The 144179-nt window shown below is 39.8% G+C and overlaps 3 protein-coding genes across 14 annotated transcripts; all 3 read left to right on the top strand.

Annotated features, from left to right (window-relative positions):
* The first annotated feature begins 25025 nt into the window (after window positions 1–25025).
* Window positions 25026–38615, top strand: PABPC1 (poly(A) binding protein cytoplasmic 1). Of its 4 annotated transcripts, none has more exons than XM_070940412.1 (15): window positions 25026–25743; window positions 30055–30248; window positions 30346–30461; window positions 30954–31093; window positions 32824–32918; window positions 33151–33288; window positions 33375–33470; window positions 34092–34364; window positions 34650–34740; window positions 35165–35275; window positions 35650–35804; window positions 36331–36415; window positions 37113–37243; window positions 37345–37438; window positions 38183–38615. In XM_070940412.1, exons 1-14 carry the CDS (start codon window positions 25551–25553, stop codon window positions 37435–37437), a joined length of 1911 nt encoding a protein of 636 aa, XP_070796513.1. In that variant the 5' UTR covers window positions 25026–25550; the 3' UTR covers window position 37438; window positions 38183–38615. The 4 variants fall into 4 exon arrangements, with proteins under 4 accessions (XP_070796513.1, XP_070796514.1, XP_070796516.1 ...); XM_070940413.1 differs by having other exon boundaries at window positions 35168–35275; XM_070940415.1 differs by having other exon boundaries at window positions 30954–31084.
* A 10156-nt stretch (window positions 38616–48771) lies between these two features.
* On the top strand, window positions 48772–77409 carry SNX31 (sorting nexin 31). The gene is made up of 14 exons (XM_070942080.1): window positions 48772–48860; window positions 50518–50592; window positions 52386–52500; window positions 53194–53258; window positions 57921–58031; window positions 59810–59900; window positions 62068–62155; window positions 63620–63689; window positions 64103–64195; window positions 68510–68713; window positions 70826–70924; window positions 72543–72620; window positions 75180–75236; window positions 76314–77409. The coding sequence occupies exons 1-14, from the start codon at window positions 48795–48797 to the stop codon at window positions 76410–76412; spliced, it is 1311 nt and encodes a 436-aa protein (XP_070798181.1). The 5' UTR covers window positions 48772–48794; the 3' UTR covers window positions 76413–77409.
* An 8236-nt stretch (window positions 77410–85645) lies between these two features.
* ANKRD46 (ankyrin repeat domain 46) lies at window positions 85646–104576 on the top strand. 9 transcript variants are annotated; one of them, XM_070940421.1, is made up of 7 exons: window positions 85726–85771; window positions 87826–87920; window positions 89410–89480; window positions 92118–92458; window positions 95800–95958; window positions 96099–96197; window positions 102695–104576. In XM_070940421.1, exons 4-7 carry the CDS (start codon window positions 92148–92150, stop codon window positions 102909–102911), a joined length of 786 nt encoding a protein of 261 aa, XP_070796522.1. In that variant the 5' UTR covers window positions 85726–85771; window positions 87826–87920; window positions 89410–89480; window positions 92118–92147; the 3' UTR covers window positions 102912–104576. The 9 variants fall into 9 exon arrangements, with proteins under 9 accessions (XP_070796527.1, XP_070796518.1, XP_070796521.1 ...); XM_070940426.1 differs by lacking the exon at window positions 87826–87920 and having other exon boundaries at window positions 85646–85771; XM_070940417.1 differs by lacking the exon at window positions 87826–87920 and having other exon boundaries at window positions 85679–85868.
* The last annotated feature ends 39603 nt before the right edge of the window (window positions 104577–144179 follow it).

A 144179-nucleotide genomic window follows, 5' to 3' on the forward strand; every position in this document is an offset into this window, starting at 1 on the left:
CCCCCTTTGGGCCAGTAAAAGTGCGAGAATTCATTCTGCCAGCAGTTTCTTTTTCACTGGTGGACCAAATACTCTGGAGAAGAATCTGCCTTCACCCAATGTCAGCCATCCCAGGTGAACCAGCCAGGAAACACAACTAGATGAGCAAATTCTACTTTGCTGTAAAGTCACATTAACAGAATCTGATATGCCTGAAGGTACAGATCTCCTACCATCACTTTTAACAGCCTCATCAACTAGGGCATGTCCTAAGTTTCTTTTTGTCTTTTTTTGCATAATTCTATTAATTTTTAAATTCATTAAATTTTAAAATAGAAAGATAAAAACTAATAAAAAGATATTAAGAAAAAGAAAAGAATCATGCAAAGTGGATATACCATGTTTCCTGAAAATAAGACCGGGTCTTATTTTCTTTTGGGCTCCAAAATAAGCACTAGGGCTTATTTTCAGGGGAAGTTTTATTTTTTCCCCGTGGTAGGAAAGGAGGCCGCACAGCCATACAGTGACTAAGTCGATCAGAAAGGTCAGCGGTTCGAATCCCTTGTCTCCTGCATGAGCAGGGGGGTTGGACTAGATGATCTCCAAGGTCCCTTCCAACTCTGTTACTGTTACAGCATGCCAGTGCTGCCACCGTGAGGTAGGAGGTTGAGCTGCCCCATGCACCTCAGACCAGCTTACCTCAGGGCCCCCATTGCCAGGCCACCCATGCCCTGACACCCGCCTCGCCTCATGGCAGTGGCTCCAGCAACCCCCGTCCAGCAGGACCTCATGTAGCTACCGGCACACTTCTACTTGCTTACACAGCCACAGTGGAGCAGAAAGCCAAGCGATGTACTGCTGCCATGGCCACTTGGCAAGGCAGGGGAGGTGAAGTTGCCCCACACGCCCCACACTGAATTACCTCAGGGCACCTGCAACCAGGCCATCCATGCCCTAGCTCCTGCCTCTCCTCGCGGTCACAGCACAAACACATCACTCGGCCTCATGCTCCGTTTTGGCCACACGAGCAAGCAGAAGAAGTAGGCCTGCAGCCATGCTAGGTCCTGCTGGACAGGATTGCTTGAACCACCATAGCAAGGCGAGGCAGGTGTCAGGACATAGGTAGCCTGGCTGCGGGGGCCCTGAGGTAAGCTGGTGCAGGGCATATGAGGCAGATCCACCCTTCCCGCCTTGACTCACAGCCGTGGCACCAGAAGCAAGCAGATGGAATGGGCGGGCAGCTGTACAGGTACTTAAGTAGGGCTTATTTTGGAGGTAGGGCTTATATTAGACGCACGAGCAAAAACAGTCTTATTTTTGGGATTTTGCTCTACAGCTACAACAAAACATTCATTTTTTAATAATCTATTAATATTACTAGCCAGCTGTTAAGCCACTGGGGGCTCCTTCCTCTCTTGTCCAATTGCTTCCTAGGTAGCATCTCTTTCCCTCATCCCCCAAGGCTATACACACATTCCATTACACAAAACTACTCTGCAAGTAAATAAAAATCCTTTTCTTGGGAGTATGAACTCTTCAGAGAAAATGTAACCAAATGAGACATCTTTGTCTTTGGGACCTGATACTCATTATATTAATTGTCAAAGTATTGAACAGCTTGTTGACCCTGTATTGCAACAAGCCTTGTATCCGCTTTATTTACTAAGGCAGATGGAAGAGAAACCACACAAGCTTATAGTCGTGCATATTTGTTTTCAAAGAAACTATAACAATTCCAGAATTTCCAGCCAGTTCAGTCAAATGCAATCTTGGCTAGTACTCCTGAGCCTAGTAATACTCATATATCCAGAGGGGAGGGCAGTGATTGGGAACATCCCTTTGCTAAGCAGGTAGAAATGCTTCGGGCAATATCTTTTGATGAAAAATACTTGAGACATGCAACAGACTCCATGCCTACCACAGGCTTAAGTGGATCTATGTGGGGAGAGGTTGTACATTGTGGGAACACTGAGGGGTCAATTGCCCTCATGTGGGTTAGATGTAGCTGCAAATTTTGCCTTGCACAGGGTTAATCTATCCAAATTTCACCACTATCCCATCCCCCATTTTGCCAACCTAATTTTTCAAGAAAAAGAGCAGCTGAAAAAGGAAAGCTGAAAAAGAAAAGAATTATACCACCTCCTCAAGTGAAAACATTTCATAAATACTGATAATAAATACTGATTGCTGAAGTCATGACTATTGCTGCCTGCCCAAAATAGTCAGGGAAAGATTAGGTATCTTATGAAGTCTTCTATACTGTTGGTGTAAGGAGTACTTTCTAAGAGACTGGGGCAGGCACGTCATCTTCCTAAATCAGCAACATTTGGTTCAGTTAATGTGGTTGGATGCTGATAGTAATGATATTTATGATAGGGTTAGTGACTGACTGAGATAAGTGTGTGGTGAGAATGGTGTCAGAGCCAAGTGGAATATTGTGACTCCAGAGGAGTGGGCAATTCAGTGGCGCAGTGGCCTACTGGTGAAGACGCTAGCCTCCCTCTCAGAAGATTGAATGTTCAATCACAGGTATCAGCAGATTTTCTCTCTCAGGGCCCAAAGTGAAAATATTTGCTGCGAACTCTATGTGGGTGTCAGGAAAGGCATCCAACTAGTAAATACTCAGCTCCATTCTGAGTATAAAAAAGAGGAGTTGGCCATCAGCTGCTTCTTAGTTGTTTTGTTCCCAAATTGCCAGAATTTTGCATATGCTGGCTGGAGTTTATGGGAGATATCCCTCAAAAGTTCTGGAGAGGCTGAACAGAGTATCCCCTGCCCCTTAGAGAAAGCCAAGTTGAAATATTTCTCTTGGTATGAAGATGGGTGATGATTTGGGGTTCAGTCACTTTCTCTCAAACCTCACCTGCAACACCAGTGTCTTTGTCTTTGGGTTCTTTGGCAAAAACTCAAGTGCAAACTCTGCTTTTGGGGTTTTGATTGTCAATATTTCATTTCTTTATGAATATGAGGCAAGGAATCAGATTATAATCTTCAAAGATGAAGAAAAATAGTTATCTGGGAACTCTGCTCTAGTGTCTTCCTAGTATAAATCCCATTCAACAATTAACATATAGAGCAGGGCAGGGGTGAAATGCTCCTGGTTCGGACTGGATCGCCCGATCCGGTAGCGATGGACGCGGGTGGTTTGGAGAACCAGTAGCAAAAATCCCTGCTCCCCCCCCCACATACCCAGCTGAGCCGCGCGATCATCTGAGGCTTTTTTTCTTTTAAATGCCTCTGACGATCCAAGCTCTGACGATCCCAGCTAAGTTGCCTGATCGGCAATCAGGCAACTCAGCTGGGATTGTCAGAGCCATTTAAAAGAAAATAAGTTTTTTTTCTTTTAAATGCCTCTGACATCCAAGCTCTGACGATCCCAGCTGAGTTGCCTGATCGGCAGAGGGTTAAAAACCCTCTGCCAATCAGGCAACTCAGCTGGGATTGTCAGAGCCTTTTGAAAGCATTTTTTTACAACCTCTTCGCCGAAGAGGTTGTAGAAAAAATGGTTTTAAAAGTTTTTTTAAAAATTGGTCACGCCCACCCAGTCACATTACCACCACTACCAAGCCACGCCCACAGAACCGGTAGTAAAAAATTTTAGATTTCACCACTGGAGCAGGGTTGTCAAACTCGCAACATCACGTGATGTATTGCGACTTTTTCCCCCTTCGCTAAACCGGGCACGGGCATGGCCAACGCATGACGCATCCAGCCTTCAGGCCGCAAGTTTGACACCCCTGGTACAGTGTTTTTCAACCTCAGCAACTTTAAGATAGGCAGACTTCAATTCCCAGAATTCCCCAGCTGGAGTGTAGATAACAATACAAGCAGCTTTAGCTCAAGATTTACATAATAAATTTTTGGCAGTCAATCAAAAAAAATTAGCTCCCAGTAAATAGCTTGGTGTCTGTCTATGAAGGCTTTTCTAAAAATGTAGCTGAAAAGCTCTGGACCTTTTAACAAGAGCACCCACTTGAGAGGAAGCTGTGTCATCTACCAAGCTTGGAAAAAAGTGCCAAATTCTTAACACTTCTTAATGATTAGCAGGGGGCTTCAATTCCCAGTTGAAAACAATCCAAGAGATCTCCTTATCTCTGGAGCGGTATGAATGCAAAATAGGAGACCTCTTGCATTTATACAGATCTGCTTAATGGACAAGGTATTATTTGGTGAATAATTCATTTCTGGCTCATCCCCCTCTGGGTCTGACTACAGGAGGATAGTCTCAGAATTCAAAGAATGACATTTTATTTTGCAGCATTTCTTCTTTGTATTCGCCAGCTTTAATTAGAGCAGCGCCCTCTTGCGACAGAGAAATCAAAATGCAATGTCAACAGCGTGGCTGAATTGAGGGAGGGGCTTTGTTTCTAATATTGCCATATTTTCCCATTAGAAATATTGCATGAAATATTGCAGCTAGGGAGGACAAGGAGAATGCAAACTGGAGTATAATCATTTGAGAAAGGCAGAATTTAGTGTATCTCAGATCTTTCGGCTGTGAAATATTCCTGGTTGCAATGCAAGCCCTGACCGCATCTCCATCTCCTGCAGAAAAAACCTGCTGTGAGTTCATGCTATCACCATGATCAGGTGCTGCCCACCAGTGGTGGGTTGCCCCCGGTTCTGTCCGGTTCTATAGAACTGGTAGTAAAAGTGGCAGGAGGCTCTGCCCACCTGCCCGGACATCATAATTGACGAGCTGCACATGCACAGAACTGCGCGTGAGTGAAGCAAGTTTGGGAGACCTTGCTACCATCTTATGGTCATCCGTATGTATGCTGCCTATGTCTACTATTGTATTTCTATTCTGGGCCAGGAGCAGAGGTGGGATTCACATAATTTACCTACCAGTTCGCCAAGTACCAAAAATGTGAGCGTGCTTTGCACCTGGCCATCCACGTATGTGCTTTGCTCATGCGTGTGCCTTCCACGCATGCGCCCGGCCTCAAAAACATGCCTAAATAAGACAGCATAGAGCCGGGGTGGGTGGGCGGGAAATCACCCACCTGCGATTTCAGCTACCGGTTTGCCCGAACCGGTCTGAACCAGCTGAATACCACCTCTGGCCAGGAGACCTTCTTAGAAAATTTAAGTGGAGGGATGGTTACTACCTAGTCCTCGTTTGAATGTTTGCTCTGAGACTGCGGAAATCCAAATGACCATCAGATAGAAGGGCTTTCAATGACTTTTCATTCCCATTTGTTCATTAATTAGATTTATATTTTTCATTCAAGAGAACAGAGCATATTCCAGAGTGTTCCTCTCTCCTCTTCTCCCCCACTCCCCCGTAACAGCCCTATTGGGCTAAAAGATTATGATTGCAATGGTGGTCTGAATTTTTGTAGGTCAGATAGAAAAGGATCAAACTGTGGTCAAAGAGTTTTGAGGAAGTAAGGGAGAATATGTTTTTAAAAAGTGGAAGTAACAATATTGTGTCCTGTTAAGCAGTGTTTCATGATTTGCCATGCCGGTTACAGCAGCCATATTGTGAATAGATTGCTGGCTGTTTTGGGATACAACGACTGGTGGTTGCCCCCAGTTTGCACTGGTTCTATAGAACCGATAGTAAAACCAGTGGTGGGTTGCCCCCAGTTCACACCAATTCTATAGAACCGGTAGTAAAACCGGTGGGAAGCTCCGCCCACCGACCCTGATGTCATCAAAATGCTTCTGCGCATGCACGGCCCCGCTGCGAACCGGTAGTAAAGGTAAGTAGAACCCACCCCTGAGTAAAACCCACGGGAGGCTCCACCCACTGACCCCGACGTTATCAAAATGCTTCTGTGCTTGTGCAGAAGAGCGCACGTGTGCGGCCCCGTTGCGAACCGGTAGTAAAGGTAAGTAGAACCTACCCCTGGATACAACCTTGTAATGGTAAATGCATCCACTGCCTCAAAGATTGCTTATCTGTACTTTGGAGTCTCCAGCGTTGAATTCACAGATCAACTTGTTCTTGTCCATAATGAGCATATTATTAGCTATCACTAAACAATGTATGAACGTTTTAAAAATTGCAGTCCTACCTCCAGGCTAACAGCCTAATAAGCATAATGCTACAAAAGTCTAGAAGGGGAGAAAAAGCAAAGTCAACCCTGTATTGTTTCGTTGTTTCTGGCAGAATCAATGAAAGTTAACTTTTCCTCTCCACGTGGTGTAGTATCTCTTGGAGCAGAGGACTGCAAAGCCGGGTGTCAAATATCCATTTTACTGTTCAGGCAGATAAACAGATTAGAGGCTGTTAATATTTCGAAGGTCAGTCCCAGCCGTTTGAAATTAACTTGAAAATAAAATGGCAGCCACCAATTTAGGCATGTGGTAGTAATGCCATTTAATCTGCTATCGCAGATAACATAATGGGCACATTCTGAACCAACGGCCCTTTTCTTCAAAGGCAGCCCTACTTAGTCTACATCAGAATAGATCAATCTATTTGGAATTAATTGCTAAACAGAAAGTTCTGATGGCTTTTTTTTTGTTTTGTTTTGTTTAAAAGTCAAGGGGGAATTGGATCTAAGAGGGGGGAAAACCACCTCAGAAATCTAAATCCGAAATGGTAAAGAAATCAAGATATCCTCAGGACTCAAGTTGATTAGATCATACAACATGGTAAGTTTTCTACCAAATAAACCTCATAGGCAGGCAGGCAGGCAATTTCTATGATTTCTTCATTTCTATTTCTATTCTTCCATTTGGAATGGCACCACATTGTTTAATACAACTTGGAAAGGATGTACTACAAGTTATAGAGCTCATAATTTTAATAATTCTAGATATTCAGTATCATGACACAATAACTCTGTAGCGTGCAATTTTGGTCACCACGATGTAAAAAAGATGTGGAGACTCTAGAAAGAGTCCAGAGAAGAGCAACAAAGATGATTGGAGGCTAAAACATATGAAGAACAGTTGCAGGAACTGGGTATGTCTAGTTTAATGAAGGGTTGCCACAAAGAAGAGGGAGTCAAATTATTCTCCAAAGCACCTGAGGGTAGGACAACAAGCAATGGGTGGAAACTAATCAAGGAGAGAAGCAACTTAGAACTAAGGAGAAATTTCCTGACAGTTAGAACAATTAACCAGTGGAACAACTTGCCTCCAGAAGTTGTAAATGCTCCAACACTGGAAGTTTTAAAGAAGATATTAGATAACCATTAGTCTGAAATGATTTAGGGTATCCTGCCTAAGCAGGGGGCTGGACTAGAAGACCTTCAAGGTCCCTTCCAACTCAGTTATTCTATTCCATTCCATTCCACTCCATTCTATTCTGTGGTGGGTTGCTACCAGTTCACCCCGGATCGGGCAAACCAGTAGTGGTGGTGGCAGGAGGCTCTGCCCACCCGCCCAGACGTCTCTGCTCATGTGCAGAAGCTTCTGCACATGCGCAGAAGCATCACACACACACAAGCACCCGCACGCCCGCAAGCAAACCAGTAGTGACCGAAATTACCCACTACTGGTTCTATTCTATTCTATTCTATGATTATAGCAAACATCCAGATACTTTTGTCTCCTACCAAAAAAGGACATGTCCTTGTGAACACATTGTCCAGCCTTGTATTTGTCTCTGTTGGTCCATCCAGCTCAGCATAGTCATCTTTTCCTAATCAGATGTTACTGAATCTCATTTTCTCTTTCTCAGTTTTGAAATTATTAAACTGAACCTGAGCCTGAGGACTCCTGCATGCAAAGTCTATATTAAAAAGCATGAAAAGCAAAATATATTTGGTAATTAAAATTAGGGATTTTGCAATGATCAGTAAAGTCTTATAGTAAATGAAAAATAATTTAAACTCTCTGCCGGGTATCTCATTCCATTTTTGGGGTTTCACCAGGTATTTTCTTCTCCTGGTTAAGTATGGGTTTCACACAACACCTGCCCAGCCCACCAATTGCCTGAAGGATGGGACATTTTTCATGTGATGGAACTGAAAAGTAGAAAATGAAGAAGAATGCGTCTGTTCTTATTCCTTCCAGCCAATGGCTGGTGCAAGTGCATGTGTTTATTCCAACATCTGCATTTTGTTGCAGAGACCTGCCCTTCATGTAGACATCATCCCATTGCATGTATCCCTCTGCTCCAGTGTTCACCAAGTCCTCTGCAGCAAATCTGGAATGCGTAGGGAGAAGATAGGATGTAAAACTGACGATTGGCTGAGACTCGGGATGTTTCTATGGATGCAAATGCCGTTTGTAAAATAAAATAAAATCTTGCAATATGACATAGAAACAAGCCTGTGAGAGTGCCTGAATATTTTAGCATACATTGTGACTTTCTCCCCCCTTTCCCACCATCCATTTTACTACGATGACTGCAGTTAGGGTGGTAATACTTTGCAGGAACACCAAGGAAAGGATCTGTTAAATTAATCTATCAGTTAATCTATCAACTGGTTCCAAAGTGGTTCCAAAGAGAAGAGAATTCATTGCACCAATCCCAAAGGTGCTTTTTCAAGAGGCAACTGGACTTTCTGGATAATCATGACCTGGATGACTGAGAATCTCCATAGACATTAATTGCACCAAGTTAATCTAATTCCTCGGCTGCAAAATCGAGCCAAATCCTCCATTTGTCCTCCAAGAAAAAGCCTGGTATTACAAAACTTACAAAACTTGGAACCCTGGAAGCATGCCTTCTATGTCAGAACACCTGGCCTCTGGAATGATATCCCACCCCCCCACAAGACTCAGATGGCCTCACTCTTCAGTTGTTTAGAAGAACTATGAAGACCTGGTCCTTCATCCAGGCCTGCTGTGGTGTATGAATGAGAGCCCTCGTTCCATCATGTTTGCCATCTTTTATCTTTATCCTTTATTGATTCTATTGTTACTTCTTGGATTGTTGTGAGCCGTCCAGAGTTGTTGAAAGTTGGGTAGCATACAAGTTCAATAAATATTGTTACTGTTGTTGTGCTTCTGTTCTGGAATTGCGTTGCTTCACCTGATTAAGCCATAGCAGCTGGACTCACAAATAGCTAAGCCAAAACCATCTATGTTACATTTTGGTTTAGTACAACTGGGGAATTCTGGGAGCTGAAGTCCACACATCTTAAAGTTGCCAGGTTTGAGAAGTACTGATTAATGTAATGGAGAATATCATCCAAATTCTCAGTTAGTCTAACGGTAACCCAAAGATGCTTTTTTCAAGAGGCAACTGGACTTTCTGCTTTGTCTTTGAAGACATTTCGCTTCTCATCCAGCTCTGAAGAAGTCTTCAAAGAAAAAGCAGAAAATCAAGTTGCCTCTTGAAAAAAGCACCTTTGGGACAACTATGACCTGAATGACCGAGAATATCCACAGACATTAGTCTAACCTTCCCCCTCGCACTGAGTTGTTGGATGCTTGTGCAATGCATATGCACGGATTTAGCAGGTTTTGGTGGGTTTTGCTTAAATCTTGGCAAAAAGAGGTTGGATTAACCACTGCCCCACCACAGTCCCTGCAGGTAGTCTTTGAGTTATGACTGGTTGCTTAGCAACCATTTGAAGTAACAAAGAATTAAGTACTCCCAAAGGTTGTTATGCCCCAAGTTATGATGGCTGTCGTCCCCCTCCCCCCCCCCGCTGTCATATGACCGTAGTTCAGGCAACCCAGCAACTGGCTGACATTTAAGACTGGCTGCAGCACCTGGAGTCACGTAAGCGCAATATATGATGTTTTTGCTCAAACCTAGCATTGACTTCCGCTTTTCAGTGAAAATGCCTCCTAGCGAACAATGGCTTTGCTTAAGGACTGCAGTAATTGCTTAATGATGTTTGCAAAAAAGAAAAAAAGATTGTAAAATCAGGTCTGTCACATGGGTGACTCACTTTACAACCATAATGACTTCCAACTGTAATGGACAGATTACAGATTGCTCTTTTCTTAACATATAGAATAAAGTGTTTGCATTCATGCAATCAACACCAAAGCTAAGCTGGTTCCTTTTTTTCCCCCTGGTCAGGAACTGCCATTTCCCCCAAACCCCCAAAGCTTTAACCTTAAACTGTGTACTGTTGACCTCTCCCCATTCCTAAGAGGTCTGTAAGGGGCGTGCACCAGAGTGCCTACCGTCCCTGTCCTAATATTCCTTTTTACTCGTACTCTTTTCATGTATTCAAATTATGTTTATACTTTTACCTGTTATCTTACAGTATATATTGTTGACAAATAAAATAAATAAATAAATAAATAAATAAATAAATAAATAAATAAATAAATAAATAAATAAATCTAAATTTCTGCTTCATTGATTGCAGTATTGTATATGTTTCATTCTGGTCTGGCAGGTGTTCATGAGACTATTTCTTCTTTCTGCTTTTATACTGTGTTATAAAGCAATTGGGCTGTATACAGTAACTTCTATTCAGGAAGTGAAGTAGAAAAAATTCATTGTTGCAAAAACATTTCCTTATAACCTCAATTAGCTGAGCAATCAGAAAAAAACACATCCCAGCATGAGAAATTGTGATGACCTATGGACAGAGAAAAAAAAGTGTATGGGGTGGGGAGAGACCTTGGCCTATAGAATCCCTTTTAAACTGGAACTGGCACTGCTTTAAAGATCACCTCGGAACAGCATGTCCAAACTGACTGAGCCAGAGAGTGTTACCAAAGCACCCTGTATCAGTTAAAAGAAACGGACACTCCCTTGTGAAAGCTTCAGGCTCCTCTTTTATCTTACTGACACACAACCGGGGCTTACACAATAAGGATGTGTAAGGATGTGGCGCAACCTAACAGAGGACTTGAAAATGGGCGGGAAAATGGTAGGAGAAATTTTGCTTCTGGGACACTCAGCATTCTCTTGTTTTACAACTGGCGCGAAACAGCAGACTTCACGGATGAAATGGGTGGTTTAATTAGGGGATTTGCTGGTTTTCGCTCAACGTCTCGCCTGGTGAGAAGTTCTGTAGACCTGAAAAACCTGTGGGTTCTTTATTTTGCTTGACCCTGACCAGAGGTATGATCTAATTATGGATCCAGTGCTCTCTAAATGGATTGGATCAACTCTCATAATCCTTACTTATTTATGCAATATATCTGCTGTCTTAATATTCAGAGACTCCAACATGCTTGCTATCTTGCTCACATAATAACAAATTCTACATAAGACTAAATCTTCACTGAAGAGGATACTGACTTGGGTCTGAAAAATACTGATAGAAGAGTTTGAAGGAAAGGACTTTCCAGACTGCATCTTAGCTGCTGTGAGTCACCAGATCATCTTTAATGGGGTGGGTTTTAACAGGATAATTAAACACAAATTAAGAAAAGCGACAGTGATATCTTTTCTGGAAGGTATATTCTATGTGCCTAATTTTCAACCAGCTTTTTACCACAACGCTCCCACCACAATGAGGAAGATCTTCTGACCTTTGAAAAGAAGCCCTTGAGGATGGCAATTGTATGTGGAGGGGGGGAGTATTGATAGCTATGATCTTTCTCTGTCAGCAGCTCTCAGATTCCAAGCTATCAGCTCAAGGTGCTGAGGTTGAAAGAAATGTACCCATCTTTTAATCACTATTGAGCAATGGAGACAGGACAATTAGCCTTTTGCTTTCTGATACTTAGTAAATTATCTTTTAGTGCTTAAGGAGGCAGAGCCCTTCCTTAAAAGATGCAGTATTTGTCAAACTTGTCAACTTTAAGATGTGTGGACTTCAGCATGTTGTCTGGGAAGTTCTGGATGTTGAAGCCCACTCATCTTAAGGTTGCCAGATTTTACAAACATTGCCGTAGAAGATCTTGGTTGCATGATATTATCGCCAAACATTCTTAAAAGAAGCAGTTTAGGACTTTTAAAGGCAATAGTTACATTTATAAATATAAAAAATAAGCAAGGTCTCAGAAAGCATTCCTAGAGATTCAAATATTTATCCATTGGTTAATCAATGCAATTATTTCATGATGAATTACTCTGTGATAGAAAATTTAAGTGACCAGCCTATTGGAAATTTCAAATGACAAATCTGTCATTTCAAGATTGAGGTGATTGTTCAGTGAACAATTTTTGGTATTTAATTCCTCTGCTGGAAGGACGGTGCTGATATGAATGAGACAAATCAATTGTGGTCACAATGAATTTAATTACAGTTTTATTAATTGTATACTGTACAGTGGGGGGGGATTGTTCAGCAGTTAGGAAGCTGAGCTTGTCAGTTGGAAAGCTGGCAGCCTAGGTTTGAGACCAGAGTGCTGCACAATGGGGCAAGCTCCCATTCCTACCTCAGCACCTAGCAGTTTGAAAATGTGAGTAGATAATTAGGTACCACTTTGTTGGAAAGGTAACAGTGTTCCATGTTTTGCTGCACGTTCTGCGCTGTGGCGCGATGTCATGCTGGCCACACGACTGTGGAAACATCGTCGGACAACACTGGCTCCCTCGACTAAGAATGGAGATGAACACCTCTGCCTAGACACGAACCCGACTGGATAGGAGAAACTTTTGTTCTTATCTTATACTGTACAGTGGTATCATTCCTATAGTATAAATTCCAGATTGCTGTTGGTAAGATAAATTGCTTCTAACACAAGACATATAGAAGGAGAGAGCAAAATCTAAATCCCATTTAAATATTTTCCATGTAAAATAAAAAATATGAGATAACTATCCAGAGCAACCTCAGTCACCATGTTGCTTTGATGAACAGCACAAAATGTTCAAATAATTTATTTTCTTTTGCCACATCTTGATCTGTTTAAGAGAGGAAGTTTAAGAGAGAAGCTAACAAAACGATTAGACTTTTGAAGATGACAGAAAGTGGTTATGGTAGCCCACCATACTTGGACTTCTTTCAAAACCATTGTGAATGGTGATAATGAGAAGTCTGCAGGATATAACATTTAAAATTAGATCCACTGCTGAGCACACTGAATAGGTTGGGGAAAAGACATAATCTGTAGAATCTTCAAAGATATATAAAAGGGACATCCATTTGCTTTGTTAGGTTTTAGACTAAAAACTACTTGCCTGGAAAATTAAATTAAATCATAACTGTCTTGCATTCAACTAAAAGTTAGGAAAGGAATCTAGAGGGCTTCTGATTGAAGAAGACTATCATAGTTTTAAGAATACTCAGTTATATGGCAATAATAACACTCACTTATTTGATTGGCTTATGATTACTGAAAAAGAAATAGAAACTATGTGAAACCACTACAAGCAGCAATAGTAAATATGTACGTGGGATTTATTCTATAATGAAATTGCTTTTGTAGTTGCTTTTTACAACATAAACTTTTAGATAATGAGACCCAATGTTCTTTTTCTTCATAAAGATTTACAAAATGCAGTGTATTTTAATTAGACCATGGAAGTAATTATTTGCAGGAAGTGAAGATCAAATCTCCATAGGAGAGTTATTCATTTATAACTTTTGTTTTAAGACTGACTAAAATCAACAATCAGCAAGATGAGCTAAAGGTTATAGTAGCCAAAGGACAGTCATCTTTAATTAGATCTGTAACCCATAAAGAGCCTTGGTGGCGCAGCAGACTAAAAGTACTGTTAAGTAGCACCAGCTGCCTGCAATTACTACAAGTTCGAATCTCACCAGGCTCAAGGTTGATTCAGCCTTCCATCCTTTCGAGGTAGGTAAAATGAGGACCCGGATTATGGGGGCAATAATCTGACTTTGTATAAAAAAGAACACCGCTTGGGGGGACCGAAAGCCCTACTAAGCAGGTATATACAAAAGTATGAAGGCTATTGCTTAACGCATTGTAAGCCGCCCTGAGTCTCTGGAGAAGGGCGGCATATAAATCGAACCAATAAATAAATAAATAAAAAAGGCAGCACTTTGTCGTACTGCAATCACAAGCATAGGAACAGGTAGAAATTGTCACACGTACTGGATGCTTTCAACTAGTGAAATAGACAGAAACCCAAGAAAAAAAAATGTTAGCTATAGTTACTCACCTAAATTAAGTGATCTAATTTTTACACATGCTGGAAATTGGAATTTACAAATAGGTCACACTTAAATGTACAGCTTTATATGTGCTGGAATTATTTTGTAGGCAAATTGAACCATTTCTGTATCCAATCTGAAATCATGCTCATGATGCTTGAACTCTGTTTTCAGATTTGAATTCTCCACAATTATATTCCAGTTTCCATTACAAAGGTTTAGGGTTCAGCCAATCTATCCAATGGAGAGCAGAGAAGCAGGTCCAACACAGGGGTGGGTTCTATTTACCTTTACTACCGGTTCGCAACGGGGCTGTGTACGCATGCGCAGAAGCTTCCTGATGATGTTGGGGTCGGTGGGCAGAGCCTCCCTCCGGTTTTACTACCGGTTCTATAGGACTGGTCCGAACCCAGGGCAACCCACCACTGGTCCAACAGCAGGAAATTAAGGTGAGTGCAAGGAACAGGAGAGACCAGACAGGCTGGTGCTCTCCAATTAAGGTAGACTAAAATCCACTAATGTTCACCAGAGATGGTGCATATCTTAGGTCCTTGATGATGAAATGTATATGGCAAGGATTGCTGAAATTAATGGTAGCCTCCTCCCAATCCACATTTTGGACAGATCGGCTTGTTTAAGTCACCTGCTGCCCCTTTCTGCCTCTGCAGAATTCCTTACAGAATCGTATAACAGGCAGGCATTCTATACAGTAGCATTAAATCACCCTTCCATACGATGGCACTCCACAGATGGGGTATGATACAATCTCCATCATCTCCAAATAGTAGGACCATTGTTGGCCAGAGAATGGCAGGAATTGTATTGCTGTGGGGAAAATCAAACAGTTCCTCTGTTGTAGATGTAGGATTTTTGAGACAACTCCTAAAGGGAACAGGAAAGGCTCAGATGGCTTATTCATCAAATGTGGTTTTTAATTCTGTTCTTCATAAATCTGAAATATGATGTGTTGTGTTCTATATTGTCAGCAGCTCCAAAAGTCAGCCACAGTATACTTGTTAGACATATTTCACATTTCTGCTATTTATTCTAATTACTGAATGACCCCTACACAATGCCATCCTATGACTGGAAACAGTTCTCTAAAACCTCAGATTAAACTACCAGCAAATAGCAATAGCCCTTAGACTTATATACCTCTTCAGAGGGCTTTACAGCCCTCTCTAAGCAGTTTACAGAGTCAGCATATTGCCCCCAACAAACTGGGTCTTCCTCATCCTCATTAAAATCCTACAAGATATTCAGGGCTAATATAAGCATGAAGTTCATTCTATCACCACAGTGGGTTTTTTTTCTTTCATAGAGTGACTTTGATATTGCTTTGCATTGCTCTTTCCATCTAGAGACTTCACATCTGCATTGGTTCCTCTGTTTGAGAACTCAAGATTTCTATCAAAAATTCAACCCTGCTTGATGACACTTCTCCAACTAATCTCCCACTTTACTTTTTTCTTCAGCCACTTGGGTCATGCCTTGACCTAAATACAGGAACTTGCTGTTTTAGAGCTCTAGAAATAATAGGCTTATGTTCAAATATTCCACAAGCAGAAGGCCATTTTCTGTGAACTGCAGACCAGGTGCTTGTCCAAAGTCTCTCCTACGAGTTCTTTGTAAGCAGGATAGGACCAATTAGCTGATCTTTAAAAAGGGATTTTTAAAAAGAGTTAAAGCACCTTTTAGAAACAGGAATTGTATTTGCATTTGAGTTCATCGTGATTTATTGCACAGACATTTATGACGCATATATATGATACATATGCACATACATAAATTTGAATAGGCATTTATGATGCGAAGGAGAAGATTCTAGCTCCCACCACCACCACCAAACCTGTGCAAATGGGTTAATTATATTGATAATGTGTCCTAGTGGAGCCTTTATAAAGATATCAGGTTTCCAATCACTTCCATCAGAAAATTGGGAGAAAATGGAACAGGGTTTTGTCGCTGCAAATTGCCTCTATATTGCTACCTCATTTCCAAGTCAAATGTGCACTTTCTTTCTAAGAAATTTTACTAATCAGAGTTACGGGAGATTTGTTCTTTGCATTGCTTCCTGTCCAGATCACTAATACTAAATAGTTCCCTTCTACTAGTAAAGAGAGAAAAACATTAATGGCCTCTGTTGGAAAATGAAAAAAAGGAAGAAAGTGATAGTGGGGAGTCTCCTTAAAAATGTAGAAGACTTTCCTAACAAGAAAGCTGCTTATCGAAATGTCTCCAACTGCAGATTTCAAAATATAGCTGGGGAATTTTTGCCAAGCACACCACACCTCTCTCCCCCCCCCCATTGGGTTTGCACAACAGAAGGAACTGAGCTGGCAAGAACATTTGAAGAAGATGCTTCCCCCCCCCCCATCTTCTCACCTTTGAACGCCACTTGAAATATTTGAATTATGACCCACTTCCAAGAATTGTTTTGACAGACGGTTTGAATGATCTCAGGAATTTGCTTATGTACTTGTTCTCCAAAGCAAATTCCAATGTTAGGTTGGCTCCCATTTGTTCTGTCTCACTGGCCTAGAATTCCCATTTTTGACCTTATTTGCAGCCAAGGAGTACACTTTCATTTTGAAGTCGCAATTGCTCCCTTAGAAATCAGAGTTTTTTAGAACTTCTCCACAGGGCTAGCATCCAACATATTCATTTCTAGTTTCCAAATCTAGCTAAAAACAGCAACAAGCTTATTATTTTATTTTAGTTAATTTTACAGAGCATGAATTGCTGGTTGCCATGGAAAAGACTTATCATTAGCAGAGTCTGTAGGGAATCTGAGGTTTGCTAAGATGTTAAAAGTTTGAGAATTCTATGTTTAATAGAACACAATGTCGATGAAGAAAAAGCACGCACTACATTGGTGATGTTGTTCAACACATCTAAAAGAAAGAGAAACTTATTTGAACATGTTCTCATGACAGAAGTTCTAATTTGTGTGTTAATATTCATTTAGGGTCCAATTATAGCTACTTCTATTGGCCCTAGACCGATTCTAGATGTAGCCAAAGAATGATTGAAAAAGGGGGAACAAGGGGGAACACAAGCTGAATAAGAGGTCAATCAATCACATATTTATTACGGTCATAGACCAGCATAACAAAATCAGATACAAAGGATAATTTTTTAAAAGCTAAAAAATATAAAAACAAAAGTTTTATATTTAGCTGGCAGAAGATATATCTTGACCATCCTTCCACGGTCAGTAAAATAAGGACCCAGATTGTTGGGGGCAATAAGCTGACTCTGTAAATTACTTAGTGAGGACTGTAAAGCAGGGGTGAAATGCTCCCGGATCGGACCGGATCGCCCAGTCCGGTAGCGATCCTGGCCGTTGGTTCAGCGATCCGGTAGCGATGGTGGAGCAAAGCTCCGCCCACCCGCCCGGGTGTCATTACTTCCTGGTTTTAACCAGGAAGTAATGTGTTTTTTACCTTCTATGCATGCACATGATGTGCGCGGCGCGTGCACTTCTGAACCGGTAAGGAAGGTAAGTAGATTTCACCCCTGCTGTAAAGCACTATGAAGCAGTATATAAGTCTCTAAATGCTATTGCTAGTGCTATCATGAATAAGAAGCGAGAATATGTTGTATAGCTGGACACATTAACCATTTTTCTTTAACCAGATTACCAGCTATTATTTCTACATCTTTCATGTTTTCCTGATCTATGAGAAATTCATGAACAATTTCTCCAGTTGGATTTCTTTTAGCAGGAAAGAGCTCTAGAGGCTGATAGTATTTTTTTAAAAAAACCTATTTACTATTTAGAAATAAGTGCATTGGGAATGAATTAAAACAAACACTTCCAACAGGTAAAAATCTGATTCTCCAATTGAAGTATATTCTGTACTATCATCTTCTTTCCAAAAAGACAACCTACAGATCTATAAAGAAGCAAAGAAAGGATCCTTCTCCCTCCCCCTCGTGCTGTGTTCTATTAGGAAAAGGTGATCAGTTTGATATGGTGGTGGAAGGGCTGGACTGGAAACTGTGAAACACTACATTGTAGTCCTCCTTAGGCAGAGAAGCTGGCTGAATGACTTTGGGCCAGTCATCCCAATCTCAGTCCAACCCATTTCACAGATTAGTTGTAGAGAAAATAGGAAGAGGTGCACAATGAGTACCATTTTGAGTGGTATCAAATAAAGAGGGGATACAAATCTAACAAGTAATAAGTGGCCTCTAAAAGACAGGGACAAAACCAGAACCCCATAAACAATTTAGCAGAACTGGTTATGTTCCCCAGTTAAAAATCATAATTAGCAGTTAAACCAGACTGAAAGGGTTATAGAACAGAAACGACGTTATCATGATGTGCCCTCGTGTATCAGTTGGAGAGTATTTGCTGTAGCAGCCTGAATTTCCTGGTAGAGTCCCTAGAGCTTCCACCGCTAGCAGGTTCACTGTCTCCATGTACACAGGCGATTGATGTTTGCTGAACGCTGCAGGGAAAGCTGACAAAGCTGGACTTAGTCACTTGCTGAGTCTAAGGAAGCTTCCTTAAATATTCCACAAGGATATTTACACATTTTTGCATGCCGAAACACCCAAATTCAGTCCCTGGAAGAAATGATAAGTTACTGTAAATAAAGGCCACTCAACAAAATGCTGGTGAATTACTGCTATGTAAACAAGCTGAATTAGACAGTTTATTTATTTATTTATAAAGTTTATTGGGCGCCCATCTTACTATTGGGTAGCTCTAGGCGGCTTACGGTTACATCTTAGTTAAAACAAAAAATGTTAAAATCAAATCTTAAAACCAAACTCAGTGATTCTGACCTAATAATCTTTGATTCTAAATGTTGCTGGTCTAATCTCTCATCTGGATCTTTCTAAACTCTTTCTAATGCTTCTGTATTGTTTCACTATAATATCTTTAACAGCATCCAATCTGCAATGTATCTAGTGCTGTTACTGATCTTTTGTCAGTAATAGACTACCTATTAGATAGTGTTATTTTTCTATATTATTTTAAGATAGGCCATGCTAATTGTATTCAAATTGAAATAATCTCATCATTAGTTTAACATACAAATCTTCACATTATCCTTGATATACCAAAAAAAAAAAGAGAAGCGTTGATGTATATTTATTTATTCACTTTTTATAGCTGTCATCAATTCACTTAGGGACTCATACACAATTAAAAAATACCAATCAGCAAAAGAATAACGATTAATAAAAGTTATTGCCCCAAAGGTGGTTAAAACAACCAGAGATTATCAGTCAAGAGAGACTCCTGATTTAGTGTTTGAGGGTAAGCATCTTCAGAGACTTTTGGAAGCAAACTGACTTAGGACCACCAGGATCTTAGGAGGAATGTGATTATAAAATACAATAGAGAAAAAAGAAAATAAATCTAGATAAACCACTTAAAGAAATTAAAACATTGTTACATTCTATAAATATAATTAATGTTCTGTTTTAGTCAAATTCTAGCAATTCTACTAGTAAAATAGCAAGATTAGAGCTGATATTATCTCTCAACAGTGTTCATCCCATGACTTTATCAATAAACTAGCCTAAGTGTTTGCTTGTTTATTTTATTGACCTCATAAAAAAAGTAGAGCAATTACATTGGTTACTAAAACCTAACTGAGAGGAAAAGAAATTCAAAATAGTTGTGGCGACCACATTATCCAGAATAAAATTGCTGGTTGTTTCTTGGTCTTTCAGCTGCCATTAGAGTCTTCATTTTTTGAAGTTTTTGCTAGAAAAGTTCCATGTGCTTGTTCCTCCAAAAATCCTGCTAATGTATCTCAAGTTGTTGCCCTTCAGACTGGAGGCTAATTTTGGTTAAAGATTCCTTAACTGACAGACACGCATGAAGGATTTTCTCGGTGTATGAATGCCATTGTTTTCTTTATATGCTGTCAAAAAGCTCTGTGAGCAATTTAATATGCTCCCTGCTCTATAAACTCCAGGGACGGACAGACAGACAGGCAGGCAAGCAGGCAGAGATACCACAAAGATTCCATATGTGCTAAAGCATTGGTGTGCAAATTAAAGAAAAAAGGAAAACATAATGAGCAAAAGAAATTAAAAGTAGGAGATGAAAGACAAAATCTAGCTAAATCTAGGGTTTCCCTGCATATCCCATGAAGACATGTCAACATGAAAAGATCCCATCCTATTATCAGCCTGTTCCTGAGTACCATTTTGTTTCTCTTAACTCCTGGAGAAGCAAGGGCTTTTAGGGGTCAGCAGTTTCCTGAACTTCAGCATATTGTTAGGACTGACTTTCCTGTCCAATTCTTCTGTTCTGAATCTTCATGACCTTCATGGCTTAGGCTGCAACCCCAAATTTAAACCCGATACTGGCTGGGAATTCTGGGAGTTGAAATCCAGAGATCTTAAAGTTGCCAAGTTTGAAAAACATGTATTTATGCTGCGTAACTGTTTAAAGATATATGAACTTACATTTGTATCTAATAATTGGAAGAATGTTGTTGTTGTTTTTCCTGAAAACATAGGAAAAGATAGGGAAGTTTGTTTGTTAAATACACCTGGGAAGATGTTAATATTTGAGATAGGAACAGCCCAGGGGTGAAATCCAGCAGGTTCTGACAGGTTCTGGAGAACCAGTAGCAGAAATTTTGAGCAGTTCGGAGAATCGGTAGCAGAAAATTTGAGTAGTTCGGAGAACCGGCAAATACCACCTCTGGCTGGCCCCAGAGTGGGGTGGGAATGGAGATTTTGCAATCTCCTTCCCCCAGGAGTAGGGAAGGAATGGGGATTTTGCAATATCCTTCCCCTGCCATGCCCACCAAGCCACGCCCACCAAGCCACACCACGTCCACCAAGCCACGCCCACAGAACTGGTAGTAAAAAAAATTGGATTTCACGACTGGAACAGCCTCTACCCTACTGGATTTTGAAAGGCCCTGAAGTTTGGGCTTTTTACCCAAGTCTTTGGCAAGGACAATTGGTACCCCTTTTCTTCCTTTCCCTTGTCCCCCTTCATGTTCGTTTCTTTGCCCATCTTTGTTCGTTTTGTTTCTTGCATTGTAGCATTGCTGGAAGTCAAGTAGCATACACATCTAATAAATTATGAGTGAATTATAATTGAAAGTGTATACAAGCAAAATGAGTCAAATCTGAGAAGTACCGTGCAGCTTTCTGCAGGGCTGCAGTAGTATGGACTAGAGTGGCCTTCTCCAGCAGAACACTGAGAAAAGCATCAATGTGAGAGAGTAAGTTTATTGATTAAGAGAAATTTCATAATAAAGTGAACAGACGTGAACACTTTATAGGTAAGTCCTCAGTTTATCATTCTAACTGGGATTTGAAATTGTTGCAAAGCGTGGCAGTTGTAAAGCATGATATCACATGATTGCATTGCTTAGCAATGGCAGTTCCAGCATTCCCCAGTCATTAGATAGGGACCTACACCAATCTAAGTCGCTCTGGGTTTGATCCCTTCCCAAGCCCAAGCCTTGGTTCTTTCAAGGTAAGGGGCTGCCTCCCCTTCAGCTCCCCTCAGCTCTGTATGCTACCCCTTTGGCTGCCCTGCACCCTGCCTTGCACTGGCAAGAAGCCTGTAATGGAATGTGTAGAGCAGGGGTCTCCAACCGTGGCAACTTTAAGCCTGGCGGACTTCAACTCCCAGAATTCCCCAGCCAGGGGTTCTGGGAGTTGAAGTCCGCTAGGCTGAAAGTTGCCAAGGTTGGAGAGCCCTGGTGTAGAGGGCCTTGTGAACGGAGGGAAAGGGATGCTGCCTAGGGAAGGATCAGACAAGAGAGGGAGGAGCCCACAGTCACTTAACGGTCAGAGAAAGAAACTTAGGAAGGACTCTCCATAATTGATCAAGCAGCTAAAAGTGGTAGCAGGAAGTCTGTACCTTCAGACCAGTGGTGGGTTTCAAATTTTTTTACTACCGGTTCTGTGGATGTGCCTTGGTGGGCATGGCATGGCTTGGTGGGCGTGGCAAGTGAAGGATACTGCAAAATCCCCATTTCCTTCCGATGAGCTGGGACTTGGGATGCAGAGAATAGATGGGGGTGGGGCCAGTCAGAATTTTTACTACCGGTTCTCCGAACTACTCAAAATTTCCGCTACCGGTTCTCCAGAACTGGTCAGAACCTGCTGAAACCCACCTCTGCTTCAGACTTCTAAGATTCTGTAAATATAGCCTTACAATTAAATAGAATTAGCTCATATATCATGTTTCCTGCTTAGTTTAACTGGGCTGACAAACCCCAGAATACACGGCTCTGGGGCTAGATGGTGTGCCTTCACTCTGGAGCTACAAAAAGCCCGAGCTGCATAGCAGGCCAAAGCTATAGCCACCTCTAGCATCTGCAGCTGCCCCAGGCTGGCCAGGAAGTGTGGTGCAGAGTCACAGTCAGTCACCCTCACTATCCTGTATTCTGCAGCTCCTGCAACCTTCACAGTTTTCTTGTTCACTACTGATGAGGTGTGCCTTGTCCATTTGCAAGGGAGCTGATGGTCACACTAGGCCATCTTCCCCAGATATTGCAAGGAAGCCACCACCATACACAACCTTGGGAAAAAAGCCTTGTGTAGCCAGCAGCTGCTTCACAAAAGGCCAGGCATGTGTGGCCACCAACAGGAACAAGAAAAGGGCAAAAAACAGCTAAGGTGACAGAGACCACAGAGTGAAAGGACCAAAAGGGAATAAAAGGGGGGGAGAGATAGGTAGGTGGATGTACTTAAAGCGCTTTGCAGTTGTGAGTACAGGCTGCCAAGCGCCTGAATTTTAATCATGTGATTGCAGTGGCGCTACAATGGCTGTAATTTCAGGGCCATTGTAACTTTGAATGGTTGCTGAATGTTTGGTTGTAAGTTGAAGGCTACTTTAAGTATTGGCAGTTGTCCAGAGTCATGTACTTGAGATAGATAGCCATATTACATTAATATCAAAATTTGAACCAATGTAAAATTGGAAGTTGGTTCCCATTAATTTGATCACAGTATCAAATGTTGCAAGTAAAATATCTATGAGAACAAATGGAATATTTAGAAAATGGTTTAAAATTGTGCATGGAGTAAAATGACAATATTATTATTATTATTATTATTATTATTATTATTATTATATTAGTTCAATTTATATGCCTTTTTCCGGAGACTCAGGGCGGCTTACAACGCATTAAGCAATAGCCTTCATACTTTTGTATATACCTGCTTAGTAGGGCTTTCACACACACCCCAAGCGGTGTTCTTTTTATACAGTCAGTTTATTGCCCCCACAAACCGGGTCCTCATTTTACCTACCTTGAAAGGATGGAAAGCTGAGTCAACCTTGAGCCTGGTGAGAATTGAACTCGCAGTAATTGCAGGCAGCTGGCAGCTAAATGCTACTTTTAACAGTAGTTTAGTCTGCTGCGCCACCAGGCTCCTATATGGATCTCATCAGTTGTTTAGTGTAGTTATAGTTAGTATAGTTAATGAGTATATAAAGTATTGGCTTGGAACATGAATGTATTTGTATTCTGTATGCAGATGATACATGCTGTTGGCTGAAAATGATTTGACAGTATGCATCTGAAGATTAATATATCAAAAACATGAATTTTGCTTGAAGGGAAAATAGAGTGTATAATATCTATCTAGCTCATAATTGTTTATTAAAGAATGAAAAATCAATGGAGAAAAATTTAAGATACAAAAATACTGGTAAAATTTGGATAGTAAGTGATCTATGGACATAAGTGTCTGAAAATGGCTTAAGAGTATACTTTTGTCTACTTTGCTCAGTGAAAGTAAGGATTAGACATGTCAAGAAAACAGAAAAAGCATTTGAATATAGTGAGATCCTTAGTATCTACATGATAGAATAAAGAAAGATAAGTAGAATAAATAGGCCCTGGATGAATAAGGATTGAGGGCAAATGTGAATAATACGCATGAAATAAATGTGCTATGGTTTGAGAGTACAAAGTATGAGGATTAAATCACAAAGGAAAATATATGACACATAAACATGCTAAGGGGAAGACAGAGAAAGCCATGTTAGATGGAGTTGATGAAATTCTCATGAAAGAACGGTGACATTGTTAAAAAAAACAAAAGGTAATGTATGAGGTATTGGTATAATCCAGATTATTTTTTTCTTTCACCCGCTGCCTTTTAATATTTTTTGCTCACTACTGTTCATTTTCTCACTATAACACTTCACCCCAAAAGGCATAATATGTGTGGATGTATGTGGACTTTATAGGAAAGTAAGTGAGAGCCAGTTTGGTGTAGTGGTTTAAGGCATCAGATGGCTGGGAAGCAGATCATGAGCTCTAAGCCCACTTTGGGCACGAAGCCAGCTGGATGACCTTGGGCCAGGCACTTTCTATCAGCCCTAAGAAGGAGTTAATGGCAAACCACTTCTGAACTGTTTCTGAGAATCCAACACAATTGAACGGAAGAAAAAAAAAATCAGTACATTAATTTGTTCATCAGGAAACTTTTACAGTATATAAATCAACTCAGTTCTAAAGGTGCTTTTTCAAGAGGCAACTGGACTTTCTGATTTTTCTTTGAAGACCTTTCGCTTCTTGGATGAGAAGCGAAACGTCTTCAAAGAAAAATAAGAAAGTCCAGTTGCCTCTTGAAAAAGCACCTTTGGGACTACCATGACCTGGCTGACTGAGAATCGCCATAGACAATTCAATTCTAAGATTTTGGTTAAAAAAAAAATAAAATCCTTCACGTGTCTGTCTTCGGGTCCGTCGGTTTAACTATAATTCGCCTTCAAAAAAATCGCAAGTTTCTTGTCCGAACTTTGCATAACGCTGCTTTTCCCGAAAAGGAAGACTATGACGGGTATGCCGTTACGTAATCGAGCGGAAAGCGCATGCGTTTCTCGGGCTACTTCTCGACAGCCCCTTCAGTCATACCCTCCTTCCTTGGTCATAGGTCTGTGAACTGAACCCCTCCTTTGCCTCTACCAACTGCTCATGCGCCCTCGGCTGCCCAAATTTGGGCACCTGCGTCTCCTCGTAAAGGGCGACGTGCTACCTAAGCGCTGCGCGCTGTTGCCCCGCCCCTTCCTCCGAGCGCTCTTCCCACCCCCCCAGCCTCTGGAGGCGACGCATGCGCACAGAAGCTTCTCAGTGCGTGGCGTGCTGTGCGGTGGAGGCGGCTGGGGGCGGGGCGGCTATATATAGTGCTTGGCTGGGGCGGTGGCCTCCCCCTTGTCCCCCGGCCGATGACGGTGCTGTGTGCACAGTGTGTGTGCTCCGGCCTTCCCCGGACACACCAGCTCTGCCGCACCATTTACTACTAGAAGAAAAAAAAAACCTTTAAAAATCCAAAAAAAAATTTAAAATCCGAAAAAAATATTTTAAAAAAATCCTTCGCCTTACTACCCGCCCCCACCTGCAACCGGCCGGTTTGGTATAAAATAACCCGGTGAAGCGAAGCGAAGTCCCGGACCCGGCTTAGCCGAGAGGAGACCCGCCCAAACCACCTCCATCCACGCAACAGCAGCAGGAGGAAGAAGACCCGCCAGCAGCGGTAACAGCAGCAGCAACAGGACCACCTGCTCCTCCGCTCGCCAGCAGCCCCGAGCGCTCGAGCAAGCCGCCAACCGTCGCCAACCGCCGCCGCGGAGCCGTTGGGTTTAGAACCCGCCGGCCCGTCGCGGCCTCCTCGGCGCTCGCGAATCTACCCAGCCGCCTCTTTCCCCCTCCCCGTCCCCCCGCCAGCATGAACCCCAGCGCTCCCAGCTACCCGATGGCCTCGCTCTACGTGGGCGACCTGCACCCCGATGTCACCGAGGCCATGCTCTACGAGAAGTTCAGCCCCGCCGGGCCCATCCTCTCCATCCGCGTCTGCAGGGACATGATCACCCGGCGCTCGCTAGGCTACGCCTATGTCAACTTCCAGCAGCCCGCCGACGGTGAGGAAGCGAGGGAGGGTCGCGGGGGGGGGGGGCGGGTTAGAGGAAAGGGGGTCTTGCCCCCCTCCCCCACGCGGGCGTTCCCTGGATCCACTTTCCCGAGCCCACCACATGGGGGGAAAGGAGAAGGACGGGAGGGGAAGGGAGGACACGTGGGAAACGAGACAGCCGAGTTTCGGTCTCCGGCGTGGGAAGGAAAGCCACGGAGGGCTCTTCTTCCCTCGGGGCTCCGGCCGACGGCCGCTGCCGCTGCCTTTCTTTCGCTGTCCCCACGCGAACCCCGGCTTAGCCTTCCCCGCGACTGCCTCCATTTTTTTACAGTCGGCGCCGTCTCCCTGTCTCGGGCCTATCCCTTCCCGCGCCTGCCTCGGCTGGAATCCCCCCCGCGCTCGGGATAGCAGGCAGGCGTGGGGGAGGGAGAGGAGAGAGAGAAAGGACGGCGAGGGAGGCCCGCACGCGATGCCCCCTACTTGGGCTTCCGTTTAAGGGGGAATCGATCGCGCCGTTTGCGGGAAACGAGGAGGAGGAGGAGGTGTGCGGGAAGGGAGACTTGCCAGCCCTCGTGGCAGGACACCGAAAGTGAAGGGTGAGGCCTTGGGCCGTTGAAAGGCCTTTTTCGGCCCTTCACTTCCGCGAAGGGTTACGCAGACTTCGGGATCACGAGGCAGGGCCTTAAAATGTCCCCCGCAAGGGCGTGTCGGGAGCTGGCTTCCGCCGGCGAAAGGCGCTGAGTCCGGACCGCTGATGAAAGGCAGCCTGGCGGAAATTCCACTTTAATTATAAGTTTGAAAGTCGTGGAAGGAGGAAGAATAAAGGCGGAAGCGAGGCCCTGAACCTGCAGTTACTGAAACCAGTTATAGGCCGTGTTTAATTATCCTTTCCTTTCCTCCTATGGAGTACTTTTTTTTTTTTCTTTTTTGCCCCGTGGGTCTGGAGAGCAACGATGAGCCGCATTCCCCGTATTAAAAAGTAAACACGTTCATCTATTTAAACACGGCTTGAAAGCCTACTTTTAAAAATCTTTTTGGTCCACGTCTAAAAGAACATTTTTCTTGATTGTGGCTTTTGAAGCCTTTTGACACTTCAGTTTGCATAAAGCATCTAAAACGTTTTGGCCTCATGACATACATTAAAGAGTAAAATAGCATTGTTTTCCTCCCAGTTCCCTAATTTACTGTCTGAGTGCCCAGAAATTGAGAAAAACTCCTCTCACTTGCCATTGGAGGAGATCTAAGGGAAGCCAGCATAGCTAGACTTTATATTGATGGGAAGGGGATGGGTGGGTGAGCTGTTGTCAAATGAAAGACACCAGGAGTTGGATTTTATTCCTAAATCCTCTTCAAAGTGATTTTGTTTTCTACTTCAAGAGTAGTTGACATACTGAAGCAATAAATACCTATTGGGCTAAAAATGAGTATGATTTTTCTTATTTCATATACACACCTTAATAAGCGCTTGTGTTTTCCATGACCAGTGAAATGAACCAGTGAAGAATAAATGAGATGAATCTGAGGAATAAATGGAATAAAATTGTTTCCTCATTTATTTTGGGTTTATTTAATATACCTTATTTCTTGTGATAATCATATACAATGCATTAAGGGGGGGGGAAATCACATTGCAGATCAGTAAATCATCTATAAGGCATGGAAAACTCGTTTCCAATTTACATTGTCTTGCATGAATTGAAAATGGGAGCCACTGTTTTTTAGTCCTGTAAGCTTGGATTGTCCAAGCATGGCAGTATATTGAAGGACAGATTGTGTATAAATTCAGTCAGCAAATAGTAGTCTGTTCATTGAGGCTGTAGGGATTGCCCAAAAATAGGATTATTTCTAATGATCTGTTTCTCAGAAAGTATTAGAGGTTTTTCCAGCCAACTTCAGTATTTTGCTGAGATGCCTTAGCTGAGGATTCATTTATTCCAGAAAATAATAGCTGTGTTCAGACATCACAGTAAGCTGGAATTCAGAATTCTTTAGAATTCTAGCATGTGTATGAATGAACAATATCTTGGTATATGCTACAAATGCTATTACTTAGTTCTTCTTAAATTAGCTAAATAAACCTGAATGTTCAGAGTTTGGGTTAAATTAAGTAAACCCTTAGAATGCTCTGCTTTTTTTTCTAAAAGCTTATAGCAGATAAAAACAGCAAACAATGGCTGATGATTCTTATTGGAGAAATAAACTAAAATTTTGCAGTTAATTGGAACTAGTAAGCAACTGTTGATGTCTGAGGGAATAAAATGAGAATTATGAAGCTATACGCACCAGTACATTGTTTATTCACAAAGCTGGACTGAAAGAATTTTAGCTTATTGTTACATCAAATTTAGTTAATGTTTAATAACTAAATTACCATCTCAGGAAAGCTTTGCATTTTCAATGGCTTTAAAAGTGAAAAATAAAGTTATTTAATTAGGTAATTCTGAAATGCTTTTTTTCTTTTGTTAAGACATTATTATTCAGAGGAAAATATATATAAATTCTATACAGACTACAGCATACACAGTTACTGAAAAAAAAACTATTTAGGACTTGCTTAAATGCTTCAGTGAAGTTTTTTGAAAATAACTTGCATTTTTTGAGTTAATAGAATATGTATGCAGCATTATCACTATATTCCTCATTAATGTTATTGAGAGTTCAAACTCTTAGGATTTGAGTAAACATTATGGAGGAAAGCATCTGTACCTTTTGTTAGAATAATTTAAATTGACACACTGTGTTTTCACTGACCTCTACCTCTATTCTTTGCAAATTTTGTACGTATGCAAGAGGGTTGAGCTACCTTTACTGAATTGGCAACTTCCAGGGTATGTGCTCTGCCTTGAAAGCAGCAGGTGGAGCTGTTGTTTCACAGTTGCATTCTAAAAAAACAAAAACCTGAGGTAGCATATTTAACTAGCAGCACTCCATATTTAGGTTAAGATTAAAATCTCTAAGCTCCTGTTGCAGACCAGCAGTTGTTGCTCTCCTGTTTTCCATCAGAGGGCCTATCAGAGCCTGGCTACGTTGTTGCCATTTGTGTTGCTGCACTCTGCATTGTTCCTGAAAGGGCAATAAAACTTATGAACACTATTCATGGTTGCCTGGTTAAACTTTTTAGCTGCTGATATTGACTAACTGTATCTATAACCAACCTGGCTTTACAAGATTTTTTAGGGATGATAGAAACAGTGGGTATAAAAATACGTTTTTATATGTTTAGCAAATTCTAACAGTTATGTACTAAGCCTATGTAATAGTACATATAGTACATAGCAAATTCTAACACTGGTATGCAATAGTGTATAAAGTGATATAGAATGCAAGAGCAGTAGCATTGTTCCTGTAGGTTGTTTTCCTGTTCCTGATAGACAGTTTCTAGATGCTACTGTGTAAGGAAACAATTCATAGATTGCTGGGGAATGGGGAAAACTTTTCCAGTTGTTTCTTTTGGTATGTTGTTCTGTGTTGAGCATAGGTGGATAGGAAGATGCAATCTTGCAAAAAAAAAAGACTAGTTTGCATGAAAATTCATTTTTGAACTTGAGATAGTGCTTTGAAACTTTAATCCCATTGATTCTCATTCTGTCCCCTTTTTGTTATTGGCTAACATTCAGTGGTATTGCAGAAATTTTGTACTTTCTGGTTCATTGGGCAAGGTTTATTGAGTTGCAGATGAAATAGGAATTTGAAAACATATCTTTAGCAAAAATGAACCTTAAAAGTCCTTGTTACCAGTTTCCTTCATTTACTAGAAAATAACCCTTTTATACTGTGGTAATATAAAATTTATTTTACCTTAGTTTGGAAACGCCATGGCGTTATTCCAGTTTTTTATTTTCTAAGAAGAAAATCTATCATACTTCAAGTAATATTTTAGTTATTTTGCTTGTGAGTAGAAATTTATTTAGTACGGTAGCAAGCCAATAACTGCAGAATGATCTTACATCTGTTAAAAACTTCTTGTGACACAAGTTGGTTATATGCTTATTGCAACTTGTAGTACAACAGTATAATATATGGTATTCATTAACCACCTCTTTTTTTAAAATGTCGAGATTAGAAAGTGAATATTACTAGCTGGGTTTTTTTGTTAAGTTTAAAATATAATTTTGTTGGTACAAAATATGACATTGTTTTCCACTTTCAAATGTGTAGCTTGCATCTGCTAAACACTCAACCTTTCCTTTGCTGCTTCCATAATTTTCAGATGAATGAGTAGTCTAATCATTCTTTGGAGTTCAAGAAGCAAACAACAAAGTTGAAGTTATAAACAATGTCATTATTCTATTAGGATTAAAACAATCCTTTTGTTTTACAGCTGAACGAGCTTTAGATACCATGAATTTTGACGTCATTAAAGGCAAGCCAGTGCGTATCATGTGGTCTCAACGTGATCCATCTCTTCGAAAAAGTGGTGTTGGCAACATTTTCATTAAAAACTTGGATAAATCAATTGATAATAAAGCTTTGTATGATACATTTTCAGCTTTCGGAAACATCCTCTCTTGTAAGGTGAGTGGAAAGAAAGCAAAAAATGGGGAAAGGCTTCAGATTGGAATTAACATGATTAGATTCAGTTGATCTCACAAGCATTCCAATACTTTCACAGGTCGTGTGTGATGAGAATGGCTCCAAAGGCTATGGGTTTGTACATTTTGAAACACAAGAAGCTGCAGAAAGAGCTATTGAAAAAATGAACGGAATGCTGCTTAACGATCGTAAAGTGTGAGTACAAAAGTATTTTTCTTTGAGCTTTTAAAAGTTAAATCACGTTTAGAGAAATCTCATTTTACAGAAATCTAAATCAGACACCCTTGTTCCAATGTTGACTTACCTTATTAGAAATATATATCCAGGGGGAAAAAAGAGGGAAAACTTATGTATTGCATAGGAACTGTGAGAGACATAACATGTCACAATCGGGAGGAGTCATACCACACTGCTATGCTTCCCTGGATGGGAAAGCACAGCGGGGTAATATAATTACTCCATTCTGAGAAGTCTGTTGTAAGACAGAGGACTAGACAAGCTTAGTACTCTATTTACCTGAAGGTGTACTGCAGTGTGCTATGGCAGCTGCTCGCATGCAGGAAAATGACACAACATATGGGTGAGCACCTCAGGGATTGATCATAAAGAGTATTCCTTTAGACATAGTCATGTAATGAGCATTTTCAAAATACCTAAGTAGCTTCTTGTCTTGCCTTTAAAAACTAGATTTGTTGGAAGGTTTAAATCACGCAAAGAACGGGAAGCAGAGCTTGGAGCTCGTGCTAAGGAGTTCACTAATGTTTACATCAAGAATTTTGGAGAAGACATGGATGATGAGAGACTGAAAGAACTCTTTGGCAAGTTTGGTAATGTCTTGATCTTTTCATGTATATAAAAACGAGAAGAGTTGGTATCTTACTATAATATTTCTACCCAACTGCAACTCCCTAATGTTAGCTTATATTTATTAGATTTGCATGTTGCCCATCTCATTAAAAACATTAAAACAAATGATAATGATAATTCATAATTGAAAGATGGGGAAAGGGAGCACGAAGTACACGGAGAGAGGTAGGTTCTTTCTTAATCCTCTAGAGGGTGTACTCCCTTTGGAGCCAAAGGCCAACTGACTGATCCAGGTCTTCAGGCCCTTACAGAAGGTCGGGAAGGATGCGGATCTCATCTTGGTGGATATGATGTTCTAAAGGGCAGGAGGCACAGCAGAAAGGGCTCTTCTGGACCCAGCCAGCCAAAATTCCTTGACCAACAGCTCCACAATATGCCCTTTCTCCCAGCAGGGTGGAGTGGGCCAATCCCATTGGGCTGAGACGATTCCTCAGCCTGGGTCCATGCTAAGGAAGGGTTTTAAATGTGATAACCAACATCTTAAATCGTATCCGGAAGAAAACGAGCAGCCAACGCAACTCATAAAACTGGTGTAACATGGGCCAACCTAAAGGCCCCAAGAACTGCTTGTGCCACTTGTAGCATTCTGCACCACTTGTAGCTTCCGAATATACGTCAAGGATAGCCTCATGTAGAACGCATTGCAATAGTCCAGCTTTTAACTGGAGATAGCGGTAACTGAACTAGTAACATTCTACATAGGAATTAAAGAATGTGATTTTGTGGTCACTGTTTTTAATTCATTATTTATTTATTTATATACTGTATTGCCTTTCCACTAAAGACCATTGATGAAAGGCTGATAATGGTAAAAAGAATAAAGTATCATAATTACTTCAACATACCATATATATTCACAGCTAAGCTGACAGTCGAATTATTAACCAAAATACCATGGAAAATGTATCATTCACGGATAAGCTAACTCATATTTTTCATGGTATTTTTGTCAAAAACTCAAGGATCATCTTATGGATGGGCTTAGGCTTGAGTACACACAGTATATTTAATTATAGGTGTTATAACTAATTAAATATACTGTGTGTACTCAAGCCTAAGCCATCCATAAGAAGATCTCACATTCTCACATTCCACGAGTATTTAAATAAACTTATGTCAAAATATCATTTTTATTTGCTGCCATAAACAGTAGAAATACAGCTGTAAAGGTGGGTCCAGACTAATTGCAGGTCTTGATTAGTTTAAATATGTTAAAATTGTACCTTATGAACACTTACCTTCAGAGGAACCCAGAATTGTTTACTCACAGATTTACATTCTGTTTCTGACTTAACTCCTTTAAAACACATGCCTGATGTGCTACATTAAATAGCCACATTAAATAGTACTTTTAACATTGGGCACAATATGTAAGCAACATAGTCTTCCCCAACTATACCATTGATGTCCTGACTGGGATGCTTGTATTTTAAGTGAACCCATTTGGAGGGCAGTAGATAGGGGAAGAGCTTTCCAGAATAAAAAATAAGTTCAGTCCAAAAATACATTCAGTAGTAATTTTTTTATGGTTACTGTAATGTCTTAAGAACTCTAAGGAAGACAAAATGGGTTTATTGTTGGTCTTTCTGATGCTCTCCCATCGTGGAGAATCTTTGTAAACTACGGCACAGATTTTCTCTAAATATGGGTGAGTGGCAAATATATGTAACAAATTTTGTATGCTTTATAGGACCTGCCTTGAGCGTGAAAGTTATGACTGATGAAAGTGGAAAATCCAAAGGCTTTGGCTTTGTCAGTTTTGAGAGACATGAGGATGCCCAAAAAGTAAGGCTGCATTTGATTGTGTGCAAACTATGGAATATTGTGGCGACCAATTTAACTGTGGGACCTTTCTTGTTTTTGTTGATACACATCACATTATGTTAAGTCTTGTCTGTGCTTTTTGCAGTATTGATTTCATATTATCAAATCTTTTATAAGAATTCTTTATGCTTTGAGTATAACATATTTTATATTGAATTACAGCAGTTTAAAGTATATTTTTTTATTTATAAAGGCTGTAGATGAGATGAATGGAAAGGAACTCAATGGGAAGCAAATATATGTTGGACGAGCTCAGAAAAAAGTTGAAAGACAAACAGAGCTTAAACGCAAATTTGAACAAATGAAGCAGGATAGGATTACAAGATACCAGGTAAAATTTCACTCTGATAGTTAATATTTTTGCTGAATTTTTACATTCTTTACAGTTTATGACATTCTTTTTTTTCCTTTGCCAAGGGTGTAAATCTATATGTGAAAAATTTAGATGATGGAATTGATGATGAACGTCTGCGCAAAGAATTTTCACCATTTGGCACAATAACTAGTGCAAAGGTAAGCAGCTCAGTTGGGAATTGGAAAATTGCTTACCTGTCATCAGTCTAGTCAGTAGGCTACATGGAAGGACCACATAATTCAAGTGTAGCCATCTGTATTATCAGGGTTTAGTCAGTCATCAGTAGAAGTGCAAATGGTTACAGTCTATAGCAGGGGTGTCAAACTCAAGGTACTTAGATCTGGCCCGTGGGACTGCTCTGGAAACAGTGAAGGACCGGCCCGCGGTGTTTCAGGAGCTCCTCCTGAAAAGGAGCTCCCGAGCTTCATTTTTGGCTGCTACAACCTCCTGCAACCTTCTGCCAATGAAAACGGAGCTCGGAAGGACCACCCGAGCTCTGTTTTCACTGGCAGAGGGTTGCAGGAGACTGGCAGCTGAAATGAGGGTCGGGAGCCCCTTTTTGCTGGCAGAGCGCTCGGGCCACTGCAGGCACCCCCGATAGGAGTGACATTGAGTTGGCCATGTCAACCCTGCGCCCCTCCCCCCAGCCTCCAAAGTCAAACACAACCCTGATACGGCCCTCAATGAAATTGAGTTTGACATCCTTGATTTATACAGACATACAGTGTGATGCAGTGCTCAGATACAATGTTTTTAAGCTTGTGTGTTTCTTTTGATAGGTCATGATGGAAGGAGGCCGCAGTAAAGGATTTGGGTTTGTCTGCTTTTCTTCACCGGAAGAAGCAACCAAAGCAGTAACAGAAATGAATGGTAGAATTGTGGCCACCAAACCACTATATGTGGCTTTAGCTCAACGTAAAGAGGAACGCCAGGCTCACCTCACCAACCAATATATGCAGAGAATGGCAAGTGTGAGAGCAGTGCCCAATCCTGTCATCAACCCTTACCAACCAGCACCTCCTTCAGGTTATTTCATGGCAGCTATCCCGCAGGTATGATTCGAAACTCTCCCTATTAAACTTAAATTCAGTGTGTGTGTGTGTGTGTGTGTGTGTGTATAGTCGGTGTAGCTTTGTGCGAGATACATGGTGGCTATTAAAATAATTGTCTCTACTGCTTTAGAAAGCCTTCAGAATTTTTATATGGAATAGTTAAGCTTAAATGGAATAATGCTTAATTTCATACTAAATTTCATAATGCTGCAGCTTTGTGAATACTGGCTTGAGCTCTTGAAGGAAAGGCAGAATATAAATCAACTATTTTTTTTTCCTCAACAGACACAAAACCGTGCAGCCTACTATCCTACTAGCCAGATTACTCAACTTAGACCAAGTCCTCGCTGGACTGCTCAGGGTGCCAGACCTCATCGTAAGTGACTCTGTTTTCTTACATAATTTATTATTTGTATTTGTTGAATTTAGATACTTCCCTTCTCACAGAGTGACTCTGGCGATGTATAATTAAAACACAAAACCCTAATCCTAACCCTAAAGATTGAATAAAAATGTAATCAGTTAAACAACCAGATAAAAACAAGAACAGAATAAGCTACAAGGTGGAAGGTGGGCTTCAAGGTGCCAATTACCCCAAGGGCTGCATGCTCCTTAGTGAGTTCTATGCAAGTTGGCAGGGCCAGGTCTTCAAGCTCTTTCGAAAGCCCGGGGGGGGGGGGCACTCACCTGTGGAAGGAGAGTATTCCAGAGGGTGGACAAAGAAAGCCTGGACTCTGTCAGGTGAACGGTGGGTTTACTTTTATTAATTTCTAAAATACATGCTTAAATTATCTTAAAAGCAGCTTTCCAGAATATGCCAGGTGCCATCCGCCCTACAGCTCCCAGACCACCATTTAGTACCATGAGGCCAGCTTCACAAGTTACACGAGTCATGTCAACACAGCGTGTTGGTGAGTTCTGAAAGGCTTTTTACTTTAATTTTTAAACAACAAGGCAAGTTGGAAGCATTGGCAGTAAGGTTAAAAAAATACAAAGAAGGATAGTGAGACAGCGTGCCTAGTTTTCTTTAATTCCCTTTTTTTGTCATTTATGTTATGCATAATGTTGTTATACCAAAAAGGGATTGCATGATGTATATACATGATGGATATGTATATACTCTAATTACATCAGAGTAATTCATGAAACATATGCAATTCAGTTGCGCTTTCAAGTTTGAATGTCATATATTTTTTAAAACCCTTAAGCAAAAATTGTGCAAGCAGACTTACTGTCGTACAGTTGAAAAGTGTTGTCTCTTAGCTTGAAATCGTTTTCTTTTCAGCAAACACATCAACACAGACTATGGGTCCACGTCCAGCAGCAGCAGCCGCTGCAGCCACTCCAGCTGTACGCACTGTCCCACAGTATAAGTATGCTGCGGGGGTTCGCAATCCTCAGCAGCATCTTAACACACAGCCTCAGGTTGCTATGCAGCAGGTAAGCATGAAAACTATGGGACAACCTTAAAAGTTGGGGTAACAGCTGGAACCTAGGCATAATTAGAAATATCTAAAACATATTCAAATAAAATGTGAAAGCAGGCATGGGATGGATTTCTAGTCAAAATTTCTTTATTACTCAAGAAAAGGATGAACTTGCTGGCCATATAGTAAAATTATGTTGTCAGTAAGCACATTTGTTATCTCCAAGTAGAGTCTGTTATATTCTAGTGAAGGGCTGTCAAACTGCCGGCCCATGGGCCGGATGTGTCACGCACTGGCCACGCCCACACCTGGTTTAGCGAAGGGGGGGAGTCCTGATACATCACATGACATTGCCATGATGGTGTGAGTTTGACCCCCCTGTTCTACTGAATTATTTGCTATTCAGATGCAGCATTCTGCTCTTTGTGGTATTCAGATCTGAGTGATTGAATGAGAATAATGCAGGTTTAATCAGTATATTATTTGATGTAAAATCATCGAACAAATTAGTTAACTTATTCAATGTTTTGAAATTCAAGCCTGCTGTCCATGTACAAGGTCAGGAACCATTGACTGCTTCCATGTTGGCTTCTGCCCCTCCACAAGAACAAAAGCAGATGTTGGGTAAGTTGCTATTAATATCATGTGAACATGGGGAGAATGGGAAAGCAGGTTTTGATGTGTCATGTTGAGAGCATGGAAGGAAAGTTGCAGCAATATATTTGAACTGACTGCAGAAGAAAGATAACAGCTGGTGGCACCGCCTATTTATCAGTGTTCCTGGCCACTTGCATAGTTTTTCTTACTGCATTATCTAAAGGCAAGGAGTGAAATTACATTTCTGTAAGCAGAAGTCTTCTATGCAGGCATGCACTTTGGATTCAGTCCTCAGATGTCCCAGAAGATGGGTCACGCATCCCTTCTGACATTCTTTTTTAAACGTTGTTGACATTATTTAATTTTCCACTATTACATATCGAGTTGACTCAGCTGAAAGTTACATAGAGGAAAGAAAATGTTCAAGTGTTAGATGGAAGAAGCTAGTTACAGAGTTAACAGGATCAATGAGGATATCAAGAGAAGCAATTTCTTAATAATCCAAATCATTTTATTGATAAGGGCACTAGCTGTTCAAAATTGCAATCTTCAAGATCCTCCTGCTATGAGGACCTTTGAGTTTATTCTCTTAACTAGCTTGTTCTGTCAAAAGAAAAATTTAATTTTTGCAGTAGTGGAACTGAACTAATGAAATAGTTCCATTTAGGATAGATACACAGATCATGCAGTCTTGTAAAGTCACGAATTGTGAATTGTTTTCTAGGAGAACGTCTGTTCCCTCTTATCCAAGCCATGCATCCTACTTTGGCGGGTAAAATAACTGGTATGTTGCTAGAAATTGACAACTCCGAACTTCTTCACATGCTTGAGTCTCCTGAATCCCTTCGTTCGAAGGTAGGCAGATTCTTCAGTTTGTGTTTGTTTTCTTCTTTTGGAATCCAGCCTATTTTCTTTTTTAACAGAAATCGTAGTAATTCAATTTTCCCCTTAACCAGGTTGATGAAGCTGTAGCCGTACTGCAAGCCCATCAAGCTAAAGAAGCTGCTCAGAAAGCAGTTAACAATCCAGCAGGAGTTCCAAGTGTCTAATGTAAGTATTCATGAGAATAGGCTTCATATGGGAAATAAATTAGAGTTGCATTTCATTGCAGGCAATTGGCTTTGCGCGTCATAGTAGGCTGTTAACTTTTATCCAGTATACTGGAAGTCTAGTTAGACGTTTTATTCATGCTGAATTTCCTTAGCAACAATTACTACTGTATCTGTATCCTGAGATCTAGATAACTATAGATAAGGATTTCCATGTAGAACAATGGGAACCTTGTTGCTTGGCAAGTGATAGATTATTACTGGAATTCAATTATCTCTGGGATTTGTATTCAACAGGCATTGGTTTTTGGCTCGAAACAAGATTTATCAGTGATAGATATAAGGCCATAGATGTTGTAGCCTTAATTCTGTCAGAATTGAGAAGTATACATTGCCATGTATGGAATCTGTAGGCTGGCAAGATTAATTTAGAAAACTGCATTCAGACATTCCGAAAGCCAATGGCATGCATCTAGCTTCCAGTCATTGTTAATGGAAATATTTAACTAATATGGCCAGATGCCTTTCTGCTTCTTTAATTTTTGTTCATGATGAGATGGTAGTAGCCAGTGAGCTTTGCAGTTCTCCCATCACATGTTTGCTTTAGTGGCCATTTCACTTCCAGTTTGAAGAACAGATTTATTAAGAGGGCATAGAATGTTTTTGAAACTTAGAAATAATGCACTAACAGTGAAATGGGCCTCAAGATAATGTGTTTCTTTGTTCTTATATTTTTTTATTACAGAAGACCCAGGACTACGTATTATTATATCGCTTCACCGAAGAAAAAAATCTAAACATGGAAAAACTACTAAATATTGAGAAAAACATTGCAAAATATAAAATAAATAAAAAAAGGAAAGGAAACTTTGAAGCTTATGTACACAACAAATGCCAGGACTAGCAAAACTGCTAGTCCTAGATTACCTATTGAATTAAAATCCAAAAAAAAAATAGCAAAAGTTAAAAAACAAATTAATGTTTTATAAACCCGGGGAAAAGAATTTTCAGCACAGTACAAAAAATTTAAAGCATTCCTTTCTTTAATTTTGTAATTTACTGTGGAAAAGCTCAGAATATCACTACTGTTGTAGTTAGCAGTAAGGATTGATAGCTGAGCAAAGAACCATAATTTGGATTATAAAATTCTTGCTTTAATAAAAATTCCTTAAACATTGGCATTTTGAATATTTTTTCTTCTTTTAATGACCTTGTCAAACAATAGCATGAATTTATAAAGTCCTATACTACAAGTTCAGATAATTTTATATTACACTATTAACAGGTTGATTGTAAATTTGAAAATTGACTATAAACAGCTAGTTTTATTCTTAATACAGAATTCTGAAAGAAAACAGTTGGTTTATTCAGGTTATTACCTAAAACAATGGATACTCATTGGCTATTTTTAGTTTAATTAATTTCAATAATACGATTCTTAGGGATACACTGAAATGTAATATAAATAGGTTTAAATCAATCCCTCATTGCTATTTAAAAAGCTATTACATTTGGGAATCAAAATAGATTCAGAATGTTCATAATGACAGCAGATCTGATAGAACAGGTAGATGAATTAGAGCAAATATTGACAATGACATTGCCTGAATTAAATGAGGTAACATTCAAATATTTGTAAGAAGTAAGAGTAAGGGAGTAAATTGAACCGGATGCACTGGTTCTTTTTGCAAATTAATATTTTCCCATTGTTGCATGGTTTAATCAAGCTGGGATTAAATAATTACTGTTGAAAAAGCAAAGTAATGGAACACAGGACACCAAAAGCAGTTGTTTTGCTACTTATCTGTGAGCATCAGGCTATGCTATCCTGTCTTTGTAATTAGGATAAATGGTATTTATTTGATAATCTGTGCTGCAGCATGACATTAAGACTGAATTCTTATGGAAATGGATACACACTTTTAGGTTAGACTTGTAGGTAGCATCTCTTCAGTTTTTCTACTTATGGTATGCCACCAGGTGGTGGTGTAGTCCTGTAGTCCTGAAAGTATTTGAGAAATAAGATAATTATATAAATAAATCAAGTGGGATCCATTCTGTGACTGGCTTGGTTCACCTGCCATCAGTTGTTCTTGCTATGTGACCAGCCCATTTCCATTTCAATTCTTTTACTCTCTTGATGATACACTCTTGTTTGATCTTTAATTCATGTGCAGGTCTTTCTATCTTGCCTTGTAATGCCGAGTATGTATCTTTCCATGGCTTTTTCCGCCACTCTTAGCTTTTGTATCAATTGTGAGGTTAATGTCCATGTTTCACTGGCATATGTTAGAGCAGGTAGGTCACACTTATTGAAAACCTTTTTCTTCAGGCATAGGGGGAGGAGGTTCTTGAAAATTATGCTTAGCTTGCTGAATACCTGCCAATCACATTTAACACATTATTCAATTTCTTTATTGTATCAGCTTCCACTGAGATCTGTTGGCCAAGGTATATGTAGTGGTCTACGTAGACCACTACATGGATCCCACTTGATAAAAAGCGTCCATGAAAGAGACCTAAAACAAGATAGATTGATATCAAGTATTGTGGATCCAATTAGTAACAGAAAGTCCAGGACCATATTGGTTGGAAACATGCAGAAGAGACCTTCATCCTGCAATGGATAGATACTGACTAAAATGATGATGATGATGATGATGATGATGATGATGATGATGATGATGATGATGATGATATAAATAATAGGTATTAGTTTATAACTATTCAACTCTTAAGTTGTGCAATTTTAGCATATTGTACAAACTTGTAGCCCTGAAAAGACAAGATTTCTTACTGGACAAGGAGAAAAGTGAGAACAGTTTACATTCTTCTGGATGTGCTTTGGATTGGCTGAACTCATCTAAAGATTGTGATGACACCAAATGTGAATCATGGAGCGGAAGAATAGCTGACATCTTACCGATGCTTACACATTCTGTAATGTGTTAGGAATACTTGGCAGTAAATTGAGAAATCTTTTGAACTGTGTTCCACCTTTTTGAGCATAACACTTCACTATAAGCATTCATTGTTTCTCCAAGCTTGTTTCTGGGATCAAATTTTCCAGACTAACAACGGTGGAATTGGGACCAGGAAACCAAGTTCAAAAATTGGAAGACATGAAAACGTGTATAAAAATCTAGAGAGATCAATGCTAAAACCTCCAGCTCTGGTACCTTACCAGAACATTCCATGTTGCTATCGCTGCAAGAACTTTCAAACTGATCTAACAAGTTCTGATTGCAATCGTGTTTAGGAAAGAAAAGATTTGTAAGAAAAAAGTGCCTTGGGTATTTAGAAGCAGTGTTTCTCTTCACAAATGAATAGGTTGCCACAAGCTTCTGTTGCTGGAGTCATCAAAACAGGCTCGTAAGTGGCTTTATTAATCTCCAAGAAGATAATGATCTTCCAAGAAATAATAATTGGCACACAAGGTCTAAGATCCCAAGTTACTTGACTCCTGCATTGAATTGATGACGGTGACATAGATTATGTCATATGGAGCCTTTGTTGTGACCAAGTTCAAGTGCTACCACAGCATCACTCCAAATAGCTTATCCTGATAAATGCTGTTATTGACCATACTTCTTGTTGGTCCTATTTTCAATTATACTATATTGGCCACCCACACTCGACCTCCTATTGTAAGTATCAAATGAATTTTGTAAGCAAAAACCAGTAATATGCTACAAAAATTAAAAACATTTAGATTAATGGTACAGTAAAACAATAACAAAAACAAATGTATAGATTCCTATTAGGGAGTTGATGTTAAAGGTTGCTCACTATATTGTCATAAAATGTAGCTATCTTACAAGCAGTAAACCGCACCTCTTAGAAAGTTTGTCAAAAGGAATAAAATAAGTTTATACAAATTCCTATTAAAAAAAATAAAAAGATAGCAAGACACACTTAAATACTTTGCTGAGATAGCAAGTTTTAGGCAGAGATTAAAGATAAGTCAAGCATGAATCTCCATCTTGGGTAAACTGGCCTCCAGCCACAAAGAGATATTATGGACAGTTGGGAATATGAAAAGGAAAATGCAGTGTTTCATGAGAATAGGACATGATCTTAAGTGAACTTCATATAAAAATTTTGAAATCACTTTCTTTTAAACAGAAAAATCCAAATCACTTTACTGTCTGTATTGCAAATTTACCTGAAGTCCTCTTACCTGATCCAGCAAATACAAACCCCATATGGTTGAAAGCACTTGATCTGCTCAATGTTGCTGTGTGTCTGTTGTCAATGTTGCTCAGTATTGACAACTACTTTATCTCCTAATCATTAGAAACAATATTGTGGTGTTCTTGAGGCTGTTTGGTGTCTGGGATAAGGTACCATTTTCATAAAACAAAACTATCACTAATGATGTTACCTACTTTGGTAATGAAACGTCTGTCTACAAGAAAACAAGCTCAGAGAGCACCAAGGGAAAACTTTCTCAAGCTATTTAGGAAGATCAGAAACTGGAAAATACAAGGACTTACAAGTATTATGTAAAAGATGGAAGCAAAGAGGCTACTGAACAGCCCTACATTGATCACTTTCTGAGTTGGGATACAATTTAAATTACCTCAATGGGTTGCATCCTATTTGGAATCTTAACTCGCAAATAGAGCATATACATATAAGCAGGAATAGGTCTATATCAATGTTTTAAGCCTCTAACTTTTCCCTATAAGACTTTTCTACAATCAAAAATCACTAATAAAGTTGTCAGATGTTATTTACAGGCCGCTCTGGGTTTACTAAAATATATTTTTTTAAATGCCGTAACAGTAATACTTGATCCGTACAAGACTCACCTATTCTAAAGCCTACACGCCAGAAGCCTCCAGCCAATCCTGAGGTTGCAAACACAGCTACCTAGCATCTAATTTACATACAGTGATCAGGAGTTTACTGGTTGGTATTTCACTAAATGAAGCAGAATAGGCATGGCCCACCTACTGGGAATGTCTTGGTTGGGTTATGATCTCTTGAAAGAGCAAAAAACTAGGCAAAACCTGAGTCCACTCCAAATAACATTTATTTATTAAATACCACCGTCTGACTCTGTTTGTTTAGTGACCAATGCCTTCTCTATAAGAACCGTGGTGGTGCAGTGGTTAGAGTTCAGTACTGCAGCTAATTCTGCTGACTGCCAGCTGCCAGCAGTTTGAGTCTCACCAGCTCAAGGTTGACTCAGCCTTCCATCCTTCTGAGGTCGGTAAAATGAGGACCCAGATTGTTGGGGACAATATGCTGACTCTGTAAACTGCTTAGAGATGGCTGGAAAGCATTGTGAAGCGGTATATAAGTCTAAGGGCTATTGCTACAGTATATGAGCAAGAAGTTGAACTTATTAATTTTAAAAGTGAAAGAAAATTTACCCAACCAACAATGCTCCGTGAAATTAGAAAGAAACCTCATATGCTCCATGAATGTCAATCCACTTTCTTCTTTTGCTGGGTCTTTCTGTAGAACTCAAAAATTGTTGCCTTTTACTCCACCTCATCAGCCTTTCAAGGTAGTCCAGACAAGCATGTCAATGAATACTACTACTTTGTTTTATTGTAAATCACATTAACAGAATCTTGCAAGTTGGAAAGTATTCCTCTCCTTTCCTTTTACTCTGAAAAACTAGAGAAGGTCCCTTCTGAAGGGCTTCCCATGTTTCCTTTGGACTGATCATACCTTTGCAATAGTGGCAAATACCTAAGATACCTTGTGCATTATGGTTGTCTGGTTTGTGGCAGTTGTCTCCAAGTTCATTCCCACATACCATTACATTTTTTCTTCAAAGGTTTATCTTTCAACCATTACAGCTTCTTCCCATAGAAGATTATGCAGTTTTTTCCATAATTGCTTACAAAGTGATTCTTCAAAGGACATTAGAAATTATCTTCTGTTCTTAGTTCTGGCTGCTTCCTAGAGCATTCTTTTATTTTAATGTTAAAGTATTTGAACCATTAACTGCAATTGATCTTTCCTGGTTGAAAATATGTTTTTGATTAGGAACTTCTGATGAATTAGTGAATCTTTTTGAAGATACATTGTGTTCTGCTGGGATAAAATAGTGCTTTTATCTCACTTCCAGTTTCTTCCTAAAATTTCCCTTCTTTTAATATAAATCAAATTAAATCAAATTAAAAAAAAATCAGGAAACACTTGCTTTTTTTCCCCTTCTGAGTCATTCTCAAAAAATTCTTTACACTCCCTACAAAAATAGCAGACTTTGGCTCTTTTTCCTGGCAGAGCTTTTTCTTTCTAATAAATGTCTCCTGATTTTTATGGGCACCTGAAGATTGGTTCTGTTGTCTTCCACAATTGATAGCATGCTTGCTTATTACTACTGTCTTCTTGACTGGCCTTTTTGACAAGCTTCTACCATTTTAAGTGTTGGGGCTCAATGAGTAGGATCCTCAGTGATTTATGCTGTGGCATTGTAGGATTTAACACTTTTGAGATCTCTTGTGCTGCAACTTGATTACAGATTCTGACCTCCACAAGACACTATCTTCTAGAAACTGACTGATCTTATTTGTCAGGCTTTCTTTACATCTGAGACAGGAAACAATTCAAGGAACAATTCTGACAAGATCCTCAGAAAAGTGATATTTATTAGAAGGAGGAATATGGTTTTAAGACCATTCCAGAATGCTTTACTTTCTAATGAAATGTGTGTGTATGTATGTATACAGTACACGTATTCATATAACCCACCCAATTATGATGACAAAATGCTTGACATTTTCTCCTGGTGTTGTGGTGGCTAGAAAGGAGAGGACACCTGTTGCTTTTATAAGGAAGGGCAGCCTGCATCTGCTCTTTGCTTTAATTTAATTTAATTTAATTTAATTTCCAATTTATATACCGCCCTTCTCCCTGAGGACTCAGGGCGGTGTACAGCCAAGATAAAAACATAGAATACAAATATTAAAACATTTAAAAATATATATAAATTTTGGCCCGAAAGTTAAGAATTACAGACTAATTAAAAGAATTTAAAAATTTCTTCTTAAGCCAACCCGGCTTGCTGAAAAAGATGGGTTTTCAGGGAACGACGGAAGGCACTGAGGTCATGGATTCTTCTTATCTCCGGGGGCAACTGATTCCAGAGGGTGGGAGCCCCCACAGAGAAGGCCCTCCCCCTGGGGGCCACCAGCCTACATTGTTTGGCTGATGGCACCCTGAGGAGGCCCTCTCTGTGGGAGCGCACGGGTCGATGGGAGGTCGTCGGTAGCAGCAGGCGGTCTCGGAGATAGCTAGGCCCTATGCTTTGATGATTGTCAGTTTCTTTGTCAGTTTGCAAGCTGATGTTTACCCTAGATTTGGGCTGGCAGTGCTGTCATCGTTAATCTGCTTGTTCTACCTCCAGTAATTATAGCTTGTTCTTCACTTATACATGAGAGGTACATAGATCACAGGCAGAGAACAAGATGCCATAACTGGCTCTTCAAGTGGTTATTTGTTAATTCACACAAACCTCCCATGTTTTTTGTACAAGCAATATATCCATCATGCTAGTCTCTCTGTTGGTGTCAAAGAACTGAGGTAGATCACTGAGGGAGCCTGGGGCCAACTAAGGATCATCCTATACCAGAAGCCAGAAATTTCAAAGCAAATCACCAAGCTATCGTCAGTCTGCAATGATAAACCATCATATTACAAACTAATACCTATCCCTGATTTAAGATGCACATGTAAGAGACTGAAAGAAAGTTAGATGTTGGAGAAACAACTAAGACATATTGGATAAGAATAAAACATGATACCTGGGAGAGTTTTGCATTGTCTTATACATGCAGTTGGATTTATTTGGTAAGAAACTAAATTCTTACATAAGATTTTTTTGCTGTTCAATTTTATGTCAGTCAAACATTCAATTTAATAGGAGAAGAAAAAGAAATGACATTTTACTTTTCTCCTCCATGACCCACCATGCTTGTTCTATGCAATTCAGCTAATGATATATGAATATGAGCAGCATTTTAATTCCCCTTCATTTGCTAGTTTACCTCATTGTTTGAAGTAGGCACTTATTAGACTACTGCTTTAAAAAGGCTTTCTGGATTCCTCAGACTTGGGTAATTTCCAATCCAGGCCAGTTTCCAATTTTCCATGGTTGGGCAAGAAAATCGACAAGCTTCATACTGTCATAAATAATTAGATTATGTAGACCAGACATGTCCAATCTTTTGGCTTGCCTAGATCTGTGTTTTTCAAACTTCAAGCTGTGTGAACTTCAGCTTCCAGAATTTCCTAGCCAGCATATTCAATGGGGAATTCTAGGATCTGGAATTCTGATATCTTAAAGTTGCCAAGTCTGAAAACATTGTCCCAGCTTTTCTGCAACTTATGGTATTACTGTCCAAGGATCTTTCTGGAGTGCTTGGCAGGTTTCACAACTGGGGGGCCCTTGTTTGCAATTCTTTATGTTGGGATGGTTCTAGATGGAGATGGTGTGGCTAGCAACTAGGGCACAAAGTGGGACTTGTTATATGAAGTCTCTCAAGGCACTATTTTGCCCCTGATGTTTTTAACATAGACATAAAACTCTTGCAAGAACATCAGGAGATAGGTTTATGGCATTCACATATTTTTCTTTGTGACAGTGTCATCAGGCAACATTAAAGCTCCCTGAATACCTGCCTATAGACAGCACCGGATTGGATGAAAGAGAATAAATCAAAATAAGATGGAAACCCTTGATGTGAAAGAACATAAATCAAGGTCTATGGTAGATCTGCCTATTATGAATGAGGTCATACACATCTTTCTTTTGTCTTTTTAATCTCTGTTGTGAAGGATCTATGCTGCAAACCATCCTGCTGCTTTTTATGTTGTGCTCAATAACAAATACCAGCATTTGTTTTCAGGCTATTAACCCACTTACATTGTGATTCTGGTTCCTTTTCACTCTATACTTCCAGACCACTGAATTATATTTAAAGAATGCTTTTCTGGTGTTCTTGCATTATCGTGTAGATTGTGCATAAACAGACATCAGCTAAAATGAAGGTCCAGAATATAATCCTAGCTACTGTTAGTTTTCTCTGTGGCCTCCACTCCCATCAATCGTGTTATCCTTACAGCCCCATTTTGAGAACTGGGAACCAAAGGCCCTCTTCTACATAGTAGTTCTAATTTTTCCTGAGTAGATAGTATTCACTGGAGAACTGCTGCTACTCAAGAGGCATCAGAGGGTTCACCACCTCCATTATTTAATATGACCAATGAAGCCCCCGGGAGGCCATTTGTCAGTTTGGGATGCAACATCATCAGTATATTAGTGACAATAATACATCACCACTCTGGACTGGTCTGTAGTTAAAAGTCCTGACTCAGGATCTGGAGACTGTTTCATAATTGGAATGGGAAGAAACAAGCTGGAATTGAATCTTGCAAGTGTGTTGCTTATTCAGAAAAATATCTGGCAATTCTCATGTCTCCATATGGGTAGGCTGTTTTCCAAAAGAAGAAGGTTTGCAACTCAGCGTTCTTCCTGAACAGGCATTTGAGGCTATGGTTAGGGAGATTTTTTCCCCCAGGGCATTTGGCTTTCTTGTTGTAGCCCCTTCTGAAGGCAATGATCATCCATACTATGGCCTCACTATCTCCCACATCAGCTACTGCAATGTGCTTTACCTGGGTCTGCTTTAAAGAATACCCCGAAGCTGGCACTGATGGGGAATGCAGCAGCTCATCCGCTGGCAGGCAAGAGTTACTCCTTTCATATAAAGCCAGTGTTGCAGATGCTACCTTGGCTTTCAGTAGTTTCTAGAATTCAGAGTGCTGCTTTTGACCTATGAAGTTCTCCTTAGGAGTCCTTAAAGAGAGCCTTTGATACTGCAAGGACACACTTATCTCTTAACCCAAAGCCAGGTTACTACTATACCTTGATTTTCATTGGCACAAAGTCATCACTGAAATTATTGTGGTGAGGCAAGCTTTTGAATAAAATCTGAGATTTTATGAACCGAATGAAAGGTGGCCCTGGGTAACTACTGATTTTTTCATTGTATTATAATTCATTATTTTAGGAAATGCAGGCTTTGCAAGAGCAGAACTCGGAGGCACCATAAACACAGGAGGGTTGTTCAAGCAGCTGCCCTTAAAATAACAACAGAATAACAGAGTTGGAAGGGATCTTGTAGGTCATTTAGTCCAACCCCCCTCTCCCAAGCAGGAGACTCTATAACTGTGATGGCGAACATATGGCACGTGTGCCACAGGTGGCACGTGGAGCCATATCTGTGGGCACGTGAGCCATTGCCCTAGGTCAGCTCCAGCACACATGCGTGCACTGGCCAACTGATTTTCACCTGGCCCCACCCACACCACCCCTCCCCTCCCAGGAGTCTCCACGTGGCCCATTTTGGATGCCAGGTAAGTACAGGGCTTTGGGAGGGTGAAAAACAGGCCTACTGGAAGTCCGGAAATGGGCCGTTTCTGGCTTCCGGAGGACTGTGGGAGGCCATTTTTGCCCTCCCCAGGCTCCAGGAAAGCCTCTGGAGCCTGGGGAGGGTGAAAAACAGGCCTACTGGAAGTCTGGAAATGGGCCATTTCCAGCCTCCGGAGGCTTCAGGGGGGGTCTGCTAGGCCCAAAACATGGTGCGGGGTGTGTGTGTGTCGCGTGAGCATGTGCGGGAAAGACGGGGCAGCGCAGGGGGGTTGCATGCACATGCGCAGGGGTGCAGGGTGTGCGGGGATCATTGCATTGTAGGTGTTGGCACGTGCTTTCGGCACCTGAGGAAAAAAAAGGTTCACCATCACTGCCCTATACCATTTCTGACAGATGGCAAGTCCAGTCTCTTCTTGAAACCTTCCAGTGATGAAGCTCCCACCACTTCCGAAGGCAAGCTGTTCCATTGGTTGATTGCTCTCACTGTCAGAAAATTTCTCCTTGTTTCTAGGTTGAATCTCTCCTTGTTCAGTTTCCATCCATTATTCCTTGCCGTGCTTTGGAAAATAGCTTGACCCCCCTATTCTCTGTGGCAGCCCCTCAAATATTGGGGAGACTGCTATAATAATAACAGAATGCAAAGCGATTTCTCTTTATCTGACCCGTTAGCTTACTCGGGGTTACCTCGCGGCTCGGGGGCCCCTGCTGACCCTCCTCCTCCCTCGGTAGCGCGTTAAAGCGAGTCAACCCCCGCACTCCTCACAGCCACCTCCACCTGCCGCCGCTCCGCCTCGCTCCTCGCCCGCCGAGTGTGTGTGTGTGTGAGAGTGTGTGGCGGGGGGGGGGAGGCAACCGCGCCCCTCCTCCGTCACGTGGAGCAAACAAATCCTCCCGCGGCCGCCCTGCTCCACTTCGGCCAGACGGCTCCATCGGCTCCCCTCCAGGGCGGCCGGCCAGCGCCATGAAGATGCACTTCAGCATCCCTCTCTCCGAAGAGCTGCTGGAGAAGTTTGGCGGCCGCTACGTGGTGGGGTGGCTTCCCTTAAAGGGGGAGGGAAGGAGGGGTGGATCCCGACACGAGGGGAGGCGGGAAGGGCGAACTAAGCCTTGCCAGGTGCTCCGGCGAGAGGCAGGTTTTCCTCCTCGGGAGCGCTGGCCATCTCCTCCGCGGGGGAACGGGGTCCTTCGGTCCCCGGTTGCCTCATCCCGGCGAGACCTTTGTCGGCGGGAAAAAAAGGCGGGGGGGGAAGCGTAGTGCGGCGGGGTGGGGAAGCACGGAGCGAAGAAATGAGGGGGGTGGGTTGTGTTGGCATCCGAGCAGGTGGATTTGATGGCCGACGACCCCCGTTTAAACGGGGTGGGGTGGGGGTCGGAGGATCAACAGTTGGGCAGAGGCTGGCGGCCTGGGTGGGATTAAAACTGTGGCGGCGATCCGGAGAATGAGCGCGCCCCACCCATTCCTACAGCCCCGAAAAGGAAAGGAAGAAAGGAGAGCAAAGATGGTTCTGTGGGGCGGCGGGCGGGCTGGGGTGGGTTGGTGTGGGTCTGGGGTGGGGTGGGGAGCTCAGCTAGTGCCCGTGCAAAGCGAGGGCTGGGCGGCGTAGGAGCGTGGATAAAGACTTCCCGGGGCGGGAGAGTGAGGCTCTCGGTCAATGGCCAGCTGGCCTGGATGCGCGTTTCTGCGCCTGAGAGGAGAAGCGCCTCTTGAGGGGCTTGAGAGGAAGAAATGGGGGGGAGATCAGAAGGAGGTTCCGAGAGGGCACCGGGGGTGGGGGGGGAGGGAGGAGGCGAAGAAGGGGAAGGAAGGAGAGTTTTGAATTGAATTGAATTGAATTGAATTGAATTGAATTGAATTGAATTGAATTGAATTGAATTGAATTGAATTGAATTGAATTGAATTGAAACTTCACCGACTTGGCCAGCGCTCAAAGCTGCTTGAGGAAATAACGCCTATAAACAAGTTGATGACAGAAATGGGAACGAGCGCTCCAATAGGTACTAAAAATCGCCACAGAAGTGTGGGAACAAAAAGAGAAAAAGACAAGTGTTCTTGTGCTGCTGCTTGTAACGCTCCTTTCAGGGGATCTGTGAAAATTCGCAAGCTTCCTTTTAATTTGTTTTGGCAGGGCGGGATACCTTTTAAAGACCGTTTAGGTCTTTAAAATATTCCAGACTGAAGGAATGGGTATCTTTTCTAGAATGGGACTAGTCCAGTTGTTTCCCCAACCTTGGCAATTTTAAAATGCTGGGTGGGGAATTCTGGGAATTGAAGTCCACTTGTCTTACAGCCATTGAAGTTGAGAAAGTCTGACCTAGTCTCAAGGGCCAGTGCTCCTCAATAAAGAGATAGTAAGCTATATCAAATCTGTGTGCAAGGGTATTCATGGTGTGTGAGTGTGTGTGTGTGTGTGTGTGTGTGTGTGAGAGAGAGAGAGAGAGAGAGAGAGAGAGAGAGAAGTCAAGATGATGGCCACAACGATGCAAAGCTCCATCTTTTTGTACACACCTACCGTGGTTGTGGCTGCCACTATGACTTGAGGCATGCCAAGGCCAATTTAAGACCCACAGGAATGAGGTTCCTCTTTCTTGGCCAGTAGGTATGCAAGGTTGAACACAACTGATAGGAAGTGGTGAGTTCTTTTAACAATCTTGAAATGATTTATTTGGAGACTGTGTATTTTCAGCTGTATTCTGTATATTTGGAGGGCTTCCTTTTCTGCAAGTTACGATACAGTCAGTTGCACCGCTGGAATGAACAGGTGAGATGAAGTATTCATTCCCTTTATTTATTTTTTTCTCATCCAACCACTATTCTTGTGTGCGTGTGGGTTTCATTGTCAAAGAGCCACAAAATGTTCTTCACAGAGGAATGGTCCTTGTATAACATCGATAATTGATTTGTTTGCATAGGGTCATCAACACAGTTCAGACTTAAGTTTTGCAGCATGTTTGTCATCTTTCTAGCTTTGTACATGAAAGAAATGTTTACCCATTAATAGTTTACTGCTGCATGAAACTTTGTGTATGTGCAGAGACATACACACATCAGTAGAGACACTCCCCTTTGCCTTTGGATAATAATCTCTCTGCGTATTTTCAGACCTAGGGCTTCCCATGAAAGAAGTGAAGACCATACATATCAAAACCATGTTCAGAAAACAGGCCTTTAGTGAAAATAACACCAGTATCATTGAAGCTTTAATTATCCCAGTGAAACTATGGAAGTTAGAATATAAGTTAGAGAAAGAAAGGTTTCTATGTCCTTCTTCTACCAAACTCTGTATCTATGAAGGAGATCAAAAAAGTCAAAATTGCAGTTGTGAGAATGCAATGGAAGATCCACTTTCTTTTCATACAATAAGCTATATGTAAAAGGGAGCCAGACTTCTGTTGTATAGTAATGGCCAATTTCTTGACTTCCTTGAACTTCCCCACCAAAGAGAATCTCTTAAAATTGAACAATTGTGCAAGGGAGAGAGAGAGAGAAGAATAAAATGATATTATTCAGTGAGTGCACATAGTACTTTATAGAGAATAATAGAGAATAACAGAGTTGGAAGGAACCTTGGAGGTCTCATAATCGAACACCCTGCTCAAGCAGGAAACTCTAATCCAGGGGTCTGCAACCTTAAGCACTCAAAGAGCCATTTGGACCAGTTTTCCACAGAAAAGAAAACACCAGGAGCCACAAAACCTGGGTGGGCATGGCCAACTCGATGTCACTCACTTCCACCAGTCACATGACCCCACCCCCCAGCCATGCCTACCCAGCCAGTCATTAGGGCAGAGAACCAGTTGTTAAAAAGCACCAGGAACCACAAAACCCTTTTGACATATCTCTCTCTTCCCTCCCTCCCTCCCTCCCTCCTCCCTCTCCCTCCCTCCCTCCTCTCTCTCCCTCTCCCTCTCTCTCTCTCTCTCTGTAACTCTCTATGTCTCTCTCTCTCTCCCTCTCTCTGTATCCCTCTGTCTCTGCCCTGGCCGCTTCTCCATCCCCCGCCGTCACCCTTCTCAGGCCAGGCGAGGAGTGACTGGGAGGGGAGGGCGAAGGGTGGGGCCAGCCAGTGGTGGGATCACCTGAAAGGGAGCCACAGCAGAGGGCCCAAAGAGCTGCATGTGGGTCCGGAGCCTCAGGTTGCTGACCCCTGCTCTAAACCATTCCAGACAATGGCTGTCCAGTCTCTTCTTAAAAGCAACTTAAAATTAACAAGAAGAAAGCCATGCCGAAACCAACATTATCAGAGCAAGCTACTGTATATAACCAGGTATCAAATCCCACACTCAGTAGCACTGGTATTGTTACCTAATTGGGTATTGAAATGTCTGCAAGCAAGCAACATAGTTCAGAGAGTACCAAGGACTGCACAATTCAACACTGAGTTGCATATATTCTCTTCTATTGGTAACATAAGAGCAGGCCAATTCAGATCTCTTATTGATGCCAACATCCTTAAAAGAAGTAATCTTTGGGAATTTATTAATATCTTCAAGTAATAAATATTTGATATTTGGTAACAGATTAGTTCCGTTTAAAGATTATTTATCTTTTCAGCTAAGAAGAGTCTTTGGAAAAGGAATGCCTTCGTTTCCTCCAAAATTTTTCCTTGCAATGACAAAGTCAATGGCTGATGAAAGGAGAACGCAGTTAGAACAATATCTACAGAACGGTATACTGAATGCTACTTTGGCAACTGGTTTTTTAATGAGCGTTCAAGCAAATATTGAATTTGTGCATGCTATGATTTCATAGACCTAGAAAGGGTTGCAAGGAATTGTGCAGAAAAAGATGTTTTAGGTGACGGGGACTTTAAAGGAAATTTATCATCAGATGTAACGGGCTGTATTTAGTGCAGTTCTTAAGGGCCAGGAATTCTGCACCATAACCTTCCTAGTGGAGCTCACTGGGTTTTTTAAACAGTATTTCATGAGGTTTTGGGACTCCCAAAAAATGCTGTAATAGAATGGGAAATCCAGTGATATCTGGAGTAGAAGTTCAATCTGCAGTATAGAAAAAAAAAAAGCAAGAGAATTCACCTTGTAAAGTGTTCTAAACTGAATCTGATTTCCTGAGATTAAGCATTAATCTAAACATTTCATTTATGAAAATCTTAAATTTCCTTTGAGTTATATGCCTGTATCAGAACTTCAGTTATTCCATTATTATGGGCCATCAAGTCATTTTCAACTCGTAGCAACCACATAGATTTTTCTCCATGATCATCAAGATTTTAGGATGTAGGGTATTCCCCCCCCCAATTTGTTTAATGAATTGCGCATATTTTTTCTCGGTGTCTCTCTTGACCATCTGTGGAATATTTTAAGATATATTCTCTATTCTATTGCAATTTCTTCTATTGCAGTTTCCGTTGACCCAAGTGTTACAAGCAGTGATGTCTTTATCAGTTTCTTTAGGAAATTACAACAGGTAAGGTTTTTTTTTGTTTCAAAGTAAGATGTTAAGAGAAGGACAGTTACCTATGCTCCTGTACTTATAGACTGGTTTGCTGTTATTGAGGACTATAATAAAATATTTAAATATAGAGTACTGGTGTTCAGGATATCAGGCAGCCATTTTCTATTCCTCTCTTCTTTTTGCCCAACCTTTGGTCTCCACCCACAGCAACAGTCAGCCAGCTTTTTGTGTGCATTAGTACATGTAGTCCTTAATTTATTATTGTTATTCATCCTGGAATTACAATAATAAATCATACTAATAAATAGTACTAAATTGTTAAGTGGGTCATCATCTGATTTGATCTGATTTGATTTTGCTACATTTTTTGTAAAGGTGAAGGTAAAGGTTATCATCGCACATATGTGCTAGTTGTTCCTGACTCTAGGGGGCGGTGCTCAAAGCCGAAGAGCCAGCGTTGTCTGAAGACATCTCCGTGGTCATGTGGCCAGCATGACTAAACGCCAAAGGTGCACAGAACGCTGTTACCTTCCCACCAAAGGTGGTCCCTATTTTTCTACTTGCATTTTTTACGTGCTTTCGAACTGCTAGGTTGGCAGAAGCTGGGACAAGTAAAGTGAGCTCACCCCGTTATGGGACACTAGGGATTCAAACCGATGAACTGCCAATCTTTTTATCAACTAGCTCAGCGCTTTGGCACTTAGTCATAAGTATCTTTTTGGAGTCCATCATAGCTTCAAACAGTCGCTAAGTGACCAGTTGTAACTAAGGACCACCCGTATGTTCAGCTGTGAGCTGTTCTTAATTACTTTTTCTGTGTACATGCCAGCTATTGAGTTCAAACCGCTTTGTCTTTTGGAAATTATTCTTGAAATTAACCATTTTAATCTTGTTCCAGGCTAAAAATAGAGTTATACATTCAGTGATAAATTGCTACTTTTAAAGCAACTCAAACACGGGGAGTGAGATTTTCAGTTTAATAATGTTCTTTATTAGAGTGTACCATGGTTTTTTCCTTGTATTCAGTTGACCGGAGGAAGGTTTTGCTGTAAAAGTCCTGATATCTTTTTGGTCCTTACAGGTTTCTCAGGAAACATTTTGAAAGGTACATTAAAATATGATAAGCTTCTTGAGGTCCGGCATTAAGTAAATATTTTGGATTTGTGGCAGGACAAGAGGTGAGAGGTGTGTTGACATAAAAATGTCAACATCCCCTTTATGTTACAAGAGTGGTGACACTTATCACTTGATACGTACTTGAAGGCATTGTTGTAGCATTTTTGTTTCTGAACTCTCCATGGCTGAGAAGCTGAAAGAAGTGTGTCAATCTCTTTATGGGACATTCAGTAGTTTCTTTTCTGAGCAATAGAATTTGATGGGGGGCCCTGCTATGTAAAACCATAAGCAGTGCCCTGCTGGATTGGACCCCCTCTAGTCCAACTGCACAAGAAAGTCCCTAGTGGTTGATCTTCAGAGGCCGTCATACCACCATCAAGGCTAATTACCGGTACTTCCAAGAATTAGTCCAAGTCTTTTAGTCCAAATAGTCCAAGTCCATACTGGTAGTCAGTAGCACAACTCATAAATTCCAACACACACACACACGCACACACGCTGTCTTTCCATTGCAGGATGAAGGCTTCTTCTGCATGTTTCCAACCTATACGATCCTGAGCTTTCTTTTCCCAATTGGTGCCTGTGTGTGTGTGTGTATCAATTAAAATATATAGAAAATAATATTATATTATATTAAAAATATAATCAGCATAAATACATCAGGGCAAAAGTATGTATGTATGTATGTATATGTATGTGACCACATTTTACAATATATTTTTTTGCCACAAACTGGCGTTTATTTCCAATTGGCTAAAATGCACTCACTTAACAACCATGATAGACGCTTAGCGACCCCTGCAAAAAAGGTCATCTAATCGTGCATGATCACATCAACTGACCTGCTTAACAACTAGTATGATTTACGACTGTCATCTCGGCCTGAATATCTACATTGGCCTGTATGGCTGTCCATATTATGCATTTATGCAAAAACTATATACAGCCCATTTTCTTTCTCCCCTAATGAAGGAGTAGGTACCCACTCTTGTGGATGCTTATAGCTGAAACTCTTCATTTGTCAGAATAATCTCCTCCTTTTGTGCTTTCAAGGAAGGCTGCCTGCACACTCTGTAGATTCTCTGTAGATTTCTTCCTAAGGAAATACCTGTGTGCTCTGGTTTGCAGTGTTTTCTCTTTCCTGTCTTCTGTGTTGTGTGCTCATTCCATCTGAGTTGAGAAGCATAAAAGGATTGCTTGTACATTTATAACCTGTACATCTATTGCCAGTCACGTGGGCATGTGGTTGGCATATCATTGGCATAATCTCTGATTAATAAGGCCTGGCCATCTTTTCCAGGGATATCGTCTTGCCGCTTTCACCTCATTTTAAACTGTTTCCCTTTAAAGTCATGGTACATTTGTAAATAATATAAGGAATCTTCCAATAATTTAATGGAAGCCTCTCTTTCTCTTTTGCCCCAGAGCACCGCATCATACTGTTGCTCTATAAAATAAGCATAGTAAGCATACCTGATGCACAACCAAATCACTGGGATATAATGAATATGGAAAGCAAATATTCTTATTCTATTGCAGTCTAAACAAATAAAATTAAACTGTATAATTTGCCCTGGGAAATGGTCTGCAAATCATATAGCATTCAACAATGCTAACTTTTAATTAAGCGGTTGATGAATATCCCAAGTATTGTTTTTAATTATCAAATGTATTTGGCACATTATCTCCCAAAAGCTTTGGCCTAGACTTGTAATTCAACATTTGCATATTTTCTCCTTGTGTATTGGTGAAATTGTGTGCCCAACTAGTATATTCTTTACAATATGTATCTTGGCTAATTGAGACTGATGTGGATGTGCTATAGGTTGTTGCTATGATTATGATTAGTCACACAGTCAGTCAGATATTTAGACCGGATTTGGCATTTTTGTCTACCTATCAAGTCCTTCCCAAGGACCTGGGATAGAGAGGTATTCTTGTTGGACAGTGTTAAAGTTATCATTGCAGAATATAAGCTGTTCAAAGTAAGGCTGCCTTTTACAATTGACTGATGGTGATTTTGGCATTCAATGGCATTCAAATGATGCTCCAGATGTTTCATTTAGTTTTATTGCACCCAAGAGGCCTAATACTATTGGTACTATTTTTGCTTTCTTTTGCCACTGTTTGCAGTTTTTAGTATTTTGTGATTTTCTCCACAGTTCCTTTTCTTCTATTCTGCTTTTTCCAGTACTTCTATATATACTATGCAGATTTTTTTTGTCTTTCTTATCAACAGTTGTTAGTCTGAAATGTTTTGCAGGTGCTTGTTTGTTTGAACTCTAAAATCCTCAAGCACTTTAGCTTCTTTGTTTTCTGTTACTTTGTCTATTTTGTGGTTTCCCCCTCCCACCCTCCCCCACCACTTCTTGCTTGCAATCAAATGGTATTTAGGCTGTTGGTTTGAGCTCCAAGCTTGGCAATGTGGTTGCAAACATTTTGTCACCATTCGAGGAGACATCGTCAGTGCGTTTTAATGCACTGACGATGTTTCCTTGAATGGTGATGAAACATTTGCAACCACATTGCCAAGCTCAGAGCTCAAACCAGCAGCCTAAATAACAACCCAAGCTATTAATCTTCAAACACATTTCAGTCAAATGGTATTCTCTGCAGATCTCCCAATGCATCACTGTTGCTAGTTTGTCATTGTCACATCGTTTCTAGTCAGCATATGCAATCTTCTTGCAGCAGCTAACTTGGTGGTGCAAAGTTTCTTTGTTATAGATTTGATTTGCATGGCTGCCCATGGCCACCACAGGTTAAAAACAAACCAATAAAACCAATTTTTAAAAAATCAATATACAAACATAAAAACTGTCCATAATCAATTTCAAAACAGAAAATTGTGATTCAGCAACAGAAATCCATCCACATCAGCTCTTTGCAGCCATTGTAAAAGCTTCCTACAATGGCTGCACACCCAGTTCCTGCAACAGAGCCTTATCTTCAGGATCTTTCTAAACATTGGGATGGTTGGAGTCAATTTTGGGGGAGGGGCTGACATTTCACAGGGCAGATGCACAGCAGAAAAGACTCTTTCCGGTTCCACTAAAATAATAGCATAGATTTCTGCATATCATTTTTTCAATAGGAAAGCTGATTTATGGAAACAATAATAAATTTTATGAAAGCCCAATTGCCATTTATGTACAACAATCCATTGAAGACTATTTAGTCCAATCTAATTAATTTGAGATCGATAATATATGATAATATAATAATTATCAAATGAATGTAGTGGAAATGTTCTGATATCCTGGTATATTTTTTTGTAAGGTATTTTATAGATTGTCTTGGAACTTTATGAGCAATAAATTGATGAACAGGTTTATTACACCTTTTGCTCCCCTCTGTAAAATATCTAGTTTTTGCCAGAACATTATAACTTCAGAAAAATGATTGGTTTCTTGGAAAAGGTGATATAAGCTTAATGGTTCCCTTACCTTCCCCCTAGTTTAGCACTAAAATACTTTTTCTTGAAATAAAGCCATGTTTTCAGCATACTGATAAGACCACCCATCAATGCCTTCAACCTTAAGCTTTCATGTCTTGCAGGAAACATTTAAAATCCAAACCCAACAAGCTTTTTTGGATGTTTATCTTCCTGGTGGAAGGTATCTCAGGATTGATATTCAGACATCAGACACTGCTGAAAGAGTGCTAGAGGCAAGTAATATATACACATTGATCTGGCAGCATCTCATATGAAGTGTGTCCAAGCATAATTAGCAAACTTCCCATTTTTGAAGTATATTGTTACAGATGCCTCATAAAACAGCAAATGGGCTTACACATCACACAAAGTGAGGGTTGCTTAATTGTGGTTTATTGGTTTATTGAATAAGCCATAAATCTTAAAACCCAGCCACAATGGTTTGTGCACTTGCGCAGCATACTGTGGAATTGCTGTTCAGAGCTATCTGCAGGGTATGGTTTAAAAAATAATACAAAAACAGGAGGAGCTTCAGTTGTATTGTTGTGGCCGCCATCTTGTCTTTATAAACCATGCCAGTCTGTTCTGCCCCAGCTACGGACCCCGAAGAACGCAGCACACACAAAGTCCGTACAAACCTTAGTTTACTAATTAAGGACTACTAATGAGTTTTCTTAGTAGTTGTTCGAACACAAGTACAGTTTAAATCAGTCTTTTCTGAACAAGGGCTGTTAATTTAACTTCATTAACAGCCAACAAGAATCCAAAGAATAATAACTCAATTCTGAAGCACAGTATTTCAGATAACCGTAATCTTACTGTGGTTGGCAGAATGCCCAGAAGCAATTTGCAGGAAAACTGACAAGAAAGGAGCAAGAGCTGATCAGGCGTTTCTGGAATCGAGACGCAAAGGAATATGAACGAAGTTGTTCCCTGCAAATTGCCTCAGTCGTCGTCCTTCCTTAAATAGGCTAGGGGCGTGGCCAATTAGCCCCAAGCCTTACTCTCGAGGAGACCTCCTCCTGAGGAGCCACTCCTGCCTTTTGGCAGCTCTGCGCGCTCATGCATCAAGAAGAGGTTCCTCCTTTTCTTCCTCTTCACTTACGGGAGCTTCTGGAGGTTCTAAAGGCCCTGGCTGAATCTCCGCCTCTGGCACCACATCTTCTCCAGCCTCCTCATTGTCTGACTCGAGTGCCAGCTGCACAGGCTGCTGGTGCATCACCATACCAGCCTCCTCGCTGTCGGAATCAGCTACTAGCTGCACAGACTGCTGACGGGCCACAACACAGTGGTGGGTTGCTCCTGGTTCTGTCTGGTTCTTGCGAACCAGTAGTAAAAGCCGTGGGAGGCTCCACCCACCTGCCCAGACGTCATAATGGATGCTCTGTGCATGCACAGAAGCTTCTGCGCATGTACAGAAGCATGTGCGCGCACGCTCCCATTGCGAACCAGTAAAGGTAAGTAGAACCCACCCCTGGACTATGCTCTGCAGACACCCTTGTTACTATACAAACTATAGTGACTGAGTGCTAAGACACAAACCCATCCAGGCTGGTTTAGGATTCAACTTATTTTTCTCAGGCAGGGTGTGTTGTGACTACCTAAAGAGATAGGCCAGGCAACAAAGGCCTTATTTGTTATAACAATACTTGGGGTTTCATCAGAGAGCCCTTGGGAAGTTTTTTTTAAAAGAAAATATTTCATTTACTTAAAATATTTTATCTCACTTTTCTATCTGAAAAAGACGGGAGAAAAAAAATGTTTTGTATTCATGAAATATGAATACAAAACATTTTTTTTCTCCCAAGTCTTTTTCAGATAGTGAAAAAGTGAGATAAAATATTTCCTGTAGGAGAGAATTTGTAAAGACACCTACACTCAGTCAGCAGAAGGGCAGGCTAGAATTTCTTAACGAGCTCACTAATTTTTTAAACAACAATTTAAAATAGTTAATTTGATAACTTTTAACTCAACAGCTTAAGGAGAAAATGCATCTTTTGTTTTCCTCCAGGTGATATCATACAAGATTGAACTTTCTAGGGAGCTAATACAATACTTCGGCTTATTTCTTATTCAAGATCACAACAATGGACAAATATCTGGTAAGAAATCTTTTGTGTACCACACATTATTTTCATGTTGCATTTCACCTATATACAGACAGTCCTTACTTAACAGCTGCTTGGTTAGCAATCTTTCAAAGTTACACAGATTCCCCTCCAAAAGGTACTTACAATACAGATCCAAAATGGGTTTCAAATTTTTTTACTACCGGTTCTGTGGGTGTGGCTTGGTGGGCATGGCATGGCTTGGTGAGTGTGGCTTGGTGGGCGTGGCAATGGAAGGATTCTGTAAAATCTCCATTCCCACCCCACTCCAGGGGAAGGATACTGCAAAATCCCCATTTCCTCCTTATCAGCTGGGACTTGGGAGGCAGAGAATAGATGGGGGCAGGACCAGTCAGAATTTTTACTACCGGTTCTCCGAACTACTCAAAATTTCTGCTACCAGTTCTCCAGAACTGGTCAGAACCTGCTGAAACCCACCTCTGGATCCAATATTCCAACATCCCCCCCAACCCAGGGTCATATCATTGCATTTGAAGTGTTTGGTAACCAGCTTGCATATAGGGTAATTTGCAGTATCTTCTTGTCACGGGGCCAAAATTTACAATTTTTTGAAATGGCATATTTAGTTAGGGACACAGTGGCTCAGTGGCTAAGACACTGAGTTTGTCGATCGAAAGGTCAGCAGTTCAGCAGTTCGAATGCCGCGTAACGGGTTGAGCTCCTGTTACTTGTCCCAGCTTCTGCCAACCTAGCAGTTCGAAAGCACGTAAAAAATGCAAGTAGAAAAATAGGGACCACCTTTGGTGGGAAGGTAACAGCGTTCCGTGCACCTTTGGCGTTTAGTCATGCCGGCCACATGACCACGGAGATGTCTTCGGACAGCAGTGGCTCTTTGGCTTTGAAACAGAGATGAGCACTGCCTCCTAGAGTCGGGAACAACTAGCACGTATATGCGAGGGGAACCTTTACCTTCACCTATTTAGTTACCAAATATGTAAGTACATACCTAATTCTATAAAACACAGCAAAATATCCATTTTCCAAATTGATTATGGCAAATTGATTATGCTTAAGCCAGCTCAACCTGGAGAAAATTCATCTAACATCTTTCAACCTACATATAGTGCAAAAGACAACCCAAATACATTCATTTTCCCCCATCCCACCACCCTGGCAGAACAGACAAACACAGGGGGTATGAAGAAATGCCAGGCTCCCTAATTTCAATACACACACCTATTGCTAACACTTATGGCTATGAACACACATTTGAAAGTAAATGGGGAAAGTCTGCTAATATCTTAGAAGCTAGACAGGAGAAGTGAATAAACACAAAATAAATGAATATATGAGTAAGTGAAAACCGTATTTAAATTGCTCCTTGTTTCTTCTTCCTGTGATCATCAGGTTTGCATAATTTATAAAAGTCACAAAAGTCAGCAACTTGTGGCACATACACAGTATACCTAGCACCACCAATCGTGTGTTTAATTAGCATTACATTTAGATATAAATGTACCGTATATCAGTGGTGAAATGTAAAATTTGTTACTACTGGTTCTGTGGATGTGGCTTGGTGGTGGTGGTGGTTATGTGACTGGGTGGGCGTGGCCACTTTTTTTTTTTTACTTTTAAAACCATTTTTAAAATGCTTTTAAAAGCCTCTGCCGATCAGGCAACTCACCTGGAATTGTCAGAGCCTTTTAAAAGCATTTTTTCTACAACCTCTTCAGCGGAAGAGGTTATAAAAAAAATGCTTTTAAAAGCCTCTGACGATCCCAGCTGAGTTGCCTGATTGGCAGAGGCTTTTTTCTCTTTTGAAAGCCTCTGACGATCCCAGCTGAGTTGCCTGATTGGTAGAGGCTTTTTTTTCTTTTAAAAGTATTTTTTCTACATCCTCTTCAAAGAGGCTGAGCCGCGCGATCATCAGAGGCTTTTTACTTTTCGGCAGAAGAGGTTGTAGAAAAAATGCTTTTAAATTTTTTTTAAAAAGCCTCTGATGATTGCGTGGCTCAGCTGTGCATGGGGGGGGCTCAGGGATGTTTGCTACCGGTTCTCTGAACCACCCGCCACCATTGCTACCGGACCGGGCGATTCGATCCAAACCGGGAGCATTTCTCCCCGCCGTATTTCTTTTTAATAGAATTTTAAAACATCAATATGTCTTCTTCCCCCTTTCTTCTTACCCATCCCCCTCCAGTGTTGAAAAAACTAGCAGAATTTGAACTTCCTTATGTGAGTCTCCGGAGTGCGAAAGAATCGGTTTTTAAGATTGGGATCAGAAAATGGTGAGCGGGAAGCAGAAGTGAAATGAGCAAGAAATATTTTAAAAATATCAATGTGCTGGAGGGGAAATGTCATAATGTATTCCATGTATGTTACAGCTTGTGAGAGAGTAATCTATTTTTTTAATTTGACACTTTTCAAATGCATTGGAAGCGGTAAATTCGGAATTCCCAAAAGTTCAAAGAGTCAATGTACATCAGTCAATGTATCGGAAATATTATTGAACAGCATGTCTGAAGTAGAAATCAAATCCAAATAGTCCATTAGCATCTATTGTATTTTTCGGACTATAAGATGCACTTCCCCACCCCCCCAAAGTGGATGGAAATGTCTGTGCATCTTATAGAATGAATGTTGATGAAGCCCCGCCCACCCACTGGCCCCCGCCCTTCAGCCTCTGCCTCCCAGCAATTTGCCTCCTTACAGCAAACAGCCTTCTCAGCTTCAGCACAGCCTGATTTAGCACAAACAGCTGATTGGAGGTTGGATCGGCCTCCCAGAATACCAATGATCAGCTGTTTTAGGCTGCGGGGATTGCTGCCACCTATCACCGCCTCTGCGCACCCCATTTTCGGCCACCGTGCGTCCCATTTTCCTCACATCCCATTTGGTGGCAATAGGCAATGGTGGTGACCCCCGCTGCCTGGAACGGGCCGAAAACGGGATGCATGGAGGCTGAAAATGGAGCACATGGGGGCAGAAAATGGGATGCACAGAGGCCGAAAATGTGACATGTGGAGGGGACGATAGCCTGGGAGAGCTGATCGTCGGTATTCTGGGAGGCCGATCCAACTGCCAATCAGCTGCTCGTGCTAAATCAGGCTGTGCTGAAGTTGACCAGGAGTTTGCTGTTTGCTGCAAGGAGGCAAATTGCTGGGAGGCAGAGGCAGATTTTTTTTTCTTGTTTTCCTCCCCAAAAGCTAGGTGCGTCTTATAGTCTGCAGTGTCTTATAGTGTGAAAAATACAGTAATTTCCACCTTTTGCTTGGATTGTCCATTAAAGTCCATTGTTGAAAAATCTAGTAAAGCCTTTTTCATAGGAATTAAATAACATTTAAGGATATGCAGCCAGTTACATTGTTTTCTCCAGCACCTAATGAGTTTTTTTCAGTAATTCTGTAAACATAGTGTCGTCATTGAATATAGAATAGGTTTATCTATTGAATATACAATAGATTCATCATCCTGATGAATAAAAACAAGAACAAAATAAGCTTGTTCTTCCCCATGTGTCATGTATATCTGTGGGGCTTTTGGCACATACATAAAGCCAAAAATACAAAATGATTTTAAGGAATGTATCATACATGTAGTATCAAGCATGATCATAACATGCAATAAAAAGTGTGAACTAATTGCTTTAATTCAGGTTTGTTTTTTTTTACCTACAATATTTTGGTTATATTTCTCTTTGCATGTATGCCATTGGATTAATGGTTTCCCTTTTCTTGTACATTTTTGGGCAGGTATATGGATCCTTCTCTAGATAAAGTGTTGATGGACTGTAGAACTTCGGTGAATTTACTTTATATGCAGGTATGCTTAAAAAGAAGTGTGGTCTTTTTAAACATTGCCAGGCAAATTTTGAGATGAATTGACCTATGATTTATTTAACTTTGTCAATTAACACAGTTTCTCAATTCTAACCTGCTACTAGTCTACAGAAAGTAAACATATGTATCAGGGGTGAAATGCTCTCAGTTCGGACTGGATCCAGTAGCGATTGTGGTAGTTGGTTCGGAGAACTGGTGGCAATGGTGGCGCGACGCCTGGTGTTAACCAGGAAGTAATGTGTTTTTTACCCTCTGTGCATGCGCAGAAGGTTTTGCGCATGCGCAGAGGGTCTGCGCGGTACATGCACTTCCGAACCAGTAAGGAAGGTAAGTAGATTTCACCCCGATATGTATTCTAGTCTTGCTTATATGCTTTGTTTTGTTTTTCTAAAAAAGGTTGTACAGGAGCTAGAGATGAATTGGGTCAAACCTACTGAGGAACAGAGGCAGAAGCTTCTAATGCTGCAAAAAGCACCAAATAAATTGAAGGTAATGTGATTTTTACATTATGATGGTCCTTTTCAGAATATATGTTATCATGTGAAGATACCAGAGAATGGATCCTTGTTTAAAGGCCGGTCTTTTTCTTCAGTTTTATTTGAGGAAGAATATCAACCTCCTGTCCGTGTTGAGTTTTTCAGATTTTTAAACATCAAATTTAGCCATTTACAAACTGACGGTCAAAATCACCATGTCTAAAATTCAGAAAATGCCTAACTTGACTCTGCTGGCATGTCAACCCCCCCCCCCCCCGAACAAAAGCAAAACAATTCTCAATCTGCCCCACGTCTGCCCTGAATAGTAGCAGATTGTACCCTCTCCACGCTTTGACCTCAGTCCTAGGGCCACCATTGCCACTCAAAAAGGCCACTTTATGTCATTCCCCAAGGCTCATGAACCTTGCCTCACTGGATTAACTTGTTCTCATATCATAGCCCATGCAAGCTGTATGGAGAGGAAGCAGCCACTGAAAGCTGTGGCTATTTGCACCAAATCATCAATGGCAGGTTTGACCATGATGCTGATGATATTTATGGCTGTGTTTACTACATTTCTAGGTCACCTCATTCTTGATCTCCCAACTGAGACATTTGTTCAATAGAGTGAAATACTGTCATACAACAGCAGTTGGGATACTCATCATAATATATAGCCATCTGTGCTTTTGAAAGTGGATGCATAGAGATTTGGTTCATAGAAGCTATGTATTTCTAGAATGTTACAGATAAAACTGCCATTCTATCCAAATCCATCTGGACTATTGTAACGCTCTCTACATGAGGCAGAGTGCGGCCATGCGGGTGGTGACAGGAGCAATGTGGCGCTCCCATGTAACACCTCTCCTGCGCGAGCTGCACTGGCTCCCGGTGGTCTTCCGAGTGCGCTTCAAGGTTTTGGTTATCACATTTAGAGCGCTCCATGGCTTAGGACCTGGTTATTTACGGGACCGCCTGCTACCACCAATAGCCTCCCACCGACCAGTACACTCCCATAGAGAGGAGCTCCTCCGGGTGCCATCGGCCAAACAATGTCGACTGGCGGCCCCCAGGGGGAGAGCCTTCTCTGTGGGGGCACCTACTATCTGGAACGAGCTCCCCCCAGAAATACGGAGGATCCCGGATCTGCGTACCTTCCGTCAAGACTCAAGGCTCAAGACTTTCTTATTTCATCAAGCTGGCCTGACCTAAGTCTTTCCCCTTTTTAAATGGAAATTTTAAATTTGGTTTTAAATTATTGGGGTTTTAAATTTGTTCAGCCAAGTTATTTAATTCGTTTTATTTTATTTTAAATTTTGTATTTATATGTTTTATTCTATTGCTGTTCACCGCCCTAAGTCCTTCAGGAGTAGGGCAGTATATAAATTCAATAAAAAAAATTATTTAACTATTCTCAGTTAAAAAAAAATTTTTTTTGCAAGATTTAGCCAAGTTAAATACATCTAATAAATATCACAATGAAATTTACTAGGAAGAATGTTTCCATTTTATTTGTCAAGTTAGCTGTAACATTATCAAGCACCCTTCTCTTACGGCAGAGGGATTTCCCCTTAATATCCCTACCCCCATATCCTGAAACCCCCCCATAGTTCCAGTGAAGTTGAGTGACTCCTTCTTCTGTTATTGAAGCCCCACCAGAGTCTTCCCCTCTCTTTCAGAAGTAATTAAACTGAAGACTTGTAAAAGATACTCAGCATGCAAATGCTTTTCTGTGAAGCTTCCTCAAATTGCAAATGATCTGAAAACTGAAAAGGAGGCTATTTAAAAAAACACACACGTCCTTTGGGGTTGGAATAATTAGAGTATATTTGGTATAATTGGATTCATGTTTGGAAGCCGAGTTTTATTTTCTTCTTGCAACTGGAATTTATATATTCATGCAGGGGTCTGGGCCAGAACTGCATTTAATTATATTGAGAGGATAGCGAGACTTTCATCCGTCTTTACATCAGTGCCTTGATGTTCATAATTTATTTATAATTCATTCCCGCACTCCAATAAGCAAACATATACACTGAAATTTATGAGCATCTCTTTCCATTTTTTTTTTTCTAATCAAAAGAAAGGGGAAATTGCAACTTACAAGAAATAAATTAGAATGCAGAATGCGGAATGCATTCAAACCATTCCTTTTTGATGTCTGTTAAGCTGCAATATAAGGATATCTGCAAGAGGAACCTAAAGGCTCTGGGAATGGACATTAACAACTGGGAAACCTTGACCTCCGATCGTTCAGCTTGGAGGCTAAAGACGCAGCATGGCCTTCTCCAATTCGAAGAGACAATTGTTTGGCAGGCTGAGGCAAAGAGGCAGTCCCGGAACCAGCGAAATCTGGGGGCTGGGCAGGAGACAGAATGTATCTGCCCTCAGTGTGGAAAGGATTGCCACTCTCGAATTGGCCTTTTTAGTCACACTAGATGCTGTTTTAGGACCTCTTTCCAGAGCACGATACCATAGTCTCTTGAGACTGAAGGATGCCAATGAATGAATTTTTATAAAATGCCTAGGCGAATAGTTAACATGATAAATTATTATATTAAAAAATGGGAATAGATTCCAATAGATCTATTGGAAGCATTGCCTTTTGGTAATTGCTTCTATGGCAGTACCAGCTGGATTGGCTTTGTTGTCATTGTCATGCCCTTGTTTTTGGAAGAGATGCAAAGTTATTTGTGCAGGAAGAAGCAGAGGACAAAAAGGTTGCTAGAGGGAAGATGGCTCCTGTGCAAAGATTGGAGTTTTCCCTTATTTAGTCTTGTACCAAACTTTCTTGGGCACAGGTGAATCCAGCCTTCTGATCAGCTTCAGTTCCCTGTTTATGAATAGTGATATTCTTCCAATCCATTTCCTACTGTATGCTCAAAAAACCCAAATGCTATAAAATACGGAAGAGAAGCAGAATTTAAGTATTAGTTCAAGCTAAACTGGGAGTACACTTTTGGAAGAACTGGAACGTAAATATACCCAGCAACAGTAGTGGGATTCAAATCCCATTGCTACCAGTTCGCTCGTGGAGACACCTGGGCAGGTGGGCGGAGCCTCCCGCTGCCGCTGCTACCGGTTCACCCGATCCGGGGCGAACTGGTAGCAATCCACTGCCCAGCAAGGTTATAAATTGCAAATCATACATTATAAGAAAATAAGACTTATTTTTTCAGACCTTTATAGGAGGGGTGAAATGCTATCAGTTCGCACTGGTTCGGGCGAACTGGTAGTGATAAAAGCTACCGGTTCATCTGACAATCAGCTGTGCCGCGTGATTTATATTCACTAGAAATCAGGAAATCCTGCTTTCTAGCAAATCTAAATCGCGTGGCACAGCTGTTTCCCCCCCTCGCTGTTCTACTTACTTTGTTAAGCCTTTTTTTCCTGCATGAAGCGCCAGTTTGGTGTGCATTGTGTATGTGCGCATGCTGCGTGCATTTGGTACACACTGTGCATGCATGCGCAGTGTGCTTTGGCATGCACTGAACATGTGCACGTGTAGCACACATTTGGCATGCACCACGCATGCGCGGGCAGCGAACTGGCGGCAATCCGCGGAGGATTTCATCACTGCTTTATAGACTATGTGGGTGAATTTTGTACATTTGGAACTATTCCCCATGATAACAATAGTTTACTGTAAACTATAGTACGTAACTGTCAAGAAGAATCCTTAACATCTGAAGATGTAGAAAAGGAAATGCAAGTTACCTACCCAGAGAATTAAGTATATATTGGTGGGCTGCTCCTGGAATCCACATTTTCCACCATCAATTAAATATTCCCTTATAACTTTTGGAATTTGTATTTTCATTGAATCATTGCATTGAGTTCCATACTCTTCAGTTAGCTGGGACTTGGTCATATTGTATGATAACAAAGGGTTTTGGAGCCATCTAGACCCTTGTAAGGGGATGTGGTGGCTAAGACGCTGAGCTTGTCGATCGAAAGTTCAGCAGCTCAGCGGTTCGAATCCCTAGTGCCACGTAATGGGGTGAGCTCCCATTACTTGTCCCAGCTCCTGCCAACCTAGCCATTCGAAAGCATGTAAAATATGCAAGTAGAAAAATAGGGACCACCTTTGGTGGGAAGGTAACAGTGTTCCATGCGCCTTTGGCATTTAGTCATGCTGGCCACATGACCATGGAGACGTCTTCGGACAGCGCTGGCTCTTCGGCTTTGAAACGGAGAGGAGCACCATTCCTTAGAGTCGGGCACCTATGTGTGAGGGGAACCTTTACCTTTAGACCCTTGTGAAGTTGGTTGTGTTGCATACCCTTACAGATGTTATGTGTAACCTACTGCCGTTTCTCTTGCACAGTTTTTAGAGCTGGTTCGAGAGATCCAGCATTATGGATATATACAGCTTGCTCCTTGTTCCTGTGACTACCCTGAAGTTGGTTGTACTGCTACTATTCATGTGGGAAATAATGAGATTAGCTGCTGCATAAAGTTGCCTGGCAATCAGATCAAAGACGTCAATTTCAAAATCAACAGGATAAGGTGCTGGCAAGTCACATTTCTTGTAAGTACCTTTTGTATAATTTCGTATATGTCAAGTACTTGTTTAAGGGTTATTTTCTGAGGGGGTTGATTGTTGTTGTTGCTGCTGCTGCTGTACCTACTCCAGAAATCCTCTTATGTGCATTAATATTCTTGCCTTATATAAATAGGACTGTGAAGAATAACACACAGCCCATACATAGATTGTGTGTGTGTATTTGCTGAACATCTGGTAAGCTATTTGTGCAATCATTGTATCCCATCATTGGCCATATTTTAGAACAATCTTCATTGACCATGTCTTAGAACAAACTGATATTCTCCATGTGTGTTGAAATTGTAACTCTCAGAAAGCCTGGAAATTTGGCATTGTGTTTCAAACACATTGAGACTACCAAGTTGGGAAAGAGTATTAGGAAATGCCCTTTGTAACCCAGGCCCCCAGCTTGACCCCCTATGAGACTAATGTAACCTTTGAGCTACCTGTTGGCAGGGTTGGAGACCCCTGAACTAGAGTGATTGGACCCTGCCTTTTTTCATTACAGAAATAAAAAGACTCCCAGGCAAGCATTAACAGTCTATCTATTGTTGGTGGCTGGGAGAATCTGCCCCTTATCTTGCCTTTATCTTTACAAAGGCCTTCTGGTTAATGTGGTGATCTAATCAGAGCCCAAGAAGAAGACAGCAAGTAACTTAAGATCCCATCCCTTAATCATGGTTTTTAACTGTTGGCTATATACGCGTGTCTATATATTTTATAAAAGGGTCTGAAAAAGGACATACTTTTTTTCAAAATGTTGCAGTTTATCCAGGGGTGAAATGTAAAATTTGTTACTACCGGTTCTGTGGGCATGGCTTGGTGGTGGTGGGGGTAATGTGACTGGGTGGGCATGGCCAACTTTTTTTTTTTTTTTTTTTTTTTTACTTTTCAAAGCATTTTTTCTAATGCTTTTTTTTTTATTTATTTTTTTATTTATTTTTTTAATTTGATTTATATGCCGCCCTTCTCCGGAGACTCAGGGCGGCTTACAATGCTTTAAGCAATAGCCTTCATTCTTTTGTATATTTTTTTTATACAAAGTCAGCTTATTGCCCCCACAAACTGGGTCCTCATTTCACCTACCTTAGAAAGGATGGAAGGCTGAGTCAACCTTGAGCCTTGGAGAGATTCGAACCAGCAGAAATTGCAGGCAGCTGTGTTAATAACAGGGTGCACTAAACCCTTGTACTATCAAGGCTCTGAAGAGGCTTTGAAAAGCCTCTGCTGATCAGGAAACTCAGCTGGGATCGTCAGACACTTTTCAAAGCATTTTTTTTACCACCTCTTCGGCCAAGAGGTTGCAGAAAAAAATGCTTTGAAAAGCCTCTGACAGTCCCAGCTGAGCCGCGGGATCATCAGAGGCTTTTTTTTTTAACTTTTAAAAGCATTTTTTCGTCTGAAGAGGTGGTAGAAAAAATGCTTTTAAAAGTAAAAAAAAAAAAAAAGCCTCTGATGATCCTGCGGCTCAGCTGGGCATGGTGGTGGTGGTGGGGGGGGTGTAGGGATTTTTGCTACCGGTTCTCTGAACAACCCGCCGCCATCGCTACCGGATCGGGCGATCCGATCTGAACCAGGAGCATTTCACCCCTGAGTTTATCGTCATTATTAAAATATGTGCATGATGGAGTTCTTGATAGAATCTCGTAGTATCACAAACCTCTGAGCCAGGAAGACGTTTTCTGTATTTGATATTTTATTCAAACTTGGAGCTGCCTGGTGATGGAAGGTAAAACTGGACTCTATGAAATGGAAATATGATCCTTCCAGTCCGTTCCTTCCAAAATATCCCTGTTAAATTCAAGAAAGGGCATTTTTCAGGATCACAATGCCCAGGTTTTAACAGTCTGCAAATACTAATGGTAGATGGTGAGGAGCTGTTTTCTTTTATTATTATGTTTTCCATTTTCTATCTGACATCTTATTGTGTATCTCTATTGTTCTACACAGCCTTTCCAAGCTTGTTCATTTTCCCTGCCTTATCAGAAGTGACTTTTCCCTATAAAAAGAAGTACACAGTCTGGAGGGAAGAATTTAGGATATACTGTTCTATGGCTTTTGTTGTTCTTGATATTCTTTTCCATTTTGACTATTCAGGGATCAGTTTTAGGCCACGGACTTGATCAATTCTTGGAACTCAGAATTGAGTACAATGAATCCGATAAGTGGAGATGGATTGTCTTCAACACAAAGCAGGTTTGTTTGGGTTCATATAAAAGATTATTATATGGTTCCATAAATATCAGGGTTACTAATCTTTTCCAGTTCAGGTACACATTCCTGTTAATATTGATCCAAATAAGATTTCAGCAAATCCTCTTTCCTAATTAACTAAATATTTTACATATAAAAATATGTTTTGTCTCTGAGTTACATCTCTTCCCTCTTTTTCTAACTGGTTACAGGAGACAGGGTTCACTTCAGGATGGGTTTGGTAGGGTTCAGTTCAGAGGTGGGTTTCAGCACATTCTGGCCAGTTCTGGAGAACTGGTAGTAGAAATTTTGAGTAGTTTGGAGAACTGGTAGTAAAAATTCTGACTGGCCCCGCCCCCATCTATTCTCTGCCTCCCAAATCCCAGCTGATCAGGAGGAAATGGGGATTTTGCAGTAACCTTCCCCTGGATTGGGGAGGGAATGGAGATTTTACAGTATCCTTCCCCTGAAGTGGGGTGGGAATGGAGATTTTATAGTATTCTTCCCCTGCCATGCTCACCAAGCCATGCCACACCCACCAAGCCACACCCACAGAACAGGTAGTAAAAAATTTTGAAACCCACCAGTTCATATGGTAGTTTAATGAATTGGAGGGGAAAAAAACATACAGCGTCACATTTAGTGACCAATCCAGATTCAATACTTGTGAATTGAAACAATCATATTATTGATGAACTGGAGGAGTAAGACATCCATTCATTGAAAAGAGAACTATGTGGAAAACAGGTGAATGTGTAGTGTGTTTATTTCGGAAGAGATGCTTGCCCAGTGACTTAAAGAATATAATCTAAATAGACTTTTATTTCTTTTCTTCCTTCCATATTTAATTTCCTGGAAAATCTACCCTGATCTCTCTCCTGTGTTTTTGTACTTGGGCTTTTTTGCGCTGTATAGATAAGAGGGAAGATTGGCTTTACCTTTAATTGGTAACTCTTGGCTCACAAGTTAGAAAACTGGTTGTGCACTTTTTAAATAATGTTTGTTAAGGATATTGTTGTTGTGTTACCAACCAGCAGAGTGTAGAGCACAGAGAAACGTTGCTGAGAACAATGAATAAGAGATGTGCAAACTGGTTTATCAAAAATTTACTTTATAGTGAAAAAACAATCTCATAGTCTTTAAATCAATCCAAGTCTTTGCCAGTTAAATCAGTCCAGTTTATCATTTGGAGAGGTGTGTTTTCAATTCAATACCACCTTCGGGTAAATCATAGGTTGATACCAGGGATGAAATCCAGCAGGTTCTGACAGGTTCTGGAGAACTGGTAGCAGAAATTTTGAGCAGTTCAGAGAACCGGCAAATACCACCTCTGGCTGGCCCCAGAATGGGGTGGGAATGGAGATTTTGCAATATCCTTCCCCCAGGAGTGGGAAGGGAATGGGGATTTTGCAGTATCCTTCCCCTGGAGTGGGGTGGGAATGGAGATTTTGCAGTATTCTTCCCCTGCCACGCCCACCAAGCCACACCACATCCACCAAGCCATGCCCACATAACTGGTAGTAAAAAAATTTGGATTTCACCACTGGCTGAGACTAATATAAACCATAAAAGGAATTCAATAAGAAAGACTTTTAATGAAAACTTAATTCCATCTTTATAGGCATTCCTTCTGAGCAGTTGCTTAAAAAAGATAATATCAGAGCAGCTGATGACAACAACCAAGAATGATCAAGAAATGGTGAGCAAAGTTGATAATCTTATTTCCCCGAACATGGATGTTGTTAGCAGTATCATTATCATGCAGAGTGATGACCTACTGTGTGTATATCCGTGATTTTCTTGTGGCTTTCTTGCCACAATATTCTGTTTCTAAGATGTAAGATTCAGTAAAAAGGGGCATCCCCACGTGCAAATTTTGAGCATGTTCCAAATCTGCTCTGAACTTGTGTGATTATATAGCGCTGGATTCTTTCAAGTGCTGAGATAATATTTTCCTGGCTCGGTGTAGTTTATTTGATATCCAAGCAAAACTGGCATTTTCTCTGCAGTGCTATGGCTTCTGGTTGGCTCTGTTCCCATTAACAGGATCCCATCACCTATTTTCTCCTCATCCTCCCACCAGAATTAGGGGATTGCAAAATCATCAAGTTTTCCCTTTGTCCTTTTCTGTTTTCCTGAATCCATCTGAATACTCAGCTCTCTTTTGATGAAATGAGAAAGTAACTCAGCAGTGCACTAAATCATAATATTATTTCAACCTCCAATCTTTCCATCTAACTATTACTTTATGTAAAAATGTGTTTTCTTATTTCTATCTCTATTCTAGCTTTTCATTAGACCATCATTATTTTAGAAAAGAAGAAGAAAAAGAAAATATTTCCTTTCTATCCATCATCTCTTGCCCAATTTAATACTTCAATTCTTATTCGTTTTTTAACTTGCCTCCCATACCCCTCTCTTGGATCTTTATGTCTATCAACACCTACGTCTTCACCGTTCAATCTGGGTATTTCTCCCATCTCTATCCTCCTAAGCTGCCAGGTCTGCCAGGTCTCCATGCTCTGAGAGCAGTCAGTCTTTGTTTACAAGTCCCATGGTTCATATTGTCATATCAGGTGCAGTGTGCCAGTCACTGAAGGCTCCTTTCTTCAGCGTCTAGGCTCAGTACCTGAATCTTCTGGTGTTGCACCTGGCTGGTTTCCTGGCTGACATTCAACCCCTCCCCCCCCTCATTTGCTGACACCGTTTCTCTCAGTCCGGTGTTGACTGACTACAAGGAGAAAGCAGCTGCTGTGTTAGAAGGGGAAAACATGGAGAATCATATTAATTGCATTTTATTAATTTATTTGGCCTGGTACTGTCAGTTTCTTTGTTCTGCTCACTTTAAAAGGTGCCCTCCCCCCCCCCCGCAAATATCTCATGGTATAAAGAATGTTGTATTGTCTTGTGTAAGAATTTTTTAACTCAAAGTAATTTTAGTCTTCTCTCTGACAGCCAGCAACCACTATCTTCTATCTGATGGTAACAAAACAAAAGCAAAATTTTAGAAAATGATTACATACGCTTTTCCTTAATTGCTACATGAATGCTGTTGCCATAAGAAGTTCTTATAGCAATGATGGTTGTTATCAGTATAAAAACAACCTTTACAGTTAGTTCTTCAATCTCATTCAGTTAAAGGTAGTATATACGGTACCTCTCTGGATAATCCATGCACTATTGAACTGTTAGGGGGAAAAATCCTACCATTCAGTTAGACCAGTTTTTCTGTAACTTGTTTTATTATAACTGTTCTCTAGAACAATGCTTCTGAACTTTTTTTTCCACATGGCCCCCTTTCAACTTCATTTCTCTCCTGCGCCCCTTTCCCTTCCCGGTCTCGATCCTATTACCAGTAAAAAAGATTAGCACTTACCCATTTGGCCTGAAAATATAATACATGTATATTCTATTCTGACAAACTTCATAGTATAATACATTTTGCTTTTCTCTGGTCCCCTTGGCACAGGCCATGGCCCCAGTTACATGATTTATGCCTATGGCCCCCTTGAAATATCCTAAGCTCCCAGGTAGCCATATGGCCCTCAGCTAAGAATTGCTACTCTAGAGTACTGTATCACAACCTCAGCATTTTTAAGATGTGTGGACTTCAATTCCTAGCCAGCGTCCACTCAACTTAAAGTTCTTGATACTGAAAAACAGTATGTTAGAAGGATGTAAAATTGACCTTGATCTTCTACATGGCATCTTTTCAAATATCTGTCATTGGTAGAGGATCGAAATGTAACAAAATTTCATTTTAATGTACAGTATGCTGATTAGTGTACATTTAAAGTGACAATAAAGTTATTCTAAGTTCATCTGTTTTTATTTTCTTTCCTCAAAAACACTCCACTCCTTCATTTCTGATCAGAGACTAAAACAAAGTCCTTTGGTCATTTTCATTCCCCTGCTCAGTCCCTGTTTTAATTTCTCTAAAACTGTAATGATGCAGAGAACAGAACATAGTACTTAAGGTGGGGTCCGGCCAGGGGTGAGTTCTACTTACCTTTACTACCGGTTCGCATTGTGCCCGCGTGTAGATCGCTTCTGATGATGTCTGGGTCAGTGGGCAGAGCCTCCCACCAGTTTTATTACTGGTTCTATAGAACCGGTCCGAACCGGGAGCAACCCACCACTGGGTCCGGCCAAAGTAAGAACTCCGCTCAAGGAAATAAACTTGATTTAACATTCTGGCTACCTGCGTTTCCTTTTTGTGTAACCTTTTTTTTCTTTCTCATTTAACCTGTCTATTTAGCAGATTGAGCATCCAGAATTAGATACAGCTAAGAAAGGAAGCATCCGTCCAAGTCAGGTGTGTAAATTAAATTACATAATTTGGGTGGAAAAGACTGGGTTGAGTAGGGGGGATCCGAGATGACAATTATGCTTGGAAGTTTGAAGCTATTAGTGAACCTCATCATCTAATGCTATAAATTGCATCAACCCATGGCTAATTTTGATCATAGTTAGCTTAATACATTACAGTTGCTGAGTTCATACATTACGCTAAGTCACAAACCAGAGTGAATATAAACTAGCTGCATTCCTATCTTTTCTGATGACAATGTCTTAAAGCAAATATGGATATCTCAGGTTTAGCAGTGCTTAGCCAGGCAAATCTCAATATTCCTGTTGGGCAGATTATGAACATGGGCAAACCATGGAGAACAAGTCACAATTTCTCAATCTTGATAACGATCGCTGGTTGAGAATAGCAAGAGAGCTCTTTCCCATGGCAATTAGCAGTGGTGATACAACTATCTTCTCAAGAGTCAGTGGGGTTAATGAAAATAAGAGGGAATATTTAGTTGAAGTATGTTATGTATATTTAGTGGGGGAATAGGAGCACTCAAAAGTAGCCTATTGCAGATCATAATCCACTGGGCAGCCACAAAGATTCTGTGAACACCAGTGCAATCCCCAAACTTAAAATATTTGCCTTGCAGGACTATTGCAAATGGCCTGTGGGACTTCATTGCTAATGAAATGTAGGGGCTGAATTTATTAGGGCGTTTGCTGATTCAAATCAAACAACTACTTTAAACTTCTGATAGCATCACGAGATTTTGTTCCTCATCTACAATTCTTTCTTCTTTAGCTCCTAAATGCCAATGGGGGATACTTGAAACACAACAACAAATACACTGTATTGTTATATGGATATTATTATCTTTTTAGTATAATTTGATATTGTTTGCCGTGCTTAAATTCATTTGCTACAGTGATAACCATACAGCATTTGCTGGATCAGACCCCTGAAAATTCTTTTTTTGTTAGTTTAAACCTAAGCTCAACATGAAATTCTTTCTCTTAATCCTAAATTTGGTAGTAGTCCCCCCCCCCAATGCTTTTATTTTGGTTAATGAATCATATTTTTTATTCTCTACAGATATTTCATTCTGGTTTTAAGTCAAGAAAATGGCTACACAGTAGTAGATCAAATGAGGACGATTGTGTATTTGAGAAGATAAGCGAAGAAGATTTGTGATTGACGCTGATACAAAGAGTATTCATTCTTGCTGGTTTTAAAATATCACTTAGCCAAGATCCTTACTGGCAAGTTGCATCATTTAGGGTCCCAGCCATTACAGGTAGTCCTTGACTTACGACCACAATTGAGCCCAGAATTTATGTTGCTAAGTGAGACATTTGTTAAGTGAATTTTGCCCCATTTTACGACCTTTCTTGCCACAGTTGTTATGTGAATCACCGCAGTTGTTTAGTAACATGGTTGTTAAGTGAATCTGGCTTCCCCATTGACTTTGACTGTCAGAAACCCCACAAAATGTGACCCTAGGACACTGCAACCGTCATAAAAATGAGTCAGTTGACATACGTCTGAATTTTGATCATGTGATCATGGGGATGTTGCAACGATCGTAAGTGTGAAAAATGGTTAGAAGTCATTTTTTTCAGTGGCATTGTCACTTTGAACTTTTGTAAGTTGAGGCCTACCTGTACTACGTCAAAATTACAAGAGGACAGGTTTTATATTGTTTTAATAACAGCCAATGCAAAAGTCCTCAAGCACTGGAAATCCTGCTGTAGACAATTTGCTGCAGCTAGGAGATTTGTAAATATTTTACCCACATTTGTTTTTGTATTTTTTAAAAAAGACCTTAAAATGAGAAATAGATCCTAGATCAAAATAACACCTACCATTCCCTGAAATTGTCAGACAAAATGTACTTAAAAGTTTGGGCAAACAAATCCTCATTACTGTTCTTTTGGGATGCAAACTTTCCCAGATGCTTTAATCAGATGATAAATTATGCAATGTGCTGAATGATATGAATTTCGTATGTAGAAAGTTTAGTGTCTCAAAATCTCCTATTTGAACTGGAACTCACTTTATACAGGCCGAAAATGTATTTGTAGGGCATTTTTACAGCCCCATAATTTTATCTAGGAATTCTTCACTGAAAAATCTACGTTGTTGGATTATTCTTCCCCCTTTTCCTTCTTTGTACTGATAAATGAAATAAACTGCCGTTTGGACTATTGGAATGATTCCAATGCATTACAATATTGTCTAATGTAGTATTTTTGTGAAGAGTTTTAAAATAGTAATGTAATATGAGAGATACAGTGCAGTGGTGGGTTTCAAAATTTTTTACTACCAGTTCTGTGGGTGTGGCTTGGCGTGGCATGGCTTGGTGGGCGTGGCAGGGGAAGGATACTGCAAAATCCCCATTTCCTCCCAATCACCTGGAACTTCGGAGGCAGAGAATAGATGGGGGTGGGGCCAGTCAGAATTTTTACTACCGGTTGTCCGACCTACTCAAAATTTCTGCTACCAGTTCTCCAGGACTGGTGAGAACCTGCTGAAACCTGCTTCTGGTACAGTGTGATAAATATTCTCAAAATGTAAAATACTGGTTGCATTTTTTAAAAGAAGCATATTTCTAATATGCTGAATGCCTTCAAAAGGGTCCAGAAATCGCAATGTGTCTTAAGAAAATCTATTGCGTTGTCTTCCAGTGTGGAAAACCTTAGAACAGCAATCTCCAACCTTTCTGGCTTGGCGGACCAGTGGAGGGGGGGAGGGAAGAGGGGATGGTTCTGTGTGAATGGCATGCATCATTGCACACAACTTCATTTGCACAAGCAGTGGGCGCGCACACCCGCCGCTCACGCAAAGGGAGCTTCGTGCACAAGTGTATATGCCCATCACTCGCACAAATGGAGCTGCATACACATGCTCACTCACCACTTTCACAGCCTGTTTCCGAACGGGCCACAGCCCAGTAGTGAGCCGTGGCCTAAGGCCCTTCCTTAGAAGTTACATGAAATGCTTCCAATAGCATATATGGATTATAATAGATGTTTGCAGAGCATGGATTGCAATCATTCAAGTAAAGGATTCTACAGGGCAGGGAGCAACTGATGAAGCAGGTGCTGCAATACAACTCTCTCTCACTCGCTCTCTCGCAGTCACCCCAAGCCCCACCATGCTTGCGCCAAGCCTCCCTTGCCACTTGCGCACCTCCTCCTTCCCTTTCCCATCTGATACAGCCATTTATTGCCTGCAGCCTGCTTTTGTTGTTGGAAATTGGCACCTAATGACCCATGATCCTTGTTTATGAGAGCAATAGGACTCTAGATATTGCAGTCACTAAACAATGCGATCACGTGCTGTTGCGCTTTGCAACTGCATACTTAGTGACAGAAACTCCAGATCCAGTTGTCATCATAACTCAAGGAATACTTTTTCCAGAGTCACCCACCTGCATCTCCCCTGTACAATTATCCCCTGTACAGGTGTCAGTTTTCAGATAACTGAACACACAAAGGAAGATACAGACAATTGGAGAGGAGGACAAATAGGGAGAAAAGAAGGATACGCTTGGCATTCACAGCAAAAAAATACAGCAAAAACACTGCCAAAAATGTACTTTTTCAAGAGGCAACTGGACTTTCTGGTTTTTCTTTGAAGACGTTTCGCTTCTCATCCAAGAAGTTTCTTCAGCTCTTCAAAAGCTGAACAAGTTCTTGGATGAGAAGCGAAACGTCTTCAAAGAAAAACCAGAAAGTCCAGTTGCCTCTTGAAAAAGCACCTTTGGGACAACCATGACCTGGATGACTGAGTATCTCCATAGACATTAGCCAAAAATGTACTTAGGTCTATGTGTACAGTATATGAAATTTTTTCAACATCAGAAAGACTAGTTTTTCTGTCGCTTTTCGGTATTTTTCCAAAACACTCTATTTTCAAGAATATATGCTAAGGTCATATAGAGACAAGATTTGCTTTTTCACCGTAGACTTGTAGGACAAGACATTGATCCACAAACTACAGTGATCATAGATTTGAAGGGCTAGAATGAAGCTGACTGGTGGAATCAGGAAATAAATATAGCAACATAAATCTCAGATTTCAAGACCGTCAGCAGACATGGGAAAGAAGCAGACAATTTACAAGGTCACGCTATATAGAAGTCGATGTATAGAACAAAATGACAACTATTGTGAAAACATCACAACTGCCCCCAACCTCCAAAAGATATTCAAAAATGCAGAGAAATATTTTATTTGAAGTCTACATTTGCTGGACAGAGGGCAAAAAGAAGACAGTCTTCCCTTTGCCAAATATCTGATAACCCTAGTCTCATAGAGATGCATTAATGGAATTTTTATCCAGGCTGATTTTCCAACTCAAATTTTCCTTTTGGTGGCTTCTCCCACTATACCAAATTTGTTCCCATTCTTGTTTGCTTTCAGACAGTTCCCTGCTGATGTACAGAGCCTCCATTTATTTTATTACCACCTTCCCTTTCTAGCTATGCCTCAGCCTCCCTCAGACCAGAAGCCTCTGGCTCAGGGGTGAAATCCAGCAGGTTCTGACAAGTTCTGTTGAACCGGTAACGGAAATTTTGAATAGTTCGGAGAACCAGCAAATACCACCTCTGGCTGGCTCCAGAGTGGGGTGGGAATGAAGATTTTGCAATATCCACCCCCTCCAGGAGTGGGGAGGGAATGGGGATTTTGCAATATTCTTCCCCTGGAGTGGGATGGGAATGGAGATTTTGCAGTATCCTTCCCCTGCCATGCCCACCAAGCCACAAGCCACACCCACAGAACCGGTAGTAAAAAAATTTGGATTTTATCACTGTTCTGGCTGCAGTGAAGGCTTTGTCAGTCTCCTGATCTACGGTGCTATATTCTCCAAATGTGGCTTCTGGCACACAAACATTGGGGTCCTCGGTGTTAAATGACTGCTTTATCTTAGCCATATTTCTAATGAATAAGCCACGATAAATGAACTCACGCACAACCCAAACCCAATAAATCTCATCATGCTTTGGTAATGTACAATTCCCCACACTGCATAAGTCCTACCCTGTTCATGATTGCATCTAGAAAAAGCTGTAATGTCACCTCATCACACACAAAAATGCAAAACGCCATAGGCTGTTTGTGCCACTTGTGTGCAGATGGATGGATGGATGGATGCATGCAATACGGATGTCCCCACAGGGAAGGAACATCCATGCCAAGGGGGCAATGGTTAAGGTGACCAGACGTCCCGCTTTTGGCGGGACAGTCCCGCTTTTGAGCAATTTGTCCCGCGTCCCGCGGCGTTTCAAAAAAGTCCCGATTTTTCTTGAGCCCCAGCTGATGGCTAGAAGAAAAAAAAACTGTTTAAACTCTTGCCCGGGGCTTCAAAGGGCCGCCCTACAGGCAATCAGTGTAAAGCAGTTTTTTTTCCCCCTAGCTAAGCTTCAGAAACGAAAACGAAACCAGGGTCTTTGGTGCAGCGTGACAAAATGAGGCAGAGAGAGATTTATTTTTATTTTTCCTCCCCAAAAAAGGTAGGTGAAAAACTGCAAACAATGGGAAATTTAGGAGGAGAGTTCAAGATTTTAAAACACAAAGGAAAAAAAGCTGTATTTAACTAGGGAATTGTAATAATTGAGATACTATTAATTGTATATTGTGTTGAAAGCAGAAATGGTTAAGTTGTGGTTCGGAGGAATATATGGGAGAAATTATTTGGTTTATTATTATTGGTAAATATAATTAATTGATTTGTAAGAAATTGGATTGCATGGAAATAATTGGAATATTCATGTTCATATTGATTAATATACAAAAAAGATAGTTTTATAACTAATTGATTTATATTAAAATGTTGAATTTGTATTAAACAACTGTATTACATAATTACATAATTAAACAATGTGAGGATGGATATAAAAATAGATGACAATGGGAAGGGGTATAATATAGAATAGAAGGGAAAAATTGAATTTGATTAAGATTAGAGATGAGGATGAAGGGTAATATTGGTTTTTTTAAAAAATAGATGAGGAATAAATATGGCAAAAAGGAAATATAGAAATTGTAAATTTAATTGAAATGACTAAACGCTGTTTAAATTTGTGAACCAGCCAAATATTCTGTTCAAAGAAAATACATTGTATGTTTGTATGTGTGTTTCTAATTATTGCTATTTATTCATATTTGTTCTCTTTTATTCTTTAAAGTTTAACAATTCATTCTTTATCTTAATATCTTTATATTTGCTTGGGGTTGGCTTTCTTCCCTTTCATCTTTTTTATTGTACAGCAATCTTTCTCCTCAAACCTACCACCACTCTCTTTTCTTTCCTTCTTACTTTCTCTTCCCCCCCACCCTCTTTTTCTCCTCCCTACTTCCTCTTTCTTTCTCCTTCTCCTCCTCTCTTCCTCCCTCTCTTACCCTCACTCCTACTCTAATTTCCATTCCTTCATCCCTCTCTATTGCTGTAATCCTTTAATGCATATGGACTACTCAGAGGGCTGAAAAAGTTATTTTTGACTGGTCCTCACACTTTTGACCAGTCCTCGAACTTATGACTGTCCTCACATTTTACATTTTTGCTCTATCTTGTCATCATGGTGAAGAGAAGCAGTTGTGAAATGAGTGACATGGTTGTTAAGAATGCTGCATGGGCATAAATGTGAGGATGGTCATAAGTGTGAGGACCAGTCAAAAGTGCGAGGACCTGTCAGAAATGACTTTTTTCAGCTCTCTGGTTAGTCCTTTTGTGCATATGGACTACTCAGAGGGCTGAAAAAGTTATTTTTGACTGGTCCTCACACTTTTGACCAGTCCTCGAACTTACAACTGTCCTCACATTTTACATTTTTGCCCTATCTTGTCACCATGTTGAAGAGAAGCAGTTGTGAAATGAGTGACATGGTTGTTAAGAATGCTTCACGGGCATAAATGTGAGGATGGTCATAAGTGTGAGGACCAGTCAAAAGTGCGAGGACCTGTCAGAAATGACTTTTTTCAGCTCTCTGGTTAGTCCTTTTGTGCATATGGACTACTCAGAGGGCTGAAAAAGTTATTTTTGACTGGTCCTCACACTTTTGACCAGTCCTCGAACTTACAACTGTCCTCACATTTTACATTTTTGCCCTATCTTGTCACCATGTTGAAGAGAAGCAGTTGTGAAATGAGTGACATGGTTGTTAAGAATGCTTCACGGGCATAAATGTGAGGATGGTCATAAGTGTGAGGACCAGTCAAAAGTGCGAGGACCTGTCAGAAATGACTTTTTTCAGCCCTCTGGTTAGTCCTTTTGTGCATATGGACTACTCAGAGGGCTGAAAAAGTTATTTTTGACTGGTCCTCACACTTTTGACCAGTCCTCAAACTTACGACTGTCCTCACATTTTACATTTTTGCCCTATCTTGTCACCTTGTTGAAGAGAAGCAGTTGTGAAATGAGTGACATGGTTGTTAAGAATGCTGCACGGGCATAAATGTGAGGATGGTCATAAGTGTGAGGACCAGTCAAAAGTGTGAGGACCTGTCAGAAATGACTTTTCAGCCCTCTGAGTAGTCCCTATACACATAGCCATGGCCACCCGGTCACATGACCAGGTAGCCACGCCCACCCAGTCACATGGCCTCCAAGCCACGCCCACACAATAAGCCACGCCCACAATGGTGTCCTTCTTACCAATGTTAAAATCTGTTCACCTTACCCTATAGACATAGCCATGGCCACCCGGTCACATGACCAGCTAGCCACGCCCACCCAGTCACATGACCAGCTAGCCACGCCCACAAAATAAGCCACGCCCACAATGTCCCTCTTTACCAATGTTAAAATCTGGTCACCTTAGCAATGGTCGATACTTTAAAATCAGATTCCTTCTCAAGAGCTTCTTCCTTGGAGAACACCCAGGAGGCAAGATATACGTTCAGGTGACTTTATAGTATACCCTCCATCTTGGAGTTGGGTTTTACAGCATAGGAGGAAGTCTTATTTAAAACACCACCGAGCTCGTGGTTTCTCTGCCATCTAACGGCAGCAATTTCTTGCTTTGATCCTGGCTTGGCAGGGAGGCGGCGGCTCTGGTATCAGCCGGCCTGCGGGTGGCGCCAGTGGCATCGCCTCTTCGCTGCCTGGATAGAGCGACGCAGAAGCCCAAAGGGGCTGTGGGGTTTGAGTCTTGGGAGACACAGCAACGGTCCTTTGACAAAGCTCCAGCAAGCCGTCGCTATTAATTGCCCAAGACTTGCCAGCATGGGGGGGAAAAAGCAAAGTGGCTGAGAAATAAGATGCTTTTTTAAAGGGCTGCCTCTTTATAAGAAGTCTTTCCAAACATGCAAAAAAAAAATAAAAATAAAAACAAATCTGGACTAAAAGGAATCAATCCCACACCTCTTTTTTGGGAGGGGGTGGGAGCCTTCACTCATCAAGACTCTTTTTTTTTTTTACCTTACACACAGAGCCAAATTTACACATGTACACACAAGAGTTCTCAATTGAGATGCCAACAATGACCAGACACAAACGATCCTACTTCAGGCCCCTTTTGTAAAGACCCAGCTATATTTGGGGTGGGGGGGGAAGGCTCTAATGCTGGGGAAAACGTGGAAAGAAAGAAAACAGGATGTTGATCAGCAGCATAATGGATGGACTCCTGGCGGAGATGAGTACTCTTAGAGACAGACCATCACAGAGACAATCTTATCTACTGCATGTGGTGGTCGCTATAAGAGTTGAAACCGGCTTGATGGCACACCATCAAAGTGTCAACACCGACTTGGTGGCACATCAATCAATATCCCTACCATGAAACCTCTAGGCCAGGTGTCAGCAACCTGCGGCTCTTTGGGCCCTCTGCTATGGCTCCCTGTCGGGTGATACTACTACTGGCTGGCCCTGCCCCTCACCCTCCCCTCCCAGTCACTCCTCGCCTGGCCTGAGAAGGCAAGGGCGACAGCAGGTGAGACAGAGAGATAGAGAGAGATGGGGAGAGAGAAAGACATAGACAGATACAAAGAGAGAGGTGGGGAGCGTGGGGGGAGGGAGAGAGAGAAAGATGTCAAAAGGGTTTTGTGGTTCCCAGTGTTTTTTAACAACTGGTTCTCTGCCCTAATGACTGGCTGGGTAGGCGTGGCTGGGGGGGTGTCATGTGACTGGTGGAAGTGAGTGACGTTGAGTTGGCCACGCCCACCTAGGTTTTGTGGCTTCCGATGTTTTCTTTTCTGTGGGAAACGGGTCCCAATGGCCCTTTGAGTGTTTAAGGTTGCAGACCTCTGCTCTAGGCCAGGGGTCTCCAACCTTGGCAACTTTAAACCTGGCGGACTTCAACTCCCAGAACTTTGCTGGCTGGGAATTCTGGGAGTTGAAGTCCTCCAGGCTTAAAGTTGCCAAGGTTGGAGACTGTTAGAGAAAATTTATTTCTCTATAGCTGTGCCTATTAATGGCTTTTGGAATAGACAGATACATAAGCCAATCAGAGGGCAGCTAATATATTTGAATCTCCCGGGTCCTACCCTAACTGTCATAGTTAGCAGTATAAAAGGAGATTCTTGTCAGAAACTCTTTGCTCTTCAATCTTCACTCATCTTTGCTATTTGATCTTAGGTCTTAGGTCTTAACTCTTCTAGGATCTTCCGTTAAACAACTATGAGCAGTTTGGAAGTCTGCTAGAAGAGCAGTTCTGGTGGTTTATAATAATAATAATAATTATTATTATTTATTGAATTTATATACCGCCCTACTCCCGAAGGACTCAGGGCGGTGAACAGCCGAATAAAATACATATAATATAAATGTTAAAAAAATATTAAAATACAATTAAATAATTGTATAAATAATAATATTTCTTCTGAGGAAGAATAGTCATAGATAACATAGCTTAGAGAGAATAGATATAGATATATAGCTGACAGGATAATTAATCATAGTGCTGTTTATTAATTGTATAGATATTGTTATGTTTTTATTATGTAAATAAAAACATTTACTGTTAAATGATTTAAAGGCTCATTTGTTAAAGTAGAAATTCATAGAGACAAAGGTTCACGGTTCATTGATTTTATTAACCTCCACAACAGAGACCCCCGGCCTAAAGTATCCTTATCCCTATCCCATATGTATGCTTTCTCTGGCTGGGGAATTCTGGGAGTCGAAGTCCTCCAGGCTTAAAGTGGCCAAGGTTGGAGACCCCTCCTCTAAGGCCGTGATAGTTTCTTTCCCAAGCCACGCAAACCACCACCCAATTTCCTTTCCCCCCCCAACGAATCCCTGCCTTCCGCCCAGTTTCCACGCTCTCCCCGCCATTCACGCGCCAGAGGCGAAGAGCTGCGACCAGGAACCGGAAGTGCTGGGTCGGGAGCTGCGGGAAGAACTCGCCGCGTCTCGCTTGGCTCTAAGCGGGGCCTGGTTTTTCGGGAGCGATCCTCTCCGCCGCTGAGGCGACCGGGCCCTGAGGAGGAAGCGGGGGAGAGGCGCCGCGGAATCGCCTTCGGGGGAAAAAGCCGGCCCAGAAAGCCTTTGGCTCGGCTTGGGGCCTCGAGTTGGGCGACACGAGTCTCCCCCTCCGCTGCGTTTGCCCGGTTAGATGCGGGTTTGCTCTGAGGAGGCGGACGGGGAAGAGGGAGTTCTTGGAGAGGGAGCCGGTGCTGGTGGTTTAGCAAGGCATGGGAACGCCAGGTAGAAAAAAAATCAGCCGCCATTTGGTTTCACAGCCTGCGAGGCTGCCTGGATACGTTTTCTGACAACCGAGGGTGGTGCTTAAAAATAATAATAATAATAATAATAATAATATCCTGCTTGTAGGTTGAAAATACTAATAATTCCTTTCAGAAATGTCCTCGGTGATTCTCTCTTTCAACACCCAAGAAATATATAGAAAGATCGAATCGGGTTTATTACTGTTTACATTGAACTGAATTCCGACCTTTCAAGCAATGCCGGACTACAAATCCCAGCCTCCACCACCCACGCCCAAACTGGCTGAGGCTGCTGGGAGTTGTAGTTCGGCAAGCTTGTTTATAAAATCCTCCCCTCTTCAAAGTGAGCTTTATTAGGCGATTTTGTAAATAATATTAGCTTTATTAGGCGATCTTGTAAATAATATCAACTGGAATTGAACAATCGGTAGATTCAAATGCATAATAATATTGACATCCTGAAGACCCTGGCGGTGAGAAATTTCTACAGCTTTCTAAACTTATTTATTTTTGCTCATTCGTTTAAAAAAATATTCTCTGGAAAATTTCGGGTGTGTGTGTGTGTTTACAAAATGTTTTGAATGTTTCAGTGTATTTTTTTCTGTCTGTTTCAACTCGTATTTTACTGCTGTTATGTTTAATAATACTTTAAATAACTGCTCATTCAAACACAGGAATATAGAAACTAAAGACAGCTTGTATATTTTCCTACTTTTACTGTGGATACCAGTATTTATTGGGTTTCGTTTTACAACAATTGAACCCAAGTTCCAGTTCAGTATTTCCCAATCTTGACAACCTCCAGATGTATTAACATCCATTCCCCAAAATCCCCCTGCTAATTTTGGAGGTCTACAAAACTGGGAATCTCGTTCTTATCTAACCAGAAGTTATTTTGTTAATCACTACATTTCTCTTGTTTATAAATTCTCTAAATTATGTGACTTCCACAACATTAAGTTATACAATCATAAATATCACTCTAGCAATTTAAAGCCTCCATGCATTCAGGATATGCTGGTAGAAATGGCAAGAAAACTCTATAAATTTCTAATGTTCAAAATTATGAAATAATCTGGAATATTTAGAGGTAATTTTACTCTATTTGCACTTTCCCTGGGAACCATATTGGTTGAGTTAGGGTTATATTTAAATATACTATGCTAACATAGTAAAAGAGGCAAATAATTATTTTATTGATCATAAGATCATCAGAGGAATAGTTATTGTGAACATATGACATTCATTGGATGTTTTACAATATATCTTCTATATCCACCATAACATCTTCCATTTTTCAGTAGCAATCCCTTCATTCATTGGGAGCTACGTCTTTAAAATAACAATACAATGTTATGTTGAAATATGTAGAAATCGTCACCTATTCTTTTGAAAATGAATACGTATGATCTTTTTGAATTCTGGGAGGGAGCAATGTGATGCACAGTAGAAAGAGATTTAGTAAAAGTAAAATTCAGAAAATAAATACTAAACCTACAGCAGGTTATTAGAGCTTTTTATAAAACATCAGACAAGACAGCTAATTCTACTTTTCTTTTTAATCATTGTTATTTAAAATATTTTAGAATTACACAGTTAATATTAATGTATTACTGAGGCTTCAGGGGGAGAAGTTGGGACGTTCACATGGAAATTTGGCCACTCAGGTTCTGGTGGGCAGGGGAAGAGGAGCCTAGTTGTTGGCAACCACGAGATTCTGTTGTTTTCTAGAGATGCTAGACCGGAAATAGCCTGATTTGAGGTCTTATCTGTGTGGTTGGGCAAGCTGGGTGATCTAGTTTATTGCTGCCTCAGACAGCAAGATGGATGGCATATACATCTAATAAATAAGTAAATCCTCCTGTTACACATGGCAGCCCTGCCAAGACTGCTCAACCTGATTGCCTAAGTAGCAATGGTGTTTCCCCACTTATTAGTCCTGGAGGACTTCTACATGATTCGCCTTGACAAGAAGTTTGGAGCAACTCAGTTCACAGCAGCCATGACAATGATGGACCGCACCCAATTTATTGTGAGCTCAATGTATATGAAAATCACACACTAGATTTGTGCTTTGTGGAAGACAAGATATGATCTGAAATTGGGGGATTGGGATTGTATATTGTAATATGTTAGTCATGGACAGATTATTCTGATTGCTATGGAATTTGGCATATCTCCCTACTCCACAATAAGGGGAACCTAGTAGATTTATATATCCTCTTTCCCAAGTTTCTAATAGATTTTATGGGTTTTCAGAGATCTCTTGGCAGGAAATTTGGCTGAATTTCTGGTTTGGAATAATAGGATATCTAAGGCTTTGGACTGGATTGCACTGGAATGTGCTGATCTGCTCTAGGAAATCAAGTGGCAGAGAAAATGATTAGAGTACTGCTGGACAATGATTTGTCTTAAGCTGATTGGTATGAATTCATGCTCAAGCCTACATAAGGGTGATTTAGGTTACAAAATTTTTAGTTTTGCTTATTATGTTGGCTGAAAGCCACCCAGCAGCCCTATTTAAGGCAACCCTTTCCCTTTTAGCAAAGAGTAATCGGGATTATCTGAAGAGTGCTGTGAGAAATTTTCATGACGTTTAGTGGACAAAGCCGCTTACATTTGATTGAAGTTAGACTCTAGTTAAAAAGTATCCATGGATTGGTTTTCTCTTGTGATATGGAATTATTTTTAGTCTGTGAGACACGAAGTGGATAGGGTCCACTCTCCACTTATTCTTAACACTTATTTTATTTTTACATAAAATTGCTGGGAGAGATTATTTGTCAGTAAACAGTCTAATACCATCAATGTGTGTGGATGACATTCAGCAATGTATCTCAATGCTAAACAAGTGATGCAGTGGAACTGCTGACCCAGGGTATGGAGGATTATCAGGATCTGGGGATCTCACCCCTTTGGACAGATCAAGAAACAGCAAAGGTGACCTCTTTGCTTTGGAAGTTTTGTTAATAGCCAGTCAGTTTCCTGGTATGATTCAAGGTGCTGCTTATCACCTTTAAGGCCCTACGTGACTCTGGTCCTAGTTATCGGAGAGAATACCTCATCACTTTCAAGAGGCAGCGAAGTTACAGAAAATAGAAGGAATCTAGGTCCATCCATATGCTACTGCATTGAAACGTGCTTATTACAAGAGTGGCATTTGAAAACATTGTATGATGAGAAAGGCGAATTGGAAATTGATTTGATTTTAGGGTAATTTGAGCTTCTCCATTTTATTTATTTATTTAGCAAATTGATTATAGCTACCCATGTCAAACTTAATGATTAATTCCTTATTACAAGTGGAATACTGCACTGTATGTAAGCTTCACAGTATTGCTTATGCAAACTTTACATAAATACAGTGAACACTGATATTTTTAGTTGATTGGTTACATACTGCTACAAACAACCCAGTTGAAACATATGAAAAAGTTGCTTGGTTTTTTAGTTAATTTAGTACATTGTAAAAGTATCAGAAAATTGAATATCTTTAACAAGATTTTTCTTTTCTGTTATAGATGTGCACTGGACTGTAAAGTGGGTCAGAGCAGATTTAACAGTTTTTGACCATATTTTGCACCTATTGAAGGCAAGATTTTAGCATTTTTACTGCTACCTGTACCAAACTTGATGAAGATTTTCATATTTGACAATAGTTTTAAAATGGTGATTTTAACATGATTAACTTTTTTTTTTTGCAACCAGTGTGGATTTGTGAGCTCTGAAAGAGTGGCTGTTTCATCTTTAGCTAATAGAAGCATTTGAGAGTTTAGTTTACAGTGGCTAAAAAGTGGGGTGAATTTTTCAATATATTGATGAGACTGATGAAAGAAGCCCAAGTTGCTTCCACTGAGATATTAGCTACAGTTCACCAAAATTCCATAGTGGAAACTGGAAATTAAGGCAGACTTTGCCACCTTTTTATTGTTCTCTCATATTATATTAGTAGATGGAATTGACATTGCAGCAATAAAGGCCTCTAGAGGGAGCTCAAGCTCTATAAAACTTCTCAGGTCCTGTTAGCGCTACTTAACTTCTGTTAAAGCTGTTAAAAACAAGATAGTTAAATTAGATAAGGAATTGTTTCCAAATACAGATAGCAAAAATGAAAATTGTGACATATTTCAATTTTTCAATCTTAGAATATTCAATTCAATATTGTAAGATTGTACTCACTGTTCTTCTTAGTTTAATGTCCTATGCAAAGTAGCTAATTCAAAAAGGCTGCTTTTTTATGTTGGTACAAGATATGAAATGCAGAGCTCTGTGAAATTTTAAAAAGCTGGAGCAGTGTTTAATTCCTTTGTTCTAATGATAAGAAAAGTCATTTCTTTGCTTCAGTGGTAGGGAGCAGACAGAAAAGTTTTGAGTAGAGAAATAATATTCACTTAATGGATCAGGGTCACCAAATATTTTTAATTCTTATATAAATGGCAACTTTTCTGCAAATTGCGGCTGTTTCTCCTAGTTGAAGAGCCATATTTTAAAGCTTTCCTAGACCAGTGTTTCCCAAACTTGGGAACTTCAAGCTGTATGGACTTCAACTCCCAAAATCCCACAACCAGCCATGCTGGATGGGGAATTCTGGGAGTTGAAGTCCACACTTCTTAAAGTTCCCAAGTTTGGGAAACACTGTCCTAGACCAAGGTGTTGAAGCTTTCCCCTTTTATCTGGCTGACCTAGAAAATCAGAACAATTAACATATATAGTTAAAAATCCTGGCAGGATTTTGCAGTTTTTGGCATCATTTCCAAGCCAAGCCATAAATTATAGTAACTAGGATTCCCTCCTGGTTTCCTTCATCCTCCAGCACTTCTCCAAATAGCAGAAAACATAGGCAGGGCATATCTTGGCCTCAGCTTTTGCTACGCAAGGATAAAAGCTAGACAAAGCTTTTATATACAGCCATGACTGGAAAAAAAATCTCTTCAAGAAAGAGAAGGAACATATTGACCTCAATCAGCATTCTCAGCATGAGCCTGGGCTTTCTGCTAAGCAACTAAATAAATACTCTGACCACCGTTTATTACCCCTCATAGGAGTGAAAGATAATATGCAGGCTTCACCCTGATGATGGCGAAAGGCTAACAGCCATCCAATAATAGCACAAAATCTCCAAGAAATCTTGGGAACTGTATTGTAAAGCTCATAAACTCAGACGGTGGGTGTGCTTATCACACTGTAGTGCCAGGTTTCCTTTTACTTTAAATTGTATCTTTCTCCGCTTCTGTTTGCGTAAGAGAGATCATAAATGCATCCTGCCAACCACAGCTGTTGTTAGTTTCTGCAGATTGTGACATAAGATCCTTTTGAAAACGAAAGAGGATGTAAAAATCAAATCTTAGATTTTTGCTTTTGTTTTCCTGACAGCTCATTGGCTATTTTAGTTGAATGAAATTATTTGTGTAAATAAAAATGTTCAATGGAAAATGCAGCAGCAGTTGTTTTGGCAAGTCTGGTGAGACGCATAACAAGACTTTTTAGCAATTGCTAGTCAACTCCACTGCCTGAATTTCTGATGTAAATAAGAAGCAGTTCCCTGAGAAATTAATCCCATTAAGAGTGGTGTTATTAATAGCAAATAAAAGAATTTCTGATCTGTATTATCATTAAGTTACCTTGAGGCAGCCTGGTACAATGGTGCTTAAAAGTTTGTGAACCCTTTTGAATTTTTAGTTTTTCTGCATAAATATGACCTTGGGTATGATCTGTTCTTCACACAATTCCTAAAATTATATAAAGAAAACCCAATTAAACAAATAGATTAAAATTGTTTATTTATTAAGGAAAATGATCAAAGAGTTATGCAGAAATAATGAGCATTCAAAAGGGTTCATAAAATTTTGAGCACTGTACATAGGCTAATGTTTTTTGACAATTGAAGAAAAGTATATTCCTTCTCTCTTTTTTTTCCAGAAATCTGTATATTATTTATAGTGTAAGCCTGGAGATCAAAGTACAATATTCTGGAGAATGCCTTGCAACTATCATTGTAGTGACCAAAACTAACTTTTAAAAAATGAGAGAATCACAAATGTAAAACCATCAACAGTAGAAGAAATATTTTCTGTTCTGAGAATAGTGTGGAGCATTATATGTATACTATTCCACTTTCGGATCATGCATTTAAACAATAGCTTTTCTTATTTTTTAAAAAAGAATTGCTTAAAATTCTGGCATTATTCTGATTAACAAAGGCTCACAATTTCTTCCATTTCATTTTCAGCTGCAGGTTGGCTACATTTCCCATTCAGTCATGTCTTACGTGTTTGTAAATGATTCTTCCCAAACAAATGTGCCTCTGCTACAAGCTTGCATTGATGGAGATTTTAACTATTCAAAAAGGCTATTGGAGAGTGGCTTCGACCCAAATATCCGGGACAACCGTGGCCGAACAGGTCTTCACTTAGCAGCAGCTCGAGGAAACGTTGATATTGCTCAGTTGTTGCACAAATTTGGGGGTGATCTTTTGGCCACAGATTACCAAGGTAACACAGCTCTTCACCTCTGTGGACATGTTGATACCATTCAATTCCTCGTCTCCAATGGACTCAAGATAGATATTTGGTAAGGTTGTCTCTCTACCGCATGCCTAAAAATCAGTCTTACCTATTAACACTTTGAATAGCTCCTGAGAATATATTTCAGCTTTCTTAATCTTTATTCGTCAAAAATTCAGGATTGTGGGAGCTGTTGACCCACTGTACATGCTACTTTTATTATTAATAGAAAGACAAAAAGATATATGATGGCTTTTCTGTTGTTGTTGTTGTTGTTGTGTTTTTTTTTGGGTAGCACTTACCACTATGATTCTTTCAGGTCAGGGGGATACTGTCAGCATAGAAATTATTTGTAGCACTGCTACAATTACAGTATAGCTGCCAAATATTTAATCTTTTCAGTTTTATTTGGCATGGCCAATGGTGATGAGGATTGATGTTGCAGCCCGGCAACATTTTGAGGGCACTTACGTTGGTTCTTCCAGAGCGAGTGCGTACATGGCATTGTTCTGATTCTGATGCCAACCTCTGACATGGAGATACCTCAAAATACTTGACCTCTTTTAATAACTTGAAATATATGTATATTTATTCCAATGTAAACAGAACTGGTTCAAGATGTCCTTTCTGTTTCATGATTTTTCAGTCCTCACCCAACCAGCTCTCAGAATTTATGAATCAATCTTTCTCTGAAATGTTGTATATTCACTCTACCAGGCTCCTAGCATCTGTCATATGCCAGTTGTCCAGACAAAAGCACTTAGTGTACTGAATAAATAGCCGTTTGACAAACACAATTAACAATAATCCCAGAATTGTTTGTTCTTTGAACTCTCTGTTCATGTATCCTAGTGGTTTGAAACTTAACCATTGTTCTTAAATGATTGACGCTAAGCCTCTGTTCTTTATTTTTATATTTGAGTTATAGTATTTTGTTTGGAGGTGATGACTAAGTTGTGTCTAAAGAGGGGAAACTTACGAGGTTAGCATATACTTATTTGAACTTTGCAGTGGTTGTCATAATTAACTTGGGAATGACTTCTTGATAATGGAACAGAAGTTTCAAAGAAGAATCAATGCTGCAACTGTTATCACCATATGAAAAAAATAAATAAATTCCTGGTGGGATTGCCTTGTTTACCATCTAAATAGCAAAAAAAAGTGAAGAAAGTGGAAAGTACAAATGTTAAAACTTGAATATGATTTTACACTTGAATTTAAAATAAACCGATTACCTAGTTTATTATATATAAATAAACCCAACCAATTTAGCTCCGAATAGTGGTTTCCTAAAAGTTGCTTTTATTTCCCCCTTTTGTTTCTGTTGTCTCAAATTCAAAAGAACAAAAATGCTTCAATAAGTAGTAAAACTAAAAAGCCAACTACGCATCTTAACTTTTCACTACAGTACAGGTAGTGGCAAACATCACCTGGTTGCCATTTGCAACCTCCTGCTGGCTTCCTCACTGAGTTTGCTTGTTGGAAGCCAACAAAGAAGATTGCAATAGAGACCATCTGACTGCAGGAAGTTGCAGTGTTGTAATTGCAAGCCGGGTGCTGAGCACCTGGATCATGACCACAGAGACACTGCAATGACTGGAGCTCCAAGGACTGATCATAAGTACCATTGGTTCAGCGCCAGGGCAAATTCAAGCAGTTGCTGAGAGTGGTCGTTAACCGAAGACTGTCTGTAGTGCTTTGTATATGTAAAAAAGTCTCTATATATGAACACCATAGTTTTAAGAAAGTATAGAATTCAGTGACTGCCTTGTACAGTGACTATTTGCAATTATGATGGTGATAAAAAAATTAACATTATGAGCCATGGTGGCGCAGTGGTTAGAATGCAGTACTGCAGGCTAATTCTGCCAACTGCCAGCAGTTCGATTTTCACCGACTCAAGGTTGACTCAGCCTTCCATCCTTCCAAGGTGGGTAAAATGAGAACCCAGATTGTTGGGGGCAATATGCTGACTCTGTAAATCTCTTAGAGAGAGCAGTAAAGCACTTTGAAGTGGTATATAAGTCCTATTGCTACTTACAACCAATCCTCATATTTATGACCTTTGCAGGTCGTAAAGCAAAGGAAAGCTGAAGTAAGATTATAAGTACAGTTGTGTCCCAGGTATGGTTGCTAAGTAAAGACAGCCTATAATGGCAGGAGGCTGACTTTAAAACTGACTTTAATAATAGGCGGAACCTTAGTAGGCTGTCAAAGTGGCTTCCCTGTAGCAACTGTAACATTATAAAATTGGCTTTTTCATGCTTCAGTGGACAAGAATGGAGGTCATGCTAATATTGTAAGGGACTGTAAAGTTATTTGGTAAATTATAATTCAAAGATCATGTTAAAACAAATTATAGTTTTTGATCACCTGTGGGCTTTTTTTTAAAGAAATAGCTATTTATAATGTCTACTCTGAGGTTTCAGGTAAAAAGAGCTAGTTTGGTATCGTGGTTAAGACACCAGGCTAGAAACTGGGAGAATTGTGAGTTCAGTTCTGGCCTTAGCCATGAAAGCCAGCTGGTTGACTTTGGGCCAGTCATTCTCTCTCAGCCGAACTCATCTCACAAGGTTGTTGCGGGGAAAATAGGGTGTGTTGAATATGTTGACCGCTTTGAGTTATTTGTAAAAATAATTAAGGCGGGATCAAATAAGTAAGGCAATAGCTTCCAAATATCTGCCGGTTTTGAATTCTTAAACCATAATAAAGAGAAAATAAAGTTCTAATTTCAGTTTCACAAGCTCTTTTTTGACCAATTCATGTAGAAAGAATTAAGAGATTTCAGAAGGAAATTATATCATTCCAAATATTGTTGTCTTTCTGGGTAGAGATTACCTGATACTGTAATGTAATAATTCCTACAAAAACTAATCATTTTACATTTACTGATGCAATTGAAAAATATGTAAGATTCAGGTATTTCTACCTCTAGTTTATTAATTCTCCTTAATACAATAGCTAGATTTATTTACATATTTATATTATTACTAGAGATGTTCAGCTTTTTCATTGAAAGAAAGCAACATCTATCATTTTGTGGGAGCAATTTATCAACAGCTTTCTTTCCAAAGAACTCTCAATTAAATTACCTTTTGTTTTAAAATCCAGAAGAATATAACATTCTTGTAACACAGGAAGTAAAGTCAGAGTAACTGTTAGATCAAAGTGCTTGACTTCAAGTGTAATGTAATTTAATGCAAATTCAACCAGATTATTAACATGCTATTATTGTCTGCAATTACGGCCCTGTTACTTGAAGCACTTCCAGAGTTGTGGATGAAAAATAATGAGGTATGGTTTCCAATAAACGAAGATAAACAATTTTTCCCCATAGAATTGGTATGTATATGTTTTTCAGATAGAAACCATTCTAGTACCATTTTTTTATTTTTCCACTTCACATAGCAATCATCAAGGTGCAACACCTCTTGTCCTGGCAAAACGAAGAGGAGTAAATAAAGATGTGATTCGATTGCTTGAATCTTTGGAAGAGCAAGAAGTGAAAGGATTCAACAGAGGAGCACACTCAAAGCTGGAAACAATGCAGACAGCTGAAAGTGAAAGGTTTGCCCTCCCTCCCCCATTGTTTTAATTCTATTTTACTGGTTAAACATCATTGGAAAAATTGTCTTATGTGGAGCTTATTCCGCATAGTGGAAAAGGTCAGGGCTTATTATGTGACATTTTTCTCCCAAATTTTGTAGTTGGAGATGTTTAGACTCTTCATTGGAAAGAGTTCTAAAGAAGTTGGACTGTCACATGGCCAATGAACTTCAGGAGTCAGCTCAAATTGCATATTTGGAGTAAGTCATTGTCTTTGACTTGAAATATGACTTGACAGTCCTTTGTACAATTAATAATTACACATAAAAAAGTCAACGCTGGAAAGAAGGTTCTAGTTTTTCTTTCTCCTTGAGATTATTTTCTCTTTGTAGATTGTTTGAATAGAGAAGCCACTGAGTTCCAGTCTGCTTTCTGAAGTGGTCTAGCTCAAATACAACTTGTGGGCTAGTTTTTTCATAGAAAAGTCCATCTCATGACTCATAAAAACACTGTGCTATTTTAAAGAAAGCTATGCCTTTGCAAATACATTATGAGACCTTGAGGAGTAGGTAGAAGTTGTACTTACAGCTTTCTGACAGCTGCATGCTATGTAGTTAATCATTATTAGATAGATAGCAAAAAAAAGAGCTGTTGCTTCTGGCACTTTGACTAAATGCTCGCAACCCCACCTCCCTTGTTTTGGACATATGTAGACATATGTCCAAAACAAGTTGGAACAAACGTACGTATGTTTGGATCTTCATTCTGAAAAAGATAGGACAGGGTGAAAACAAGGCAAAATTGTTTTCAGTTTCTTTTCTCTTTCAGTATTGTTATTTTGGGAAGTTGGGAACCTTGCTCAAGTTTACAAGTCTGTAGTCTCAGTATTTTAGAATTTAATATTGTCCTATTATGAAACAATTTTTCTTTTTGCCTGGAAGGTCACCTCTTATTTTCTGTCTGAATTCTTGGGTGGCCAAGGCCTAGAGAAATAAAAGACAGAAAATGTTTGTGGGTAGGATCAACATTTTCAAGGTTCCCCCCCCCTAGATTTTCAGAATTGGGGTTTTTTTAGGAGGGTTAACCCTATATCAAAGCTTAAATTAATTCATTTACTTTTCCACTGGAAATGGGAGGAAATTGTGTCTGTTTCTTGAGTATTTTGCTGTTGAAATTCTGTAGGGCTGCATGCAGAGACCTAGGAACCACAGCCTGTAGACTGCCCACCCTTGTAGTATACTAAGCGTTCTACTGCCAAATAAAATATTCAGGCAGATGATAAATCAACATTGGTTTGGATGAATTCATTTTTTTTTTTTTTGCATTAAGAATTAACTATGATAAAACTACTGTATTTGTGAATATATTTCTTTCTGTGTGACTTAACCAGTCAGCATTTGTACTTATGTACAATTCCAGTTTCAGAGTTGATTCCGAGGGTTCTAAATGTAACAAATAAATGCATACATATGTACATTTTTATTAAGCTTTTTTCTTTCTCTATTTGCCAGTTCATTATAAGAAATGTTATGTTGCTTTGTGGAATGAGACAGTATTTTTAAATAGATTTCTTAGCCATTTCAATAAAACACAATCTATTCTATAATAGCAACAGAGAAATATTGATGGGTTTTTTTTTCCTTAAGTTTTTTTTTTTTGGTATTTTTTTTTTCAAAATTCTTTCAACTAGAAACTGAATGTAATTTATTTTCCCCACACAAGTAGTCTTCAACTTATGACCAGTCATTCAATGACATTTGAAAGTACAATGGTGCTGAATGAAGAGATGTGTCCTGTGCCCACAGCTGTGGTAGACTCTGTGATCATAAGACTGTGATCTGGGAACTTGGCAATCTGTTTGCAGTTATGACTGGTTGCCAAGTGCCCCACAGTCATGTGATTGCCATTTGCTTTCTGGCTTCCCCAGAAAGCCAATAGGGAAGCCAGGAGGGAAAGTTGCGAGCTGCTGTTGCCTGCCAAGAAGACTTTCTTGTCTTTCTCGGGGCTGGCTAAAAAGACCCTTGCCAAAAACCAAACAGGGTTTTCAGTTTCAGAGCACAGAGACTTGTGTCTCTTCTGAGGGGCTGAAAATCCTGCAGAAATGCCAGAATTCAGGAAGAACAGAGAGACAGCGGGGTAAGGTAAGGGACATCTAAGTCTCTGTGCTCTGAAGCTGAAAATTCTTCCTGCCAAAATCCAAGCAGGATTTTCAGCCCTTGAGCGGCAGAGAGATTTGTTCACAGCACCTCCTCCAACTCACAGAGGGAGACCCAAGGACTCTCTATTCGCCTTGAGTCATCCTGCATTCTTTACCTGGATTTCTGTCCATTCAATGACCCATAAATACTGCAATTAGGAGTGCAGAGATTGCAGTTGTTGAGCGAAGCAGTCACGTGACATCTCAATAATCACTTTATTTAACAACTGAGATTCTGGTCCTAATTGTGGTTGTAATTCTAATTGAACGTTTGCTTGTAAGTGGTGGTGCGGTGGTTAGAATGCAGCATTGCAGGCTAATTTTGCTGATTGGCAATTGCCAGCAGTTCAGCAGTTAAAGTCTCACTGGCTCAAGATTGACTCAGTCTTCCATCCTTCCGAGGTCAGTAAAATGAGGACCCAGTTTGCTGGGGGCAATATGCTGACTCTGCAAACCACTTAGAGAGGGCTGTAAAGCACTGTGAAGCCGTATATAAGTCTAAGTGCTAATGCTAGTGCTAATAACATGTATCTAATGAAAGGCAAGCTCCCATTACCTGCCCCAGCTCCTGCCCACTTAAGCAGTTCAAAAGCACTCACATGCAAGTAGATAAAAAGGTACCACATCGGTGGGAAAGATAAAACAGTTCTGTTTGCCTTGGCATCTAGTCCTGCTGGCCACATGACCGTGAAGAATGTCTTCAGACATTCTGGATCCCTCAGTTAAGAAATGGAGATGAGCAGCACCCTCTAGAGCAGGGGTGTCAAACTGACACCCTGTGGGCCAGATCATCATGCGCAAGCCATGCCCACCCCAGCTCTGCGAAAGGAAAACGTGATATATCACGTGACGGCAGTGTGACACCGCGAGGTTGACACTTGTGTCCTAGAGTCAGATACGACTGGAGAGGGGAAACCTTTACCTAATGAAAATGTGATTTTTTAAAAAATTGTCTGTAAAACTAAGCTTAGATTTATTATGTAATTTACCAGTGGAAAAATATCTTATTCTGCTGAAGGAATCTAAACAATAATGGTTTCTAATTTCCCAATAAATCAGGTTAAAGTATTTTAAGTATCTTTTTGTATAGAACCTTGCCGGTCAGCACTTCTTATATCTTATATCAAATTTGTATGCTTCGGTTATAAAAATAAATTCTTACAGGAGGCCATCTTTGCCTAATACTTTTTTTCTCCCTATTTTTTTTCTTCCTCCTTTCTTGCCATCAAATCAAGTGACTTTATTTCTCTAATTCAAATAATAGCTGTTGAAGCTGTGTGCTTAGCTGTTATTCTTTATTTCCTGTAAGATAGTTATATTTCAACTCAGAAGATGTTTTCTACATATCCTTGGAGAAGTCTGATACTGAAAAACAATCTCTTATGTTGGTAACATTAAAAAAAAGTTTTTTCTTATCAGCAGAAAGACTATCAGTCTTGAGCCACTTCCATATGTCTTCAAAATGGCTGATATTCCAGACCTATTACCATTTTAGTATTTGGAGGTCACTTTGGTTGCAACAATAATACAAGTAGTTTCTGCAGCTCTCCTTTTTTTTTTAAAAAAAAGAGCCCACTTTGTTTTCAACAGCCACATTACCTTTCTGCTTAGATTATATTATACCTTCATTTAACCTCTATAGTGGTTATAGATTAACTGCCTGAGTCTTAACTATTTTTTCTGTCATGCACCAATGGATACTTCTCTATTTTATATAAAAAAGCTCCCTCATTTCTGTTCTCACAAGAATGAGACAATTGGTCCTGCAGTTACAAACAGCTTTCTAGGGAAGAAAATACTGTATTAAAAACTAAAGTAAAAAGTTTGGGAAATGGCATGTACTTTATGAATATTATCTCTTGTGATAACTCCTTCCAATTTTTTTTTTTAAAAATCCTGCCTTTTATTATTTTTTATAAATAACTCATGGCAATGAACATACCTAATATCCTTCCTCCTCCTATTTTCCCCACAACAATAGTCCTATGAGAAGGGTTGGGATGAGAAGGAGTGACTGGCCCAAGGTCACCCAGTCGGCTTTCACACTGAGGTGGGAGTAAAATTTATTATGCTCTGCTGCAGACCCATTGCTGCAACCTCAATTACTTTTTTGGGGGATCCTTCCCTAACATTCAGGTGTCCTTTTAATTTTTTAAAAAATAAAATATTATTTAAATAACAGACACAAAAGTAGTATTCTGCCAAATTGTTTAATAAGCAATAAATATATTCCTGCATGTATGTACGCGCACACACACACACACACACACACACTATATCTCTATCTCACAAAAAGTGATTCTTGCTGGCATACACCCAAAATAACAATTAAAACCATATCACAATATAAATACATGAGACATAAATAATAACAAAGATAAAAGCATAAAGAATAAAAACATAAAAGAACCCCAAAATGACCACCATCATCTGGTCTTATTCAAGACTAAATGATGGTCATTCTGGGGTTCTTTTATGTTTTTATTCTTATAAAACCAGGCCTGGGCAGATAATTCCCATTCAAATACAGAATTTTCAAAAGGTAGTGACTTCTGTCAGAACTAACAGAATAACAGAATTGGAAGGGACCTTGGAGGTCTTCTAGTCCAACCCCCTGCTCAAGCAAAAAACCCTATACCATTTCAGACAAATGGTTATCCAATCTCTTCTTAAAAACTTCCAGTGTTGGAGCATTTACAACTTCTGGAGGCAAGTCATTATCTGTACCTTTAAAAGTTGTCAATGTTTTATTGAGGAAAGAGGCGATGCTTGTTGATCTTAGAAATGCAGAGATGTGGTGGGGAACTAATTAAATTTGGGCAGCCTATTCTTAGGAAAGATTCTGGAGAGAATATGTTCAATCCATATAATTTTGGAAATTTTTGATTATTGGAGAAGACCTTCCCTAGCTTTTAACTTGGGACCAGGATAGCTTTGTTAGAGATAACTTTGCCTGTCCTGACGGACAATTTGCAGCAGCCCTTGACATCAATTATTGCAATGTTGATCCCACTGGATCGGGAGTAATAACACTGTGCATCAGAGCACTAATAGCATTTGTTGGGGTCCTTTCCGGTGGGAGAAACTTAGTACAGATAACTTAGTGTTAGTTCAGGATTTGGGGGATGGCATATTTTGCTCCTGGACTATTTAACCTCTAGATGCTTTTGCTGAAGAAAAACAATGAAGGCAACTAATACTGTATATACGATTCTTGTTTTTGCCAAAGATCACAAATGTTTGGAGACAGTTTTAGAGTAGATGAAGATGAATTAATTGAAACTTAATCCAAATAAGACAAATTGATTAACTGTTTGATGGTGTACCACTAACTTTGAATGGAGTTCCACTTCCTCAGAAGACCCAGATTTGTAACTTGGGGATAAGCCTGGACTTGATGCTTTTGGGAAAGCTACAGTAATAAGACTACCGTTTCTCAGTCTAGAGAGGCTTGCAGCTGTGAGTCAATCTATGGATGAAATATTTTACTTTAGTTGCTGTGCCTTGGAAACATTCAGGCTAGAGAATTATAATACGTTCCATATGGATTTAATTTTAAAAAATGTTTGGAAGTTTCTCGCTTTGCAAATTGTAGCTATCCAGATGCTTGTGGTAGCTTAGCATTCCTAACATGTCAATCCAATATTATATTAAATGAGCTGTCTGCCTTCCACAACCAAGCCCAGTTCAAAGTGCTGGTTTTGACCATTAAAGCCTAAAGTGTATGGAATTGGATTATTTGATGGATTACCTCTATATACATATAGGGAGCTGTCAAAGCCCTATGGTCAATCTCGGAGTGTGGCAGATACAATTATATGGTCAGCAATACAAGATATGGCCTGTTCAGTGGTGGCTCCTCCTTTACAGAAATCGGTTCCATGCGTACATGTTTTGTTCACATATATTTATATTTTCTTTTAAATAGACCTGAAGACCCCTCCCCCTTCCTTTTTATGCATTATGAATATTAAGAAATGATGTTCTTTCATTTTGGAATTATTTTTAATGAATTGGGGACTATAGCACTGGCTTTTGCAACTGTGTTTTGCAGTTATTTTGATTGTACAAACAGTCCAGAAACTTTTAAAATAGATTAGTTATGCCTTCTTCATAAGAGGCCTATAAAATATATAAACCAGCTGGGGAATTCTGGGAGTTAACATGCACCTATTTTAAAGTTCCTAAGGTTGAGAAACACTGGTCTATGTGATAGGGCAATAAAAGTGGGAATATGTTTGGGGTTTGGGGCATGAAACAGTTTTATAAAAATTACACAATGTATTTCTAGTTAAATAAACTGAATTCCTGTATAACATTTTACTGCTGGAAATAGCACTGAAACATTTATAATGCTGGCAAAACACAGTTGCCATCTAAAGTGAAAAGAGGCTTGATTAGCCTAGGTTTCCTAATTTTAATGGTAGCCCTATTATTTTCTTCTACTGGTATATAATGGTAGCCCTATTATCTTCTTCTGTTTCTGGTATAAGTAGATCAGGATTAACGTTTGATGTCCAAATTCTGTCTTCAGGGATCTTTTTATTTCTATTTTCACAGTGCAATGGAAAGCCACTCTCTCCTCAACCCCAACCTGCAGCAAGGGGAAGGTGTTCTGTCCAGCTTCCGAACAACCTGGCAAGAATTTGTAGAGGACCTGGGATTTTGGCGAGTGCTGCTTTTGCTTGTTGTCATTGCTTTGCTGTCTCTTGGAATTGCATACTATGTTAGTGGAGTGCTCCCCTTTGTGGAAAACCAGCCTGAGTTGCTGCATTAAAGGCAATATAAATTAATAGTGTCTTACTACTATTTATAAAGTCTCACTTTGTCCTCTGTTGGGCATATGTTGGTAGCTGCATGTAAGGTTTAGACACACACTTCCAAGACATTGTAAAGAACCCCTTCCAAAAATAAGGATGCATTAGACTTAGCTACATTCCTGAGTTAACGTATGCATCAACTGCATCTAATATTTCTTGGATTATTATTAGTTGTATTCTCTGCTGATAAAATATGACAATATAAAGAAGTGATCGAAAGCTTTTCCTTTTACGCAGACGTTTATGATCAGGAAACCAATTTGTTAGAATGTCTCTAAAAATTATTATGGAATCAGATTTTACACTGTGGTCTTAAAGGTAGTCATTTTCTACAATTAAAAGGAATTTCCTGCAGAAAAATAAACTAATTTATATTTCTTTGGTAAAGAAAGCATATATCATATTTTTCAAGAAGCAACACTTAAGGATTTTTGCACTTCTATAATTTTCACATGAAATATTAACAGTTTTTCATTTCTTTGGAACAAGACCAATATTTAGTTAATCCAAATGAATTGGGAAATATCAATACTTATTGTTTTAATAAGAACTAAATAAAACATTTTTTTTTTACTTTTAGGAGTTTTTCTTTTGTTTGGGGAGAATTTTTTTCTTTACAAGTAAGCAAAAATTATCTTAATGGCTTAAAAATTTGAATAGAGGTATTGTGTAAAACTTGTGGCATGATCGTGGAAAGGTTTATTTTGCCCTGTTTATAAAATATGAGCTTTAAACTAATTTTCCAAATAATTTAATTGCAATGAACTCAATGTCCTAATCTCTTAACATATGTATTGTTGTATATGTAAAATGAGACCTGACTTGAAACTCTACTTTGAAGTAAATTAATAATATAGCTAAATATAGGATCTGGTGAATAACCTTACTAAGATTATCTACCTAAGATTGATGGTTCAGGTACTTAGTGATGCAGGAAGTAATGTCTGGTTTTTTGCTGAACCGAAAATTCTGAAAATGGATCCAGATGTGCTGGAGCATACCCTGTCTCATAGAGTTCTATTTATATCCAGGCAAGAGAGAAAATGATTGTTGATCTCTCTTCTTATATATCCAAATAAGTAATTAATAAACCATCTAGAAATTGAAGCAAGTGATTAATTTGTTTATCTCATACTAAATTCTTCATGTTCATTCTGATGAAATATAATTTTGTGGTAAAGTGTATTCATCTGTGTATGTTTTGTAATATATTTTATAGTTTACTTAACATTGGAGGAAACGTTGGAAATAGACTATTTGTACCCCAGTTTTAGAATCTTCTTTAATGTTAACAAAACATCCTGAACATAATCCAGCCAAAGTTCTAACTTTTTAAGGACATGTGGATTTTCAATTTAGTATTTCTTTTCTTAAAGTTCGTAGGATCTTGTTTAAAACAATTCAAAGACTACAAACATGAACAAATTAATTACTCAAAAGTGAATACAGCAGAAATAAGATATAAACTATTAGAAGAATTATAAGGTTGGCGTGTCTTTTTGTAAAAAATAAAGTTCCATGTTATGTTATTTCTTTTCTATTTTACACTGCATAACTATTAATTTAATTATTAATTGTATTCCAAGCATGCCAAGGTATTCCAAATAAACTTGTATAAACTACATGTATGTTTCTATTTATGATACAATTTTAAATCAAGAAAACTCAAGAAAGCAAGTAATAAAATCTAGTTCTTCATGGTCACTTTTTTGCACAGATCCATTACAGATTTCTCATCTCCAAACATCAAATTACAGTAATTATAGTTGCTTATTAAGATTTATTTTAAGAAAACATATAATTAAATAATATATCCAGTTTTATTCAGAAGGAATGCATAGTAATTTTTGAATAATATGAATTTAACTATTTGGTCCATATTATAAGCAAAACAAGACATAAAACAACGTCATCGGCAAATTCTAGGATTGCAGATGATTTTTCCAATGAACCTGTTTTGGGTATTTACAATATATTTGAAAGAATTGACTAAAAGGAATATTATTTTTGTATTTTGTTTACATTTTGGAGATTTAGCCAATCTTCAAACAGAAGGTAAATATTAGCCAAGGATAGGAAGTAAATGCACAGACACATCTACAGTCTGCTAAGGAATTTAGTGACATAGTTACTAAGCTGGTGACTGTAGCTGGTGAAGTTTTCTGTTGCATCAGTTGTAGAGACAATTGCTTTCATTAGGCAGCAAGGCAAGTACAAACATTTAGAGCAGGATTTCTTAAGTTGACATCACTAGATACCACGAATCAGTTGGAGAACAAAGGAGGGGGAAGTCAAAAATCAAATATTTATATTATCTTTAAGGATGTTTGTTACTTCTTTTTTGTTTTTCTTTCTAAATATTTATAAACAATAATATAGTAGAGACTTTGTCATAAAGTTAAAAAAAAATCATATTTTTAGTATTACAAAAACAATTTGATGTACTTTGTTTTGTACATTGAACCTCAATTCTACCATCATAACCCCCTCTGTAGAGTTTAGAGAGTTTGTCTTTTTTGAACATATATTTCTGTTTTAAGTTAAAAAAAGTGTTTCTCAATTAGGTAATGAAATCAAAAGGCTAAAGCTGAGCCCTGATAGCAAGAGTATTCATGAGTAATCTGGACATGTTAGATTACCCCCTTTATGAAAAGAATCGGGAAAAGAAGGTGAGGGAATGATTCAAGGAAACACCAATTTAAAGCAATCTCTGCATTTTAAACCAAATAGCACACTAAACAATATTTAACATCTAAGTGAAAAGTAAGGTTATTACCTAAACTAGCATATAGCATAGTAAAAGGATATAATTTCAAAGATTGAAAATTTCTTTATCATCTGCTTTTCCAGAGTGAATTATGCCCTTAATCCACATCACACATTCAAGATACTATCCCAGCAGGAGGAAGTTTCACAATAAATTTAAACGAGAAGGACAAAATATCACTATTACCTGATTTGTTGTCTGACTCACACAGCGGTGGGTTTCACATTTTCTTACTACCGGTTCACCATGGCATGCTTGCTTTGCATGCCTGCGTGCCTTCTGTGCATGCACTTTGCTCGCACACGTGCCTTCCACGCATGCGCTTGGCCTCAAAAATGTGCTTAAATAGGACGGCATAGAGTCGGGGCGGGGGCAGGCCCACCCATGATTTCCACTACCAGTTCACCCGAACTGGTCTGAACTAACTGAATACCACCTCTGGACCCGCACAACTCTAAGAAGAGAAAAGCTAATGACAAACCCTTATAGTTAGTGGCCATAATTCTGTTTGAAACTAAGGTGGGACTTTCAGAACAAGGCTCTCCCATGGGTTATAGTTTCCAAGCGGCTTCTTCATTTCTCCTGCAAGAATTCAAATCCAGCTATGTCCCTGTTGGTGAACCAATGGAACGCGTGCCACAAGCAGCACACAGCCATCCCTTGAGGAATGCCCGGCCTCGCTGGCTCCTCTTCCACGTTCCTGTGCACACACATGCTGGTCAGCTGACTGTCGTGTACGCGGGAGCAGCAAAACCCGGAAGAGCGGTGTTCCATCATGCATGCACAAGCTGGCACTTGAACTTTCGGATTTATGTTGAGCGCATATGCGATGGTCAGCTGTTTGTCGGGCACGCGTCTGTGCTGGAAACCAGAAGTTCGGGTGCCAGCTCGTGCATGCACAACAGACCGCCGTTCTTCCAGGTATCAGCACTCCCACGCATGCAAAGGCCAGCGGGGCTGCACGGTCAAGGCAGGGTGATACCGCGTGCCATTTCCGGCACGCAGGCCAGCACGCGGTGATGTAAAAGGTTAGCTAACACTGAGCTATGTAATGCAAACCAATGCCGCTATAATTGCATGACACCTGTTTTACAATCAGTGTACTTGTTACCAGTAAATTTCCAGATAAATGCTAGTTCTGATTTGTAAAGCCTTATATGGTTTGATGCTAAAGTACTTACAAGATCACCTTCTCTCCATAAAGGTGATCTGTCCAATTAATCCAGGGAGAATCTCTCACTATCACCTTTTAATGAACTTGTAGTGAAGTGGACGCAAAGCTTGCTAACAATTGGTTGTGGTCTCCATATTTTCCCTCTTGAGACTAGATTGGCACCTTCGTTGCTGGCCTTCTGGGAGCACATAGATTGACTTGCTTTAGTTCCATTGGAGATTAAATTGTGACCATCACACTTACCGTTTTATGGTTGGTTTTTATTGGCTTTTATATTTCTACATTGAAACTTGCCAGGAGGTATTTCCTGTTGAATCTGGCAATATATGAACACAAAGAATCAAAATATATAAAGATGATATAGGCATCAGTTACATTAATTGTCACATGAATGACTTGCCACAAATCAAGTTGCTTGTTTAGCTTTTGCTTGGTGTTTAAGCAATTAACCAGTTTGTGGGGGCAATAAGCTGACTTTGTATAAATATACAAAAGAATGAAGGCTATTGCTTAGCGCATTGTAAGCTGCCCTGAGTCTCCAGAGAAGGGCGGCATATAAATCAAATTAAAAAAAAAAAATTACTTCTGGTTTTTAAACTATCATTTAATCCTATGTCAAAACTATCTTACTGCAATATTTAACTCCAGTTTTGCATTAACAGTCTTAGTGCACTTCTAGTTCTCTTTTACTGCTATAAGAAATCTCAACTAGAAGAAAGTAGCTGTCAGAAATGCTAAAATTTAACCACTACTGTATATCTCATCTTCATAGCTATGTTTTTAATCGCTCCAATTAAGGTATTAAATGAGTATTTGTTACTATGGTAACCAAGGAATTAAATAGCCCAGTGATATATTAGACTTTCATTTTTCCATTGAAGTAACAAACAGATCTATTAGTTTCAGCTGTAATTAAAGGGTGACTTTGCTTCATCCTTCACAGTTTTTATTATGCTGCTTCTTTTCCTTTGGATATTGTTGCCTGTCCTTTTGGCTTTGCAACCCCATTTTTGGATTCCTGAGCAATAACTCAAGCATCTACATTTAATTTTTTGTTTATTGCACAACAATTTCCAAGGAAGTTGCTGTGGGAAGTGACTTAAATTGAGAAAATAAGCAAGAGCTATTTGACTCAGAAAAAAAACATTGTTTCAACACCAATGACTATTGAAGGACAAGTTTCCAAAGGAAAGAAAAATGCACACTATTTTTTAAATTTTACTTGGAAGTGAACTATGATACAATATTTCCTGGTTAGGTTATACAAAATGTGAGCACGTCCCATCTTCATCCTTCCCCCTCTGGTTATGAACTTCCTGGTACCTCTTCCTGTATTCCAAACATCTATATGTCATATGAAATTATAGTGATGAGTGTTTTACTTCCACAGTTATCATAACATTAATTCATGTTTCTAGCCTCTACTCTATTCCCTAAATGAGTGTTTTTCAGTCTCAGTAATTTTAAGATGTGTAGGCTGGGGAATAATAAGAATTGAAGAAGTCTACACATCTTAAAGTCACTGAGGCTGAAAAATACTGCCCTAAATCATAAGATGATATTCCAAAAATTTCCAGGAAGGTATTGACAAACTTTCAATTGCTTGAGTTAAGGAAAGGTGAATCATGCAATTTTAAGCTATATTTGGGGAGGAGGTAGGTGTAATTAAATTATGATTTTATTGTACTTGTTTCTTAACTTGTGTTCGCTGCCCTGAGTCCTTCGGGAGAATGGCGGCATATAAATACATGTAATAAATAAATAAATAAATAAATAATTCATTCTAATAAACCATTTAAAAAGCTGAAGTTAATTCCTGAGGACTTCGTCCATGTTTTCTTTATAACAATAGGAAAGTATTTCCCCCCTGCCTTTTATCGGGATTTTTATAATGTCCCAGTGTAGCCTCACCAATTTAAGCTCACTGGAACTTATTCCCATATAGCAATAGCACTTAGACTTATATACCACATCATAGTCCTTCTACAGCTCTCTCTAAGCGGTTTACAGCGGTTTATTGCCCCCAACAATCTGGGTCCTCATTTTACCCACCTTGGAAGGATGGAAGGCTGAGTCAACCTTGAGCTAGTGAGAGTCGATCTGCTGAACTGCAGCTAGCAGTCAGCTGAAGTAGCCTGCAGTACTGCACTCTAACCACTGCACCATCTCAACTCTATATAGTTAGAAAAATGTAGTTAAGATTATTTTAGTAACAATCTTCAGGTTATATCAATGGATTCATGCCATCTTGCTAACTCACTCAGTTCATTCATCACATTTGTTTACATTACAGTGTTTAATGAAAAAATTGAAACCAGATGAACTTAAGTCAATAGAATAGTGGCTAAATTTTACATGAGATTCTAAACCAAAATCAAATCAATTATGGCTTACCATATTGTATGGACCAGGCTATTGTATCTGGATTTAATTTAGTGAATTGTGAAATAAAGCTAATTGTTATTTATTCAACAACCTATTGTTAATCTATGTTAATATGACACATGGAATATAATATACATGTTACAAATGAAATGAATTGAAGAGCTAACATGCATAACATGATATTAGCCATTCAAAACATTCCTAATATTACATGGATGCACAGATACATACACGCACACAAACACACATTTGCTATCACATTTTAAAAAACCATTACTTCATGGAAGGTTATTTTAAAAAAATATATATTTTTAACCATTTAGTTCAACTAACATGTCTAAATTTTCTTTTGGAATCGGTTGAATAAATTAATATAATATTTTGGTTAGATTACTGAACTCTCAGCTGTAAGAACATAAAACATATAATTGAATATGCATGTTTATTCAGGAGAAACTTTGTCTGCATCCAAAGCAGTTTATTCTATAAATACATAATTGATTACAGTGTAATCTTAACATTGTTTGAAGACTATTACTTTTAATATGTTCTAAATTAGAAATTAAATAGAATTGAGTAGCTTTAATTCATATTGTCAGAAAATATATGCTAGACCACTATATTATAGACCATTATAAAATCTTGAATTTAACCATTCCACAATGGGATTCTTCACTTATGGAAGAAGAGTTTATATAGAGATGTGCACAGAATCAGTAAATCAGAAACTTGAAACAAAACATTGCACTCTGGAAGATCTGTTTTATATCTTAGGATGGCTTAGCAGAAACAAAACTAAATATTTGCCTGTACTATACGTAATTGTGGTGGATAAAACCCCCAAACAGTTTTAGATATTTTGACTACCAGAGATAATAAGAGTTCAGAACAAGCCCCTTGAGGCACAAAGATCTGAATGACCATTAGATAGCAGCCATAAGCTATAGAAAATCCTAGCTCTTCATTATCATCTTTTGGTCATTCAGATTTTTGCAGCCCACCTCCCCTCCTGGGACCTTAGTGCTTGCATTTTTTAATCTTACAGCAAACTATTGTCATTGGTATAAAGCTACAATATTCCAGCTGAAAGGTATGTGAAAAGAGGCAAGCTGGCTTCTGTGTCTGTGAAATCTTGTCTTTCGATCTCACACAAGACTCAGCCTATTCAATCATACTACAGGGCAGGGGTGGGTTCTACTTACCTTTACCACCGGTTCGCAATGGGAAGCTTCTGCATATGCGCAGATCGCTGATGATGACATCTGGGGTGATGGGCGGGGCCTCCTGCCAGTTTTACTACCAGTTCTTGCAAACTGGTCCGAACCGGGGGCAACCCACCACTGCTACAGGGCAGGAGAATAATTTTGCCCAAAACATTAAATTAATTCTAGTCAGATCATTATTGGTTATTTTAAAAATTACTTTTAAATTAATCTTTTCAAATTCTATATTGTCTAAAGTATAACCTTATCTTTGCTGACAATCATGGACTGTCTCCCTCCACTCTAGAATTTAAACTGGTTGTAGTTCGTTCAAATATTGTGCTAAGCCAACATTTACAGAATAAACTACAATTGGCATTTCAAGCTAAAACATAAAATTCATACCATTGCAAAAAGTGCTTTCACGTTAAACTACAAAAACTAACTATGCTTATAAAAGTCTATATCCCATGTAAGAAGCGCTTCCTAGTTACCACTCTTCCTTGCTCTGAGCTTCAGAAGGATAATTGCTCTAATATTTTACAGCAGAGACTAAACTGTTTAAGGCAATAGTTCTCAAGTTGCCAAAGTTGAGAAACACTGCTTTAAAAATGGTGTCACGAGATGTTGCTCTCATAAGAGTTATTTCAACTCAAAAAGGCAGGAACAAAAATGTCTGGATTGCTCTTGCCCACTTTACTATCCTCAGTGCGATATCTTAATCATCTTTCCTTTTTATGTACATCGAGAGTGTATGCACCAAGACAAATTCCTTGGGTGTCCAATCACACTTGGCCAATAAAAATTCTATTCTATTCTATTGCTCTGTCTGCTACTTATCACTGTCAGGTATTTTCAGAAGACAAACAAAATGAGCAGAAACACAAATGTACAAGTGCAAGCCCTTTGCTGGGTGCAGGAAAAAAGAGAGAAAGCTTTACGCTATCCTAGAATGGGAAAAGACAAGGACAAGAAAGACTTGGACCACATTTTTTTGTTTGGGCCAGTTATCTTGCCAATCTCATTTCCCGTAGAGCTTTCTAAACCTTCTTCCATTTATGGTGTTTGGTATGAAGAAGTAGATAGATGGCTGCATTTTTCAAAGGCTCCTTCATCTGGGTAAGGTTTTTTGAGCAAGAAGAAATATATACAGCTAATAGTACCCAAGGATTATAAGGATAATTTTTAGATTTCATCCTCAAAATCTTTCAGACTGGTAGATGCCCACATTTTTATTTTTAAAATGTATTTTTAAAAACAGTCTGACTACTATTTACTTATTTATTACTTGTGATTTGGATGACTTGTCCCCTGATGGTCTTCTGTAAGGTATTAAAAACTTGGCTTTTCGTCTGTGTAATAAATGAAAAAAATAGGCGAGCCCAGTTTTAGAGAGTTATTTAATATTTGTATTACTCCAGATTTGATTTTTTAAAATGTTTTTACATCAACATTTTACATATAAAATGCATGTATAAAAAGAGTGGAGGTCCTATTGTGATATGACTGTGTTTCATGATTTTAATGAAAACTTCATTCGCTGTGGATAGCCAACCATGAAAGCATCTTCTCTACCACTGAATTTTGTTTCTTCTCCATGCGTCAATTCAATACATTCTGTGTGATGCAATTGTACAGAGCAGACGTCAAAGGTCCAGAGAGAAGGAGAGGTTAAGGAACAGCAGCCTCAAAACTGACCTTAATGCCATATGGCTGCTGGCCCCTTTCCTTCACCCCTGTCAAGCAAACAGCTGTGTTTTTGAGTACCAAAAACAAAATTCAGGAAATAGGAATCAGGACCTAGTAAAAAATAGCAGAGCCTGCTTCTTCAGTTAGCATGACAAAAAGAGAAGCTAGATAGAGATACAAAGGGACTTTTTGTCAGATAGATACTAAAATGTGGATAGACAGATTACATTGCCTGGGCAACTAAACTCTGCTATCTAATAAGCATCCTAGTACAGAAGATGAAAAGTTAGGATTAAAACAGGTGCATGTCACTGATAAGGCATTTCTCTTCATTTGGATTCATACCGTGTTTCCCCAAAAATAAGACCCTGTCTTATATTTTTTTGAACCCTGAAATAAACGCTTGGCCTAATTGCCTTATTTTGCGGGAAACAGGGTAGGTCATACTGAGCCATAAGTTAGTTTGTTTTATTTAGACCAAATATATTGTGCTAACCCAACTACTTGTGTCTTATAAAGCAAAGGATTTTTCCGAGCACATGATGCAAACTCAACCACTTTAAGAGTAGGTATCTAATATAACTTAGGATCTAGGATGCCACAGCATCTTTGTGAAAATAATGTGAATTATGTAACATGTACCTTAATTGATGTGAAGTACTTAGCTTACACCATTTGCATGACAATGTCAAGATATGTGTGTCAACATCATGGTACATATATTTCTTTCCTCGTATAGATATTGCCATGACTATAAGCTTGTTCCATGAGCTTTGTATTTTTACCTTGTTTGAGCAAAACTCACAAAGTATGTGAATTTTACTTTGTTTGATGTCTTCTTCCTTTTGTAGGAAACCCCTCTTAAGGCCTCAGTCAACAGCTCTGTCAGGAAGTGACATATAACTCCATTTAATATCCTTGCAATATTATCAATACATATATGCAATTAGAACACCTCTACTTTGTGAGATGCAGTGTCAGTTTGTTTCTGGGCAAAATTCAAGGTGCCGGTCATCAACATAAAGCCTCCATGGCATAGGGCCTGGTTGTTTAAGGGACACCTGTCTCCCAAAGTATCTGCCTGGTCAATTTGATCTAGCAGGTGTCAGGGTTCCAAGCAACACCCCCAACTAAAGAAGACTTTGAGTTTCCTCAAAGTTCCTTTTTACTAAAGATGTCATATTGGCACATCTGGGAAAACCCAAAACTGAAAGTTTCCAGATTTTCCCCACCCAAGTGAAAGTCCCTGCCCAGGATCCTCATGGTCCAATCATCCACTGTCCAAACTGGAGACACCTCCCAGTCATCCGACTCCAGGTTCCAGGGCAATGCGTCCTTGACTCTCTGAGAAAGGAATGTTATTTTGACTACATCTCATCTACACTCTATGCAAACCCCCATCCCATTTTCCCACAGAAGATGTGGCAGGCCAGAAGGCCCAAATGTAAAAGATAGCTTCCAGGTCTGACAGCAGGGTTGACACATTCTGGGTTATATTGAAGCAGTGCAGTCTGGAAGTGCACATTCTCTGTAGCCGTCCCTGCCTTCTGGAACGAGATTCTACAGTATTTTGAAAGACTTTAAGGACCTGGCTGTTTCCCCTTTGGAGAGGACATCTGATGCCTCTTTCTTTGCTTCTGTTCCCCTCTGGATTTTTTTTTTTTTTTTTTGGCCATCATTTTTTTTTTTTTGGTCATGTGCTGTCTTTGTCTTTTTTGTATTGTTCTTTGTTTTAAAATATTTTAATAGTTGTAAACCACCCAGAATTTCTGGAGTCAGGTGGCATATAAATTTAATAAATTAAATTAACTAAATCAGAGGCAACACATCATCCATCTTAAGGCCTAGCCAGAGGTTCATTTGAAAGCTTTTTGTATCCAAGTAACAATAGTAACATTATGAACAAAGTACTTTTCACTCTGTAAGACATTTTTAAGCTTAACTTGGAAAAAATGTTCTCGAGGCAGCTTTGCATTAAAAGCCTGGATACATTTCATTTCTTTTTAATCATATAAATAATGCAATGTTATAAACCAATTGAGATTTTCAGAAAGAACTCTTAAAGTCTAGGAACATTATGGTGAAACCTGAGCCACCTTGGAAGCTAACCAAAGACTCACATGGAGGGAGATATTAATAAAGCTCCCTAGTTATATACATCTATTTATTTCTTGCTAATATATGGTAAATTAAATGCATAACTGACCAGCAGTAGGGTGCAAGCATTACAATCTATTATGAATTACTAGCACAAAGCACTCTTTGTGGAACAGAATATGAGGCTTTAATACTTTAGCAGTCTCCAGAATCAACTTGTATGATATTATAGCCACATTTCTGGAGTGGAAAGTGCTCTGGAGAAACATTTTGGAAACCAGTTTGGCTCAGACAAATAAAAGACTTTTTAAATATGATAGTGGTATCAGGGGAAGGAGATAAAAATAATCTGAACTGTGTTCTAGGCGGACAGCAGAAGAAATGGCAGGAAATGATGGGCAAATGAAGGCAACTATTCACTGAATAAAAGTAATAATATTGTATGGTATGAAATATTACTGGTATAGTGTAGTGTTCTTCCCTAACTGGATAAAACCTGCATTTTCCATACTTCCTGGGAAATTTGGAAACTATAATGTCAAAAACTGAGAGCATAGGATGAACATGCAATAAAATGCTTCAGAAACTGGATTATATATTCCCTGAAGTTCTTCTTAATCTTTATCCATCAGTTAAGGGAATGCCAATGTACATAAAAAAGTTAAAAATGATTATATTAAATTATATTAAAATACATTAAATTATATTCCCTGCTAGCTAGAGAATTCTGAGAATAGAGGGCCATGCATCTTAAAGTTGCCAAGTTTGAAAAACACTGAATCAAACCATTAACATATATATATATAACTGCCATAAACTCTCAAGGTTTCTTTTTCTTTTTAAAGTAGTGTTAGGGCAGAGGTCCTCCCAATCCCTGGTCCATGGATCAGCACTGGGCCATGGATTGCCAGAAACTGGGCCGTGCAAACAAGCAAAGCCCCACCCACAAGATGCAGGCAGCACACGAAACCACGCCCCCTCTGATCTGTAGAAAAAACTCTCTCCACAGAACTGGTCCCTGGTGCCCAAAAGGTTGGGGGCCACTGTGTTAGGGTTAACAATTATTCGCTTTGTTTATAGAACTGTTATAGCGATTATAATTTGATAACATATCTGATATCCATAAAGAAGAGGAGGTCAAATTATTCTCCAAAGCACCAGAGGGCAGGATAAGAAACAATGGTTGGAAACTAACCAAAGAGAGAAGCAAAGTAAACCATAACCTACTACTTGGTAAAATAGAAAAATGTTAGACAGCATCACTACCAGATGGATTTGTAACTGGCTGACCAACTGCACTAAATGTGTAGTCCTCAATGGAACTGCATTTACATGGAGGGAAGTGTGCAGTGGGGTACCCCAAGGCTCTGTTTTAGGCTCAGGTCCCTACAACATGTTCATCAATGATTTGGACGAGGGGATAGATGGGGAACTCATCAAATTTGCAGACGACACCAACCTAGCAGGAATAGCCAACATTCCAGAAGATAGGTTTAAGATCAGGGGTGAAATGCTCCCACTTCGGACCGGATTGCCCAATCCGGTAGCGATGGCGGCGGGTGGTTCGGAGAACTGGTAGCAAAAATCCCTGCTCTCCCCCCATGCCCAGCTGAGCCCCGCAATCATCAGAGGCTTTTTAAATTACTTTTAAAAGCATTTTTCTTCGGCCAATAAAATGCTTTTAAAAGTAAAAAAAAAGCTTCTGATGATCACATGGCTCAGCTGAGATCATCAGAACCTTTTAACCTCTTTGGCCAAAGACGTAAAAAAATGCTTTTAAAAAGCTCTGACGATCCCAGCTGAGTTGCCTGATCGTCAGAGCCTTTTAAAAGCATTTTTTTACAACCTCTTCGAAGAGGTTGTAGAAAAAAATGCTTTTAAAAGAAAAAAAAAAGTTGGCCACACCCACCCAGTCACATTACCCCCTCCCCCCCACTAAGCCATGCCCACAGAACCAGTAGTAACAAATTTTACATTTCTACACTGTTTAAGATACAGAAGGATGTTGACAGACTTGAACATTGGGTGCTATCTAATGAAATGAAATTCAATGGTGAAAAAAATAAGGTTTTACATTTAGGCAAGAAAAACAAAATGCACAGGTACAGTATATGTGATACCTTGCTCAATAGTAGTAACTGTGAGAGATTGTCCTAGTAGACAATCACTTAAATATGAGCCAGCAGTGTGCTGCAGTTGCTCAAAAAGCCAACACAGCTCTAGGCTGCATAAACAGAGGGATAGAATCAAGATCACATGAAGTGTTAATACCACTTTGTAAGGCCTTGATAAGGCCACACTTGGAATACTGCATCCAGTTTTGGTTGTAAAAAGATGTAAAAAAGATGTTGAGACTCTACAAAGAGTGCAGAGAAGAGCAACAAAGATGATTAGGGGACTGGAACATATAAAGAACAGTTGCTGGAACTCGGTATGTCTAATTTAATGAAAAGAAGAACTAGGGGTGACATGGTAGCAGTGTTCCGATATCTCAGGGGCTGCCACAAAGAAGAGGGAGTCAAACTATTCTCCAAAGCACCTGAGGGTAGGACAAGAAGCAATAGGTGGAAACTAATCAAGGAGAGAAGCAACTTAGAACTAAGGAGAAATTTCCTGACAGTTAGAACAATTAATCAGTGGAACAACTTGCCTCCAGAAGTTGTAAATGCTTAAACACTGGAAGTTTTTAATAAGAGATTGGACAACCATTTGTCTGGAGTGGTGTAGGGTTTCCTGCCTAAGCAGGGGGTTGGACTAGAAGATCTCCAAGGTCCCTTCCAATTCTGTTATTCTATTCTGTTCCATTCCATTCCATTCCATTCCATTCCATTCCATTCCATTCCATTCCATTCCATTCTATTCTATTCTATTCTATTCTATTCTATTCTATTCTATTCTATTCTATTCTATTCTACTCTAAGGCTATCTCCCTATTTTGACAATTCAATCCAAAAATTATACATAACATTGATTTATACACAAAATTCTGCTATCAGTATAATTGCTAATTTGTTGGCTACTTTGATATAGTTCTTAACAAAGTTGTTGTCGGACAATTAAGGCATGGACACAAAATAAACGTTGATTTCATCTCTGTGTTTTGCATTTGATTTGCAAAAATCTTTGACTTCCAATAGCTAAACAAAATAGTCTTGTAATAATATCCAGTCTGAATTACATCATGCCGAAATAAAGAAAATGTGGGAAACTGAAGTAATGTCTGTTCAGTTCTTATTTGCACAACACATTTGGTGACTCATAATATATGTTATGGACAGATTCTGACTGATGAATATCATTGATCTACTGAAACATCAGTGTAGATTCCTGAAGCCTGGCTGCCATTTAATACTTCTCTCCTTTAAATCAAAAGCAAGAGAGGACTAAAGGACCTTTGATAGCTCAATTTTATTTATGTTTATTTGGAGGGAAACTCTTTGTTCAGTGGGATTTAGGTCAATATGCAAAGGCTTCTGTAATCCCAAATGAAGTAGAAGGATCATATCTGTCTTATTCATCAACATTCTAAGAAAATGACAAATTCCCACTCTCAGATGTTGGGTGGGAGTGGGAGACAGGTTTCACAGGCTTAGAACAATGTGAAATAGACTGCCTCCAAGCTATGTTTTAAATAATAGAAGTAGGTCACCCAACAATAATTTGTGTTTGCTTCAAATTTACTTCTAATTTCCAAATTCCCCTTAGATAAAAACTTCCATACATTGGGCATGATGGCTTGCCTTTTCAAGCTGAATGAGAGAAACAGCAAATTGTCAGATCAATCCTATTTTCTGATTTCACAAAGCAGTGCTTATCATGATAGAAACTACTACAGTTTTGACTTCCAATAATCTGTCCCTATTATGTACTCAAACCCTACGTACCTAGACAAGATCAGGGAAGCAGGAGCCTCATAGATTTTAGTAAAGCACTGTTAGTGCTAAGTCTGGAATAGATACAGCACAGAATCTTAGAAACTTCCTTGACTTACGACAGTAACGCAGTCTGCCAATTACAAATCATAAGTTGTGATAATCATAAACCAGGTCATCATGTGTCTTTTTCCCCAGTGGTCATTTATTGAACATTATCATCATTAAACAAACCCATTGTTCAAAAGAGGTGTTTTGTCACAAACTGGAAGCAAATGCTGTTTTTTGACACAAATGCTGTAAATTGCAGTAATGTGACTATGGGATCCTGCAAACAGCTATTGATTTAGAGTTGACCACAACTGCATATGGGCATTGCTGTGATGGGGGTGGTGGGTAAGCATCGGTTGCAGATGATTGCAGTTGGGCTGATGTACACACCTCCCAACGTCCAACTGTGCATTGTGAGGAGGTGCACACCCTGTGTGCTGATTGGTTGATCTGACTTCCTGTTCGGTGCTTTGCTATTTGAGTGGCAGTTAGCTAGAATGTCACATTTGCAGAAATATAAAAGGACCACCTATGCAACCGTCCCTGAACTACAGACGCATTCGTTCCCTGATGTGCAGTGCCGGAGGTGTCTATTCGACCCTTAAATTGGGTATTAATTTTTAAAAATCCAGAAGGCAATGGCAAACCACTTCTGTGTGATTGTCAAGAAAACTACATGGAGGTTTCTGTGAAGTCATCAGTACCTGAATTACTGAAAACACTTATATGCTGAAAACACTTTATTCTATGTTAAAGTTGTGTAGTTCATCAGAAAATTAATCTATCACTTCTTACTACCTTTGTATGTTCTAGTATTTGGAGGAAAAATAAAAATAAATTTTCTGTTAACAGCCTTTATGCCTAGAGACTACAAGATCTAGGGAAAGAAGCTACCTCCAAAGTGCCTTAAAATCTACATGAAGATGCAGTACATGAAGACAACCTTCTTCAAACTGGTACCATCTAGAAATAAAATCTGGATGAGCCATTGGCTCACTCACTGTTGCTTGGATAAGAAGGTAGAATGGGAAATGTAAGAGCAGCTTGGTAGTCATCATAATTTACTTTGCTTCTATTATGTGCTAAAAAACAGAAACAGAAGAGGCGCCTAGTTTTTAGTAGTGTTTTCTTCCACTGTTTCCTGAGACTGTACCAGACCTTAAAAGAGAGTCAAATTCCTTTCCTTTTCCATTGATTCACCTGGCTCCATGCCTGGGATAAGAGCAAATTCTGCTTGCTGAGTCATGCTTGTTTTGTCTTAGAGACTCTTGGGAAAAGCTCAAATAGCTTATTTCTTGACCAAGAAAGCATTTTCTTTTCCTATCTAAAAATGCCAGGCTTCTCTGTTAATGCAAATGGAGTGTAACTATTGTAACATAGCTGAACTGAAGCAAATGGTTTTGTAGACCCCCCACACCTTACTGAATTTGAGGGATAATACTGGCAATCGAAGCTGCTATTGGATGATGCCTTGACCAAGATGCCAGCTTGTGGCTAATTCTGAACATATACTGTATCTCCAGAATGACATAAAACTGGTTTTTGAGCCAGGAGACTTCCCTTTGGCCTTAGGGAAAGATGTTAGATAAAATACTCTAGAATCTTCCACAAATTTTATCATCCGTTTCATAACAGAATTTGGCCAGGAGATGGATGGATGGATAGATGGATAGAAAAATGATTAATATGTAGATAGAGAGAGAGAGAGATAATTGACAGAAGAGATGAGATAAAAGCCATAGTCAATAGTTCTCTAGAGTCTATTATCAATACTTCTATAGTGTCTATATTTCCAAGATGGTCCAGCTTCATCTCTTCCTCAAAAATCTCCAAATACTCACACATTTAAGAATCACTGTCTGAATTTATTTTCTCTTTTTATCTTCCTTTTCTCTTCCTATTTCAGGTTAATTGATGACCTCTGCATTGTGCAACCTTGAAATTGGCACCTATCTTAAACACAGTTACTAGTCAAGGTTTTGTCTTGGGTATCTTATTTCATCTTGGGCTTCCTATTTCATCTAGACTCAGATGGGTTATTCTGATCTTATCCCCTCTCATTTAGGCCTGTCATTTAGACAGGGTTTCCCCATGATAGAGTTCTGGGTAGATGGAGAACAAGAACAAAACAGAATAGATGGATAATGTGAAAAGACATACCTGCCTCCTCCATCCTCCACTCCTGATCCCACTACAGGCCAAAATTTTGTGAGCCACATTGAGGTTGTCACTTTTTGTGTAAATAGTAAAAAAAACAAACCAAGAAATGACAGTCTTAGAGGTGACTGTCACTCATGAGCAGTAGTGGATTTCAATTTCATTTGCTACCGGTTCACTCGTGGGTGTACGTGCGCAACATTTTTGCGTATGCGCAGAGACATCCGGACCAGAGACCACCACTACCGGTTCGTCCAATCTGGGGCGAACCGGTAGCAACCCACCACTGCTCATGAGGTCGGAAACAAGATGGCCATTTCTGGGATAACCTGAGCAGACCTCAATATTGTTTATTTGTCCGGTCCAGACACGGTATACCCAAGGATGACATCAGGCTCCATTCAGAATGACTTGCAAAAAAAAGCAGTGTTATTAAATGCCAGAGTAATGGTTTTGAAAGGTAAAGTACTTCTTCCTTTTCTAATATTTTATGGTTTGATTTTGGTTTGGCTTGTTTTTTGTAATTTTGTATAGTTGGATTGATTGAATTGTGGGTTAGTTTTAAAGAAAAACCAAGCAAAACTAGCTTTCCTATTAATTAATAATCATATTAATTGCATTAATCACAGCTGGACATATTCCAGCCCTGATTGTGGTAGCAACAAGTTGATGAAATGTTCCAGGTTGTGACCACAGGGGAGAAAAAAATCTTTTTTTTTTTAGAAGAGAAGATAGGACTGAAAAATTTAAACAGCTAGGACAATATAAACCTATCTCAACTAACATTGAGATGAAGGTATCCCTATGAGGACATAATATGAAAAATGATTATGGATCATATTCATGCCATAGTTAGAGGGACATGAGAATGAGCCCTATATTTCACAAGTTGCACACAGATAGTAGGTTTAGAGAATGTTACAGAGCAATGACAGGTATAGTACTTGCTTTATTTCTCATGTCTCTGAAAAGCCTCTGGTCAAACAAGTTTTTATAGAGCTTCAGGCATTATTTTGAAGAAACCGAGACTCAACACTGATGCAACCACAATTTTGAAACCTTGTTTGATTGTTAAAATGATCTGGTAGAAACTGCCTATGAGGAAAAATAAGCCGCCTTCTCAAAAGTTTAGAGAAGTTTGGATAGTTATTTTGGGGGTGTGATTATATGAGTGACAGCCTATGTCCGTGATGGCGAACCTATGGCACGCATGCCAAAGGTGGCACGGGGAGCCATATTAGTGGGCACGCCACCTCAGCTCTGGGGCGCATGAGCGCACCGACCAGCTGATTTTCGGGCCTTCTGGGCCCACCAGAAATAGGGAAACAGCCTGTTTCCTGCCTCTGGAGGGCCTGGGGGAGTGGGGAAGGCCCGTTTTTCTTTCTTACCTGGTTCCAGATCCTCTCTGTGTATCTGGGAAGGGCGAAAACAGCCTTTCCCACTCCTTTGGAGGCCCTATGGAGGCTGAAAGAGCACATTTCCCAACTCCCGGTGGGACAGGAAGTGACATTTTTTGCTGTCCCCAGCTTCCAGAGACTCCTAGATAGGCTCCTAGAGACTTGTAGAGAGGCTCTGGAGGCTGGGGACAGCAAAAAATGTCACTTCCTGTCCCACCGGGAATTGGGAAATGGGCTGTTTCAGGCCTTTTGAAGGGCCTCCGAGAGAGTGAGAAAGGCTGTTTTCGCCCTTCCCAGATAAATAGAGAGGATCTGGAACTAGGTAAGAAAGAAAAACGGGCCTACCAGGCCATCATGTATCAGGAGCGGGGGGGGGGAGTTTGCGCGTGCATGCGTGTGGGCACGTACACACGCGACCCTCCCCACCCCCTCCTCTTCTGGCACGCGATGGCAAAAAGGTTAGCCATCACTGGCCTATGTATAACTCATAATTCTTCGTTTTAAAAAGGAGCAAAACGGCCAGGCTGATAGAAGGTGCTGTAATCCAGCAACAAATGGGAGACCACATATTCCCTACCTTTGATTGGAAACAAGAAGGGATTGAACCTATGCTGTGTGTTTAAGTATTGCACTCAGGAACAGAGAAGCTGAGATTTGCCAATAACTGTTACTTATCATCATTGTCATATAAAGTCTTGTGTATTTTCCTGGGTTCTCATTTCTTTTAGATGCAGCCCAGTGGTGGGATTCAAATTGTTTTACTACCTGTTCTGTGGGTGTGGCTTGGTAGGCGTGGCATGGCATGGCTTGGTGGGTGTGGCAGGGGAAGGATACTGTAAAATCTCCATTCCCACCCTACTCCAGGAGAAGGTTACTGCAAAATCCCCATTTCCTCCCAATCAGCTGGGACTCGGGAGGCAGAGAATAGATGGTGGCAGGGCCAGTCAGAAGTGGTATTTACCGGTTCTCTGAACTAAAAATTTCCGCTACTGGTTCCCCAGAACTGGTCAGAACCTGCTGAATACCACCTCTGAGTTACATACATTGTAAAGCAAAACTATGGCATAGTACACTGGAACCACAGCCTGAAAGATGGGCCAAGCTTTAGCATTAAGGTGCAAGTTTTCTTTGTTTATTATTTCTTGAATCTTATTCCTAGAAAGCCATTTCACACTTCCAGTTTTTCCCTCAGGAACTAAAAATAGTGATAGCATTTTTATTTTCAGGGACTGAAATCTTTTCTCTTTGATAAATGTAACTGACATCATACAGCTCTAGGAAAAAAAATACCTATGTCACCTAGTGTAACTTGAGGTTTAATTAAATCTTTTCATTTTTTTTTCTATTCTATTTATTTTCATTTGGTTTTTCTTCATGAACTTTCAGGATACAGCACATTCATTTTCAGTTCTAATTTCTTACACTATTGTTCCATAATCAGAGAGAATGCTGAAGTTTGGTTCTGTTTGAAAGACCTAGACATTTATTCTTCTTTTGTACATTCCATGAAAAGAAGACGGCATCTGTCATGTTGATTGAGGAGGGAGTTAAAGAACTCAGCTCAGGAATTCCCTACATAGCTGTGCTGAGAACGTATCCTTGGCCTTTGAGTTGTGTCTTATTTAGCCCATTGTGTTCAGGAATGCTTTATAATTAGTTTGTCTCTCCAAGGAAAGTACGTTAAACTGCTTTCACTTGAGAATAAGAAGCACAGAAAAAAATGTAAACACCCATTTCATGCCCTCTGAATCTGTTTCATAAGCATCTATTTATTCAAGTCCTGTTTTAAGAGTAAAAGAAGCATCGTGTTCTTCAATAGTGCTTAACTGTTCCAACTGAAAGGGTCAGTTGCACAGTCTACAAAATGAAATCTGCACTCCTGCTCTGTTTCTATTTATCTTTGAGCCAAAACTGAGCCTCTCATGCATTTAAATAAACAAACGGGATTATTTCTCAAGCATTAACTTCTGAGTTTATAAAGACCAAATAAAACACGTTTGTGGTTTCAATTCTATGGGAATCAGTCTTACCACATGTAAAAGAGCAATTTTGTCAGAAATACACTCTAAAAAGTCTTGGTCTGTGTGAAGTTGTACATTATATTAAAAGGAAAGAATCCATTTGCTGCAAACTGCTTCTCAAATGAAACACTGCAGTGAAGTAATTGAACAGAAGCTTTAATAGTGGCAGAATGCTTGCCCCACTACACTGATGGGATATTGCCAAAAATAGCATCACTTTGGCAAGATCTCTATTCCCTACATTACAGCTATCACAAGCTCTACAAAATGGGGTGAAGCCATTCTTCCCACCTTCCAAACTAAGGCCCTCAAAATGTCCATGTAATTTACTGCTTCTCTTGTCTCTGATGAGAAAGAAATGGAGTCCACAGGCCTACTGCAACAAACCCACCATCCCCTCTGTTGGTTGTGAAGTTGGAGGCAAGGGTGAAGAAACTCATGTGTCAATTGATCCACCACAGCTTGATGGCAGCTTCAAAACAGCCTAGCTTGGGATGTTTGCCATTATAACCTTTCTGTGAGAAGAATCTTCCCAACATCTGGTCAAAATCTCTATGGCCAGACCCTGTGGTGAGGAGTTGGCCTGCCTTGATGATTGACTGATAGATTGAATGTATATCTTGTTTCAGCATTACAACTTTTGATGGTTTATACAATATGCAGAGAGAAGAATTAAAATATCGACAACATGATAAACTAAACCATTAATTTAATAAAAACATATAACAGCAAAAAAGGTAGTACAGTAGGTAAACACTGAGCCCCCTAGAAGAGACACTAGAAGGCCCTCTGAAAAATTTTGAACAACCCTCTGAAGGCCACTAAGGAGGAGATAGCCTGATTTCCAAGGATAAATTCTTCCATAGTATCACCATTGCCACCGAGAGCAGCACCTCTTACCTTTAGCTCCTTCATAGAAGTCAGGAATAATGAGAGGTTTCTTCTTGAAGCTCTAGTTAGGTCAGGCCAATACAGGTTGGAAGAGGCCGTATTTCAAGTACCAGAGGCCAAGCCCTAAATGGTTTTATAGTTAGTTGACCAATCATCCTCCTTTAGGGAGGACAGTCCTTCTTTTGTAAGTTCTGTCCTTTCTTGAAAAGTGTCCTCCTCCATGTCCTCCTTTTCGATATTTGAAGACTAATCTGTAAATCTCTGTATTCGATCGATGCCGATCTGATCTGTTGCATGTGATGTGACGTATTTGTATTTGACATGACAATTTGCCAAGGCTCGGTACAGTGCGGCGAGACATGATTATGAGATGCATGCACTCCGCACAGGAGAATTGTTTTGAGAGAGTGTGCCATGCGCAAGAGTGCGCTGCACGCAAGTGGCTTTGTTTACTTCTTACCGAAACACGACACGGCACACATGCACACATTAGACTCACTTCTTCTTTTTTATTCAATTTATTTGTGCCCTCCTTCTCATTGTAAAAAAGTTGGTCACCTTATTTATAGGTTAAATTGTACCCAAAATAGGGTTGGCAACAACATGCAAGGTGAACAGTATCAGCATAAGAGGCTCCCAATATCAGGACCCATTAACATCCAGGACGCTACATTCTGGATCAGTTGTCATTTCTGAGTAGGTTTTAGAGGGCCTGGTGGCTCAGCAGACTGATAGCATTGTGATTAACACCAGCTGTCTGCAATTACTGTAAGTTCGAATCTCACCAGGCTCAAGGTTGACTCAGCCTTCCATCCTTTCTAAGGTAGGTAAATTGAGGACCCAGTTTGTGGGGGCAATAAGCTGACTTTGTATAAATATACAAAAGTATGAAGGCTACTGCTTAACGCATTGTAAGCCGCCCTGAGTCTCCGGAGAAGGGCGGCATATAAATCAAATTAAAAAAAAAAAGTCAGTAAAATGAATTGCAGTGGTCTATTCAAGTGATAATGAAGGCCGAGTTACTATAGCCAGGTTCTCCAGTTCTAGTAAGAGGGCAAGTGGTGCACCATCTTAAGCTGAACAAAGGGCCTTCCCAAAATTCCTGCTGTTCAAGCAGAGGGCATGAGTCCAGAAGCCCTTCCGCCAAAATAATAATAATAATAAAACCCTGTATCTTTTCAGTTAGCATTTGCCCACTCTGAGATAACACTGGTCTTACAAGAGAACCTTGATGTACAAACAGCAACTAAACAGCAGGTAAAATGTCAGCCTATTGTCTTCTATCCATTCCCTTACAACCTCTTGGCACCAAGTCAGAACATTGACAGCATCTCCCCTACAACCAGAGATGACCATGAATAGGATGTCATTAGCATAACGATAATACTGTCTAATAATCTACTGATTAGCTGATTTCTTCTAACCATTTCCTCTAATGGTTTCATACAGATGTTACCAGGCGAAAGAGGACCAAGTTGACTTCGAATTCACCATCACAGACTGGAACTAAGCACTGAGAAAGGAGCAAAACTACTATACCTTCTATTCACAACCTCCATAGGCAGCCCAGCAAAATACCACCGTTGATGGTATCAAAAGCTTTTAAAAGGACCATCAGATCAGCTATCTCCATCTTTAAGTCCCAATAAATTCAAGTCATTCAAAACAGTGCCAAGAACCATCCCAATCCCTATACCTGGGTCTGAACCCTGATTGAAAAGGGTTCAGATGTCATTAATTGTGTTTAGGTGGCCATATGATCAAGGTCTGTGACCTGATCTGAATGCAGTTTAAGCCCGAGGATCTGGTTGCCTATAATCTTCTTCAGTGAAGAAACCTACCTATGATTTCTATCTCTATCTGGATAGAAGGGAAGATAGTGGAAGATAGTGGAAGACAGTTTGGAGAACCGGTAGTAAAAATTTTGACTGGCCCCTCCCCCATCTATTCTCTGCCTCCCAAGTCCCAGCTGATCGGGAGGAAGTGGGGATTTTGCAGTATCCTTCCCCCGGAGTGGGGTGGGAATGAAGATTTTACAGTATCCTTCCCCTGCCATGCCCACCAAGCTATGCCCACGCCCACCAAGCCACACCCACAGAACCAGTAGTAAAAGAATTTGAAACCCACCATTGCCCCTAACCTTGAGGGATCTCCACACCCCTATGTGTGAACATGCACACAATTGCAGCTTCTGTTAAGTGGATGGAGACTTAGCTTTCTTCAAAAGAGTCTTGGGTTTATGACTCATCTTGTATTCAAATGCAACTCTCCAAATGAGAGGGAAATTAAAGCAAGGCTTTGTCTAGAAGAGTTAATTATTTACATTTTTCTTTAAAAAGTGTTAATTTATTTTTATTTGTTTTTATTTTATTAAATTTATATACCGCCCTACTCCCGAAGGACTCAGGGCGGTGAACAGCCAAAAAATAAAACACATAGATTACAAAATTTAAACCACATTAAATAATTTGGCCCGGGACAAATTAAAAACACTCCCAATGTTAAGACAAATTTATAATTTACAATTAAAAAAGAGAAAGTTAGGCCAGGCCAGCCTGTTGAAATAGAAAGGTCTTGAGGGCATGGCGGAAGGTGCGTCCATATCTCCGGGGGGAGCTCATTCCAGATAGCAAGTGCCCCCACAGAGAAGGCTCTCCCCCTGGGGGCCGCCAGTCAACACTGTTTGGCCAACGGCACCCTGAGGAGCCCCTCTCTATGAGAGTGTACTGGCCGGTGAGGGGCTACTGGTGGCAGCAGGCGGTCCCGTAAATATCCAGGTCCTAAGCCATGGAGCGCTCTAAAGGTGGTAACCAAAACCTTGAAGCGCACCCAGAAGACCACCAGGAGCCAGTGCAGCTCACGCAGGAGAGGTGTTACATGGGAACGCCACGTCGCTCCCATAACCACCCGCGCGGCCGCACTCTGCATCAGTTGGAGCCTCCGGGTGCTCCTCAAGGGGAGCCCCATGTAGAGAGTATTACAGTAGTCTAGGCGGGAAGTGACGAGGGCATGAGTGACCGTGCGTAAGGAGTGCGTTAATATCCTGCCACTCATTACATCTTTAGATATATAATATATATTGGAATACACACATCCATATTACAAGTAGTCCTCACTTAACAATTGCTTGCTTGGGGCAACTGTTCAAAATTACAAAAGGTTCCCCCAAAGATATCTAAGTACCCTATTTGAAATTCCCCATTCCTGTTGTCGTATGATTGCATTTTGGACATTCAGCAACCAACCCTCCTTTAAGGGCCATTTGCAGCATCCCATAGACTCATGACTGCAATTCAAGACTTCCAGCCTCCAGCAAAAAACACTCCATGCAGACAATGTCTTTGGTTAATGACTTAATGCTCACTTAATGACTGCGACAAAAGTTGTAAAATCGGGTGAGACATGTGATGACCTGCTTAAGGACCAGCATGATTTACGACCATAATTACAAGTTCAATTATGGTTGTAAGCAGGGGTGGGATTCAGCCTATTGTCACCGGGTCGGGCGAACCGGTTACTCCGACGATCAGCTGAGAGCGAACCGGTTCACTCTGTTGATTAGGTGGGCCTCCCCACCCACCCTTGCGCTATATTGACCTATATTTCCTTTGTTTGAAGCCCAGCTGATCGACACGGCAGAGCAGATTGCAGTGCCTCAGCTGTTTTATTCACCGGGGCTTCAGTAGAAGGTAAATTTTAGAGCTGTTTTCAAACGCACCGTATGTGCAAAGCACGTGCTCAGCGAACCGGTTGTTACACTGGTTGCAAGTCAATTATTATCTGTAGTTAGAGTTGAAATATATTTGAGAACAAGGGCTCATTCCATTAACTTTACTCAGGCAAAACAAAATTGACATTTAAAGCCTAAATGCTTTTAAAAGTGTGTCATTGCTGTTCTGGTCATAAAATTCGAACATTCTCTTGTACCATATCATTCGCTCTATATTTGCTTTTCCCTAAACAAACCATTTTATTGAGTAAGCGTTTTCTACACCTTATTTTGCACATGCTATATGCATTAGTAGTTGAAAGGAGTTATCTTCAATCAGCCCTCTTTTTTGTCTCTCTTATTATCAGTATTTTTGGAAATATCAAGCAAAAATCTCTGCTATCAAGAAATGTTTCCAGAAACGTAATTTAACCAGGCATATAGTGTATTTCATAATAAAAAATAATAATACAGTATAGCAGAAATTAGGCTGCGGGATAAACTGGCAGCCATTTCTTCCTGCAGGAGGCATGTTAGGGATGAAATCGGATCCTGATTCTGCACTTCAGGCATATGGCCAGAAACAAAAGGCTTCTAAAAAAGACTTCCCAACTACAATATGTCCAAGATCATATGGACTGAACGTCTCTTAGACTGAATGTAACTCAGACCTAAAGTAAAGCTGAACTCTAATCTCACAACTTTCCTTGCCAAATGCAATACGCCTAATAGTGACATTGGCAAGGAACCCCACTTCTTTTTAATTTTGATCCCCAAATTAAAACCAGAGAGCGGTCGATGGGGGATTTGAAACAGCAGACCCATTATTAATACTGGTGTGAAACCAATAGGCCTCCAGATCTCTCTCTCTCTCTCTCTCTCACACACACACACACACACACACACACATTTTTTTTTAAACAAGGAAGGGAAAGCATGCAAAGAACAGCTTCTGGAACTCTTTTTACACCTCTTTTAACATTGGAAACAGGAGCCATATGCATTTTCTTCTCTGTGGTAACAAGCTGCATCAATACAATTCAGGGGTGGAAATGCTACCGGTTCAGACTGGTTTGCCTGAACTGGTAGTTAAAAATGCTTTAAAAAGTAAAAAAAAAAAAAAAAAGTTCCGAAGATCGCAAGTCGCTCAGCTGATCATCGGAACTTTTTTTTTTTACTTTTTAAAGCATTTTTAAGTAAAAAAATGCTTAAAAACTAAAAAAAAGGCTCAGATGATTGTGCAACACAGCTGTGATCATCCGAGCCTTTTTTTTACTTGTTTAAAGCATTTTTTACTATTTATTCGCCTGAACCGGTAGTAAAAAATGTTTTAAACAGTTTTTAAAAAGGTTCCCAAGATCACGCGCCACAGCTGATTTCCCCCTCCCCCGCTGTTCTACTTACATTCCCAAGCCTCCTTTTGGCACATACAGGGCACATTTGGTGCAAATTGTGCATACATGTGCACAACACGCGCTTGGCACGCAACACGCATGCGCAGCCAGCGAAACGGTAGCAAACCGGTTCAGATTTCACCACTGATACAGTTGTATGCGTACTACTGCATATAGGTATGCACATGTTGTCTCCTTAAAGACTAATCAAGGAGGTGTTCATTCATATTGCTAATTAGAATGGGTACATATCAGGGGTGAAATCCGGCCGGTTCTATCCGTCTCACGTGAACCGGCCAGCTCACGCGCTGGCGGCGGGAGGCTCCGCCCACCCACCGGGACATGTAAGTGGATTTCACCGCTGATATGTGCGGTGCCTGCGTACATGTGTTTGTGTGCTTCCCTCATGTTGCTTGGTAATGTGAATGTGTACACCGGAAAGGAGAGAGCTGGATGCATCTTCTCTGCTAAGACTCATGTGACTAGAATGGAGGAGGCTGAATATGGAGAAATCAACAATTCTGAGCAATTATCCATCTGTCTCTCTCATAGATTTATTTCTGATTATTTTTCCCCTCAGAAGTTCTCTCCCTGTTTTCAAATTTCGTTTTCCCATTGTTTCCTCCTCCTCCCCCTCTTCCTCCTTCTTCTATTCCAGAGGTCTTCAAATTTGGCAGCTTTAAGATTTGTGGACTTCAACTCCTAGAATTCTGGGAGTTGAAGTCCACAAGTCTTAAACTGCCAAGTTTGAAGACCTCTGTTCTATTCTAATTCTTCATCCTCTAATTCTTCTCCTTTTTCTCCTTCTCCTTCTCCTTTTTCTCCTCCTCCTCCCCTTTATATAATTTATTTTCAGTGTCCTGTGATCAATTTGCTACTCCCAAGAAGTTCTAACCTATTTTCCAACTGCATTTTTCCCTTGTTTTTAGCTAGCTTTTCTTGCCATATCAAGTCTTCTTCTATTCTGTGCTTTTCTTGGCGAGTTATCATGCTGACAGACTGACATGGATGGACAGACTGACAAAGTCCTGAGCCCTTGGGCATTTTTTGTTTCAAATTCTGTCCAGTTGTAAAGAATAAAACAGGATACCTGAATTAGCATGCATGCAGTTTCAGATGCTCTGCATTACTTCAGAATATATCAACATTTTCTGCAATAAAATGAAAATTTATTCCTAAGCAAAACATATAACTGTCTAGAGACTATTTGAATGTATTATCAAGTCTGCCAGCAATGCTGGTTGCCAACATTTTTGGTTTTAAAGCTCCATGATTTTCTCATTTATTAATTATATTTATATATTGCTTTTCATCCAGTGGCCAAAGATAGCATATGTAGCAGCATCTTCATTCATCTTCCATTTTACTTCATTAACAATCCTGCAAGATAAGCCAAACTAAGAAGGAGTGACTGATCCAGTTTGCTCTATGGCCGATTAAATCTGAATTTTCCTAGACCCAACTCTTTAACTAACAGGCATTTGTTTTTTTTCCTTGAAAGCTACACATTACTTCATTAAAGTCTCTCTATTCCTTAAAATTGGTTGCAGATACTCCGATCCATATTTCTAATTCATGTATAAATATGCACAGTGAACAATCTGAAAACAAATTGGATTTATCTGTCATCAGCCAGAAAGGAGTGGGCTTTTTTTTAAAAAAATCCTAAACCATGGACAAAGACTGTTCTCCTATTTAGAAGCACCAGAAATATAGCTGGTCAAAGAAAATATTGGTTTGATGACTTCTGCTCCATATAATGAATGGCTTTACAGTTTATAAAAACTTGAGGAATGGCTATTTTTAATTAACGCAATTCATTATAGTAGTACTCTATACTTTCTATAGTTTACATTCAGAGAATGGGAATTTAGGAAAGGTCACTGGAGAGAGGACTTAAAGTAGAGAGGGATTTAATTTTCCAGAGAAAAGATTGCCATTGACAGAACAGCATAGTAGCAAAATACTACAAATCAAAATAATGTTCTATTAGGAAAAGAGAGAAACCAACAACAGACTCCAAGGTTGGAATGAGTGATGAACAAAACACTGCCCAAATTAAATCCACAACGCAGTTTGCTTTATCAAAGTTGTCTTGTTTCCTGTAAACGGTTTTCTCTTTGCTGATAAATTGACTATTCATAATAGACACACTTGAGTTGCTAGAACAGATGGCCATTGGAATTAGCAATCACAGAAGTTTGGACCTCAAACAAAACTGCAGGCTTTATTTGAGGCCCCATTAAACAGGCATGGTATTGTTAAGGAGGTTTGCAACTGAATTACAGTCTTCTAGAAAAATCTATGGTGGCTCTTATACACCAATTAGAGTGCTGGTGATTTAAGGTCTGAGTACAGAGTCTGTGAACCCCGATGATCTGGCTGTGATGGATCCAATGCTTTAGCAGGCATCCTAAGAAGACTGTAATCCAATGGCAGTCTCCCCAATTTTGGCTACCATGGATGCTGAGGCTCAGGTACATCAGTACCTCCCACAAAGGTGGACTTCAAACCATTAGGAATATCATCACCATATTGCGTGTGACTGTATTCATTTGTAACTTTTATTTTTGGCAACAACTTATAGTTGTAAATTAATATCGCAGTCATGGACGTGGATGCAGTGGTGGAATTCAAATTTTTTACTACTGGTTCTGTGGGCATGGCTTGGTGTGCTTGGTGTGGCTTGGTGGGCGTGGCTTGGTGGGCATGGCAGGGGAAGGATACTGCAAAATCTCCATTCCCATCCCACTCCAGGGGAAGGATACTGCAAAATCCCCATTCCCTCCCCACTCCTGGGGGAAGGATATTGCAAAATCTCCATTCCCACCCCACTCTGTGGCAGCCAGATGTGGTATTTGCCGGTTCTCTGAACTACTCAAAATTTCCACTACTGGTTCTTCAGAACCTGTCAGAACCTGCTGAATTTCACACCTGCATGGATGGCTCCACAGTATGAGAACACCTTCATGACTGATCTAGAACAGAATAACAGAACCGGTAGTAAAGGTAAGGAAAACCCACCCCTGGTTGTGAGGTATGTGAGGGTTGGGGTGAGATATCATCAGCATACTGATGATAGCCAATTGTACATCTCAATCCCTGGCAAAATAAGTGTTGCCATGATTATCTTATCCAAGAGCCTTAAGGCTGGCAGGATCTGAATAGTGAACAGCAAGTTTCAGCTGAACCCTGACAAGACTGAGTTGCTTTGGGTTTTGGGGCCCACTAATTTCAAGACTATGCCATCTTTGGTGCTCAATGGGGTTGTGCTATCCTGGACAGACGCCTATGCAGCTTGGAAGTTCCCCAAGGTTCACAACTGCTGCTTCATGAGTCAGTGGCAATCATGGCTAGAAGGGTTTTGCACATTTTTGTCTTGTCTACCAATTGTGCCTGCTTTGGATGAGAGAGCCCTGCTTACAGTCACATATTCCTGAGTCACCTTCAGATTGGACTACTGCAATGCATTAACACGGGGCTGCCCTTTAAGAGTATTCAGAAGCTCCAACTTATCCAGAATGCAGCAGTTATATGCACTTCTAGAATAGCACATGAAGTTTATATATCCCTGTGATCTGTTACTGTTAACTTTCACAAGGAATACATATGTGGTTGAGCAATTTATGAGGCACAGTACATATTTGGGGAACTAACTACAGCCCTGCATTCTACCACAAGCTGAGTCAGTCTCTCCAAGACACTGAACCTGTTCTACAACCCTAAAGAGGATATTTACAATTAACTCTATAATATCTTAAAGCCTGACATCATGGCACCTTGTCTGAATATATGGATGGGACACGTCTTGCTGTCTTTTCATCCATAATTAGAGGACATCACATTGAGAAAGGCTGGTCAACACTAAATCATATATTTAAGCCATGATTTGTTTAGCTATGATTTGCTGAGTAACCTACAATCAGATGGGGTTACAAAACATATTATGGTCTTTCCCCATATCACCTGTTCCATTATTATGGCCTATCACAACAATGACAGGAATGTCATCTTTTCATCTTCCACTTCTCCATGGGCTTCTCTCTACTATCAAGTTGATATTAACTAGCATACCCTAGCATAAACTAGCAGACATTAGTCATTGGAAAGTGCATGAAATCTGCAGTGGTCTAGAGATCCTGTTGTCAGGTATTGACAGATCAGAGGTGGGTTTCAGCAGGTTCTGACCAGTTCTGGAGAACCGGTAGTGGAAATTTTGAGTAGTTCGGAGAACTGATAGCAGAAATGTTGAGTAGTTCGGAGAACCGGTAAATACCACCTCTGACTGGCCCCAACCCTATCTATTCTCTGCCTCCCGAGTCCCAGCTGATCGGGAGGAAATGGGGATTTTGCAGTATCCTTCCCCTGCCATGCCCACCAAGCCATGCCCACCAAGCCATGCCACACCCACCAAGCCACGCCCACAAAACCGGTAGTAAAAAAATTTGAAACTCACCACTGTGACAGATCCCTAAACTTCTAAGATTAGGTGATAAAGCCAAACATATTGTACATATTTTGAGACTACTCTTTGACTATGTCAGAATAAGATGGAAATATTTTAACCTAGAAAAAAGATATTGCTGTGATATATTGGGCCATGATTAGATGCAAGTATAGACGTGATGTTTCTTTAACCAAGCTTTTCTTGAAGATCGGCAATTCATTTACTCATTTGTGCTGTTTTATATGATTGGGAGAGCACAGGAGGAAGTAAGATAGATGGGCTACTGATTAATGGATGACATGTCCAATGCATACTCAGTGAGGTCAAAAGAGACAAGATCTGACAGGAGAAGCTTTTTTGCAGATTAAATTTCAGTTCTCTGCTAGAATAATCATAAATTGGCCTTGAATAATGACAGGCTAATGAAATATCTTGTTGTACAATGTATTTCCCTGTCTGAGCAACATTTCCATCAACCAATGGGCTTGACAACATACAGTATGCAACATATGCAAGGGTTTTAAAGCATCTTGAGACCAGTTAGGTTTACAGCAGTGGTGAAATCCAAATTTTTTTACTACTGGTTCTGTGGGTATGGCTTGGTGGGCATGGCTTGATGGGCGTGGCAGGGGAAGGATACAAAATCTCTATTCTCTCCCAACTCCAGGGGAAGGATATTGCAAAATCTCCATTCCCACCCCACTCTGGGGCCAGCTAGAGGTGGTATTTGCTGGTTCTCCAAACTACTCAAAATTTCCGCTACCGGTTCTCCAGAACCTGTCAGAACCTGCTCAATTTCACCCCTGGTTTACAGGATATTCTGACCCCCACCCCCCAAAACTAGCCAGCTGCATTTGAACCTAGCATGTTAGTCAGATCTCAACTATGTTCACACACCATTTATCATGGTTAACTTAATCATGGTTCATTCCACTTTTTTCCTGTTCACATGACACATTTGAATGATAAATTAATAGATGGACTGGATTTGCTCAACTTGCTAAGTTAATGTGGTTTCCTAGTTTGTGGTTCAGTATGCAATATAAAACCAGAAACAAGTGTACAACAAGGCAACAGCAGATAAACAGGGTCATGCAAACACAGCAATTTCATTCTGAAGGTAAAACAAGAAGAATATAAGAACTAGTTTGTAGCCAGTTCATCAGAAATGCTTTTTGATGCCTAACTGAACAGAATATAAATCAAATAACGGTTAAGACGAGGGATCTGTCATTTATGACTATTTTGGAAGTATTACAAAAGTCAATTAGTTATTCAGATAAGAAGACTTGAAAAGGCTCCCAGCAGTTGCAAAAGTAGGTTCTGTGAATACAGGTAGCCCTCGACTTACAACAGTTCATTTAAGGACCATTCAAAGTTACAATGGCACTGAAAAAAGTGACTTATGACAGTTTTTCACCCTTATAACTGTTGCATCATCCCCTTTGGTAACAGCTGGTTTTCTATGCAGTTCAGAAAGATTTTTTGCATCAGAAAGATTTAAAGATTAAAATGGATAAAAGACTTTATAGTATCAAACATTGTAAGACTGAATTTTCTTGGCAAGATTTCAGAAGTGGTTTGCCACTGTCCGCTTCCTAGGAATGAGAGAGAGTGACTGGCCCAAGGTCACCAACTGGCTTTATGCCTAAGGCAGGACTAGAACTCATAGTCTCCTGGTATCTAGCCTGGTGCCTTAACCACTACACCAAGCTCCTGGTTTTATGTTGTTAGAATGTATGGTTTTGTTTTGGGTTGCTATAGTAACCTAAATACAATTTTATTTATATTGTTTTAAATCAAAATTATGTATTATGGAATTGTATAGCTCATGGAGCTCGCTGAATGGTGCTATAAGAACTATGAATTAGAAAATAAATAAATCAACTGCATAGTTTGGAAGGTCTTTAAAAACTCCATTTCATTATTCTTTGCTTTTAATAGCAGGCCATGCTTTATTGAAGCTTAGATGACTGAATAAACTTGTCCTTACAATGTGCTACAAAATAGTGATCAGTTTCTCCCAATACATCAAACCAAAATCAGTTTAGGGGTAAGAAACCAACATGTTTGTATATTCCATGTTACATGAACTGGGGCGTAACTCTTCTAAATTAAGTGATTTGCCTATTCTTTTATTAAACTGTGCCCCACTCATTTCTCAGAATTCAGATTGTAATTATGAATTTTAAAAAAAAAAAACTGTTTTACTAACAGATATTAACATTCCTTTATTTACAAGGCTGCATTCACACTATAAGCTATTGTTTCCATAAATAAGGCTGTGAATGGCTTGATTCATATAACATATTTCACCACAAATGATGTTCATTGACCACAATGGATAGATTCATCCAAAATACTAAACCAGAGTCAAGCCAACCACATATTTGTAAGTATGTACTGTTCCCCAGCCTTATTCTTCCTAACCATGAGGAGAAAGAAAAAATAGTGAACTGTGGGTTTTTTTCAAGAAGCGGAAACAATAACAGGTATTTCGACTGTTGGCCAGTTATTTTATCTATCTCTATCATCTGTCTGTCTGTCTGTCTGTCTGTCTGTCTGTCTGTCTGTCTGTCTATCTATCTATCTATCTATCTATCTATCTATCTATCTATCTATCTATCATCTCCTATGTATTATCCTCTATCTCAACAGATCAGACAAGTGTATTCATGATTTTTCCCTTTTAGATATGTTAACTGGCCACGTCTAATCTAGAAACATAGTTCTAACAATAACAAGCATTGAATTTAGTTTTGTAAATGCTGAACTGGATACACACAGCTATTTCACAAGCAATAAATACTCCCCAAATGTGGCAACCATCATTTATAAAGGTGCTTTGGAAAAGTCCGAGACAACTAAAAGCTATTCAACTGATAGCACTATTGAGAAGGTGCTAATCAGAATTGTGAGAAAAAGGCAAAATCAATAAACAAACTCCAACTGGATTGCAGTTTCCCACCGACTGTGAAATAAACACGTCCATGAATTATTTACATTTGAACAGGGGACGTTGGATTCTAGTTTACATGCCGCACACCAAATATATTTTAAAAAGTATTTGTAATTTCTCAGGATAAGGAAATAAGAACCATAACCACAAACACAAATTTAATCAGCCCAAAGTGGGAAAGTCAGTACTGCAGAAAAGAAATTGTTTGGACCTAAGAGCAGCTGGTAACATCTAAAACATTTCAACTTCATTTTGAGTTTTAACAGCAAGTTATAAAAACACTTACACAGTCATGGCTAATCACAAACACCCATTTATCACAAGATGGAGAGATGGATGGCTTCCTGCCAATTCTTCTTTACTTTTAGAATATGCACACTCAGTTCTCTAACAACCAGGGGCATCTATGCAGAGGTGGAGCAAAAAGCATGGTTGTTATCACCCTGCAACAAAAATCCTATCACTTTTTAATGTCCCACAAGTAAAAAAGAGATGGGGCCTTGATTGGGGGATTGCAGCAGCCATCTTAATTTTGTCCATCCTTCCCTCCCACACACACAACAATCAATCCAGCTAATTATGGAAAATATGGGCAGTAAGACATCATGTATCATTTCTGTTTTACAGGAATGTCTCTTGGACTACAGTATGTAGTGTGTTATTAGATTTTTCAGTTGCTTTCACAGTGCCTGAATATATTTCTGTTTTGCCACAATATTAAGCAGGAGTAGAGAACTAATACATTTATTAATGGCTCAGCTGCAATATTGTCATACAGAGTGAACTTGGTTAAATGAAAAACTATGAAACCGGCCAATTATGCAGATAGCAGCAGGAACTAGAAATTTCTGAAGAAATATCTTGAAGTAAGGTGCACACGTTAACATATCCTTGATTGTTGTTTCACTTGAGAAATTTCCTGGATAATTGAAATTGAAGTAAAACACATATAACATAGTGTTTTTGTTTTGACATTGGAGAGAATTTTAATCTCATTCCTCCTCCCATTCCTAAACTTCAAGTCCTTTAAAGGAAATGCTAAGTTGAGTGTCTCAAAGTGCTTTTTCAAAAGGCAACTGGACTGTTTTGTCTTAAGGAAGAAGAAGAAATTTTGCTTCCACCCTGCACCATCAGTACCTATCCTTCCATCCCCCCCACCATCCAGTGCCAGTCACAACTAAAGATGAGAAGTGAAATTTCTTCTTCTTCCTCAAGGAGAAACAGTCTGGTTGCCTTTTGGAAAAAAAGCACCTTTGAGACAACTATGACCTGGATGACAGAGAAACTCCTGAGACAGCTGACTTAAGTGCTTTGCAGCTCCTCATTATTAGCCAAACTGAGACTTTTTTTTTCTTTTGTTTTGTGTAGGAGAAATGGTGCAAATTGCCCTTCTGTTTTCTCCCACATAGCATAATGATTTCTTGTTCTCAGCAGGTCTAATAAGTAGAAGTGAAGGCAATGGTGGATCACCTTCTAGTGCTTCTGAAGATTTAGGCTCCTTCTATTGGATATGCTGTTTTTGTTAGATGAATGGTTATGGGTAGAATGACTAGATGGAATGGTAAAACATTGAATATCTTCACACACAGCATTTGGATTACTATTGGGTCAGCTTCTCACTGCTATGGTCCCACATGTTTGACTCTATTGTGCAACTGAACTAATGGACTTCTGGTTTAGTTGAAGCAGAGAAAGAAATGCTGTGAAGTCAGTATCACGCTATCTGGAGATTATGGCGATTGAAGTCTACCACAGATGGAGCAAACCAGATTGTGAAGGACTACCATAAGTCTATCCAGCATTGTACATTTTGCATAAATAAGAGGTTAGACTAGATCATTGTTATGATTTCCTCTTTCTCTAAAATTGTAGGATTCAAAACTTTGCAAATTATACATATGCAGTACTTTGGATATGAAGGGAAAAAGGTATTTTGAAATACGTAAAGGCATGCATTTAACACCTGTCTATAATTCCACAATGCAGCTGTTCCTTTTCACAAGATTGCTACTTGCCAGCTTACTTGCTGAAGTCCATATAAGTTGATGGACTTCAGCCCTTACAAAACATTGCTGATTTCACAGTGGTTAAATTGAACATTGGTTGCTGCTCAATGCTGAAAGAATTGATAGAGAACCATTACAATGGTTAAGGTTCTCCAGGACTGAGGAGAATTGGTTTTCAAGGCCATTTGTGGTGGTGGAAGTACACTAGAGGAAATGGATGTATTTCAACTAAATGTGTCTCATATTGTTGGGGAAGGGGAAAATGCTGAATATGGTATGCACCCACTTTTAACTCTTAGAGGATAGGAGAGATAGAAATCTAACGAATGAATAAAGATATTTAAAAGTAAATCTAGAGAATGTTTGGAAATGAGAAATAGGTTTTTCAATCTAAATGCAAGAATTGTACCAGAAGAATATTTCAAAGAAATGAATGCTGTATATTTTTCTTTGTAAGAAACTAAATTTAGCCATAAATGATGGGGGGGATGGAGTTTGAATATTTTATGGGGTCCAGGGAAAATTAAATCAAACTTCAGGTTCAATTGCTATCCAATTCATTTTTCAGGGCTAAAAAGTATTCACGATGTTAATATCTCTTCACCATATCTGTGTTTTCCTTATGGATTTGTAATATCAACATCTACTGTAGCACAATTATGTTTAAATACTCAGATGGGCTATAAAATCTGATTTAATAACTCCATTATACCAGAATAGCCTGAATCCTTCTAAGTTGCTAAATTTGGACGTAATTAGTTCTTTTACCCAGATTGCCAGTTACAACTCTGACAACTGTGCACAATTCCCTTTCTCTTGAAGTTTGCTTTCTTCTGCCCAATTTTTGCATTATGCTATCTCTACATCTTGGTAATTGTCACTGCTGGGTATAAAATATGTGAATTCACCTCACAGTCTGTTTTGAAACAGAACTCCCCACTCTCTTCCTCCTGTTATTTTCTACAAAATGTTTGTATTTCCCATAAACTCTTGGTCTTCAAAGAAAATATAGGCAAAATATTGCAAAATATTCCTTTTCTGTAAGCCACACATTAATGAGTTGTACTTAGTGAAACAGTTTTGGTTTCAAGATATTTCACATACAGTAATTTCTCCCTGAGCAACGTAATAGCTTGCCAGAAGAGGAAGCCTTGAGTTTTGAACAGGAAGAAAAGTCAAAGATGGAGTTTCAAGAATGGATATGGACACACACAAACACACACGCACACACCCTGAAATGAATAATTTAATTGAATATGATTCATCAGACCATATCAGCTAATTACCTGAATCACTCTTTGCATTTGGCTCTTGTGTTTCCTTGTGAGGTAGTCCTCCACTTACAACAGTTCACTTAGTGACCGGTCAAAGTTACAACGGCACTGAAAAAAAGTGACTAGGACCGTTTTTCACACTTACGACAGTTGCAACATCCCCATGGTCACATGATCAAAATTCAGATGCTTGGCAACTGCTTCATACTTATGACGGTTGCAATGTCCTGGGGTCATGTGATCACCTTTTGCAACCTTCGGACAAGCCAAGTCTATGGGGAAGCCAGACTCATTTTACAGCCATGTTACTAACTTAACAATTGCAGTGATTCACTTAACTACTGCGGCAAGAAAAGTTGTAAAATGGGGCAAACTCACTTTACAAATGTTTCACTTAGCAACATATGGGATCAATTGTGATCGTAAGTCGAGGACTACCTCTGGTACTATTTGAAGGGTAGCTAGTCCTTCTTTTCTCTAGACTAGCCAAACCCAAGTCCTGCAACTGTTCTTCATATGTCTGTTCTAGTTAGAGTATATTTACTGCTCCTGTTTTTTTTATTGTTATTATTTTAAGCATCACAACTGTACCAGGAATTGTGAACTTGTTAATGAACAAGATGGTGGTATTTGACATAGTAGTTCAAGTAAATAATTACACATTTATTTGTTTATTTAGAGAATCTATGTGGTCATCTGTCTTACAGACTAACCCCAGATGTCTCAAAGCAAAACAAAAACAACAAGATAAAACAGAGCATAAAGTTCTCACTAAAACAACATAGCAACATACCATTAGCCTCTTAATATATTCCCATCCTAGTCAATGCTTGGGTGAAGAGCTAGGTCTTCATGGTCTTCTGGAAGGCTAAAAGGGTTGTTGTTGTTAGTTACGAAGTCGTGTCCAACCTATCGCGGCCCCATGGATAACGTTCCTCCAGACTTTCCTGTCCTCTGTCATCCTCTTGAGTCCATTTAAGCTCATGCCTACTGCTTCAGTGACTCCATCCAGCCACCTCATTCTCTGCCATCCCATTCTTCTTTTGCCTTCAGTCGTTCCCAGCATTAGGCTCTTCTCCAGTGAGTCCTTCCTTCTCATTAGGTGGCCAACTTATTTGAGTTTCATCTTCAGAATAGAGGAGGCATGCCTTCAAGATGATTATGCTTGAGGATGGGATCTGAACTGTGTCCACCCTATCTAACCTAGTAGGAGGGACAGTCATCTCAAGGAAAGGCTATAGGAAAGTCTATTGCTTTGCTTTACATAAAAGCAAAGCAATCTGAGCAGCTTCAGTGCTGAAATAATGCTCATCTCCATGTCCTGCTTACCAGGGCATAAAATTCCCTGTGAACTGTTTTTAAATAATGTAAATTCCTGAAGTTGCCTTGATCTCCTCTTGAGTTTATTACAGGAACAGATTATTAAGCAGACAGTTTGTGAGCATTTAGAAAAGAATGCATTCCCTTGGCAGAAGCTAGCATAGCTTTAGGAAGAATGAATAAATCATCCAATAGAAGAGAATATATGTGACTCAGGGTTGAACTCTAGAGTCTTGATACTCTCTGAGCTTGGTTGTTTCTTAGTTGTATATAAACAGAGAGCAAACCCCACACTCAGTAGAACTGGGGATATTACCTACTTGGGTAATGAAATGCATACACGCAAACAACCAAACTCAGAGAACATTTTGGATTCCACGGAATAAATCATGGCAAACTAGTTTTCTTCCTTAACAGAGCAACCACTTTAACCCACCACAGGAATGTGGTAGATGTAAACATCAGCAAAAGGTTCAATCAAATCTTATATTAATTTTTGGTAGGAAAAATGGTAAGATACAGGTTAGACTCTGCTACCATCATGAATAGAGAACTGTTGAAAAATTATATTCAATTAATGTATGTGAGTGGCTTTGCGTTAAACTGGAAGCAAAGGTTGAATGGTATACCACGCTCCATTCAGTGCTTTTTCCAATTTAATGCATTTATTAATGACTTTGCTGATAGATTAGAAAATATAACATCACATTTGCAAATAACATAAAGACAAAGGGATAGCGTGCATAAGTGCACCAGCGTGCCTACCGTCCCTGTCCTGCTGTCCCCACTTATTCGTACCCATTTCCTGTGTTCATATCCGTGTTTATACTTATACCTGTTATCTTGTACACGTTTGACAAACTAAATAAATCTTAGAGTGTCGAGATTTAAGCGTATCTTGACAAGCTCAGCAGAAACCAGCAAATGTAAGCCGAAATCCCACATTTAGATTTAAAAATTAATATAGGATTCTTCTCTAGATTGAATGCAGAAGCCAACAGTATGAAGCAGCTTCTGAAAACAAAATGCAATCTCAGGTTTCATCAGCAGAAGTATACTGTCAAACTGAAAATAAGACATTGCTCCTTTCTGTTCTGCAACAGTCAAATGACAAATATTACATGCAGTGATGTGGTAGGCATTGTGTTTGAAGGAGAACATCAAGAAAATCAAGAATGTCTGGAAGGTATCAGTCAAGATGAGAAGAAGAAAAAAGGAATGGTTGGAGGCACAGGCATTGGGTATATTTAGCCTTGAGAAGATAAAACTGTGGGGAGGCAATAGCTGTCACCAAATATCTAAAGGACTGTCAGGAAGTAGATAAGGCATAACTGTTCAGAAACTGTTTCAGGAGGCAGGATAAGAAATCATGGGTTTAAATTTTAAGAAAATAGATTTTTATTGGTTATTAGGAAAATGTTCCTAATGATAATTGCTGTTCAGTAATGGAACAAACTGCCTTGGAAAGTGATGGACTTTTTTCCTTCTTAAGAAGATGCCATCTGTTGAGTTTGCTTTATTACAGGATCCCTACATTGACAAGACTGTTTGATTAGATGATCTTTAAAGTCCCTTCCAGCTGCAATATTTTAGGGTTTGATGATTCTGTGAATTACTCAAGTTGCCTTCTCTTGTTCTATGCAGATCAATCATCCAGTATGCACAAGCATCGGGGTGAAATAAACAAAGAGTTCTGTTTTTCTTCTTACCCCAAGTGAAGGAGATGTGGGCCCACAGGCACCTGTCTACATTCCCCCAACCCAGTTCAATCACATATTAAGGCAAATAATTGGGGCAGTTTTTTTCTACCAGTGTGACACTTGCTGGGTGGGGAAACACAGTTGGGGAATCCACTAATTCCTTAACTTATTCCATATGAAACTGCATGGACAGAACCACTTGCTGCTTTGTTATTGAGACAAGCAGTGCATGCTGCTTCAAACCTTCAAAAAGTAATTAGTGTATGCTGAATGGGTCCTGCATATATGGCAGCCTTTCCCAAGTAATTTGGACTTCAATTACATGTTGCAAAAAGGTCCTATAACTGAATAATTGACCTTATAGACTCCACTTCACAAAGTAATACAGTAATAACTAAAAGCAACAATATTGTTTATTGGCAGAGAATTAAAACCTAGAGGTTTCCCACCCACCCCAAAAAAATCCAGATATCTATTGGAATAATTACTCTCCTTTTGAAATGTTATAGTCTGCTTGATGATAACCTCCCTCAAATTTTTCATCTGCTGTGTCAAGGCTTAGCAGAATGGAGGCGGAATAAATGTCTTTCAGGTAAGGAAAAAACAATAATGAAAACAGCTGTGAAAGTAGATTATAGAATACAGGTGACGTATTGATGACGTACCCTGATGGTAGACAAAGAGCAGGGAATTCTTTTGAATCCTCTCCATCA

This window comes from Pituophis catenifer, unplaced genomic scaffold, assembly GCF_029215685.1.
Source record: "Pituophis catenifer annectens isolate HBS135680 unplaced genomic scaffold, rPitCat1.0.hap2 SCAF_3, whole genome shotgun sequence".
In the NCBI taxonomy this organism is placed as follows: Eukaryota; Metazoa; Chordata; class Lepidosauria; order Squamata; family Colubridae; genus Pituophis; species Pituophis catenifer.

Coding starts and splice junctions, on each gene's coding strand:
- SNX31 (XM_070942080.1), top strand. CDS start 48,795: ATGAAGATGCACTTCAGCATCCCTCTCTCCGAAGAGCTGCTGGAGAAG. Junction 48,861..50,517: donor AGTTTGGCGGCCGCTACGTG/GTGGGGTGGCTT, acceptor GTGTATTTTCAG/CTGTATTCTGTATATTTGGA. Junction 70,925..72,542: donor TTGTCTTCAACACAAAGCAG/GTTTGTTTGGGT, acceptor CCATCTTTATAG/GCATTCCTTCTGAGCAGTTG.
- PABPC1 (XM_070940412.1), top strand. CDS start 25,551: ATGAACCCCAGCGCTCCCAGCTACCCGATGGCCTCGCTCTACGTGGGC. Junction 34,741..35,164: donor TCAGGGTGCCAGACCTCATC/GTAAGTGACTCT, acceptor TTATCTTAAAAG/CAGCTTTCCAGAATATGCCA. Junction 35,805..36,330: donor CTCAGGTTGCTATGCAGCAG/GTAAGCATGAAA, acceptor TTGAAATTCAAG/CCTGCTGTCCATGTACAAGG.
- ANKRD46 (XM_070940417.1), top strand. Junction 92,459..95,799: donor GGACTCAAGATAGATATTTG/GTAAGGTTGTCT, acceptor CACTTCACATAG/CAATCATCAAGGTGCAACAC. Junction 95,959..96,098: donor CAGACAGCTGAAAGTGAAAG/GTTTGCCCTCCC, acceptor CAAATTTTGTAG/TTGGAGATGTTTAGACTCTT.